The sequence below is a fragment of the Hydra viridissima genome, unplaced genomic scaffold (genome assembly GCF_058129835.1).
Source record: "Hydra viridissima isolate aposymbiotic clone 2 unplaced genomic scaffold, HvirCarnegie_v1 scaffold_12, whole genome shotgun sequence".
Taxonomy (NCBI): Eukaryota; Metazoa; Cnidaria; class Hydrozoa; order Anthoathecata; family Hydridae; genus Hydra; species Hydra viridissima.
The window spans coordinates 1506450-1650628 of NW_028324311.1; the positions used below are offsets into that span (position 1 = coordinate 1506450).

Sequence of the window (144179 nt, forward strand, 5' to 3'; positions counted from 1 at the left end):
AGTAAACGCTGAATTCGTTCCTGTTGAATTTGTCAATCATTTTTTTAAACGGACGAAAATTTTTTTAAAATTGCAATCACCAAAGGGTGTTGACAACGTCTTGAAAGCTGTTTCCCTCTTCGCATTTTTTCAAGACGTAAAGATACAAGTGACCGCAAAAAGAAGTGTTTCCAAATTAAACCTTTCACTGTTGTAAAAGACAGGGCTTTTCAAATAGTCGACGAGCTCGACGAGAGGGGATTGAGCGTAAGAGTCAAAGCTGAACTTTACATCACCGTCTTTGTACCAGCACACCCAATGAAACCCTTCTGTGCTGGAATCCCCCGTGTTGGCAATGCCGCATTCTTTTCTTCTCGGTTTTTTCGGCAATGTGTCTCTGACAAAAACCCCACGAAAGTTTTTTATTTTTAATTTTTTTGCTGCTTCAAGCAATTGAAAATTGGTCAAGGCCTCGTTCGGTAAAACAATTCCTTCCAGATTGATCGTTTTGTTGTTCATTTTTTTTGTTAATTTTTTTTAATTTGTTTCCTCATTTTTTGCACTTACTTTTTGTTCCTTTTTTGTTAATTTTTTAAATCATCTGTCTCGGGTTCTGGACCGAAAAAATTGTCGTAATCGATTAAGTTGAAACATGGTTTTTGATCTTCAGGAGCAGGTCTTATTTTGTAATGACCATAAGCCAACGTGTGCATCCCATCTTCCAAGATGATTCTTTTGTCGTCAGCGGCGCTGAGAGATGTTTTGTTGATTTCTTCTGTGTAAATGTCGTGTAAACGGGATCGGATGACGTTCATTTTGTTTACCTGTTCTTTTTTGGTTTCGAGACATTTTTTGTAATCGTCGTGGGTGATGTATTTGTCGACGACATATGTTTTCATCCCTTTGCATTTTTTGTTCTTTTTTTCTTGTTTTTGTTGATGTATTTTGTAAGAGTACAATTTTGACCGGAGACCGACAAACTCTTCAATCTGTTTTCCTCCGGCTTCTTCTTTGAACATGCCGATGACCTTTTTGTTTAATCCAACTTTGAACCCAACGCTTTGAATGGCTGGATGGTCTTTGCTAAAATTGCTCGTGTCGAATTTGCTTTCCACATCGTCAGCAATGTCTTTGTAAAAATCGTCCGTTTTTATTTCGTAAACCAGCGAGTCCGTGTCCGTCGTCAACAGCTTTGCTTTGCCAGGATATTTTTTTCTGATGTAATCGTAATGGAACTCAATCATCAAAGTTTTGCTCAAATCCAAGATGGAAGCCCCCAAATAAATCGGTTTGTTGAAAAAAAGCTTTGTTCTTTTCATGTGAACAGCGATCAAGTTTTCATCGAAAATCGTGTGTCGATCGTAATTGGGTTTGGAGGATAATTGAGTGGCTTTTTCCTTTTTTGTCACCAGTTCCACGTTCACTCGTTTTTCAATGTTTTCTATTGTTTTTCCAAACACCGAATTGTTCATCAGTTTGAAAAATTCCTTCTCGTCTTCGCTGGTGGCTTTTGTTCTCAATTCGGTGTTTAGGTCAATATACGGCTTCATCCAATCCCGTTGCTCAAATTTTATGCCTCTGTGCACCTTTGAAATTTTCATTCCCAATCGTTCATACAATTTCAGGTTTTCGCAGTGGAGGACATAATTCTTTTTGTCGTTTAAATTTGGAACGAGTTTTTCCACTTTTTCAATTTTCATTCTCTCAGGAGCCAGAGGGTAATCGTTTTGTTCGTCGTGAAGGCTTTCCGGATAATCCAAATCAACTTCCAAAATGCACAGAATCGATTTCCAATCGGACAGTTTGTCTTCTGTCATCCATTCGAATCCTCCAACGGGAAGAGGTTTGCACATTGCCCATCCGTACAAGTTGCTGGCGTCCAAGTATTGGATAAATGTAGACGTTTGGTTTGGGTCGTACGAATCGCCCATGTATTTGTTGTTCGATTTTCCAAGTCGGTTTGAAATCATGCTGATTCCTCCACGGGTTCCTTTTTGGATCATGCGAATCATATCAGGATCGCTCAACAATTCCAATATTATTTTTGTAATTTTCAAACAAGCGTCCCAAGCCAACCCGGGAGACGTGTAACACCAGGCTGGGTCTAGCCTGTAATGTTTTATGCAAATGTCTCTAAAATTTTCAAAGACATCCGCCAGAATCAAAACGTCCTACACGTTGTACAAATCGTGATAATCTCGGAACGTATTGTATTGAAACACGTTCCAAACCGTTTGCGCATGCGCGTAATTTTCATCGCTTATTCCCTCGTGGTTGAGTTTTGAGAAAAACGCTTCTTTTGGTGGCAATTGCGTTTCTTGAAATTTACCGAATGTGTACATCCAATCGTAAGGGTACACGCCTTTTTTTCGAAGCAAATCGAATTTTTCTCCTTCATAATATTTTGCGAAGTTTTTGAACTGCTCTTGCTTTAAATTTTTGGACAAAGTATCCAAACGGAAGGAAAGGAATTTAAAACTGTCGATAAATCTTAATTCAATTTTTTTGTCTTTCGGTTTTTCATCTTTCCCAGTGTACTCTTCCACTTTGATTTTTTTCGAGAAGCTGATGTATTTTCCTCTTTGCATGGAATGCAGGTTATTTCTCCTCCCAACTTTTTGATAAACAAATGGCTGTCATAGCCTGACAAATTGTGAAAAACGACAGGAACGAATTATGGAATTTTGTATCTCAGATTGCATTCGTTGTGCGCAGCTCCTCGATATTTTCCAGTAAGATGACAGTGGTCGCGCACTTTTTCTGTATCGATCATTTTTTCTTCACAGATGTGACATTCTGTCGTGGCTTTGAAATTATTTTCGTCGTCTTTTGTGAGAACCATATTTTTTTTCTCGATCCTTCTAAAGACTTTTTTATATTGTTTTTTCCAAGCTGTCGACGAAAAATTCGGCAATGTCGTCGGCCTCGATTGTCGATATTGAAATTGTTGGTCCTCTGTTGTAATCGGTTTCGTCAAAACTTTTGATGTAAAAGGAAAAGGAACTCGGAACGTGTTTTTGAAACTTTTTTGTGCACGACTGGTCAGAATTTTGTTCGCACGAGTCCATTGGTTTGACAAAACTCTCAAAATCCGCATAAACCACAAATGGGACCCTCATCGACCTTTCTATGTGCTCAAATTTCATGAACGAATTTTTTGGAGGAAGATCCACTCGAACCGCGCCATGCTCTCTGCAATAGGGTGAATGTTTTGAAAGATCCTCCTCGCTTTTCATCCCATGCAGACAGTTTCTGCAATAATATTTTCTCACGTTATTTTTGGATGCTTGGGAGGAAATGAGTCGACTTAGATTTTTGATCAGACAATAATGGTTCGTTTTTTCGTCTGAAATGAGCAGCAAATCGATTTCATTTTTCCGTTCAAAAAACTTGGTTATTCGCAATGGTTGGATGGATTTATTTTCGCACATGAAAACGTTGACGCTGATTTCCGGATTATTTTTTTCAAATTTTTTGATTTGGTCGAGCTTGACCGGAAAATCAATCCCTTCCCAATTCAACGCTTTCGATTTTTCAATCAAGTTTTTGTCGATTCTTTCACCGTGTTTTTCTTTCATGTTCAACGCCCTTGTGACGCACCACTTGAAACATTCGTTGTCATTGTTTACCATGTTGATGATTGCTTTTTTGCTTGCCAAAAAGTCGTCGAGAGGAATGTACGACCGACCTCCGATGGGTTTGTAATCAATAAAATTGATGTCCATTTTCAAGATGGCGGACACGGTGTAATTCGAGCCCATTTTGTTATACTTGTCCATGTTTTCTAAAATCTCCTCTTTTGCCGTGTCGTAAAGCTCTCCCAAATCCGTCGACTCCAAAATAACTCCGGCTTTTGACGAAAAAGGGACAGTTCGAAACACTTCCTCTCCAGTCGTAAGGCTCACACTTGACATTTTGCAAGTCAAAACAACGAACGCTTTTTTGTTTTTATTTTCTTGGAAAATTTTTATCGCACCGTCTTTTGCCGAATCTAAAAAGGCAGAAGCATCCTTTTGGTTTCCTTTGACTTGATGCGAAAACTGTTTTGCAACTTGTCTCAGCGCGTGATCGACCAATTGAAAATCAATTTGGGGTTTTCTGAACACGAGCGATTTGAGAGACAAGATTCTTTTTTTCAACTCTCTTTTTGTATTTTTTAATTTTTTTTTCACCGGCTCTGGAACGTACGGATCATCGAACTCAAGCACGCTGTTGAAACTGTTTACGGCAGCATTTTTCACAGCCTTCGTAAACCTTGAAAAAATTCCTGGAGTCATCGCAGGAGTTGAATCTGGAACAGGAGCGTCAATGATATAACGTGACGGTTCTTGAACAGTCGTAACGACAGGATTTTGCAAATGGGTTGGTTATTGAGGAAGAGCTGGTTTCCAAACGATAGGTCTCGGTGGGATTGTTGATGGCTTCGGAGCGATGACAGGCTTTTGAGCAATGACAGGCTTTTGAACAGTTTGACGAGTGGCAATCGAACGAGGATCAGGACGCGGTGCAATAGCCGGTTTCGAAACTGGGCTTTGAGCAATCGAACAAGGAGCAGGAACAATTGGTCTCGACTCAGTCGTCCGTCTACGAGCTACAGGATGAGAACCAATGACAGGTCTTGTTGTTTTTATAGCCTCAACGAGCTGTTCCCTTTTCATTTTTGAAAAACCTTTTATCGCTCTGTCTCTGGCCTGGCTTTTCAATGTTTCCATTGAGACTTTTTTTTCTTTGACAGTTTTGTTTTCCATTTTTTTATTGTCAAGAAAATTATTTAACCCAAATTCAATTTTTTCTGGCTTGCTGATTTTTCGCATTCTGTTTTCCATTTTTATTATGCCAAGAAAAAAAATTTTTTTCTTTTTTTCCGAGAATTTTTTCAATTCTTTTTTTTCCGAGAATTGAAAAATTTTTTTTTGGACTTGGATTTTTTTTCATTTTTTCGGACTTGGAGTTTTTTTTCTGCTTTCGAGCTTTTCAGAATTTAAAATCTCAATCTTGATCCCATCCTCCACTTTTCCATTTCTACGCTCCAAGTATCTCCAGCCATGTCCCGTCTTTTTCATCGCTTTGTAAAGGGATCCGTATTCAACCACCTCCCCGGTTTCGCTGTTGGTCTTTTTCACAGACACAGGTTTTTTTCGAATCGAACCAAGCCTCTTGTATTTTGGATCGATCGTTTTTTTTGAATTTTCCGTTTTCGCACTTTCCGTTTTTATTTCTTTTTTCGGTCGACCCACCTGCCTGCATTCTTTTGCACCTTCCAAAAGAAAATTTTTACTGACCAGATTGTTCTCAACAGCAATCATCAGCAAAGTCAGCAAATAATTTGAGGTTTTTGTCACACCATTTTCTGTCAGCAAATTTTTCAGATATTTTTTTGTGAGTCTCATGTTTTATTTTTAAAAAGAAGAAAATTTTTTAAATCATTTTTTTTTGTCAAGAATCTCATGACGGATTTTTAGACCTAATAAACAGCGTTCATGTTTGTTCCGTCTGAAACAAATTTGATAAGTTTGTCGGAAACGATCACTGCAAAAATAACGGTGCTGTCTGGCACTGCCGTTCTGAATTTTATGTTGACAACCAATTCCGCCGTTTCGGAAACAACTCTTTCCTTACCGATGTCGACAAAAAACAACGGATACAAATTTTTGTATTCAAGCAGAGACAAACCTGATTGGCAAACAAGCTCGTTTGTACCATAATATTTTTCATCAAACAAGAACGCGTCGGAATGGGTCATGACAATTTTCTTTTCTCCAAAATTCAAGTCGTAATTGTAATTCGGATATTTTATCCCATTGACGGTCACAAAAAAATTGTTGATGTCGCAATGATCGAACACGGCTGGGTTTGCGATTTGACTTGAACCTCTGTTTGTTTGAAGGCCAAACACGATATATCTCGGAACGCTTTTGTCCGTGATCCTTCCAAGGGTCCAGGTAAATTCTGTGAGACCAGCTGGAATGGCTTGTCTTTCGACTTTGTTTGCCTTATATGCCACTGGAACGGAAATTTTCTTTGCTATCAAGTTCAAAAATTCGGATTTTTTCAAAACATCAAGCTTAAGTCTTGGCATAAACAGTCGGAATTTTTTAATATCGATCGCTCCTGTAACAACAGTTCCATCTCCATAAATGGCCCCGTCGTATTCTTTTTTTGTGAAAGTGATGGTGTGCCTGAATCCATAAACGACTTTGTTGTATGTTTCGCAAAAACCAAAAATGTGCTTTAAAGGGATCCTGAAAGAAAATGCGCCAATTGATGTGGTGTCTGCAAACAAGTGGTCTTGCCTGAATATGAATCCAGCGTTTCCGGTGGCGTTTGAAGTGTCTTTGTACCACATTTGCTTCAAACCATCGGCAAGCTGAAAACCTAAAGGATATTTCAGCAATCCAAGCATGGTTGATCCCTGACCTGGATACATGACTCTTTCCACTTGGTGTCCTGACAAGTCGTAAGTGATGTCGCTGAACAAATACATGATGGCGTTGTTCACCAGGGCAATCTGGTCTGCTGCTGCATATGCGGTTCCGTCATTTTTTTTCAGAACACCTTCAACAAGAATGTATGCATCAGATGGAACTGTCAAAACAGACTGGCAATCAATCTCAAAATCGATCGATCCTGAAGAATTTAAATCGAGGTTTGTTGGAAGGTACTCGAAAAAATCAACTTTTTCAATGCCGGTGTCGTACTCGGGCATTTCATCAACTCTTAATCTGTCGGTGTTTATCATTTTTTAAAATGAGAAAAAAAAGTTTTTTATGTCATTTTTGATTCGTCAAAAAAAATCACGTAATCAAAAGCCCGCTTCCCATTTTGACGAGATCTTGGATTCTGGTCGCGTTCTTTTTCGTCATTTTTCTTTTTGGCTGAATGGATGAACCAAACATTTTTTTTTGCAGCTCTTCCATTGGATTAATATATGTGTGCGGCTCAACCTTTGCCATTTCGTTTGCAATCGTGTTAACCAATTGGTTTGGATTCACCGTCCCTGTCTTGGCGTAAACTTTTTCGATCGCTTTTTTTCCTTTATCGATGGTTACGTCTTTGGCGGTTAAAATGGCTGAAGTGGCCAATTCTTTTCATGCAGATTTAGCTGCGGTGATGGCCTCTCTTCCAATTTCGCTTGCCGCTGCCTTTCTCAATAAATGAAGAGACGATCTCGATGCATTTGAAGCTGCCATTTTCCTCAAAAAATTTTTAAACGTGTCAACGAATCCTCCTCCTCCGACAACGTTCTTTTTTATGTATCTTCTGCTGTTCACAATGAGCATTTTTTAAAATGAGAAAATATTTTTTAATTCGCCATCGTGTTTCACGACTCGATGTATTTTTTAATTGAACGGTATTCCTCTTTGTTGATTTCTCCCTGCCTCAAAAGCTCATCACAAATGGCAACCGCCTCGTTTCTCGATGCAATATTTCCAGCATGTCCAGCGGCGATGCTCAAACTAAGTCGTTGCACAAGTGCATTCGGATCGCTCGAAGAATGATCACTCCACGATCTTTTGTTCCTCTCGTTTTTGTGTAATTTCTTTCCCAAATTTTTGAAACAATCGTTTCCCACTTTTCGTTTCTCGAAGCTTTTGGTATGGTTGGTTTCCCTTCTCTCTCCATTGCATGCGTTTCGAAAAGTTTATTTCATAATTTTTCAAGTCCTCGTCTGTTACCTTTGTTGTATCAGGCCTGGATCTTGTGATCAACTCCCAAAAACCAATCGTCCCATTGTACTTTTCTCCATCAATAATGATGTCGTTATCATCGATAAAAATTTCTTTGTTTCCAATAAACATTTTTCCGCGTTCTTTTGCGTGGATTCCAAAAACTCTGTCTGCAGAAAATTTTTTGGCTGCGTATTTTGACAAATATTCCAATGCGATATTTCCAACATTCATTTTTCCAAACGTTTTTTCAGCACTTTTTAAACTTTCAGAAGGGCTTTCTGGGTATGTCAAAGCCATTGGACTGTTTTCAACCTCTTTGTATGCGATGCTCTTTATCTCGTTTTTCACTTTTTCGATGCTCTCGATCAGCGGCTTGAAAAACTTGTTCAAATCAGTCTGATAATTTGCATCTGAAACGTTCGCGTTGAGGCTCTCATTGTAAAGCCTCTCCCTGTTAGCCATGTAATTTTTTACAATCTCCTCTCTTTTTTTTGGGTCTTGTATTTTAAAGAACTCCATTTTTTAAAATACTGAGAAAAAAAAACTTAAACAAAAACGAGTTTGCGTTTGCGCTCATTTTCCTTTTTTGTAAAGGTTGTTAAATGCTTGAATGGCTTCATCTCTTCCTTTTTGGATTAGTGACTCTTTGACCAATTCGTCAATGCTGCTTTTTGTTTTTGTTCTGATTTCTTCAGCCATGGTTTTAAATTTTTGAAGCTCGCTGCGAACTTATTCGTATTCGGAATCGCTCACAAACCCGTCCATGAGCGATTTTGAAATGTGATCGCTTATTGTGTTCAATTTCGACTCGGAAAGAACCTTTATTTTTTCGTGCTTTTCAGCCTTCAGCATCAATTTTTTGTTTTGATGGTTTCCAAAAATGGACAAAGCACCCATTCCAATCGTAATCCCCTCGCACGCAATCGAAACTGGGGTAGCAACAACGGTCGACAAAAGTGCAATGCCTGTGATCCCCAAACCAATGCACATCGTTTGCAACCCATCATCCACAAAAAGGAATAATTTTTGCCACTCGATGGTACTTTTTGCTCAAATCCATTCTTTTCACTTTTTCATCCTCCATTTCTTTTTGGATCACGCCTATATGTTGAAGTCGAAAAGCGTGATCTGGTGGCGCCGTTGGAAGAACTGGATAAATTTTTTCAGTGTTTTTTATTATCTCCATCTTTTTACCAAAGACAGATTTTATTTTAATTCGAATCGATGTGATTTATTTTGCAAAGCTTTTCGCCTTTTTTGACTATGACGTCATTGGTGCTGTTGTTGCTCACATCCAAAATGATTTCATCCACAGACTCTGAAAAAATCACATCGTTTTTGAAAAAGTTAAATTGATCGCTGATTTTGTTCATCAAAGTGACGACAGCAATTTCTTTGTCAAAACTCAATCCAACGGACAACGATATTGTCGTGAGAGAAAGAGCAACAAGTTTTATGTCTTTCTGAGCAAAAATCTCATGATGACCGTTTATGTTAAAACAGTTTGGGTGATCCAAATCTTTTTTTGCCACAACAATATTTTGCGATGTCTTTTTTTGCAAGTTTTTGATTGTCTCCACCAGGTTTTCAAGCTCTTTGATCCTGTCCACCAAATTTTCCAAATTTTTGGTCCGGTCAGACTCTTTGAATCGCTCCAACTCTTTTATCCTCTCATACATGTGTCCCAAATACATTTTCAAAATTTGCATGTTCGAATCGGCGTGTTTTTCTGCTGAGGAAACGTTTTTAAAAAACTTGTGAGGGGCATGCATTTTTTAATATGAAAAGAAAATGTTTTTACTCATTTTATTTTCATATTTTTGGCGTCGGTAACCTTGTACGTGGGTGGATCCGTTCGCTGAACTTTTGACACGGTAAAAACCTCCTCTGTCCATCTCGGCGTGTACCCTTTTTCAAAATTGGTCTTCTTTTTTGTGATCCTCACTTTGTTACCCATTAAAAATTTCGGTTCTTGTCTTTCTTTTTGCATCTTCCCATTCAGGTTCATCCAGACCATATTTTTATTCTTTTCCTCGCTGGCTTCAATTGGAGTCATTTTTATGGACGAGTGTTTTGTGCAGTTTTAATTTTTTACCATTTCGTCCAAAGCGTCAATGTATTTATTGGTGTTGTTGGCTGAAAAATATTTAAACATTTTTTCTTTCATCGTTCTGTTCCATCGCTCGACGACACGGCTTTTTTCCTCGTATTCAGTAGAATACAATTGAACACCCAGCGCTCTCACGTGCTTGTTGTAAAATTCTTTTCCTTTGTCCACCCACATTTTGTCACATTTTCTTTTACCAAAAATCTTTTTCAACGCTTCAGCCACTTCAAGTCCCGTTTTGCTTTTCAACGGAACGATCCACCCATACTTTGAAAACACGTCGAGCACCATGAGCAAATATTTTACACCCTTGTTGAACTTTGAAAACGATTGCATGTCAACCAAATCGACAGCCCATATTTCATCAATGTCGTTCACAAACACTTTTCTTTTTTTAAAATGGTGAATCACCGGTTTGTGAAGGTCCTCTGCAAGCTGATCAGTCCATTTCAAACTTGAAAAAAAATTTTTTTTTTCGCAGAGACGCCCAATCCGAATATTGCTTTGGCTTTGATGATTGGTGTGATAAGTTTTCTCTCGTTTATTTCCTTTTGAGTGGGGTTTGGAATGGAGTTCATTTCTTCAAGCATCATTTGATCTGCCAAATTTCTGCTTTGAACGTCGTTTAAATATTTATATGCCAAATCGTGGTGGTACGCTGCATTGTCCACTCGGTCCACCGGTTTGCTCCACCCTTGGTACATGTCGGTGGATGTGAGCCTTTTGTCCAAGTTTGTGCCAGGTCCTGCAAAATTCATTCCTGAAATATGCATTTCTCCTGGAAATTTTGCCCACGGAAGCTTTATTTTTTTTGAAAAATTGTTGATCGATTCGACCAAGTCTCCCCCTTTTGCTTCCAAAGGTGATCCCTCGAGCACATGCGAAGAAACAAACATGCATTTGGTCGTTCCACAAGAGTCGCAAGTCCCTTTGAGCATATTTCGATTATTTTTTGTCCTCTCGTTTCTCATGTGAATGGTTTCGGTTTCTCTTTTGCATTTGATGCAGTACATTTTATTTTTAAAAAAATATTTTTTAATTAAAAAATGGACGTAACCGATTTGTCATGGAATATTGGAAAAAACAAAAGGAACAACAATGAACTTTTACCAAGAAGCATTCGAGGAATCATCTTTGGAAACTCGTGTTGCGGAAAAACAACCTTGCTTCTCAATTTACTGCTCAAACCTGGATGGTTGGATTATAACCACTAACAGGTCTTTGGCAAATCTCTTTTCCAACCCGAGTACAAAATACTGAAAAGCTCGTTCGAGAAAAACTTGACAAAAAAGAACATCATCGACTTGTTTAAGGGACAAAACAAATTAAAAAAATTGAATTTAAACCCAGAATGCGTCATCAACGACCTTTCAAAAAATTATTCTGAAGACGTAGGCATTGAGTGTCAATTTTTCGAAACGGATGACGATGTGCCTAAACCTGGAGATCTCGATCAAACCAAAAACAATTTAATGATTTTTGACGGTTTGCAATTGGCCAAACAAAACAAGTGTGAAGAATATTACGTTCAAGGAAGACACTCCAACGTCGACTGCTTTTACCCAGCATAAAATTATTTCAAGATCCCCAGACAAACCATTCGAGAAAATGCCAACTTTATTTGCCTCTTTTCTCAAGACGATAAAAACATCAACTACATTTATCAAGATCACGTTTCAAGCGACATGAAAAAAGAAGAATTTAAAAAGTTTTGCAAATACTGCTGGTCTGAACCTCACGGATTTGCCGTTATCGATTTGTCTTCAAAAAAATACAATGGAAAATATCGAAGCGGATTCAACGATTTTTATTTTCCAAAAGAAGCCATTTAAAAAATTTTTTCACCCATTAAAAAAAATGTCAGGCATAATCATCGATGTGGATGGAACATCCGACATAATAATAACAGAATTTTTGGACAAAATTGTTTTTGAAAAAGAAAAAAAATATGAGATGGCTTTTCTCGGTCTGGAGACGTACAACAGCTTTCCAAACATCACCAGCAAAAACAATTCTTTCCGGTACAGCATGACCAACGGTGCCAATTGGGAAAACGTCACCATTCCAGAAGGAAGCTACGACATTATCGACATCAACAATTATTTGCAAAAGACCGTCTCAAACACAATCAAAAACTACGCGTCTCAGAGCTCAAGCTACGTCACCAGAAATAAAATCAGCTACTCCCCAGAAAACATCAAGATTGGATCCAATTCAAACACTTTAAAATCAACCATCAAACTTGGATTGAACTATATTATGCACCTGAACGTGGAAAACAGCATCGCCTCTCTTTTGGGTTTTACAAAAAGACAATTAGACTCCAACTCAGAATACGAGTCCGACGACATTGTCAGAATAACCAACGTCAACACGATCAGAATCGTCAACAACGTCATCGGATCGGCATACATCAACGGCTCACAATTAAATAACATTTACTCCTTTTACCCCTCTGTTGGTCCTGGCTTTAAGATCATCGAAAGACCCACCCATTTGGTTTACCTCCCTGTCAAAGTACCTGAAATTTCAACGATGATCACACGCGTTGTTGATCAAAACGGCAATCTAATCGACTTTCGCGGCGAGGACATCACGATCCGTTATCACATTCGAGAAGTGAAATAAATATTTTTTTCCGGCATTTAAAAAATGAGCAAATATATCAGTGTCAAATTAAATGTGTCCCAGGGCCAGATCGAAAAAACAAAAAAATCAATGATGGAAGGAAAACCCATTAGCATCCGGATTTCAAGAGAGGATTTCCACGGAAACGACGTTTTGCTTGTGGCAGAAAGCCAACATCAAAAAATTGTGGACGCTCTCCATCGAGGAGTTGGAGTCACCATAAAAATGAGCAAAACTCAAGTGGAACACAACGCAAAGGTAAAAGGAGGATTTATTGGCGCTTATTTACCTTTATTGGGAATGCTTGCAGCTCGAGCCGCTCCTGTGGTTGCCACTGGTTTATTAGGTGGAGCGGCCTCTTCGCTCGGCTCCACTGTGATCGATAAAATTTCAGGAATGGGTGTTGTTTACGTCAAAAAAAATGGACACGGAATTAAAATGGGTACCCACAGAGGAAACGGATTATTTTTAACACCATGGATCAAAGGAAGCTCAGTCAGAGACGGTCTTTACATCAAAAGCGGAAGAGGTTACGAATCCATCGGATCCGGATTGCTTCTCGGACCCGATTCACCTTTCAAAAGCGTTTCTTTTTTAAATTTAATTTTGTGAAAAATTTTTTCTTGGCTAAATAAAAATGAGAATCTTGCGAAATGACGACGGAAAAATCAGAAGCATTAAGTTCATTGATCAAATTGAATATTTAAGGAACAAAGGATTTGGTTAGCGCGAAATTGAAATGTACAAATCCATTCTCGAAGAAAAACACGAACAAGAACAAAGACAAAAAGAAAAAGAAATTTTTCGCGCAACATTTCAACACCTTTACAAAAATGGAAAACTTTTTTTTTTCATTACGCGTGTTTTATCACGTCATGAAAAATCTTTTTCACCTCATACCCATTATCAACATTTTTTTATGGGACAATCAGCAAAAAATCTTTTTCACCCCTTTGATCATCAAAATTTGACAAACATGAAAAATCATTTTGTCCCAGAACCCGCCTTTTATAGTAGTATTAATGATTGAATAAATAGATAAATTAAAGTGTGTTATATAATTTAATATTTAATAGTAACTTCTAAAGTGGACCGTCTTCGTAAGAAAGACAAGAATAAAGGAGAAAAGAGGAAGATACAGACTAATCCCAGAAGGCAACTGTTTCTTCTCAAGTATCCTATCAACCAGCTGCCCACAAACCAGCTCCCCAGCATTGGAAATGTGCTCAGATATATACAGTTCATCAAATCTTCCAAGGCTTTAAAGTTTAAATCTATAAAACCTTTTGTAGCTTGTCCTCAAAGTTTTCCAGGCAAAGATCTTATCTGCAAGGGTAGATCCTGTAAAGATCCCAACCATAAATCTGTTACTTCTCTTGTAATGGATGTGTGGAACAAGGCTGGTTTTGGAGAACTCATCATTTCTGGAGCTGCTGTCAGATAAAAAAATAAACTAGTTTTTAATTATGTAAATAAACAAATAAGTAAATCAAAAAACAAACAAATAATTAATTAAATACCAATACAAGTAACAAAAAATAACCAATATTTCTGTAATTAATAAACTTCTTTTCTGTGCAATCAGGGATAAGATTCTGAAGTTCCACATTAAGTATTGCAAAATAATCTATCTGAGAGATCTAAACTGGGATTTGAGCATTGGTAGATTCATTAAGATTCAGGAAGAGTTTAAGGAGAGCAGCAAACTCCTCGATATATCTGTGGCGAAATTTGAGGAGAAGATCCAATCAGATCGACTTCGTTCTCAGAAGGCCAAGGCAGAGGACATTCAGTTTTTTTTAGATCAAAAAGAAGGTAGAAAAATGTATCTAACTACAGAGGTAGACAAAGAATTTGAAAAAGCTATTAAAAACAGACAAGATCGGTGGCAGAGAATGAAGTATATGAAGATTACAGAAGTGAAAAAAGAAAAAAAATAAGGGAACTAGTTCTAAGTGAACTTGAGGCTTCCTTTGAATCTGATGCTGGTTCTTCTGCATCCGAATCAGAAGCTGTAATTTCCACAGATGAAGATTCAGTCAATGAATTACTCAAAAAATTGGATTCTACAGTAAAAGGCAAGGTAAATAAAAGATTCTAATAAAATGTAAAGTTGGTTGTACAAATTTTGAGTAAACTTAATCAAACTGAATTCAATTAGATTAGAAATATCATAGCTGTTTATTATGTAGATAATGATAAGTATCAGTTCTGAGGATCTGGTGGATTGTACTTATGAAGTATCTGCTCGATACAGGGTCGGGATTCGACCTCAAACCGCAATCATTGCAGCAATCTGCAATAAAGCAGGCGTGAATCTTGAGGATGCGCCCATCTCCAGAAGCTCTGTTCATCGAAAGAAATTCAAGAAGATTGAAGATCTAGGTAAGAGTAAATAGTAGAATGTAAAGCTATTGAAAATAATGAAGATCAAGTAAAACTAGGATAAATAAAGATTAAATTATGTAGGTGATAAAGTTATTTTAATTACTAGGAGACCAGATAAGACAAGATATAATGGAAACCTTGAAGGGAAAGAGGCTTGTCTAGCATTTTGACGGCAAACAGATCAAAGAGATGGAGGAGAACCTGAACATAACTGTTACTGTTGAAAGGATTGCAATCAGTGTTACATCTCCTGATATTGACGACACAAATGACATTCTCCTTGGAGTAGTTGAAGCTGAAAGCTGCAAGGGAATTGACCAGGCAGATGTGATCTTAAATCTCCTAGAATATTACGATATTGTTGATCAGATCTTTGCCACATGCTGTGACACCACTGCTTCCAACACTGGAGTATTTTTTGGGGCCATTACCATCCTCACAAACATCCTCAACATTCCTTTACTCTGGTTTCTATGCAGGCGACACATGTTGGAGCTACACATCTCTCATTTTATGGAGGCTTTTACTGGTGAGAAAACAAAGGGGCCGAGGAGAGCACTCTACGTAAGACTGCAGAAAACCTGGCCACACATCAAAGAAGAGGTAGACAAGATTGAGGAGATCATTAGGTTTGATTGGAATGAGCTACAGGTTGGATCATCCTTGTACAACATTGCAAGGGAGGCCCTGGAGTTTGGCAAGAGGGCACTGACCATAAAGACATTTAACAGGGGGGACTACAAGAAACTTTGTAAGCTAGTTGTTTTCTATTTGGGTGGAGATGTGCCAGGATTTCATTTTTATCAACCTGGAGCCTGCCATGAAGCCAGGTACAGTTATAGTATATTATCAATAATTTTTTTGTTTAGGGGAAAGTACATTTTCAAGTTTTTCTTACATATTTGATAATAATAATAATTTATTCTAAAGGTTCATGGCAGATGCTCTATACCTGCTGACCCTGAGGATGACTGAGAAGGTAGCCCAGGTGATGAATGAGGAAGAGAAGAAGATGGTAAAGATAGCAGCATTCTTTGTTTCTGTATGTTATGAGCCCTGGTTCTTAAAATCCTGTATGGTGGACAAGTCAACTTCAAATGACTTGGCTGCCTTTAAGTCATCGTTTGACGTAAGTGACCTCTACCCAAAACTTGGACAGACCCTTCTTTCCAGCATGCAACGGTATGCTTGGTATTTAACAGAACAGTTAGTTATTCTGTCCCTAGCTGACGATAATATTGACGACGAGATAAAGAAGAAAATGCTGGAGAAGTTGGTCAAGTGTGATGTCCCTACCCAGTTTCATATGGGGAAACCAAAGCTACCGGTTATTGTCAGATCAACAGAGCTTACTGAGCTGGTAGGTTCCCAGAGCTGGATCTTGTTCAAGGTATGTGAAATCCCTGTTGAAGAGGTGGAGAAGTGGATCAGCGGAGATGCCAGTCAGACATTTGATATATTTAAAAGGTTTTTGAAGTCGATTAAATGTGTCAATGACTGCGCTGAAAGGAATATCCAACTAATCCAGGACTTTGTTGGAGGCTACAGGTCGGACAACATGAAACAGAACCTCATGCTGGTTGCCAGAGACAACAGAAAGAAGCTGAAGAAGGACCTGACAAGAAACAACTCAAATAAATTCAAATTTTTAAACTGGAAATTTATATTTTTAAGAGAATTTCTAAAATACATGATTTTTTTCCAAAAAATTGTTTTTTTTTTGAAAAATGAAATTTTACAGATATCACTTTTACTGGAACAAAAAAATTTTCTGTGGTATTTTTAGCCCATTTAGACCTTAGAGAATGAGAAAAGCTTGAGAGGTAATTTTTTTTTTTTTTTTTTTGAGACACCCTAAATAAAAGTTGTGGTATTTTATTTGCTTATAGTTGTTGGATCACTATAAAAAATTTGAAGTCAAATGTAATAATGGTTCAAAAGTTATTCAAGAGTCAATATGACACCAAAACTAAGTAAATAAGTTAAAACCCACAGTCTGTAAAATAGACGATTCTGGACAATCCCGACAGAATTAAATAAAAATATTTTGGCAATTTATTTTTTTATAGTTGGTAAATCAATAAGGAAAATTTCAAGTCAAATGTAATAACGGTTCAAGAGTTATTCAAAAGTCAATATGACACCAAAACTAAGTAAATAATTAAAAATCCACTTAACTTTAAAGACCGAATGACCCCTCATTTTTTAAGTCAAGTCAAGGTCTATACAAAGATATAATTTATATATATTTAGTTGAATTATAAAAAAATTGTCTGGAATGGCTAAACTGGTACAAGTACAACTAGAAAACGCAAGCTAGAATTTGAAATTATTGATTAAAAATGTGTAATAATATTTAGTTTTTGTTAACATATTAACTAAAGTATAAAAAAGACTTGAAAATGTTTTTTTATTTGCTTATTTCTAAATATTCCTAGCCTGCCTCAAACTTTTTGTCCGTAGTGTACATGCATACATACATACATACCTCTGACGTCTTCAATCAACCAATCGGGAGTGGGAAGACAAAATATCTTTTTGTACTCTGTATACATGGTTCTTTGTAATAGAGCAAAGCTGAAAAAAAAAACTTTCCGAAGCAGCAATTATTTATTTTCAAGTAACGTGGAAAACAGACAAAAGAAAATTAAAAAAGTGCAAAAACAGCAAAAATTCACATCAATGATTGCAAAAAAAACAAAAAAAAACAAACGAAAACGAGAAAACCGTTGAAAAAACGAAATTAAAATACCAAATGGCGCACATTTCGGAAAAAAGACGAAAACATTTAAAGTAAAAAACAGAAAAAACTGCTCACGAATCCTTCGGCGTCACGTAAATATTCTATCTTGAAAATTTGGGCAGAGCTTCTGTGTTAGATCTCCTCTGAACCTTGTTTTAAGTGAGCTTTTTTATTTTACACGAGCTTTTATACCCTTTAAAAATCGACAGTTTATAAGCAAACAAATCAAACACCGGGCAGTATGTTAAGTAAACAAGTAAAACAATGGAAAGTTCCCAGAATTCTGCGAAAAATCTGTAAATTTTCATAAAAGCAATAGTTTTCATAACGAAAGAGGAAAACAAACGGTTTTTTTTTTAAAATAACTGAGGGTAGCGTGAAAAATAAAATAAAATCCACCAACCAGATACAAGCTTGTCCAAACGTATCTTAAATCAGCAAACAATTTAAAAAGTAATAGCAATGTCAAATTTCGCATTCCGCGCGTTCTAGCATTGTCGAGGAAAGATAAGGCGTAGGTGTAAATCGAAAAAAGATGAGAAGGAAAACGAAAAAATGATTGCCTTTACTTAAACGTTCTGTTGTTATTGAATTTGATTTCGATTGATTTCAGTTCGTGAGTTTTAAAAAAGACATTTTCAAATTTTGTATTGTTTTTTTAAACTGATATTTTATGAAGCTTACGTTATTCTTTTTCTTCATCTGTCAATCTTTCTCTTTTTTTCTCGTTTCTTCCTCTATCTTTTTATTTCTCTTTTTTTTATTTCGTTTTTTGTCAAATTATTATTTCTTTTTTCAAACCTTTCTCTTGTCGTTTTTTGCCTTTTTTAAAATCTGCTCGAGTTCATGTTCTCTGTTCTTTTTCGCTCTCTCATCGCTTTTTTTCTTCTGTGAAAGTTTTTCTGTAATATTGTCTGTAGCATATTTTCTGTTTTTCTTTTTGAATATCGGTCATGTTTTGCTATTATCTGGGTTTTTTCGTGTGCGCTTACAAATTTTCTTTGTATTTTTGTCTTTCTTCGTCATTCATTGTTTTAATTAAAATCTATCATTTGCTAAAAAAACGAATCGAATCAAAACCTAATGAAAGCAAAGTGACAAATATTAAAAGAAAGGTTTTCAAATTCGATTTTTTTTATCAATATTTAGAAAAAACATAGGACATTAAAAATGTATATAATGTGGGAAGAAGTGCTGGACGATTCGCTTAACGAAGCTACGCATTGTTATATTTTCGTCGAAGAAGGATCGCAAAGAATTTCGTTGCGATCCTTCTTCGACAAAAGATCATTTTAATGTCGTCAACGAGTTTTCCTTACCTTTTGTTGATTTCAAAAAAAGCGTAGGATGAAACATTTGAAAAATCAAAATATTCCATCATTCACTTGCAGTACATGATGATTCCAACCAATATGTCGCAGATGGAAAAAGTGGAAGACAAAAGAAAACAATCCCTGAACTTAGAAAGTCGCGGATTATTATAAATACAATTCTTTTGAGCTTTTTGCACGACCTGGCTTGAACTATGAATCTGTAATATTGGATAGGATCACTGAAAAGGTGGTTAAAGCAAATGGAAGGTTAATGAAAGTGTGTACCTTTAGAAAAGACATTTGGAATAAATTTAACATTTATTCCGAATGTCTTTTCGTTCCGAACGTCTTATCATAGCATTATGAAGTTGATGAACGACGACAATTTGAAAAGGACCGACAACGATTACGTGTTTTTGAAAAGAACCTTTTTGAACGACGGAACGAAATAACTGAGGTAGAACAATTTGCGGAGACAAAGAACAATTAAATTGAAGATAATGGTGGAACATGAACTTCCCACGTATTCCATTTTTGTATTTGCTGTTTAGCTTTTGGAACGGAGCTTTTTGCGGTGGGATATCTGCAAGTCTTTTGAAAAACGAAAGTTACGTTTTGAAAGAAAAAAACTTCTACAATCTGGAGGTGCACAAAAAGTTAAACAAAGCAACAATCAATTTTCAAATGCGAGGATTGAGACAAAATAATTTTTTATTTTGTCTCAATCCTCGCATTTTATCTGAACCGGAACCTGATAAATTTAACGCAAATTATCTGAACCGGAACCTGATAAATTTAACGCAAAGCAGATCAATTCTTGGAATCAGTTTTATTTTCCATTGACGAGCTCGCTGCTGAATAAAAAACCTCGTTTTTAGGCATTGAAGCGCGTGATGGATTTTGCTTTCATTCCGACTAATTTGCAAGGATTGGTGTTTAAAGTCTTTCCTATTCAGCAATATTACGGCTTTCAATACAACCCGAATATCAGCATTTATGACAATTCATACAACTTCTCCAGACTATGCTACGAAAGGTTTGAAAACGGGAGATCACAACCTTCCTTTTTTGTTTTTTGTCGAGCGTAAGGAAAATCCAAAAGATGGCGCAGTTTTAGATGTCATCGATCCTCATCATCATTGTAAACTTAAATATTTAATTGCGATTCGCGTCGAACATCAAGATAAATCAAAACCGAAAAGTGACAGAAATAATTTGTACAGTTCATGTTTCAAATGTTGGTCATTTTTTTGTTACTGATGTTAATTCGAATATATCGTAACGAATTTTTATCCCTACTCCTTTAGCTTGTTTTTAAAATCGTTTTTTAGTTTAAAGAGGCTTTTACCGGTTATTACTTAAAATTCGATAAAAAAAAAAAAAAAAGCATTTAAGTGATTTGACGTATTGGAGTGATTTTGCTCACAATTTCAGATAGGAAGTTACAAAACCTAACTAAACCAATGTATTCATTAAAACAATGTATAATTGTTTTTATTCGATAAATGATGTGCGGATTCGAGAAAAATAAACTGAAATCAAAAACGTTTTGAAAAACTGGTAAAAGCTGTTTTATCCGAAAAAGAATGATTGGAATTATTTACCATGCTTTCCGCCTCGCGCGCAAGACATTTTGTTAGGAACGTTGGGTGTGACGTTGAAAAATAATTTTGACGAATATTTTTAAAATCCCGCTGATTAGTCATATATGAAAACTTCGTGTGGTATAAAGTTTAACATTAATTTTTTAATTTTGCCGTGGTTTCAAGGCTATCAAAACATACTTTTAGTTCGCTCCTCTCAGATATTGGATTTTTTGAACAAGGAATATCGATGGACGGTAAAATTCCGAACTTGCGATTGAACGGATTGATATTTGAAGATAATAAGAACAACATTTATCAGAAAGAGATATGCGAAGACAAATAGTCAGATAAATGGGCAGAGAGAGATAACTTGAAATGGCACCCATCGCTCTATGACGATTTTCCGTTTCAAACGGTGGGTAAAAGAGAAGTATTGAATGTGTTTAAAATTTTTAAAGATACGTTGGGAAACTTCAAATTCGTTATGAAATTCAACGATGAATTTACAACGTTCATGAATAGTGATTGCAAAGCTGTAAAATACAATCCTTACTTGTACGACAAGAAAACCAATTTGGAATCGTGGATGTTCTGCAATCAGGTAAAAGAAAGCTTTTCGTCATTGGTGATGCTGCTTCTGGTTTATTTGAGATTTTGGAAAAATGAAACACCGCCCACGACGAAAAAAAATTATTTGTATTGCTCGCAGCCACAAAACTTGCTGATCAACAATGTCGTTCAAAAACTCACATTTTAGGGGAGATGGGGGCGCATTGATCGCCGGGGCAGTATGATCTTTTGGCTTTTACTCGTTCATTTTTGCCTTACTAGAAGTGAGGTTGCATTTTAATTAACCATTATGCTTCCCTAATTGATTATTCGTAATATTTTTTCATAAGGTTATCAGCGTCAAAAAAATAAAGAAAATATTGTTTTTCGTCATAAAAACTGATTTTTTTAAATCGTACTATAATTCAAATATATTTTTATTTAGATGTCTGTATGGGTTAACAACAATTTTATTTTAAAATTTGCAAGTGTTAGGTGTATAATATAATATATAATTTTTATTTAGCTGCAATTTATACAGTAGATATTGCTATCAATATGTTACCTATACCTATTGGGGTACATTGATCTTTGACTATGCGGGGCACATTGATCGGAGGATCAAAGTGCCCCATAGAAGACGAAGTGCCCCATGTTTTTGTTTATAAGCAATACAGTTAAACGAATGGAATTGTATTTATAATTTAAAAAAAAACTATATATAAACAAACAATACCTTTTAGCATTTCATTTTTTAAATCTACTTATGTTATAAGCTAGTAATAATAATACTATTATTTTATAATGTCAAAAGAATAATATTTAACATAATAATTAAAAAATATTTAACATAATATTATTATGTTAAATATTAGCATTTATTAAAAACATATGTTTTTATTGATATATTTTTTTACAGATCTTAATTGGTTAGAAATAGAATTAAAAAAACAAATAAAGTTGCTATACCAAGTGAAACAATGAAAGTAGCTGTTAATAAAGTTTTAGAAGGAACACAACTGAATGTTGTAGCACGTCAGTTTAACATAGATAGAATGACTTTAAAAAGATATTGTCGTAAAAAGAGGCTTAATCCAAATGAAGCTTTCAAGCCTAACTACAACAATAGACAAGTTTTTACAGCAGAAGATGAAAAAAGTTTATCAAGTTATTTACTAATTGCATCAAAAATGAACTATGGCCTTTCAACTAGGTCAACGCGATTATTGGCATATGAATTTGCTTTAAAAAACAATAAGATATGCCCATCATCATGGATCAAAAATAAAATTGCAGGCATTGATTGGTTGCAAGGTTTTATGAAAAGACAACCAGAGTTGTCTCTACGAACACCTGAAGCAACGAGCTTCGCTCGATCAACAGCTTTTAACAAACACACTGTAAGAGAGTTTTTTCAAAATCTTAAAACGGTAAGAAATCGATATAAATATAATCCTAACTGTATATATAATGTTGATGAAACTGGTTTAACAACCGTTCAAAAGCCGGTAAAGGTTTTAGCTGGTAGAGGAAGCAAACAAGTTGGAAGAATCACATCTGCAGAACGAGGAACATTGGTAACTGCATGTTGTGCCTCTAATGCTATTGGAAATTCCATTCCTCCATTATTTATTTTTCCTAGGGTAAAGTTTCATGATTACATGATTAAGGAAGGACCTCCTGGATGTGTGGGATTTGCAAATCCTTCTGGTTGGATGAACTCAGAAATTTTCATAGAATGGATTAAACATTTTGTTAAATATTCAAACTGTTCTCAGGAATCTCCAGTTTTGTTACTTCTCGACAGTCAAGAAAGTCATATTTCTATTAAAGGCTTGGAGCTTGCAATTCAACACGGAATTGCAATGATAAGTTTTCCTCCCCATTGCAGCCATAAATTGCAGCCATTAGATAGAACTGTTTTTGGACCATTGAAAAGGTTTTACAATTCTGCATGTGATAATTGGATGGTTTCAAACCCAAGACCAATGACCATTTATGATATTGTTTCAATAGTTCGAGAACCGTATACAAAAGCTTTCTCACCATCTAATATACAGACAGGATTTAGAGTAGCTGGCATTGAGCCATTCAATTCTGAAATTTTCAAAGATGACGAATATTTACCATCATCAGTTACAGATAGAGCTGCTCCAGATACAGTTACTATCACTCCTGTCAACAACATGGAATCTGAAATGATACCAGCACATGTTAATCACATAGAGTCTGAAATAACTATAGTAAATATTGAAACAAGTATTTTAAACAAAGTGTCAACAAGTGTTGCTTCTATAATCTCACCTGAGGTTTTAAAACCTTACCCAAAAGCATCTGCCAGAAAAAAAAAAGTTAAAAGTAGGCAGTTAAAAACAAGTATCTTGACTGATGCTCCTGTCAGAAATGAAATTCGTTTGTCAAAAGAAAAAAAAATTTTGAAGCAAACCAAAAATCAACAAAAAGTCTCCACAAAAGATAAGAAAGAAACTAAGAATTACTTGCTTAGGAATAAAAAACAATGTAAACCAAATGCTGCTTCACAACTTAACTTTCACAAATGATGAAATATTCTTAATTAAAATATTGTACTTTTAACAAGTTTTGTAAACTTAAAAGTTGTATTCTTATTTCAGTCTTTATATTTCAGTTCTTATAAATTTCAAGTTGTTGTAAAGTTTTAAACGTATATAAAGCGGGTAGCTTATAGCTGCTGTGATTTATACATTTTTTAATTAAAAATTAGACTAGTGGGTTTAACTGCTATATTTAAAAAATAATTAAAAAATTTAGATGTATTATATGTTATACAATATTACCCTTTGACTAAATTATTTACAAGATTTAGTTATAGAAGTGTTAAACGTTTAGATAATATTACGCATATAAGATCAATGTGCCCAGAGTCGGAGATCATAGTTCCCCATAGTTTGGGGTACATTGATCTTTTGAGAGGGTTGTTTAAAAGTTAAAATTATTCATGTTTATCATTTTTTTAAATCAAAATATTTATATATTCCAAAAGCCAGATAGTTCTACATGTGTTTCGTAGTTAATTAGTTTTTACATCTCTTTCAGGTTCTGCGCAATTTTCAAAACACTGCTATGGCGATCAATGCGCCCCCATCTCCCCTATTGCAGCAACATTTATCGTCAGCCACTTGTGCAAAGAAAATACAACGGGACGATTATGGACAATGTATTGATCTTGTAATGGCCGAAAGAAGAAAGGAACAAAAGCAAAAAAACGACGAGCGTGTTCGAAATATTGATTTTGCCCCACGACAATTGGAGCATGAGCTACGAAAGCAATTCCTTTACTTTGAGACTAAGCCATTCGGTGATTAACGAGATTCAGCGAAATATCATAAGAAAAAGTGTTACCGTTGCGTGTTGACAAATGTGTACTTTATTGTATATCATTGACATTTTTTTCTTATTCTGTAATAGCTTCTCTCTTTGTATTTTTTTTCGTTTACTCTCTTTTTTTTTCTGTCATGCTTTCTCTGTTTTTTTTTTTTTTTTCATTTTCTTTCGCTGTCCTTTTCTCTTTAAATTCTTTTTCGCTCATCTTTTTTTGAAAAAACGCACGACACGGCATAGAAATATTGAAAGCATCGTACACTCCAGCCGCTTTTTTTCATTCTACTCGCGTGAGCTATTTTGTTGATTACGATTCTTAGCTGGTTTTTCATCGACGCTTCACAATTTAAAATATTTACGAGGGGGTCTAGTATGTTTGACTTCTTATTTTACAGTATTCATCGTCCACGTCGCATTCTGTTCCCAAACAATAAGCCACTTTCAAGAAGTACTCGACGTAATGCGTCTTGTTAAAACACGACAAGCAATCCGATTCGAAAAAAAGCGTTCTCATTAAAGGTTTTCATATTTTTTCGCTTTTTTTTTTTCGATGGTGGTGAACTTTACACTCACACCATCGATTCTTGCTTCGTTAACAAACTTGCCGTCCAACAAATCGTTTTTGTTCTCGTACACAAACATGTTCAACACGTCTTCGTTTTTAAACACTTTTTTCTTAATTTTTATTTTATTCTAAAAATTAACTTCTTTGTAAGATATTCTTTATATATATGTAGGTACATTTTATTCTTTATATATACAGCAATTTATCAAAAGTGCATCCCTATGCTTCGCGAACAACCATCACACAAGCTTAAACTAACGAAAACTTTTTCATCTTTGCAACCGCTCCTTTAAGTAATCACACGATTTAAAAACAAACCTTGCCTTATCAAGCATCAAAGTCTGCTTTCGTGATTTTCGAAAATGACTAAAAAAAAAGAAGAAACTTATTTTTTCGCTCTCTTTCTTAAATACACTTTATTGTTATTTCAGCTGTACAAAAATCATTTGTTTTTTATCATTTGATATTTCAAATCAACATTTATTTTACAAGCTTCATTGAAAATTAGTCGTCGTCCTTCTCGTGGGAAATGTTCTTTTTGTCGTTTTGGTATTAAAAAATGTAAAGTTTTTAATCGATGGTGAAACTGTCATGATCCAATTGATCGCGAACTGCAGTTGCTGAGCTTTTTCTCTTTCGAACAACACGACAAAAAATACAACTACAAGCACTATAAACTTAATGCTTTGTTTGACGATATCGATGATTTGTTTGAAACAGCTCCATTTTTTTGAATATTTCTTGGACGAAATTTCGATTGCTTTGTTAGCAATTTCACCTTAATCTCCTTGACTTCTACTTTTGTTCGATTTGCTTGCTTTGGTTGGTTGCTTTCTCTTTTTGCCTCTGTTTGGTCCGTTTCCCTCGAAAATTTCAATATCGTCAAAAATATTTTCCTTTTTTTGCGGAGATGTTTTTATTATTTTTGACTGCTTCTTTTTCTAATTTTTAAATGTTCTTATTTTCATTATTGTTTCTTTAATAAACCAATAAAACCATTCATTTTTCTTTCGTCATCCCGCCTTTTTTCGCTTTCAAACGCCATCTTTTCTCTCCCCGCAGGAATGTGAGAAATGTGCACTTTTATTCCCACAATGATTTTTTTGACTGGTTACTAGTTTAAGATTGTTTGCATCGGCTTTATTGAAATTGATCAGTTAAATTTTTTTGGTTTTTATATCCGCAAGTTGGTTGGTCTATTTTTATCTGTTCTGCGAAATACATGTTTTTGTTTACTTGAATGCCGTCCACTTTGTTTTATTTTTCACCCTTTTCAAAAATGCGCGGTCCGAAACATTTTGTGTCTTTTGTTAATTTTTTGAAAAAATTCTTTAATATTTTGATATGCTTTTTTTGATAATTTTGAACAATTAGTCGATTTTGAATGGTTTATTTTTTTGTGTTTTTCTGCTATTAATGGTTGCTGTCTCGGACGTTTCTCATTTTCGGTTTTGTTTTTGAAAACGTTTTTTTGTTATTTGAAGGATGCTGAGTGTTATTTGAAGGATGACTTTACCGCTGCAGCTTTACGTTTGGCGAACCATCACGAATTCCAATTATAATCGCGTGCGTGTGGTTTATTTGATGATAGTAGACAGTGTGGAATTTTTGGAGAAAAAAAAAGTATTGCTCATTTCTTTGCTAAGCTCGGAGGCTTTCGGCGTTTGAAACAATATATAAAGAAAAATCTAAATCTGGTTCTATATGACGATATCAGTCCTCTGTGCCTGAAAAACGAGAAATATCTGATCCTGTGCGCAAGCGTATCACATCGCGGATTGGGGACCAGCCGTTTTTCACAGCATTCCTTACATATGGCAACAACAAAATTTGGAAAGGCATAATAAATTGGTCGTTGCGTTCAACGGATGTTCGTTGATCCACTGCATAAATGAAAACCTGGTTCGGAAAAACAACTTCTATTGTTGTTGAAAACAGTAAACACTTTTTGCCGCAGTCGAAAACCCTGTTGAACAATAAGGAGCGACACTTGATGAGCATATATGACAAATTCGACGTTCAAAACGAAATGGAGCTTTTCATTTAAAAGTATCATTGTTATTTGTTGGAAAAGAAAAGCTACAAAAAGGCTGTGACAAACTTTGACGACTTTCTGAAAGATAACACCTGGAACGAGTTTTTTTTACTTCTGGTTTACCAATTCTTCGTTTTCGAAAGCGCTTTGCCGCTGAGACGAAAGAACTTGTTACCAGTTGTGATCGTTGTGGCAATACTTATAGGAGGTCGGAGATTTTAAAATAAATAGCTTTTTTTCGTAGTTTGACGCGTCTTTTAACGAAGAAAAAATAAAGTGTTATTAACAAAACTGAAAGAGTTTATTGGTAGTTTTTACATTCCATCTCCGATGTTTGTCTGTGTTTTTTTGCCCCACATTCTAAAAAACAGTAAACAATAAGTGACAGGTATAAAACTGTTTGGAATTTTTTCAAACGGCTTTGATGTCTTATAATAAGTGTCTTAACAATTTCGCGTCACAGTTTTTTGTAAAGAGAAATAAATTTTGAAAATGGCAAGAAAACCAACCATAGATGAATTTGATAAAATCTCATTAACTCAAATTGGTGCGAAGTTTATGAATAATCGCGATGAATGCAAAATGTGGCTGAGAGAATTCGGTTTGCTTGCTACTGTAATGATTTGTCCCGTTTGCAACCTGCAGTGCGGCGAACCACCGGACACACGCAATGTAGATGGAATAATCTAGAGATGTACTGTCAAAAATTGTAAAAAGATAAACATTTTTAAAGGCAGCTTTTTTGAATAATCAAAACTGGAGTTGCGGAAGATCATTGGAATAACGTACATATGGACTCTTAGCGCTTGAAAAAGTCGGGGACTGTCACAAGAAGACATTCAAAAAGAATTGGATATTGAAACCTATTAGCGATTGGAACCAGTTTTGCAGAAATGTTGTAATAGATTACTTTTTGAATAATCCTGTACAATTAGGCGGCCCTAGCTGTGTTATAGAGATTGACAAATCTCTTTTTGCTCGCCGCAAATACAATCGTGCCAGAATTGTGGAAGCACAATGGATATTTGGTGGTTACGAGCCAACAACAAAGGAAAGTTTTTTAATCCTGTAGCTCAACGTGATGCAGCAACTCTTTTGCCAAATATGTATCAATGGATAAGGGCAAGCACGGTAAGTTGGAGTGATAAGTGGGGTGCTTATAACACTCTTGGAGCACAAGGCTTTTAGCATGGTACGGTGAATCACTCGCTTCACTTTGTAGATATGGCAACAAGCGTGACAACTAATCGAGTTGAAGCAATGTGGTGCCGCAGCAAAGCAAAGTTTAAAGCAATGTTTGGAGCACATGGAGACATGACTCCTGACTATTTCAGCGAATTTATGTGGATGTAGAGGTTTAAAGAGCATTCTTTTTTTCACTTTTGGGATCAAGTTGCAATTAACTACCCAGTAAATTAAGTTTTCGTAAAACTATTTGATGAACACAACTCATTATTTGTTGCTTTATATTTCTTTCCATATTGTAGTGATTAAATTTAGTGGCTTTTCAGTAAATGTTTTAATTTAAGTCTTTTTTTGGTTCTTTGTATTTCTCAAGGCTTGTAAAAACCAGGTAAATAGTTTTAATAAATGATTTTAAAACTATCATTAAAAAGTTTCAAAATGGAGTTAAAGCAGCGTCGTTTCTAACGGAATATTCAAATGTGACTTAGAATACTTTTAATTTCATTCGCTATTCGCAGAAAAGATTTGTATCTCATCACTTCCCTTACAAAAAAACCCAGCGAACTTCCAGTGAAAGTTCACTGGAAATGTAAAAGATCACTGGAAATTCACCGAGTTCGCTGGGTTTTCCGTAAATTTTACGACTTCGCTGGAAAATCACTGGAAGTTTAACGAAAAACGTCATTTTATTTCCAGTGATCTAAAACCTTTGTGGAAATTTAGCGCTTATTTTTAATAATCGAAAACGCCGCGGGTTTCATAACACAATATTGATATAACTTTTGCTAACATAACTTTTTTGAAATTTGACAGATATAACATCTTGAAAATTTTTTTCCAATTTCTGTAATAAAGTAAACGTTGTTTTTTTACATCTACAGTTTCAGTTTCTATTATTTTAAGTTCTACTCAATTTCCAAAACCACAGGTATGTTGTTCAGTATGTTCATTTTTATTAAAGCGAATACATATTCAACTTTATAATTTCACAAAAATTTATTATTATAAATTTCTTTATTGTAGATTATTGAACATAATAGATAATGATTGATTATATATATATATATATATATATATATATATATATATATATATATATATATATATATATATATATATATATATATATATATATTAGGGTCTCCCAAAAACAGCATTTTTGAAAATAATTTGTTCCCACCCCCTAAATGTGTTCTATCTAATACAAAAACACTAGGTTTAAAATTTTTTTGGAATAAGAAATATTTTAAGGGGTCCTTATAATTACAAAAAAAAAGTTTTTAAAAAATACGTCAAATATATATATATATATATATATATATATATATATATATATATATATATATATATATATATATATACATTTTCATACATATATATATACATGTATATATCCGAATAAATTTAAATGTATTCTTAAAATAGAGGGCTCAATGTTCTTAAAAGAACATAGCAATAATAAATTAGTAAAAATCATTTATCAAACTTATTTCATTTTACACTGTTTCATCAATCAAGACATCAGAAAATTTCATCAATTAAGACTCATCAAAATAGATATTTTGTAAGTTTTATAATTTTCAAAAGAATATTAAATTTTCTGAATAATTATAAAATTTAAATAAAATTATAAAATTTTATACCGCTTAAACACCTTCATTTAACATATATATGCATTTGATATTTATATATACATCATACACTTGATAAAAAAATTTTTCATCAAATAAAAGTATAGTTTGTATTGTATATACTAAAGAACTAGCTGTAAAATAAGCATCATTGTTATTTAAGCACAATTAGGTTAAGCACAATAGTTTCTCTTGTTCTCTTTCTGATGTCAATCTTGTTTAACTTAAGTTTAATTTTACCTGCTTGCCTCTTTTATTTTAGATGACTAGAATTGGTTGCTACAAGAAATGGCAATCAGGGGAAGTAAATATTCCAAGAACAACACGTTGGAGGATGTCAAAAGTTAACTGTGCTCAGCAACAGAATGAGATTACCTCTGATGACAATCATTCTATTGACGATGAATTTATGGATCATTTATCTGACTTAGATGAACCAAAAAATGAAACAACCAATAATGAGTTTGATGAAAATGAAAGTTCAGAGAGTCCACCTCTGTATCCTGGCTCAAAGATAAATGTCTCTAATGCATGTTTATGCATAATGACTTTTGTTTTGCGCTTTAATTTGTCCTACGAAGCCTTAGAGGCGTTGTTAACTCTCTTAACTATTTTATTGTCACACAGTGTTTTGCCTACATCTAAATATTTGTTTTTGAAGTTTTTTAAGAAGGAAAAAGAGTTATATGAAAAAGTTTTTTTTTGTGATGTTTGTGAAGTTGCTTTAAGTCTTAATAAGCAGTGTTCAAAATGTTTGAAATATTTTACATCATCCTATCTTCATAAGAAATGCAATTTTTTTCATATTTTAAACATAAACAAACAGCTTAAAAATACTTGCGATAACAATTGGATACATTTAGCAGATCTTGAAGAAAATGGGCAAACAACAATTAGACTTGTTGTTAATACTCTTGGAGTTCCTGTACTTATGGCTCAGATTTACAAAATCTGAGCCATAAATATAGCCATAAGGTCAATAAAAAAAAACATTTACTTTATATCAGTGAACTTACTTTATATTTTCTTGTTAAAAATTTATGAAAATTTGTATTCATACTTAAGGTAGTTTATTATTTATACATTGTATTTTTATTCTAAATATTGATATTTTTAAATAAATGTTATATTAAGCTTTTTTTTTTCCTATGCTTAATTTGTCTTATTTCGCGCTTAACGGTTTTAAATATTTAAAATGTTTATGAACGTTTTAAAAAAAATATACCCTAAAAAATAAAATTCCAGCGAATTCGCTAAACTTCCATTTTTTATATATGAAAACATGAAAGTTAACTTTCATAGCTAATTAGCTATGAAAGATCACTGGAAGTTCACTAGAAAAGTTCACTGGGAGTTCACTGGGTTTTGGAACAAGATCACTGGAAGTTCGCTGGAAAAGATCACTGGAAGTTCGCTGGGTTTTGGAACAATTTTTCACTGGAAGTTCACTGGGTTTTTTTGTAAGGGTTTGAACAATGAAGACCGTTTATTTGACATTTTTGAGGATTACGAAAAATAACTATTTAAATCCTATGATGTTTTGAAAACAAATTTGCAAAAAAGAAATGAGCGGAAAAGTGTTCACTTAACGAAGTGGTGGAGAAATGTTTCTTCCTTATTGCGGTGGATGCGGTGACAGAAATTTCATGAAAAATTATTGAGGGACTGGAAAAAGGAAGAATAAAATATTTCAAAACATCCATTTAGAAATTGACAATGAATAGAGAAACAAAGAAAAAAAAAACGTTGGCTTATTACCCGTTTTACCTCTTGTCGATGGAGCCCAGTAAGGAAAATACTATTACAAAAAGACAAAATCATAACTTTAACTTATTCAAAAAGGCATATATTTATACCATAAGTAATAAAAATCTTTTTTTATATATATAACAACAACTTCGGAATTAAAAATCCTTGTTGTCCTATTGTTATCAAATTGCCTTGTTGTTGCTGTAGCGACTCGTCAATATCCATTTTGTAAACATTTTTTTAAAAAGTTTAAAAAGGAACATATACCATGAATAATAAAAATTTTTCTTTTTTATAAAACATCAACTCCATAATTGTAGTTAAATTGTTAATCACATTCCCATTTTTGTTGTTGTAGTGACTCGTCAGTATTCATTTTGTAATCTCTTTTCCGATGCGGTTTAATTTTCTTTTCCTATTGTTATCGGCATATCTTGAGTTTATTTTTCGTTTACAAAACTTGAGCGTTTTGTATTTTCTTCTCAGAAAGACTTTATTTCTCCTTTTTTTTTCTTTATTTTTTTTCTTCTTCGTGAATTATGGTGGATTTGAAGCCAAAATTCGAAAATCAAACTTGTCGTTTTCTTGATCACTGTCATCATCGTAACTGGGTTTTTTTTTTTTAAAGGAGGAGAAATAGAAAAACAGATATTTTTCATCTACTTAAAGGATAAATATTTCTTGGTTTAACTTTTATAATTGCCAATTTTTTAAAATAATAGTTCTTTAAGTTTCATTTGTCTGATATCAAGCAAATCCTATCTACTAATTTTCTAAAAAGCAATCTTCGCGACTAACGGTACATTTAGAACTTCCGCGATTTTGTGAAAAACCAGTTTTAAAGATTTTGCAATCCATTATCAAAATAAGCGTTTTGATAGACTTGCTGAGAGTAAATCAACAAATCAAAGTAGAAAATATCAAATTTTCCGACGCTTTCGTTTACGACGTGAAAGAAATTTTAAAAAACAAAATGAATTTCTTAAATAAAAACAACACGAAAGACCTGTTTCGTAATTTTGATTGGTGAAGAACGCAAGAAAGTCTTAAAACCCAAAGTTCTTGAACGAAAATGATTTAAGAACATATAACCCATTTATTGTTTAAACAATTCTGTCAATACATTAACAGAAAACGAATATTTGATCTCTCTTCAAAAAATCGTTTGATCGAGATTTCTAGACAACAAAAAATAACTGCAGAAGAAGAGCACTTGTTAAATTTTTTCAAGGGAAAATATATTTCAAATAAGTTTTCAAACAAACAATTGGTTTTTTTACCAGCGTATTTCTCCTTTTTTAATTCGCTTTTCCCTTTCCCCATTTGTTTTATCATCAAGTCTTTTTTGTCATCTTTCTTTCAGCTTCAATCTTTTTTTTTTTATTTTTCGTTAATTCTCGACTCTGTTTTATTCACTTCATCACCTGGCGCCAATCAATTTTTTGCATGCAGACAATGTTTGTTTTTCACTCTAAAACGTTGATTGTCGGCAAACAGATAATCCTATATTGATTCATTTGTTTTCATTTTCTGTTTTTTTGCTTCTTGTCAATAACATCTCTTTATTGTCTCATCTGTTTTTACTTTGAACACTTTTTGTTTCTTCCTTGACAATAGCCCCTGTTTTAAAAACAAAAGACGAAGCAACGAAAGAGTTCGAAATTTACGATATAAGCTTTTCCCAAACAAAAAAAAACTTTCAATTCATTTGAACAGTGATGGCACCGACTCTGTAAAAGGACAAAAATAAAAAATCACACAGTACTTTAATTTTTTAAAATTTTTTATTCAATTTTAATGATGTAACGTTTCTATTCAGTTTTCATTCTTTTTTTCGAGCAACAGTTTTACCCCTTCTCACACTCCAGCGCTTCTCACACTCCAGCGCTAATCGCGCCCATGTAGACTACTTTTGCTTTTGCTGACATTTTTTAAACGTTTTCTCTTTATATAAACAAAAACTAACGTTTTTAAGTGGCTCTCAATAACGGCGGAGAGTATATAAACTTTTCATTTACACCCGTTCTAATTTGAATCTGTTCAACAGGAAAGTAAGCGGCCCACCGTCACTTGACCGCTAAAGTTTTTTTTGAATTTGTGCGTGTTTCTAAACGCGGTGCTTCCGGTCATGAGTTGCTTGCCGACCGTGCAGAAATCGTTCGTCATGTCATTCACCAATAGCTGATCAAATTTGATTGCGGGATTGAAATAATTGTCCACGTTGCTGATGAGCGTAACGTTTTCAGTGTCGAACACTGAAAAAATTGTTCACGTTCGAAGTCGAAGGGAGACCGCCGTTTTGCCAGGTCATGTACATGCGATGCACCTGACAACGAATCAAAGAAGTGCTCACGTCGTACTAAATTAAACCCAAAAAATAATACCAAAATTCACTTCTCCAACCACTCCAGTTGCAACGTCTCTCAAACTCATGCAGTGTTTGTGTCGTTGTTCAGTTCCGTCTTTCAGATAATACGAAATGATAATCGTGTTACCCAACAAAATTGACCATTTTGTGTTCCGCATTTCAATCATTTTTCTATTGTCCACATTGGAATCGATCGCTTTCTAATCCTACATCTTTAAATAAGTGTAATGCTTCGCCATCATCAATGACGTTTTCTCAACCACCAAGTTGGGATTTTTTTTGTAATTTTGCATGATTAAGCGAGGATCTTCGATAATCGGTGCTTTTTTACGACATTAGTCCTTTGTGTTTAAAGAGTGAACAATATCTGACTCTGTGTTCGAGCAATTCACACCACGGTTTGGGCACTATGACTATTTTTCACAGCCTTCCTAATCATACAACTCTGTGGCAAAACTTGCAAGTACATTACAAACTGGTAATAGTGTTTAATGCGTGTTCTTCGCTTCATACCATGTTTCGAAACGAGTTTCCGTCCGGTGGAAGTCGATTCAAATATCCCATCATTGGTTTGTTAGATAACAAAACAAAAGAAGGAAAGCACTTGGCTTTTTTTAAGAAAAAACAGAAGCGTGGCTTTTTTAAGAAGCTCGTTGGATAATCCTTTACAACAAGAAGTATACATTCCTGTGGACGGCAAAGGTGAATGTTATTTGGATTATGCTTGCATGAGCTTGGCTAAATAACTCATCTCCTTTCAACCTTTTCTATACATCAAAGTCAAAAACCGTAATCAGCTTTTTTATTTAAAACCTTGTCATAATGAAAAACCCCCCTTGATAAACTTATGCAAACCCCCCGAAACAGAAACAATAACGCCAGACAGAATAAAGACGGACGACGAAACGGAAGAGATTCTTTTGTAACAGCAGCAGAAGGAGAAGAAGAAAGAGATGAAACTTTTAAAAAGAGAAAAACGAGTTAAACGCGCCAACGTTTTACTTAACGATTAAAATCTCGATTCAACGACGACGAAGTAGAAAAAGACTGCGATTAAACAAGAAGAAGAAGAACAACAACAACAAGAATGGTTGACCAAAGTGTTGCAAGAAAAAATAAATGAGTTTGAGTTGGCGTTCAATTCTTCAAACCGCGATTCATCGTACAAACGTACGATGAATCGCGGTTTGAAGAATTGAACGCTTACATTGACGAAACAACGGAATACAACACACCACCATTGCTGCATCATAGTCAAAACAAAGACAATATAAAAAGACAAAATACTAGAATTAAGCTAAAAGTGAGAGCCTGTTTGTTTATTCCCAACATGAAACACCGTAAAGACTTTGACCAAAACGAAATTGTGATTTTTCTTACACATATGATCAACCATTACAATCCCATTTGTTTCGTAAGTTTTTAAAACACGATTGCACCAATGCTTTTACCAATAGAATGAGACACATGGAACTGTCTTGTTTGCTACGTTCGCAAAGAAGCATCAACAGTGTTAGTCTTTCGAGATCAACATTGAGCGGAGTTGAAAACAACAACAAATCAAGTTACTTGCCTGGTAAAGGTAACGAATCAAACGAACCGTCGAGTGAAAAATCTTTCATCGGTAAAGAAGATTTTATGTTGCGATATCGTTTGTTAAAATTGCCTTTATTATTTCCCGACATGCTCTACGAACACGAAAACGTGCGTTTTTTTTTCAAAGACATGTGTCAAACACCCGTAAAAGTCGGATGGAATTTATCATCGTTCGATATGGAGGTGCGTCATCGTATTGAAATTGAACAACCTCAACTGAAAGATTTAAAGATTTTCGAAAACCTCGACTAAAAGATTTTAAAGAAAGTCGTTTATGGAAACAGAGTGTGGGACGTTAACGGAAACTTGAAAGACTTGTACGATCATCTCACAAGCAACGTGCCAAACGAACGTGAACTCGAAGAAAGGGAAAAGATTTTTTTTATTCAAAACATCATTCAATCATGGAAGTATTAGAGATAGAAGTGCAGCGCTATTGAAATGTCTAAAACTATGTGTGAAATCTTTTGTTCTTAATACAATAGAAAGTCGGAAAAGAATTACGTCGTCGTATGACGGCACTTTGATTTATGTAAATACTAAACTCGCTAACTCAATATGTATATATATAATATATATACATCAAAGTGATGAAATAAGTATTTTACTCGAGGTTTCGAAACCGAATTAATTATTAATGAAGAAAAATTTGATATCTCATCCTTCGACGAGAAATTTTTTTTCTTCCAGAGTTCTAAGAGCTCGACATGAAAAAAATTAGTTCTGAATTAATGAGATGTGAAAAAGGTAAAAAACATTACAATACCAAAAAATATTATGATAATCACATCCTTAGATGTGGTGAAATCCATTCACCTGAATCATTTACAAAAGGTCAAGCGATCTCTAAAGGTAGTATACCCAAAGTGTGTTTTGTATTTATATGGTTATGAAAAAATAAACTTGTAATTCCTTTTGAAATTTAGATATTCTCAATGATGATGTGCAAATAAAGCTTTTAGAGAAATTCCCAGTACACTTTTGGGAATCGAGCTTTTAAAGATGAATTTTTCAACAAGTCAGAAAAAGGTTTTGTTACTCCTGGCAATATTTCTGTCATGGTTGCTTCTAAACTGCTATTTCACAAAAGCAAAATAGAAAAATCAGTTGAACATTTTAATAGACTTCTATCTGTTGATATGTTTGCAATTTTAAACGCATCAATACTCCTTGTTCTCGTAATAATATATGTCAAATGGTTAATAAAATGAGATAGTCAGCTAATTTGAAAATTCATGGAATAATTTAATATTTATTAACTTTAAAATATTATTCCACCTGAATGGGAATAATATTTTAAAGTTAATAAATATTAAAGTTAGTGAGATCCATATTGACATGTTAATAGTATTTGTGTTAAACAAAATGAACGAAAAATGTTTATTATGGAGAAATAAAGAACTCTTTGTAACTGATGAAAAAATGTTAGAATTAAAATTATCTTTAAGAGAGGAAAAGGTAGTAATGTATGTTTCTGGATATATTGTTTTTCTTTTGCTGAAAAAATACAAAAGAAACAAACCACCATCATATTTAATTATCTGTTCTGTTATAAATTCTTGGCAGTTGTCAAACAAAATTTCTAATGACGCTTTATTGAATAGCACAAGATCGTGGATTGACCGAGTAGATCGAGGAGCATTAATGCATGTGAGTGATGAATTTTATTTATTTATTTGCCATGTTCAAAACATCGCAAGATCTATACTAAATAGGAACTTACTAGTGAAATATAAAGGGCAGGATCTTAGAGATGTTTTAATGTAAAATTTCCAAAAAAATGCTCAGTTAGATGTTTCTTGGTCATCACTGACTCGAAATCTTGAGAATTTAGATTTATCTCAACTGTTAGAGTTAAAAATCTTAAAAAAGTGGATATCAATGCGTGCTCGTTCTTTTTTAACAGCTTGGGATTAATGTGGTAAAGCATTTAAATAAAGGTGGCATTTCAAGTCGAGGTGAACTGGGACTAAGAAAAACTCTTTTTGTAAAAAGAAAATAATTAAAATTATTTAAATCTTGCAACAATCAAAAAGCGAATTCAAGATTTTTTGGAATTTGAGTTAGGTTACTTCCAGGAACGTTCTAAACTAAAAACTTTTGTATGTTTATACGTATGTCTTGTTAGATTATTTTTCAAAATGTTATACTGATTTTAACTCAAACACCAAAAAATCCTGGATCCGCTTCTGAACCAGTGAACTTTTTAAATATTTTTCATGAATTATAGTTTGTTTAGAGTTATTAGCAATGAAGTAAAAATCAAAATTGATTTATTTTTATCTTGATTAGCCTCATTTTTTCGATGCTTTTAAGCAGGGCCCCCGGGAAGGGGGGGTAAAAGAACAGTTTGACCCGGATGACAGATGTACTAAGGGTGCCAAAGGAAATGAAGGTATCTTAAAAAAAAATCCTTCACTAATAATATAGAAAAAGTATGCACACAGTAAAAGCCACTGATTTCGGACCCCTATCCTTGTGTATTAACGTTTTAACAAAATCAATACACCTCCCATTTTTCTGTTTTTATTAAATGATCGCCTTGCCATTTATTACGAAGAATCAAATTTTTTGAAAAGTTCATGAAAAAACTTTACTGGGCAATCCATAAAGGTTGCGTGGGGAGAAGGTGTTTGGTGTAAAAGTAGGCGAGGTTTTATTAGCATATGGCGTTATTTTGTAGGATTTTTAATTTCTTATAAATTAAATTCTCCCTCTTCTTTTGCGTACGTACGCATTATTTTTTACAAAATCAAGACCATCCTTAACCAAAGCATTAATATTTCAAAACATTTATAAAAAAAAATTTATAAAAACTTATAAAAAAATATTAAAAACAGTTGTGACCCAAGTCAAATAAAAATAACGTATTGATCTTTACACTCGCGAAATTCAATGTTTTTATAAGAAAAAAAAATCAAGTTTAGGAGAGAAAAAGAAAAAGTCAAACCGCATACGTACTCGCTGTCTTTAACAACCCTTCCCCTCTTATACGCATTTGTAAGCGTTTGGGTTACCCCCTCCCCATACCTGCGTACGAACTTTATGGATGGCTCATCATTAAGAAAAAAGCCGATTGTCATAGAATATTTAACTAGATTTTTTTTGAAAAAAAAAAGAAGGGGATCTCAATTTTAAGACGTTTTTTTTAAAGGGGAGTATAGGAAAAAAGCTCTCCCAAAATTACCACCACAAGCCCAAATGTGAGGGCAAGGAGGTTGGCAAAATATTTTTTTACTATTAAAGTTTGAATCCTCCTAAATTTGATTTGAATCCTCCTAATATACATACATAGACACAAACACACAGGTAGACAGAGTGGTAAAACAAGAATCAAATGATATTTAGAACTCAATTTCTAAAAAAGGAGGAATTTCAATTTATTGAATATATATACACATTTTAAAATAAAGAAAACCAATATTTTCTCGGTTTTTTCTTCGGCAGATGTATTTTGTCAGTAACATCAATCTTTAGATCTTCCTGAAATCTTCCTTTATAATTTCCATTTAAGGCTCGAATGAGATTGTCACCGGCAATATTTAAACCTAGAAAGTTACGATTAAATTCTTCTAAACAAGGATTTTCGTTTCCTCCCCCTCTTCTTCGCTGCTTGGAAAAATATTCTTCTATAGAATCTTGACTGAACTTTTCTGAAAGTAAATACTCTACACCTTCTTCTTGTAAAAGAGCTGAACCAAGTTCAGTAAATGAGTGCACTATTCAGAAAATTTAATGAAATTGATTTTTTTAATCAAATAATAGAAGTAAAAGTTTATGTTTTGCTCATATTAATAAATGTTTACCTGTAATTCTGAACCCTTCTAGGGTTTGTTTACTTAAGCAAAGTTTGGCTTTTTCTTTTATCGATAAATGTTTAACGTTTTGACTGGCTTGTTCCCATTCATTCAAAAATTTAATAAACGTTTCATTCAACCACTATTTAAGAAACAATATCTTCACATTAATTATTTGTTAATAACATTAACAATAACAGTAATAATAACAGGGTTGCCACTCTAATTTAAAAATACTTTCCCCTAATTTTCTGAGCAAAGAACTTTTTCTCTGGAGTTAAGCTTTTTAAATTCCCTGACTTTTCCTTGTCTTTTCCAAATTATTTCCAGTTTATCCACAATAAAGTCTTTTTCCTTATTTAAACACAATTTATTTATTTGACAAACTAAACATTTTACAACAACAGCTACACCTTGCAAATTTCTTATCATATGTATTAACAAGCTTTTCTTATTAAAAAATATATTGTTCAAATTTAAAAAAAAAAATATTTCCCCTGAGTTTTGCTGAATTTTATAAGTTTAAGAGTTTTTTAGGTTTTCCTGGGTATTTCTGGTTTTAGTGACAACCCTAAATAATTAGTAATTATCATTAACATAACATTAACATAAACTATTTTTATTACTGTCAAAAAATAGTCACAAAATAATGAAATCGGAACAATAAAGCAGTACAAATAGAACAGTAAACAATTTAAATAAAAAAACTTTAATATAGAAACATTGTACCTCAAATCTTTTATCCAAATGAGTTTTGTATACATCTAATGCCGGTTTTCTAGTTTTATTAAACTGCCTAAAAACATTAAGGCAATCAAAAAAGGTATCAATTAAGTTTATAAACTTTTGTAGACTTCTTGTTTCAGCTTTACCCTGCTCCTCCAACATGTGAACAACAGTTTGACTCAACACCTTAAGTATAAATATATAATTTAACTATTAAAAAATATTGTACTAATTTTAAAATTAATCTGCTATGTGTAGTCTAACCTGGGCAGCTAAATTAACACGCATTCTAGATTGTGGAGTTAAATGAATATGCTCATCTCTGAGTTTGTGTCCCAATCGTAGGCCAACGGCATCATAAAACATGCCTAAATCCCATTCATAGACATTCATAATTTGAGGCCATGATATAAACTGATCTTCAATCTGAAATAATTTTTTATATATACATCTTATATTTATAAATCATATTTTCGAGCCACTATATCAATTATCACAAATAGCAATAAGCAACCCGTAATACGGGTTATGGTCGGTCTGTTAATTCATAGTGGCTGTTTTCCACAATTTAAAGTTGCAAAACCTTAACTAATAACCTTTTAGAAAAACCCCTTCAAATTAAAAAAAAAGACCATATGTAAGAATAAAATAAAAAGGAAGGTGGTTAAATATGTTACAATTATTTAACATGTTAATTTACAGTGGCCGTTTTAACAAATTAATTTATATAGGCCGTTTTCCACAATTTAAAGTTGCGAAACCTTAACTAATACCCTTTTAGAAAAACGCCTTTATATTGAAAAAATCAAACCATCTGTAAAAATAAAATCAAACTATGCGGAGGTATAAAAATTTACCAATTATTTAACATTAGTTTAGTAATTTACAATTTATATAAGTGTTATCGATGTAAATCAAAGAAATATGCGTCTACATTACTTAGTTCAACATTACGTTTTTAGTTATTGATCACAAAATAACAACGCGTTAACATGCTTTAAATAGACGAAAAAGTAAAGCTGAATTATTGTTGAATTTTTATTAATCAAATTTATGTAAAACGAAAGTAATTTATACATGAGTTATTTATTATTTGGTATACACTTGTTACATGTGTTTAAAACGTTAAATGTACACAATTTAACAATTTTATTATAAATGACTAAGCATTTGAGTACAAATACGTTTCAAACAAAAAAAGTTATTTTTCAATCAAACATCTGTAAAACAAATTTAAAACAATGTAAACTTTGATCTTTTATATTGTATTAATTCGTCATACGATAAGCCTAAATAAAAAAGTGTAACATAAGTAGACGTAGAAAGAAAAAACCAAAAAAAAAAAAAAAACTAGAACACGATATACCTGAGTTTCGGTGACTTATTGTTAAACTTAATACTTAAACTGTCATGATGCAGCTTGTCCGTATTGTTTTATGAAGTTATTACATGTTGGCTTTTAGTACTCTTTAGTTTAATTTATAAGACATTACAATAGATTTAAAATATTTTAATTAAAAAGCAAAATAAAAAATGCTTCAAGGAGCCAAAGTATAAACAGATATTGAAATATAAATAAATTGCATTTATATAGCTAAACATTTTGTTTTGGCTCATAGAAAATTTTAAAGCAAAGAGTTCAGTGAATTAAAATATCAATTAATTATTTTTAACAATTGGTTGCTTATATCTTATGATGAATGTTATATTATGATATCAAATGAAAATTGGGTAATGTATCTATTTAACTATATCTAAGTTTAATTGTTGTAGCACATTAAATTTTTAATTAAAAAAGAGAAAAACAAACCAAATAAACAACTTATATTGTTAAAAAAAATTACAAATACAAAATTACAAAAAGTATGAGTAAAATGCGATCAGTTTAAAAATGTCATATTTATATTTATATTATTTGAATTAAATAATTCTTTCACCTATAGCACATATTTCTCCAGAAAAAATTTATAAAATTTAAAACACTGCCCTACCAATTGTGCTTCTACCAGACACTAAAGTCAAAAAATATGCCTAAAAATAATTGATAAAATAATATTTTACATACAAATATATTATTATAATTTTTTTCTACCTATTCCCTTCATTTCCTCCATAAAGTTGTCTAAAGAAAGAAAAAAGATAGCTGAAGCTAAAACTAAGAAAAAGTAAAATAAAAATTCACTATAAACTAAACCAAAAGTATAAACTAAAATAAACTTTAAATCTTAATATGTGTACCTCAGAAGACAAAGGTCGGTTGTCCAGAAGTGGTTTTGCACTATTTTTAACTTTTTATTTTTAATTTTTCTCAAAAATGTATTTAATGTGCCTCAAGACAAATTAAATAAAACACGAAAAAAATAAAAAATTTAACCATCAAGAATAAGCCAATAAAGACTAATTATTTAACTATTTTCTCTCTCCTAGACAGTTTCTAAAATGTGACAACCGATTTTGGACTTCTGAGGTACAGATATAAATGCTTCATTTATTTAACTATACTAATATATAATATATACTTAGTTTCTTTTCCAACTCTCCTAAAAGAAAAAACAAAATAAAGGTAAAGTACTTGAAATTTTAAAATTCCAGTTACAGTACAAGTAAACAAATTCCTGTTAACAAATATCTAATAGCAAAAACACTGACTCATCTGTGTCTTCGCTTCTGTGTCTAAATAATAAAAGTACTTAAATGTATAGACGTTAAAATGTCTACTTAACTTTTTAAAAATAAACTCATTTAACTAATGTAGCTGATACCTTCATTATTAGCTCTTTCTTTATCAACTAAAGAAAATAAATCTTAAACTTACTTGATATAATATAATAAAAAGCTGCCTTACTGAAAATTTTAAATTTCTTCTCTTTATTACTGACAATTTTAAGTAGGACCTAAGTTCTTGAGCTTATTGTAAAAGCTACAAAAGCCTACTTATTTACTTTAAAGTCAACAACCTTATTTTAAAAAACATTTTAGTTACTTCATAAAAAAATAAAATCCTTTAAAACTTACTACCTCTCTCTTCATTGTTGTCAGCTAAACAGAAAAACAAACAATTAATAGTGAATTATCACTTTGTTAGAAGGTTAAGTAGATTAAATAGATCTTTGATCTATTCAATCTGCTCTTACTGTTTACAACCTTATCTTGAAATTGTAACTGTTTTATTATTGTAAAGTTAATTCAAATCAACAAACATATACGAACTGCAATTTGTAACATTTCATTATAACAAAAGGGAACAAAATATACTTCTTAGTAATTCAGCGACTAAAAATAAACAAATCTTTAAGAACTAACTACGTAACATGAAACGAATCAGTAACATAATACACATCTAAATAAATACAAACCTTCGTCATCAACGATTTGAGACATTCTATTAGTTCGATATAAAAAATAAAAATAAATATGCTTAAAAACAAATTTAATATAGGTAATAGACGTGCTAAGATATAATAAAAAATGTAAACGAATAAATTGATTAAATAGAATGTAAAATCAAGACGACTATTTTGTTCGTTAGCGTTTTATATTTCTCTCCTATTCATAACCTTTTACAATTTATATGTCGTTTTAAATTGACCTTTTGACGCATGCGTAACTCATTACGCAAATAATTAGTTTATTTACTAATATGTGCAGTAAACATATCTGGACATAAGAGCCAATTTTTCTTAACTCCATTCTTTGTGAATGAGTAAAATACAAATTTAATATTTGTCGCATATTCCGTCTGGGCCATATAGCCTTCTAATCGTTATTTATTGCGGTTTAATAGGAAATCACGATCTTAAAACACAATCTTAAATCACTTTTATGAACCAAAAAATCTTAAAATAGTATTTTTACTACACTATCATATTTAGCTACCAAAAATGTTTTAAACTGGCTTATAAAGGTTACGTTACGTTGATAGTTTTTAACGTGACATACTTTCATGTTTGTTAACCAAGCTGACCGCACCCGGGTCTTGTTAGCCTATTCAACAGAGACCATTTTTATATTGTAGCCTCTTTTCTGACCATTTTTGTGTATGGCCTCTTTGTTTCAGTAGTTTTTAGTAAACGGAAACTTGCTACCACTTACTAAAAATTTCTTTTGTTACTCGAAGTTTAATTCTCTTAAATGTTTTGACACTAACAAAGGACCTCCCTTCCCTGTTTTTGCCCTAATGGTGACTAGGAGAATAGCTATTTTTATTAAGAGTAATCAAGTTTTTGATGAATACCTTTTACCAAAATAAAAAAATGTAAAACAATGATTTACATGTGAAAGAATTTTTATTTTTTAATCTAGATAACAATTTAACATAAGAATTTTTTCTTTCCTCAAAAGTGTTGCAAATGCAAACTAATTTAATTAATTAGTCAAACACCCCAAGTAGCAAACAATATTGGCGCAATATTGGCGCGATGTTGTTTAAAATATTGGCGCAATATTGCAAACTATATCGCGCCAATATTGTAATGTCAACATTTTGCCAATATTGGCCAATATTGGCAATACAATACTGCGCCAATATTGTTAAATCAATATTGGCCAATATTGGCGGTACAATACTGCGCCAATATTGTTAAATCAATATTGGCCAATATTGGCAAAATGTTGACATTGCAATATTGGCGCGATATAGTTTACAATATTGGCACAATATTGTAAACAATATTGCGCCAATATTCGGGTTTTAATACTGACCAATATTGGCGTAATATAGTTTACAATATTATGCCAATATTGTAAACTATTGTATTGTCTGTTATAGATTTTTATTATTATATGTATATTTTAATAAAATACAATATTGTATTTTATTAAAATATTGTACTATAGTACCAATTTGCGTTATTCTTTTGGGTTAAGCAATTAATTGTTTAACCCAAAGGAATAACGAAGACTATTAGATTGTAACTTGAGTTATAGCCTAGGAGGCGACAATATAGGAACCCTTCTAAAAAACAAGACTTTTTAAAATCTAATAATAAATTTATTAATGGTTATAACCAACTGATACAAATGAAAAAGAGAAAGAAAACCAAAATATAACAAAATAAAACAATCAATGCTATTTAAATACACTTTTCTTTATATATATATACACTACTGCATTATAGTCTCACTATCAAATAGTGGACATTGAATTTCAATATCTTGTCGAAAATCATTTTTATCGCAATAGTGGACGTGGCTCAGTTGTGGTTCTATTCTTTCTTCCACCGTCTCTATCAATGGCCGTGGCCAGAAAGCTACCAATTCTTTCTTTAATGTTTTTGTCATTAGCATTTTCAAACTTTTTTTTTATGGCAGCTGTAAACAAATTTAAATTTAATAATGTTAAATAAATCATAAATAAAATTATTATTTTTGTAAATTAAACGAATAAGAGGATAAATAATTATGTAAATTACCTATAACCACCTTGCATGACGTAAGTGCCGAAAAAGATTTCTTTTGTTTTCTGCCATACAATGAATATAGCAAACATACTTCTTTGGTCATTAGCTGTTTTAAGATAGCCGTAGTGAGTTGCTTATAATCGTCTCCTCCAACCGATGCAAGGAAGTTCATCTTAAATAATAAAAAAAAAACAAAATATTATTTAAGAAAAAATAAAAAATAAAAGTAATTGATTTTGAAAAAGATGAATGGTTACATAAATGTGTGTGTTTCATACAGGTTTCCAAATGTGACAATGTGATTATATATAATGTGATATTTAAAAATGATATAGAAGAAGAAAAGCAATTTGTTACTAATAGACCCATGAGGTCAACCTGTTTTGTAGATCAAGATGGCAAATTTTCATAAATGTTTTATAAAGTGATAATAACACTAGGAAAAAAACCATACAAAATTCCTTTCAGGTTTATAAGCTTCTCATACCCTTACCCACAGTTATACAATATTAACAGATTTTTCATTCACCAGCATAGGTTGTCTTTGCCACACACAAAAGCGGACCTTAAAGTTGCTAAAGTGGGGCTTCATATGACTCTAAGATTAGTAGACTCATTGCTCTACTAAATGAGCTAACTGTGCATAAAAGTTAAAAATCACAACACAATTTAGTAAGTATACTTTATATAAAGCATTTAATTCCATATCTAAATTAAAATAAATGTATCACATATATAAATGTAAAGTATACTAATTTTAAATGCACATGGAACTGTTTCTAAAAACTATTAACGGATATTAATTCTTTGATACGTACCAAAGATTCATAGGTGTCTTTTTTCCTTAATTTTTCATCCAGGTCTAAAAGATCTTTTTCCTCTCTAACCGGCAAATAATTCCATTGCATTGATGGGGATGGTCCTGCTATGCTCTGATTGCAAACTGTAGGAGGCAACACTAAACCTTTTTCTAAATTGATTAGACGAGTGTTTATTTTTTTCAAATCATATTGAATGCCAACAAGCAGATCTAAGCTTTTCTTCTCAAATGCTGCAATAAAATATGTAAAATGACATAAATAAAAATGACTACTATGACTTAAATAAAAAGCAAATAGATTAGATCTAAGATCACACAAAAAAAAGGAAAAAAAAGGTATAAACAGTACATTCAATTAAACATTCAAATAAATAACCCATCTATGTAATTCTTTACCAGCAAATCGGGTGCCTAAAGCAGCCACAACAGTAGCCAAGCTCTGGTCAGGAGAGGGAGATATTGGTTGATAATGGTTCGATATAGATGGTTCAATATATTGAACAGCGTTACAACCTGCTAACTTTTTAGCTGGAGGCATGGGAAATTCGTCATCACTTTCAACGGCCGTTTCAGCACTTGATGTAAACTCTAATGTTTCCATCTGTTCTAAAGCAGTTTCATAACTGTCTAAAAATATATAAAGTAAAGATGAATATAGCTGTTCACATCATTAGCATCTTGCACAAATGTAACCTAAAAGACAAAGCAAAACTAAACACTAAAACGAGCAAAAATGACATAGTAAATAACAACAATTACCAGAAAAATAAAGAATTCTTATTTTCAGATGTTTCCAGTTACTTTCAGGAGTAAGTGTGGCTTCCCGAATTGCAGCTGAAAGGCGAGATGATCGTAAGTGATTTGGCCAACACACCAAACTTTCACTGATCAGCCATGACGAACAGATAACGTCCATGGCACACATACCTTTTTTTTTTTCATCAAGAAATTCAGCAACAGCAAATTTTTTAAACTTGGTTGCCATCCTTAACTTAACCCTACAATATGTGTATATAAATAAAAAAAAATTAAAAAAATTAAAAAAGTAATTAAATAAGTAATTTTTTAAGTTTAGTGGTTCCACTCTTGTGTGGTCAGCGTAATTAAATAAAGAGCTGAAAAAAACAAAACTGTTTAGGTTCTATCTTTTTTAAGTGCATTCTTATTGGTTCATTTTTTTTAATCATGAAACTCGTTGTTTTATTTTGTTTTCAAATTTTTGGTGATTTTAATTTCTACGAAATTCAATTTTTAGCTAATTACAATGGGGCAAGAGTTTTAAATGTTTTCACGGTATATGGAAAAGTAAATTATGAGGTAATTTATCAAATATTTTAATACTGGAAACAAGGACACTATATACTCTTGAATAAAAGAGACATTTTCAGATTGAAAATACTTAAAACATTTGTTTGAACTGTTTTATGCTGCCCTTCTGTGTTATATATTTAAGTGATTATATTTTGTTTGATTCTTGGATTGAAAAAAGATTTACAAAAAATAATAAATTTAATGAAAAGCCTATAATCTACTTTTAAAAAATACATAACATTAATAGTTTAAAAACGTAAATTTTAGACAAAGCTTAAGAAACGCTATTTGTTAGGATCTCTCCTTAACTATGCTGAGATGCAACACTAAAAAAAAATAAAATTTAATTGGTACTATTTAATTTCATATTCATTTTTATGTAAAAAAAAGAGTTTGTTAACTTGCATATTGCAGTAAATGTACAGTGAATTGTATAAATTTGCTTTTTAAGATAAAAAAAAACTACTGTAAACTTAAACTCAACCTGAAAGCAAAATCTATTTTAGTGAATAAATTATTATCTCTTTCAATAAAATAATAAAATATATAACATTAGAATAGCGTCCTAACATTTGAAGTATGTTAGTGGCCCCAATGAAGTAAAGCAAAACTAACAAAATAGTTTTCTCTAGGTAATAATAGGCATTTTTTCAGTATAGAAGTTATAGGAAAAGCAAAAAATTGATCAGATAGTTGACTAACTCTAAAGACATCGAGCAAAGAAGATTCACAAGGATAGGTGTAGAAATTTTCTTTTAGTCCAAAAACACGTGTAATTATCATAACATCGTCAGCATCAATAACATTTTCAATAAGGACAACTTTTCCATTATCAAGTAAAGCACAGCACGGTTTGTAGATTTGTGGTCCTAATATCAATGAAATACCCTATGGAAACCCTTTTAATGGGTGAAAGTGCATGTCATATGGAACACAAAATGAGTGATTTGAAAATCCTGGATTAAAATCCAACAGACTTATTTAGCTTTGAATGTTTTACTACGAAATACCCATGCATTTAGGCTATGAGTAGCCCAAAAAGTTTGTTGAAAAAAATTTTTTTTGCATTTTTTTTACAAAACACAACATATTAGCCTGTAAAATTCAAACCAATATTCTTTAACTAATTTATTTTCTAAGTGAGTTCGTTTTCAAGTTCTATTACAACCTTGGATTTACATTAATGGATTACAGAGAAAAGGCATGTTCTGAAGAAAATTTTCTTTTCTAAAAGGAGCTCCATTGGTAGAATAGCCTCAAGGACAAACTTGTTATCTTGAAATTCAATCAAAGGCACATGAATGACATTTTTGAATTCCTTCGACTTTCTTGAATCTCCTCCTGCCGGGATGTATTCAGAATGCTGTCTTCTGATCTGGCCAAAAGTCCGAAGTTGTCCACAATTTTCAAGACCTGGAGATGCAGCATCACACCAACAACAAGGGTGTTTGCGACTGTGAGACTGAATGCCACAAAGAATGTTGGCCAGCTTTAGGTCACATGAGACAACCAAAGAACCTGTTTGGCATTTTTCTTTGACTTGAATGAGGTCGAAAATGGCCTTCACATTCTGGTAACTCTCAGGAGTGTTTTGTGACAGTGCTATCAGCATCTGCTGCTTAACACTCGTTTTTTTGGTTGATGCTGGTGCCATCAGCATGATTGTCTTCTGTACTGGGCTGTGTGGAGGAGTCTCATCTTCTTCCAACACAATGTGAGTGAAACTCACTTTCAGAAATGATCCACCACCATCAATCCCGAGTTTTAAAATGGAAGATTCTGATAGTTTTCGTGATGCTTTGAAAATATCACTAAGATTGCTGAGGCTCTGGCAGTGCACAACTTGACAAGTTTGACCATTCTCTGCCAATCATAAGTTGCTGACCATGAACTGTTCATTAAGTTTCTGGCCGGCTTGAGCAAACTTCAAAGGAAAACTTGGCTCCACCAATCTAATTGGGCTGATTTGATTTAGTCCTGAACCTAGTTTTCGCATGCCATTGTTTGAAAGTCCTGTATTTTGCTGAATTTGAACCATGGCTCTTTGAATAGCTGCTGAGCCGATGACGGACCTTTAAAAACAATAAAATAACATCCATTAGGAAAAAAAAAATTTATTCTTGCAATGAGAATGATTTAAAGTAAAATTAGGTTGATGAAATAAAATTGAAGCAGGATAATTAATTAAGAGATGAATTTTTAATAAAAGCAGTTGCAATTAGCATTTTAATTAATATAAAAGCATTCTGATTTCTTTTTCTCATAATTATTACAGGTCATAAATTAAATGTTTGTGAATCAACATTTTGAGTGCCTTTAATTTAGCATAATGATACTATGATAATTAACTAGACAATAGAAGTAATTACCTCTCCTCAATGGCAAAAGTTTTCCACAAGGCTGACTGAGTCTAATGGTGCCATTTGGAGATGAGCTTTAGGATGCTAAGACTGCTGCAGCCACTTGCTCTGCACCTACGAGATCATCTGTAGCCATTTTTCTCAGGTTTTCATGGCAAGTTCCGATGGTGAAGTTGTGAGGAAGTCCTCGGCCAACAATTGACAAGCACTTTGTGCAGCGCTTTTCAGAACTCTGAGAAATTTGCTTAGGAACTTTTTCCTCGGATTCTTTGACTTTGTCAAACGGATGCTTTTCCTTTCCTTTGATCTTGGCAATTTGGCATAAAAGGCACTCATAAACTGACGAAACTCTGGTTGTAGGTTTGATAGAAATTGACTTGAAGTCAAAAAAGTTTAGGCACATGTTTGATTTTTCCAGCACAAAGTTTTCCAATTTGAGATCTGCATGAAACACAAGTAGCCAAAGGCACTCTTTCATCACTGAAATCTATGTCTGTTTGAATCAGTTGAAGAATTTTCAACTTAGAGTTTTCAGTCAACTCTTAATTACCCTTTTTCATGCATATAACACAAAAAGGTTTTCTGCAATCTTCATGAGTTTTTGCAAATTTAGGCATCTTTAAATTTATTTAAAAAGCGCTCACTGTGTTTACATTTTGCTTTCTTCTTTGAATAATTACTGCCATTTCCCGAAAAAATTACTGGCCGGTAATTTTTTAACCTAGGGGCAAAGTTCGAACTTGAGAATTTCTCATGATACATCGGAACAGCAATAAGATGCATATTTGGATAAAAGCTTTTAAAATAAAAAAGTTTTGTTTTTATGCATTACATTTTATTATATATATATTGTTTAAACAAAGCATGTCTTGTAGCATTTTAAGCACTTAAATAGATCGCATTATGGTATGCAAAAGCTTATAAACTTCTTGACCAAAATTATGCTTTGGATGTTAATGAGGGATTTCAAAACCCTTTATTTTAGGCTCCCATAGGCATGCACTATCACCCCTTAAAAGGATTTTCATAGGGTATTTCATTGATATTAGGACCCCAAATCTACAAACCGTGACAGTTGTTGGAATTTGCAGAAAAATATGAGAAACCAGCATATTCAACCATTAGATATTGCTTTCCATAGTATCCTAACGTAGGGCCGTTACTGTGTATCCTTTTCAAACTTGCTATCAGGTTCATATTGCGACTAACATATGTGTTGCTATCAACTCTTTCTGACAAACGTCGACACAACTGCTGCAGTGGCATGTGACCACTTCTTAATAATCGTTTCATAATGCCTAAAGCTTTTTCAAAAGGAAATGCACTGTACTCATCAAGTGAGCCATACTGTCTTACATCATCACAAATGTGACAAAGACTATGCATTGTGTAGCTTATGGAACTGTTGCCATATAATTCTGGCATTTGCATGACAAATATGTTTAACAACTTTCTGCATAATCAACATGCGTCCAACACATATTTGGATTAGCTAAAATACTAATTGCAACATGCAATAACATAAAATGCTGGTACAGATTATTGGTAAGATGGCTTCGTAATACTAGAGGCCCAAGGTAGCACAAAAATAACCGAAACTCTGTGGCTTTCCATCGATCAATGTCCTTTAGTGATCTTGGCTTACGTGCAAATTCAACAGTAACATTAGCTGCAAAATTTTTCAAGCCATTTGAAATTATATCTGCAATTAGCGTGCTTATTTTTACTGCACGTTTTCCACGAATCCAATGCAGAAGTAATCTTCGTGTGGCACCAAGACAAACTAGATGCATATATTCAAGTGGAAATTGAGAGATGTGACCAATATTAAGCTCTAACAATGGGGATACTGCATCTGGTTTGTGATGCTGAACTTGTTGGAATAAAGCAAATGAAGCATCTGTTCTCTTCAATGCATTGATATCAGGAAATACAGTTCTATTATCTACCCTAGTTCCCTTTTGAATGCATCGCTCACAACCATAAAACCCATTATGTCCTTTTATACATTTAACAAAAGCACGTGCCGGTGCATCACACACAAAGCCTTTAACATGTATGGTAAAGTGATTTTCACCTATAAATAAGCCATGTTCCTTCAAAACATTGAATTCAGCTACAAAACTAGCCAGAAAAACAGCTGAACTTTTTGGTTTGCTGTTGCCACAAAGTATGCTAACTACAAACGGTTTATAAATATTGTCACCAAGTGTAACACTGCAAAGCATTGGCCAAAACTGTTTTCCCGAGCTCTTATACAAAGGCAATCCATCAATGCTAAACAATAAATTGACTTTGCAGCTTTTAATGCTGTTAAACACTAGTAAATTAGTTAACTGATGTTTCAAACCAAAATAAACAAATTCTGCTTTTTGCTCATACATGTCTTGCATGATAATAATGTCAGAACTGCTTTTTGTTTTCAATAAGGTTCTACTATCTTTGGGCAAATCTTGATGTTGTTTTGACAAGATCTTTAGTAAGTCTGATAGAGCACTATGTGTTACGTTGTGTTTGACTGACCAGCAAACAAGCAGTTCTTTCAAAGTAACCTCATCCTCAGCCTCTTCATCGTCACTGGAACAAGAAGGATAATAGCCTTGCTCATCATCAGTTACATTACTGTCATCTTCGGCATTGTTAGTCAAATTTGAGGATTGGTTTTCATCAAAAGATGATATGTCACCAAACTCAACATTTAAGGATTTTAATGTATCTTCAACCAAATAATTGTTATAAGAGTTTTGAGATAACATATTATGATTAATAGATTTATCACTAAAGTTTTTTGCCCTTTCAAAGTCACAGTTAAGTAATTCATTCCTATTATCAGCATTACTTGCTGAGTGAATTTCACTTAAATGTTGCTTAACTACTCTTCTAATATAATGTGATTTAGCAGATCGAGTTGAACTTATTGATTTTTTCATTACCTAAAAAATTGCATGACATTATATCATAAAAAAAAAAAAGTAAAGTAAATATATATATATATATATATATATATATATATATATATATATATATATATATATATATATATATATATATATATATATATATATATATATATATATACATATATATATATATAAATATATATATTCAATATATTATACCAGAAAAACAAATATAGGCAGTATTACAAAATTGTTATTGGTTATACATAAATTGAAAACCTTATAATAGTTAGAAAATAAAGAAATTAGATTAGAAATGAAGAGTAGATTAACCTAAATCTAAATTTAATAATACCTTATTTAAAATTTATTAATTTAAGAACTTAGTAATGTGTAAATAATTTACTAAATTATATGACGTATTTATTACTTAATTGATTATCTTTAACACAATAAATAGAATGCAAAAACTATATCTTACAGATGCAACCAACTCAAAATATTTTCATATAAAAGTAAACTTACTATTTCAATTTTGATACTTATATTATAGCAATATTTATCCACTTCTTCTCGTGATGCAATCTGTTTTAAATTGATTACAACCACCTCTTCTCGTGATACAATCCGTAAATTTTCAACTAAAAGGATTTCTTTACTTTTACCACTTCTTCTCGTGATACAATCTGTTTCAAAATAAGTTACAACCACTTCTTCTCGTGATTCAATCTGTAAATGTTTAATTAAGAGTACTGTGGACATTAAAGCACAAAACCAAAGGACATTATGAATATCAGATGTTACGCATGCGTACCAATATGTAAATTGGCAATATTGGCCAATATTAGAGTAATAATAACGAAACAATATTGGGCCAATATTGGCAAACAATATTGCACCTATATTCGCATAGCAATATTGGCCAATATTGGCATGCCAATATTGCGCCAATATTGGCATTCCAATATTAGTAAAACAATATTGGCGTAATATTGGTATGCTAATATTGGCCAATATTGATATGCCAACATTGGCGCAATATTGTTTGCCAATATTGGCGCAATATTGTATATCTTGGCCAATCTTGGCCAAGATACCCAATATCGCGCCAATATTGCGCCAATATTGTTTGCTACTTGGGACCTTATAGAAATTAAGTATTTAAATAACTCGATATTTGAAAAAAGCGCAAAACAACAATATTCTCCATGTTTTAAAAGGAATTTAGTTGCGACCCCCCCCCCCGTTTAAGAAGATACCCTAAGTTACGCACAACAAATTATTAGGCATAAAATAGAGAAAATTAAAAAAAAAATTGAACTAATTGCATATATTTATATCATTTTAACTGACAAAAATTTACAGTAAAAGGTAATCAGATTTCTTTTTATAAATCGTTTAAATGCGTCAATCGCAAGTCTTAATAAAAAAAAAAAAAAATGGAATTATGATACCGTAATTACAACAACAAAAGACAAAAAAAAAAAAAAAAACACCACATAAAAACTGAAAATCAATTTACCTATTTATTGTAAACTATTTTGACATGGCAGTTAATATAAACATTTATCGAAAATGTAACTATAAAATCTGCTTCGAAGAACAAAAAGATTAACAACACAAAAAAAATCAAATTAAGATATAAATTGCATTTTTAGCATAATGTTGTCTTGGCTTTTAGTAAATAAATAAAAGCAGTAAGTTCCAATAATGAAACTACCTATTATTCACTTTTAACAATAGACACCAACGTGAAGGTAAGCCAAGTAGTCTACCAACACAAAAAATCACAACAATAACACATAACAATAGAATATTTACACCCTTGATCCTAAAATCCAGCGAAAATAACAAACAAAATTAAAATATGAAAGGCAAAAGTAGAAAACCAATTTAAAGTTAACTATATATTTATCTTTTTACTAAACATATAAATACATAAAAGTATATTTGTTTTTATATTCAATATTAGTAATTCAATTACTTCAAACTTAGGACATTAAAACACCCTAGATTTAAAGATCAAGGTTGCATACTCTCTCATAAACATTACGCTAAACATTAAAAGACTATATTATGTGTTTTCAGAATAATTAAAAAATTCTAGACAACACCTAGCTCTAAAGCAGTAACACCGCCTGGCACTAATTGCTGCCAAGTCACACCTCTGCTATAAGTACTCCACTTGGCTGGCAAGGTTATCAATCTTGCACAACATAATGCCAAGTCATACCACTTTGAAAACATGAAAACAACATAATTTAAACATATATACAACTATAAACAAATATGGTTTTATATAACACATATAAACACATTTTATAACAATATTAAATGACAGATATATTTATCAAAAATTATGAAAAAAAATATTAAAATGATAAATATAGTTATACATACAAAATGTGCTCACAACCAATAAACAGTAAATTTTCGAAATGAAAATCTAAAGACTATAAATTAAGAACATTAGAAAATATAATATTATTTGTGTAACACTTTTCACCTACCATACCTTGAATGAGATGTTTATCAATTTTGAAAAACAAACTGTTAAACGCTCTAGTTCTTGAACATGCAACATATAATTGACCATGTGAGAAACAAGGTTTTTTGAGATATACCCCAACTCTATCAAATGTTTGACCTTGACTTTTATTAATTGTCATTGAATAAGCCAATCTGACAGGAAACTGACGACGTTTCAGAACAAAAGGTAAATTAGAATCTGATGGAGCCAACTGAATTCGAGGAACAAAAACCCGTTCACCACCAGAAACACCTGTCAAAACCTCTGCATCAATATAATTATTTTGAGGAGCACAAACTTTCATTCGAGTACCGTTAACCCAGCTTTGAGATCTAAATTTCTAAGTAGCATAATTACATAACCAATTTTCAAATTTAAACAATGAGGTGGCATACCTGAAGGAGTTAAGCTGTTCAAAAACTCAACAGGAAAGTTATTTCTTTCATTAAGGTCATCAGTATCAATTTGATCAGCACTTAAATAAATTTTGACCTCACCCGGCAGACATTCAAGCACTTCTTCATTGATTGATAATGAATCAACATTAGTTGGAGTTAAAATTACGCGTTTAGAATAATCATTTTGATCAGCATCTCCAAAAATCTTTTCAACAATCGATTCATTTTCTCTAATAATGCACTGATTTGGTATTTCAATGCATCCTTTAAAAGGATCCTCTTCTTTGACAGGTATAGTTCCATTCCCAAGTTTTAGTAGCCATTGGGAAAATTCATCTTCCCCATCTTGTACTCTCATGTTTTCAGTTAATGCAAATTTCTGCACCCATTGCCCATGCAAAGAACATTTTATACACGGTTCTAGTATTTCAGCTGGTTGTCCTCTTTTCACAACAGGCAGAATTTGCCTAAAGTCAACACCAAAAAGAATGATTTTTCCTCCGAACGGAAAGTTGTTGTTGCAAATAACTTTTAACAACCTATCAATTGCATTTAAGGCATGTTTAGGTATCATGGATGTTTTATCAAGCAAAAACAAACTAACTTGTCTTAAAAAATGCCCGTGTATAGAATAAGGAGTTACATTACATGTGCTATTATCCAATATTGGAACAGGAAGTGTGAATAAGCCATGCAATGTAGATCCATTTGTAAAAAGAGTTGCTGCTATGCTAGTCCATGCAGCTATAGCAGATTTAAAGCCCCTACTTTTGGTTTCAGCAATCAAATATTTATAAGTAAAAGTTTTTCCACTGCCAGCTGGTCCATCCATGAAAAACAATCTAGAATGTTGATTTTCTACACTTGGTTGCTCATTCAGTGCAGCAAGGATAGCATTACATACATTTATTTGATTGACATTAAGCAACAGTCTCATTCGATTGGCTTCGTCAATAGATTGTTGAACATTTTCATCAAAATTTTCTAGATTTAAGCCTATAAACTCATCAATAACTGGCAGGTTGTAATCAGCCAGCGTTTTACCACTTTGATTGATAATCTTTTCAATTTGATGAAGAGTAGCTTGTTCTGCTGTTAGAGGTGGGAATGAGCGGTGAATTAAATCTTCCATCATAAAAGCTTTAAATGAATTCCAGAGATCTAAAGGATTGTCAGGTTCACAAAAAGTCAAAATTATTGAAAACAATTGTCTAATTTGCTTTGGTATACGTGTTAAAACCACCTCAGAGATTGTATTCTGCCATTCAGTGTCATCTTGCAGCAAGCCTTTCAAAACACATGCTTCACGAAACGTTTCAAGAACAATACCATTAACAGTACGCACATCCTCCCAAGATGTTGCTCCTTTTGCTTGCAAAAGTAACAGTCTAAGAAAAAACAATTCTCCAGTTGGATTAACTTTATACATTCTTACTATCACCTTATCACCGCCCCTTTGTCTAACCTTCCATTTACAATGTTTATCATCAAATAAAAAGTGATAAGGAATGTCTACATACGAATTGCAATGTACTCTTTCATTTTCAGTATTTAACTTAAACCATGCTGTTAGGTGCGTATCACGTTGAGCTGCACGATCTAAAGCCATTTGTTCTGCTCCTTCTCTAAAATACACTAATTGATTTTCAGGTAGATGAACTTTAAGGCGTATAATAGTGTGTGACATGTGACTTATTGGATACTCAAAAATGCGCCACAATGCTTCAGGTGCACTTACATAACGGCAATCTAAAAAAGTGTTTACTTCATCATGATTAATTTGTTCATTTATTAAAATATTGGCACAGTCGTGACCCTTGTATATGTATTTGTACAAATATTTAACAGCCTTAACAGACATGCAAGCTTCAACATTAATGTGAGCTTGATATTTCTTTGATAACCATGGATTGTAAGGTACCACCTAGCGGTTATCTACATTGTTACCTTTAATATTGATAACCAAACCATTATCACGACGTCTATAGCGTGGATAACCATTATGAACTGCTATTGTGTTAGCATTAAATTTTTTAGGACAGTTTTTGCTGCACACCCCATCTTTCATGCAGGGAGAATTTGGATTCAGTATGCCACATGGACCGTGGTTCATACACGTTTTAACAACGTCATAAAGGTTTCGATTAACAATCGGAACTGGAATTTCTGCAGATATTAAATTATTGATATCATGTGCTGTTTCAAGCTTATCATCATTTGCAAAGTGAAGTAAAATATGAACATGTGGCAAACCACGCTTTTGAAACTCAATAACCTGAACATGTGTTACAACTTTCCCTAATACACCGAGCTTAAAAATGTCATTGAGAAGGCTATTTAATTTGAGTTTAAATACTCGAATAACCAAGTCAGGTCTATCATTTGCTGTCTGACCTGGATATAAATTTTCAGTTATCTCGCGCCATTTTGGGTTGCAAGTGAAAGTAATAAAAAGATCTGGTTTACCATACTTTTTAACTATAGCCATAGCATCTTCAAAGTTTTCTTTTAAAGCTCTAGGACTTCCTACATAAGATGATGGCAAAACTACAACACGCCCTGGTCTAACATTATGATCATTTCCGAGGTTGTTTACATGGTCGTGTAAGACATCATACTGCTCGCTTCTCAGTTTGTTTTGGTTATTTCTGATGAAAGCAAGGCGCTGGCCTTCAATTTTAACATACGCATCAACATACTGAGATAATGTAACATGATTTCTAACCAATGTAGCATGTTCAGGGTTGTGAACCAATTGATTATGCCAACCAGCATCAACCCTCGGAAAAAATAGAGGATAAACCATAGGATCTAAGTTAGCAGACAAACTTAATATAGTTTTAAGAGACTGACCTCTTGGGTAAATAAACAACTTCCCTGGAAGCAGGTGGTGCACCATCTTCACCAACAAATACAACTGCAACTTCGTTATGTGAAGGGAGATTATAGCGACGCCTATCTTGCCCTTCAAGTAAAGACATTTTTACAACTGACACTGAGCGCCCTTCTAGAGCTGCTCGACGAACTTCTTCATCTTCCACTTCAGCCATGCTTTTAAATGCAAGAGCAAATGGGTTCTCTTCACTAATAATAGTTTGCAATTGAAACAATAAATCATTTAAGCAAAGATCATTACCACGTTGTTGCATTCTAAAATTTACTGCTGCAAGTGGATCATAGATCTTTAGTTGACAATATGTCGGCGGAACATCTTGATTTGGTCTTAGATTACCTATACGATGAAAAACTTGACCACATATTCTAAAACATGGCGGCCCATGATTCATGGGTTGAACTACATTAGCTTCAAATGAAGCAAAAGAAAGACAGGCATTATAATTTCTAATATGTTTTAAAAAATTCAGATTGGCATTTCTATCTGCATAGTTTCCTTTAAATAAATCTTCCAAATCTTGAAATGATGAAGGTTGCGACAAACTTACCTTTCCATTATGGCAGCATAAAAAATGTGTTTCATCAAGAAATTTCTTAGCACTACAATGCTGACAAATATAGCTCATTTCTCCTAAATAGTTATAATCTGGAATAGTATTACTTCTTGCTATATAATGCATTCTTTCGTATCTAGCAGCATTTCTAGCATTTTGTTGATTATTAATTTCATCTCGCCTTAGCTTATTTCTTTCATTTCTGCGACAATTATTTTCAACTCGCCTAACCAAGCTCTCCTCATTTGGGTTCAAATTATTTGCTGCTTGCCGATTAGCATATCTAGCATTTTGCCGATTATTAATTTCATCTTGCCAAAGTCTAACTCTTTCATTTGTGCGACGATTATTTTCAATTCGCCAAATTAAGCTCTCCTCATTTGGGTTTGAATTATTTGCTGCTTGCCGAGCAGCATTTCTAGCATTTTGTCGATTATTAATTTCATCTCGCCTGAGCCTATCTCTTTCATTTCTGCGACAATTAACTTGCCTATTAACATTTCCGTTTTCTAAACTAATATCTGCTTCTAGCCTTATATCATCTATTTAAACTTCACTTTCAATTGAAAGTAATACGAATCAGAAAAGAAACGAATCCTGAAGATCGCGATCTTTCCTATATAATTTCCTTTTTATTCTAAATAGCACACACAAATAATTTTTAAATATAACAGACTGTCATTTAAATTAAATTATACAATAATCTTATGACTATAAAAAAATATATATATCAGCTAGGAGATGTTTGAAAAAAATTAGCTTAGCAAATAATTAAAAAAATTATTAAAAACATGCAATTCTAATAATAAACATACTGCTAACAAAGAAAAATTTAAAAAAAAAAAAAAAAAACATTGTAAACCCTTTTTTGCAAACTTAAACATTTTTTCTTCAAAAAAAATTATTAGCAAACATTTTTTAAAAATCCACAAAACTTTACAATGTTTTGTTCTTCTATACCACATAAATACATCATCTGATAAATCTAAAATAAAAAAATGTAACGAGTAAGTAAATAAATAAGAAAAACATTACATACAAAAAATGAAAATCCATGTACCTTATAGAGAAAAGCTGTAATGATTTACCAGAGGAGTTGTAAAATATTAATATTTTATGTTAGCTTTTACAAAATAATTTATGCTGGAACATCATGATTCCAGAATATTTATAGCAAAAACATGTAGTAAACAGCGCTAAAGACAAAAAATCAAATTGAGATAAATCAAATTGTATATATGGCAAAATAGTTTGTATTGGCTTTTAGGTTATTGATTTTTAATAAAACTACCTATTAACCATTTTTAACAATAGCCACTAACATGAAGTTAACAAAGTTGACAAATCTTGCTCTACACGTTTACCAAGTAACAGCACTTTGAAAACACGGAAACAACATAATATAAACATTAGGGTGGCCCTTATATGATGATAAAAAATTAAATAAGAGCAATGTTAAGTCTGACCATTTTAAATGGTTCCATTTCATACAAAAAAATTATGTGTAAAGTTTCATAAAAAAATATTAATATCTAGAGGTGGCTCAACGCCGTCAAAGTTTTCTCATATACGAATTTTAGATGTCTGTGACAGAATTCAGCACATTTTGCCATCAGTTTCATACAGAAAATTAATTCTAACTACTAAAAACAGTTCTTAATTACAGAGACAAACACAGAAACAATAGAATACACAAAGTTACACATCTTCACTTAGTTGAACTAGTTAATTGTGAAGTAAGGTGGATTTTTTCACATTCGGAAAGTTTGCCCGGTTCTGTTCGATAACCTGCAGAGCATATTGCAGCTGTTCTTCGCTTTTAAATCGGCCAGACTTTGTTGCATCTTGGATCAATCCATCTGGCATGCCCAGAATAGAAAACAGGTTTCTGCTTCTTTTTGAGACAAAATCAGGAAGCGTCTTTTGTTGTACTGTCGCCAAGTCCACCACGACACGTTTCAAAGGTACTTCTTCTCCTTCCTGTTCTAATGATCTTTTAACAATTTCGCGTTTCGTAGTGAAATCCACTTCTGGATCGAAGAGGCTGAAAAGGATCAAATCTTCTGACAGGTACCAAAGATGGCCCGCAAGCTTGCGTGATGTTGCGGCACCAATATCTTGATCAGGGTAAGCCTGGAGTTGTTGAATAAGTTGTAGATCATTCCTAGCAGCTTTGTAAGCCAGAGGCGCCAAAAACCAGAACGTGATATAAACCTTTGCAAGAAATATGTTCACACGTAGGAGGCCACGAGACTCACGCAAGGTCAGCTTAAACTGTGATCGAAACAGCCAAACCTTTATACTGTAAATGGCTTTCGCCATCCATCGAGCTTGATGCATTGACCCAGGCGCTCGAAAATTCTTTTAATCTGTAGGCTTTCTTCCTAAAAAGATGAGCATCAATTTGAGCAGCTCGCGATAGTCATCTCGTGGCTGATGATCTTGCAGCTGCTGTTCACAGAAAACAATGATTACATGTTTGACTTCGGAGAGTTCAGCTGAGGCAACATCATCCGAAAAGGCATCTTCATAACTTTCCTAGTCAAAGGATGACCACTGTGCTTGAAATCGTTTGAAAACGAGTATTTCCGGAGCTTTACTGGGTCCCATACAGACACAAAAAGCAGCAGCCAATACCAGTTCCATGATGTGATGTCAACAACCAAAGTGCAGTAGAGGCCGCCCTAGTAGCTGTTCGAGAAGAACGCAAGCGCCAGACAGCCGACTGGTGTTGGAAGAGTTTGTATCGAAACACATACCATGGACAAAGTTTTCCAGCTCCCATTTTCGGATAGCATCATAGACTGCTTTGGCCTCGTCTTGTCCAGTGCCTAAAAAGTAATTTATAGTAGTCTTTATTAAAGTTTGTCTGACATGATTTCACATTCACATTTCATAATAATAAATGATTTCGAAATTTATAAAAACATTTAACTAAAATAAAAGTAGGCATATATATTATACCATTATATATTATACCATTATGTATTACCTGCAGGAATCTTTGGAATATCCAAAAGCTTTGTCTTCCCCATTGTTGTGACAAGAATGGGCAACCTATCCACCTTCTCTGTTCCAGTCAGATCTTGCATCAGCTTGCCATCCCAGTGTACTGTAAGAGCAGTATTTGGCTTGAAATGTTGAATGATTCCGGAGGCAATTTGCTGTCGGTGTTTCCGACGGAGTCGTTGGATGGTTGATCTATTCAAAGCGAGTGATTCAGCGTCTTGTCCAAGAGCCCTCGAAGCCTCAACGATGACCATCATAGCAGCCCTGTCGCTCATTTTATTTCTATCAAGCATAGATGCCAGCTGTGGTGAAACAACACTTTGGCGTCCTCGCTTTCGTGATGAAGAAGAAGGAGTAACAGTACTTGTGCTTAGAACTGGATCCTCATCTTCAGGTTCAGACTGACTTTCTTCTGAATCAGCGCTGCTGCTCTCCAACACAGCTTTATCTAGCAAGGTGTTTTTATCAAGTTGAGATCGATGTACTCTCTTTTGCAATATCTGCTTTCTCTCATTCTGCTTTTTTTGTTGTTGAAGCAGAACCTTATCAATTCCGCCCATGCAGCCAGGTCGTCCCTTTTTTCTTTGAGATTCCAGAAAGACCTTATCTTCTTGATTCTCAATTAGCTCCATGGCGTCAGCATGTGCAATGTCGAACAGTTCTTCTATTGCGGCTGAAAATGCGGTTTCATTTGTTTGTTGAGTCTCGATCTTGCGGCTCTTGTTTTTCTTTAGACTTTTCCACTCGAAGAATAATTGCTCAAGCTTTTTGATGGAATCTTGATGATGCCTGGTTGGAATTTTAGCTCGAAACCAGAAATCTTCAACTTTCTCAATAGCGTGGGTTGCAGCCTTTCGAATATCCTCTTTCAAAACATTGTGGAGATGTAGAAAGTGACCAAGAACCTGCTTCCCTGATGGCAATTTACTACCTTCAATTCTTTCAGCAGGGCTAACAAGATAAATTTGTGAACGCAATGCCATCTGAAAATGCCAAACAGATTTATACTAATCATCATAATATTATAACATAATATTAAACTATGCAATTTTTGGCATAAACAAATTACAAAATTACACATCCCATTGACATGCCATGCAATAATACAAAACGAAATCTACAGTTATACAGACTCCCTCATATAATTATATATATAACATAATATATTTTATAATTAAATTGACATACTAACCTTTGCTGATTGCTAATATCTGTGATTATTGATAACTATTAAATAGAAATTTTATTTTGATTAATTAGCAAACAACAGTAGAAGAAGAAATTTATAATACAAGATGGCTACAAAGAACTAGCACAAGATTTATTTAAATATTATATAAGATGCCCAATAGGTGCTAATATTAAATTATATTACATGTTTAGTTTTGTTTACTGAAAAAAATGACTGAAGAAAATTATGAATTAATAAAATTACTGAGGAAAATTATAAATTATTTATTTAGATATATTGAAGAACATTTTTTTACGCGTTATTACCTTTATATTTATTATAATTTTATATTTAATTTTTTTTTAGATTAGTACATTATTGAAACATGATATCTAGTTCAAATTATTGATTGAAATATATTTATTCATTTAATATTCAAAATCATTTATTGAAAAGAACCTGAAATTTTTTTTCGCCGATTTTGGTATTCTCACAAAACTAAAGCTTAGTTGAGCCACCTCTAAATATTGTTCAATCCTGCTCATATTTGGCCTGAATTATTTTTTTATATATTGGAACTCATCTGAGGGGTCAGACAATAATATTTTAAAACTTCAAAAATAAGGGCCACCCTAATAAACATATGTACCAACTATAAACACAATAAATATGTTTAAATATGTATATAAGGTTAAATATATATACCTCATATACATAGTTAAACACATTTTTAAAACAATTATATAACACATATCAACACATACACAAACAATAAAAAAAACACTTTACATTATTTTAAAAACACATTGATAAAACAGCTAAAAGTGTGCAAATAAAAATTTTAAAAATGATGCCAGAAAATTTAAAAAGATACAAAATATATATACCAATATATATATATATATATAACAATATATATAACAATATATATAACAATATATATAACAATATATATAACAATATATATAACAATATATATATATATATATATATATATATATATATATATATATATATATATATATATATATATATATATATATCCAATACTCTTTACCTTCTTTTTTTTTTTTTTCATAACAACTGTAATCCTCATAACAAAATTTAACCTTTACATACAGTAACATGTGACATGCCGTGTCAGTGTTGGCACAAAATTTTAATTTATTTTCTAAATTTTCTAAAAAAGAACAATAATAGTTAATAGCATCACAGAAATTTCAAAGTAGTAATGATTTCAAAGTAGTAATAACCATTTTACGGAAATAGCATTAGTATAACTTTAAATAACATCCATACCCTTATTTTCCTTCTAAAAAATAAAATATCAAAAATAAAACTGCTAAAAGAAAAGCTAAAACAAACAAAATACAAACGATTTAAAAGATTAAAATCCTTTCTACTTTTTCTGATAAAAATTTAAAACCTTTCTACTTTATCTAATAAAAATGTATATATAACTATTTTATACAGCAGTGGCCAAAAGTTAAAGACCACTCATTTTTTAGTTGGTTTCTTAATCTTTCAATTAAAATTAAGAAGATTCTAATTGACATATTAAATTTTTTTTTTTAATATCTTGTTAATTAAAACATATGGATTAAAGTGGTATAACTTTTTTAATCTAATTCTAATTAAATAGCGTTTAACTTATTAAAAAACTGATGAGTACTTATAAATCTTCTTTAAATAAATTGGACAAAATTTAACGACCACTTTCAAATCTTTAATTTGCACTTATTAAAAATAATAATCCATTATTTTTTTTAACTCTCTTAATTGCTTATTACGTTGGCTATAAAATAAAATGTGGAAACCTGAGTTTCGATATCAAATAAACATTTATTTTTTGAATTGCAATAAGGATATAAAAATATTGCAAAAATGCGTGCAAAGATCGAAGAAAAAGACAGATACGCGGCTCTTGTATTAAAAGAAGAAGGCTATAGCATCAGACAAATAGTAGAAAAGCTCGGAAGGTCTCACTCTTGCATTATTAACATAATTCAATGATACAAAGAGACCCGGTCAATTAATGATCGCCATAGGACTGGACGCAATAAAATTTCAAATGACCGTGATGTTCGCTCGTTAGTGAGATTAATGAAAGAAAACAGACGAGCATCATCTACAGACTTGTCTACGAAATGGACACTGTCAAATGGTCTGAAAGCAAGCCCTAAAACTGTGCGAAGGGTCCTCCACAATTTAAATTATTTATGGCGTGCTGCTGCAAAAAAACCACGCTTAAATAAAAAACAAAAATTTGCTAGGAAAGAGTGGTGCAAACTACATAAAAATTGGTCAACAGATCAGTGGAGCCGTGTGGTCTTTAGTGATGAAATGAACGTTGAGGTAGACAACAGAAAAGGTCGCGTAATGTTGCGTAGACTTCCAAGCGAACGGTTTGATGAATCATGCATTTTGAAACGAACAAAACAAGGCAGTGGTTCAATAGGCATTTGGGCCTGTATGAGTGCCTATGGAGTTGGCGTTTTTCATTTATTCGATGGTAGACTCAACAAAGAAAGGTACATCGAAATTTTGGAAAACTCGCTTATTCCTAGCATTGATTTATGGCAGTTGCAAGATGGATTTATTTTCCAGCAAGATAATGCGTCGTGTCATAAAGCGCATGTTGTTAGCGATTGGTTCAATTCTAATAAAATTCAAGTGCTTCCATGGCCTGCCAATAGTCCAGACTTGAATCCAATAGAGAATTTATGGTCATGGCTTGATCAAAAGCTTGGTAAAGAACAACTTTACAATTTGGAAGATTTGAAATCTTCTATCTCTCATCATTTGAAAAATGTGCCTGATGAAGTAATCAAAACTTTAATGAATTCAATGCCAGAACGAGTACAAGAGTGCTTGAAAACAAATGGAGGAACAACACGTTTCTAAATTATTTTTTTACTGCTTTTTGTAATATTTTTGAAAATGGTCTTAAAATTTTGTCCAATTTTTTTTCCCATTTATATTTTTTACTAGTCAGTTTTTTAATTTTTTAACATTATTTTGTAAAAAAATTATAAATTATTTTATAATAAATATAAAATACAATAAAAATTCTTTCTAAAAATGTTTTTCTTTTTTTGATACCTTTTTCCAAAATAAAATTATACTAAGGTTAAAAATAAATTTTGAAAAAAAAATGAGTGGTCTTTAATTTTTGGCCACCGCTGTATACTTTCTTCAATTATAATATGATCTTAACGATTATCATTTATCTTAATATGATTCTTTATGTAATATATCTAAACTAATAATTAAATTCCAAAAGGAAAAAAGTTTCAACTCGCTCAAGAGATCTTTCTCCAATGGCCGCGTGCATTTAGAGAACGCGCTTTTTCAAACCAATACGATTGCAGTTTGTACATGAAGATGTATAGTCAACATTGAAAGAAGTTACCGACATTGAACTGCAGATTGAGGGTCTTGCACCATATGCTAATGAACAAAATGGAAAATCTATTTCAGTAACTTATTGTATGTCATTTACGATGATAGACGTTAATGTCTGTAATGCAGTAACTCGTACCACTTCTACACAACGCTGCTTCCTGTGCAAAGCTTCCTCTTAAGAATTTAATGACATCAGCAACATTATAAAAATGGACATTTCAACAGATAATTTAAGATTTGGCATATCTACATTGCATGCATGGATTCGTTTTTTCGAGTGCTATTTGCATCTGTCGTATAAGCTAACAACTGAAAAGTGGCAAGCTCTTCGAGAGGAAGATAAAAAGAATGTGAAAATACGTAAGGAAGAAATACAGACTCAATTTAGGATAAAACTGGGGCTTATCGTTGATCGACCAAAGCCAGGATATGGAAGCTCTAACGATGGAAATACAGCGCGCCGCTTTTTTCAAAATACTGCTATATCTGCTGAAATAATAGGAGTCGATGAAAAATTAATTCACCGATTTCATGTTATTTTGCAGGTAATTTTGAGCGGGTTTGATATAGATGATGAAAAATTCAAAGACTATTGTGTAAATACCGCCCATTTATTTGTTGCTTTATATCCGTGGTATTACATGCCTACATCTGTACATAAATTGCTGATCCATGGAGCAGAAATTGTAAAGTATGCCCTTTTACCGATTGGACAACTTTCTGAAGATGCCCAAGAGTCACGCAATAAGGACATTAAAAACTTCAGATTACATCATTCAAGAAAATGCTCAAGAGAATCGAATATGAGAGACATTTTTAATAGGCTCTTATTAACATCTGATCCATTTCTCTCGAGCATCAGGAAGCTGCCCCAGAGACCGGTAAAATCTCTACATCAAGAAGCTATACAATTTTTAAAACAACCTGAAGTCACCAGACAAGAGACAAGGAACGATCTCGATTCAGATACAAGTGGTTCAAAATCAGATTCCGAATCGAATGATTCGAACATTGATGAATATGACATACGTGATTTTTGTTATTAGGATTAAAGAAACAATTTTTTACATATATGTGACTTAATCTTTTACCAATTTAAAAAAAAAATAATAAAATTAAAATTGCAAATTTCTGTTCTTTTTATTAATAGTATAAATTTGAAAATAATTTTGCAATGTTTTTGCTCTAACTTAACTCCTGAATCATTAGCAATGACCTCGAAAACCAAACTACATGAGATTTCGTATTTTTAATGTATGAACAGTTTTGGCCGCCATATTGGAGCCGCCATTTTGAATTTTTGAAATCTGACCTCAGATTCGTAATCAGCGACCTCGAAAACCCTTATGTAGATAATTTGGGAATTTTGGCCACAAAATCAGGATTTCGTCCCACTGTGCGACGAGAAAAGATTTACCGTTATCTGAGCGATGAGAAACAAAAAAAGAACTATACCAATGAAAAACTACTTAAATTGTTACACGATGTACGAAGCGAACGACACGAATTTGATTCCGTCAAAAAAACACTCAAAGCGTGATCGACGAGTAAAAAAATTCGTACCAAAACGGATTATGACAAAAGCGAAGCACGTTGAAAATCATATTCTTATGAAACAGACAGTACAACAGACAGGTACAACAGTCCAAGAACATATTTCCATGCGGACCTAGCAGCTATAAGAATATTTAACGTTGACAGAAGAATATTCAGATTCAAATGCTGTTTAGTAGTGATTGACGGCGTTTCCAGAAAATTTTACTTACGAAGCTGTTCAAACAAAAAACCGCATACTATTACAAAGGCTTTCGAAAGCGTGTTTACTGACGTTGACAGAGTGTTTGACAAACGCGTTCATCTTCTCTTGTCAGACGTTAAAAAATGAGCTAATAACTCACCGTGAAAAAATATTGGGACGCTTACATTGAAGAATTGCCAGATGTCTTTTTCTCAACTCCTTGTTTGTACAGCGGTTTTACTCCTGATCAGTTGGATGCATATACTGATGAGGCAAAAGTTTTAAGAATGAAAGTTAGATTAGCTGCTAAAAAGAAAAGAAAAGCACAGTGAAAATATAACAACTTAGGAAGAATCGAAAAAGAAAAGAAAAAAATTCTAAAACCGTTGCCGGTTGGAACGTTATGTTATCGAAGACGATTGAAAAATCTCGATCAAGACACGTTTAGCAAGCCTTCTAGAGAACTTAATCGTATTGGAATAGAGACGACGTTTACAAAATCGTCAAAGTAATCGCTACCAAAAGTCAACTAAACAACTTTTACGCACCTACGCATCGCTATTTTTGTCGAGCATACCGTTAACAAATATATATTTGACGTTCGCAGAGAAGATTTATACCCCATCACATTAAACGATGAAGACCGTTATTTTGACAATTACAAAGATTATCAAAAAAACTATTTAAATCGTATCACGCTTTAAACGCAAAGTTAAATATATAAAAAAATGTCCACTTACAGAGGCGATAACGAGTTGTTTCGTGTTTTTTATGGCGGTGTTGGTGATAGAAAGTATATGAAAGAATATCGAGGATCTGGAAAATGAAATAAAAAAATTCGTCAAATTATTCATCGAGCAATTGACAGCGAATAGAAAAAACACACACACAAAAAAAATAAAAAACAACGAAGTGGTATACCTGCGTTGGTGGGGCATTATCAGGAAGATACATTTATTAAAAAATCAAGTCCAAAATGTAAATTTTTTTTTTTGGTAAAAGATGAACATGAATTAAATATCATTCGCTTTTTTTTAAAAAAAATGTTATACCCAAATTACGCCTAATAATCAGCCACATGGTACAAGTGTCAAAAGAATAGATTAATTAACATTAATTAACAATCCCTTTTTTTAAAAGAAATCATATCTTGCTTGAGAATGTTTGAAAATGACAAACAAATCTTCGATCGTTTCCATTTGCAAACATTGTCGTTTGATCAATAGTTTCGAGATAACGACAATAAAAACCGAGTTTCATTTTCGATAACGTTTTCCAAATAATAAGCGAGTGATTGAAACAACTCCCACTCTACTCTAACGTCTGATGTCAAATTTTCTTGATAATAACCGCTCCATATTTTCAAGGCTTGGTGTTGTAGTTCTCTTTTAATTTCATAGATGGTTTTTACGTTTTTTCGATAACCTTTAAAATCCAAAACTTCGCGATTTTTAAACGCATTCTCACACAATCGGCTTTATCAAGCAAGTCCGTAATGTCGTATTCTGACATAAAGTTGATTTCTGTCCAAGTCAGTTTCGTATTAAATTTTTCCATCATTGATCATCAATTTCCATTGGTTCTTTCTATTTTTTTTTCTATCTCTAAAACAAACTCTACCATTACAAACAAAAAAAAAAATTTTTATGAACAAAACGAATTTTTGTTTTTAAACAAAAATAATTCATGCATTCAAAATTTACACAAATAATGATTAAACAACTTCGAGGGACGGACAATGTCTTACTTCTCCATCAACGACGTGTCCGCCCCAATGTCCAAACTTAAAAGGTGAAACAATGTTTTCTACTTTAGGAACTCCAAACGCTTCGATATTAAAAGAGAAGGTTTGAAGTTTATCACAGAAGCGCTCTTCATTTATTCCACCTTTGTATAAAACAATAACCTCCTTTGAAATATATCGTGAAATGAACTCTTTTACATCTTCACAACGTACAGCACTTAAATTTTGATTAGCACGTGGATAATACGGAAGTTAGTGTATGTGATGAAAACAAAAGTGAAAAGCGTTGCGATATTTCGGGGTTAAATCTTCATAGCTCAGACAAGGCACCCCGTGAACTTTAGCAATTCTCTCAAACAGATCGATGAGTTGACTAATGGAATTTTCACTTATACAAAAAGTGATTTTTACTCGTTGGTATTGGTTCAATGTCCATAATCCACCAACGTCTTAGAACAACTAAAACAATAAAATAAAACATTTGTTAGAATTTTGACAACACCCACTTGGTAATTCATTTTCCCACACGATTTAATCTTCTGTTCATATTATTGTTGATGTATTTCGAGTTTGTTTGTTGTTTGCAAAATCTCAAATGTTTACATTTAATTTTTTTTTAAAAAAAAATTTTCTTTTCCATTTTTTTTTAAACATTCGCAGGTTCCGAAGACACTATACAAAAATCAATTTCGTCGTCTCTCGCTGTAGAAGAAAACGGTTTCTTATATTTTGCAATTGCCATTTTGTTTTAATTATACGACAACTTGTTACATATATATATATATATATACAAATTTTTACACAACGTCTAATTCATTAAAAAACATGCTTAGCTTTCACAATTTGATCCTCTTTACTGTTAAAATAGCAACATTTAGTTTTTTTATTGGCTAATTTTTTTTATTATTTATTCTGAAAATAAAATTATTTTTTTTAAAATATAATATGGCAATGAACAAAGCTTTAAACGATTATTTCATTTCAGAACCTACGTTTTATGGTTATTATTTAGGTGTTTATCCTCTTGATCAAATCGAAAATGTATTCGATTATTCATGTTTATCCAATCGATTTAAAGAAAAAGAATGTTTCTTCATATATAACAGTGATCCATCGCACAAAGAAGGCGAACACTGGCGTTTGCTGATGAGAATAGACAAAGATCACCTTTGTTTTGATAGCTTTGGTAAACAAAGTTTCAACGAACAAATTCCTGCTTCTTTTTCAACTTGCAACGTTATTATTGAAAAAGCCAGTTTGATCAATAGAAGTTTATTTATCGATACTTTATCGCTCAATTACAACGAAAGTGACACCGTGCAAGGATTAAAAAAGAATTTACAACAAAATACGCAGTTTTATTATTTTACACAATTTGTGAAACACTCAAACGAAAATAAAATACAAAATCTAACCATTTCTTACAACCGTTTACCTTATCAACAGCATAACACCGTTTTGTGTGGAGGTTGGTGTGCTCATTTTGTAACGCTTTTCTTCAAAGATTTTGAAAAAATCAAAATAGAATTCAACTTGTCAAATTTCAAACAAATTTTTGCTTATCATTTTCAAGAAAACAGTTTTTATGATCAAAGACTAATTTTTGAATTTCGCGATTTTATCAAAAAAAAGATTTTTAAAATAATGCGACAAACTGGCTACACAAGTTTTTCTACACGATAAAAAAGTAACGAAGAAAATGTTGTATACATTCCCGATCATCTTGCTTCGTCTTTCGATTTTAATCCGATCAATATTTTTAATAACGAAGTTAACATTTTACAAAACAACGAAAAAAAAGCTTTACTCAAACACTTTGATTGGATAAAAACAGAAGAGAAAACGCCAAATTCAACGTTTTTACAAGAAGACGATCTTAACAAGTTGCCTTTTATTTGATAAGCTGTTCTATCGCAGCTAGAGAAAATACTATCAATAAAGAAGATCAACAATTATTAAGCCTTTTTGTTTATATTTACTTTTTTTTTTCATAATTCTGTTTTCTTTCTTTAATAAAAAACAAGTCATTTTTTAACTTTGCAATGTCACTTTGTTTTTTTCGCTTTTATCAATTAAATTTTCATTCTTGCTCAATAATTCTATCATTTCATTATTCAACGTTTTTTTTTTTTTTCTTTTCATCTTTTTTTCTAAAAAAAAATTTAAAAAAAATTCAAATAATCAAATACAAAAATCAAATATCACTAAATTCAAATTGCTGCCAAATCAAAATTATTTCTCGACTCGTGTTCTTCTCGACATAAAACATTGTCACACAACTTCATTTCACAACACAAACATTTTTTCAGGCTTTCATCATTGTTTATCCACGTTCGATGTAGAAGAAAGACCACCATTATGCCATAATTCTTCACAAATATTGCATTGTGAAAAATCTCTTATTGATAGTAATAATAAAATCAGGTTTCGATAACGTTCGAGAGGCTTTTTTTTTTTCTTTTATAATCTTCTCCACTTTTTCATTAATTTCTTTTTCGTATTGCATTTTTTTTTTTTATTCTAAATTTTTTCTTCATCTTTTACAGCATTGTTACATTTTTCATTATATTTTTCAACAACGCAAAGAAAATCTTCGCTGTGGTTGTTAAACGTATTTATTTATTTCGAACGTTTCGAAACAATTTATTCAACCAAAAAAGTATGTTATAATTATAAAACAAAAAAAATTAAACTTTTTTTTGTTCAACTTTATTTTTATAAATAAAAATTACTTTTTTACGTGCATAATTTCCACGTTCGTTTAATTCTTTCATATCTTTTTTCCACAATTCAAAGTTTACCACACATTCGTTTAAATTATTTACATAAATTTCAAAATCACCTTTTACATCTCTTCTTTTTCTTTTCAGAGTTTCCCCTCGTTCAAAGGTTTCGACAAATTCTTTTAAAAATGATTCGTGTGTTTTTATTTTCTCATAACTTTTATTTTTTTCATCTGCTAACGTTTCGAAAAATTTTACTGACAGCCATTCGTTTATTTCTTTACCATCTCCTTCAAAACGTATTTTATATTCTTCCTTCTTTCGAATGTTTTATTTGAATTTTTTCATCTTATTTTTATCTTTTTTTTTTTGTTTTATCACCTGTTTTTTCGGTTTCTTTAACAGTACAGCTGTTTTTTAATTTTGTGCTCTTTTTGTTTGTTCCTCGTAAACAACACTATTCGTTTGCTTCACCTGTTTTTTAATTTTGCGCTCTTTTTGTTTATTCCTCGTCAACAACACTTACTCAGATTAACACCCCTTGAATTTGTTTGTTTTGAAAAGTATAAACTAACCTTTATAAAGTTGTTTTTTTCATTCACACTGTAGCAAGAGAAAAAGAAATTACTCTTTTATGCTATACATCTTTTTTTGAAAATTTATTAAAGAGGTTAATGGTGAAATGCCTTTATTATATAACAATATTACTTTAAAATTGAATTCTGAAATGAAGATAGAAAAGATGGATAAATCTTTCTCTTTAACGGTTAGAGCCCAAACAATATTGAATTGGGCTGAAGGTAAATTGGAGAAGTTAGTTGTAAAAATACAACGTTTCACAGACTTGATAAATAGCTGATGGAAAGATGAAAATAATTGTTTAAAGAAAAATTCTGAAAAACAAAGTCGCTACCTCGATTTTATTCATCTATTAATGAATGGAATGTTTTCGAAAGAACGGCAAACGGTATTTAACTTTCATATTTCTTCATTTTTGATAAAATACGCAGCAGTTTTAAAAAATAAACAAACAAAAAAACTAAAACTTTGAAAATATGAATTTATTAATCTAGATTTGTTATTCAAGATTTTGCGTTATTTTGTTGTTTTGTTATTCTTTTTTTTTTCGATAAATGTTTTAACTCCTTGACCCACACCTGCACTTATTGCTCCTGATCCAGCTGCTTTCTTTGTGGCTACAACAATAATTCCTGCTTTAGCTGCTAATGCTGCTTTCGTCGCAATGGCAACTGCAGCCGCGGCTTTACTAGCGATAGCCGCATTCGCTGCGATGGCTGCTTTAATTGGTGAGGTGAAAAAAGTTAAACCACCATTTTGTTTTTTGTTTTTTCGCTTATAACGTTTTTTACGAAATCTTTTTTTTCGCGAGTTGCGAATCATGGTATAAGTTGACTTCTTCGTGCAACCGCCCAATCCAACGCCTTTTTTTCTCTCTTTGAATTTTTTCTCCTCTTCCTCTTTGTTTTTTGCTTTTTTTTCTGCAATACTTTTTTTGAGTTTTTCGTCGATAAACCAATTTTTTTAATATAATATTTATAAATGTTCATACGAGTCCTTTGTATATCAAATTAATAATGTTTTTAACCGGCTTTTAACGAACTAGGAGAGTATGTAATTTCTTCATGAAGACCCGTTCCGTTTTGAATATATTCCGTCGGAACATAAATACCGACTGTTACTTGACCTAAAAAGTTTTCATTAAATTTTATAGTTATTTGAAAAGCGCTACTTCTTGTCATGATTCGTGGTGGTCCGTTTTGAACAGAATTATAATCACTCGTCATATCACACACTAAAGGCTGATCATAATTAATAGCGGCATCAAAATAATCACCCACATTCGTGATAAAAGTATCATTTTCAACATCATATGCCGAAACAAAATTATCCACGTTCGATGTAGAAGGAAGACCACCATTATGCCAACTTGTATACATGCGATACACTTGACAGCGAGTTAAATAATTACTCATGTCAAACTGAATCGAATCACCCGAATTACTATCATAACTTCGTCTGCAATTCGTATAAACCTTTTGTCCTACTACTGCTGTTTATACATCACGAACAGTCATGCAATTTTTGTTTTGATGTTCTAACTGATCTTTACGATAGCATGAAATAATAATGCTCCAACAATTTGTCATATTTATTTCCTAAATAAAGTTCCAAAGGAAACATTTTCTTTTAATATAATCTTCTTTTTCGAATATTTCGTTCAACATTATTAATGGAATAAAAAAATTCAAACCTTTTCCACACGCTTTTTTATTGTATCGATTTGCAAGATTTGCTTGATACTTCGGCGAAGCACTTGTAATTGGACGTATGTTTGCTCCAGTCGCTTTATTTTCTTCCAATGTAGGATGATTGGCATAAAATTCAGTTGGAGTCATACTGCCGAAACTTACACAACCCAAATGCTGATCTAAACTTCTCTCTCAATACGTTTTTTGTAATTTATTTTATACGTCAATGCTTTCATGCGTGATAAAAATTCAGACGGATCAAAATTGTTGCTGAAATGCTCCTGATTTTTCGCCAAATTTGTAAATAACTTGATTCCTTTAAACCAATAAAATATAAAATCTTTACGCACGCAAAACTTTTTCATTAAGGTCTCATCAGCATGACCAGTTGTCATATCAAAAGATGCATTATTGTTCACATTTTTTAATATTTGAAATTTAAAAGCTAGACACTACTCGCTCAACTTTATGTGTTCTACAGCTTCCCATTCAAAACGTAATTTTATATTGCGAGTTGTGTTGTTATTAGGAAACACCACTTATGATGTTGATTTAAACACTTCCTCTTGTACACCACTCGTATTAAACCCTGACCATTTTTCACTAAATCTTTCCTGCCATTCTTTAGATAATTTTCCCGCAAGAGCTTGTTTTAATAAATCGCCTTCTTCTTTAGCACTTACCAAACTTTCCTCGAGAGTTGCTGGATTATCGTTAGGAACATAGCGATCTTCCAAATTTTTTTTCGTATATTACTTTCTGTTGCTTCAAAAAAAGGCATTTTTTTAAATATTATTTATTCTTTCAATTATATATGATTTTACAATAAAATAAATATCACTTAGAATCGCTTTCTGATTCACTTTTAAACACGTCTTTTTTCTGTTTTTTAACGTCTATCAATGCTTTTTTTATACCCTTTTTGTAACCATTCTTTTTTTCGATTTTTTTCAGGTCTTTTACAAACTACCGACCTTAAAGCGAACGCTCGACACATGCCTTCCACGTTCACAGCTTCGACATTTACCAAACACACATTACACAATATATTCTTTTTGTTTTTCTTTCTCTTCTCTTGCACATTATCCCTTACTTCTTCACTTTTAGCTTCTTCGTTTTTTCACTTCGTTTTTTCTTTTCTTTTCGTTTTTTTTTTTTTTTTGTTTTTTCACCTAGTTCGTTTTTTACAATACCTTTTTCTTATTCAACTATTCAAGTTTATCCTTCATTTCTTCTAATTTTTCATTCATTTCTTATTTACTTTTTTCTCTTAATTGTTGAAAATAAACACAAAACTGTGTCAACTTTGCTGATTCAATTCAACGACTTGACGAATATCATCATGGTGAGATGTTTTTTTAAAAGGTGACTTGCTATTGACTTTGAATCTTTTCGAATACGCTTTGATATGACTAATTTTTTAACGTTTTACTTGCACTTCAACAATAAATACCGGTTAAACTATCGCCTTCAAAAAATAACGGTTCATTAATAGAATTTAAAAACGTGCATTTAATTTTTTGAAACGACGTAATTTGTTTAAAAGTAAACCTTCTCATTGCACCATCAATTTGCGGTTCTATATTGAACAACGTTATGTGAATAAACTCATTTCTTTCACTCTCTATATAATCATTTATATCAAAAGAACAAGCAATATTTTCCGCTGCTTTATTATTTAAAAAAACTATCGGACACGAAGCATTATTGAATCGAACGTGAACTGTACGATCATTTTTATCAAGAAAGTTCTTCACGTTGGTAGGAATAAACAATATTTGACTTATCACACATTCTACTCGGTTTTCACCATACCGTTTCAAACATTCGTCGACTGATTCACTCTCGACTTCTAATATCAGTGGATTCTTTTCATTTAATTTATAAATCCAATCTTCATGTAGAATAAAAACGTTTTTCAAAAAAACGGTGTCCATTGTAACACGAATATAGGATCAATATCGTTCTTAAATATTAAATTTTAATTTTTAGAATTTAAAAATGCACAACTAAATGGTGAAAAATCAACCGTATCTCTCGCAATAAAACAACACATTTGTTCTTCTAAAAGTGGTTGGTGATTTGTAAGTAACGAAACATTCGCTCTTTTATCACCCTTACTCATAAACAGATTCTAATCAAACGAAGCTACTACATGTTCCACTTTATGTTATTCAAATAAACATCGCATTTTTCTGCCATGTTAAAAGTAACATGTACCCAACGATCTTCTTCGGAAGGAAAATTTTCAGCTTCAGTTAGAAAAAAGTAAATATAAGTTAACGCACACCGATAATACTTTTTGTTGTTGTTTTTTTGTTGAATCTCATTAATCACAAATTCTGCCAATCTCAATATGAAAGGGTTACTCTCATATTTAAAACTATATTCATCACGATGAATGATCATTGTTTCAAACGCAAACGAATTTTTTTTGTTTTTGTTTCTATCGCTTTCGGGTTGATACAAGATCAAATGCACGCCTCTAATTGGATAGCTTTCTTTCCAATTATCAATGATCGATCCATCATATTTTCTTCGCACAAGCGGTTGACGATAAATATCGGTACAATAAAATGTAAGTTTTTGAATAGCATTATCAGCTAACAAATTTTTTTGTTATTGTGACCAACAAAAATAATTCGTCTTACTCTTGCTTGGAATTTCTTTTTTTTCCACAACCCCAAACACAGCAATATTTTCTTTGCAAACTATTTTCTGATATATGTTGTTCTTATAATCTTCAAAACTTAGACCGTTTAAAGACACACTCATTCCATCAACATTCATCGATACACCTTATATTGTATCGATGAATGTTGATGGAATAGTTTAAAATAATCAAATATATGTGGTGAACGAATTGGAAATATATTCTGCAACATTTGAAACCACGGGATAGTCAAATGACTTACAATAGTTTCTTTTAAAGCTGAAACCTTCAAATTGGAATAATTACCTCTATTCGTAATTCTATTATTTTTCAATCTTATACACGACATTCCAAACAAAAAGTCTTGCGCACGAGGTGGAAAACACGGCATGTGTTTCCAATCATTCTTATCCGGATACAACAAACGTTGCCACTCTTGTAATATGCTTTCAATTTCGGTTTATTTTTCTGTGATTTGCACGTCATCCTCACCATTTAAATAATTGTACATCGTTTCGATTGACAAACATTCATTCGGTCTTCCGCTGTTGTTCATTCGGTCTTCCGCTGCATATCATTTAGATGTTTATTTTTATTAAACTTATATTAACATTTTACACTCGTGGGATATTTAGATCTATTAATTATTTCATTGAACAAACTCGCAAACGGTGTAGAAACAAACACCGGACATTAAAATGCTGTTTTGAAATCTGCGCCAAAAACATGCCCCACATTTGAAACACGAACGATAATTATAATTTCATTCACATTACGACTTTTTTATTATTTATTTCGATGTTCAATACGAACTGAAAACAAGTAAGTTTTCTTCGTGCTGGATCAATCATATCTAAAACAACGTCTTCATCAGAATTTTAATCGTGTTCCACAAAAACAGAAATGGTAAGTTGTGATATTTTGAATGATTTCTTAAAACATACTTTCCATTTTCAAACTTTTCATAATCTCGTCTAGCGAAATTGTGCAGATTATCATAAGCACTAATGGTTGAATTATATTTGCAATTGTGATATTGCTGAAACGGAAACACTTTATACATTGCAGCCTAAGAATGAGTCGGAATAAAAGCGAAATTCATTACACTTTTCACTGTCTCAGGCAACGAACTCGGCAACGGACTCGGTAGCGGAAAATAATACTGATTCTGCAAATTGATCTGTTTCACATCATATTTATCACCTTCCGGCTCACTCACTTTATGCAGGTCTTTTCACAATGGAATCTGATTATACCAAAAGAAATTAATGTCTCAATCCTCGCATTCGAAAATTGATCGTCGCTTTGTTCATTTTTTTATCCAATTCCAGTTCACAATAGTTTCTTTCTTTCGAAACGTATCTTTCATTTTTCAAAGGACTCGCTGATATTCCACTACAAAAAGCACCATTCCATTTTCTATCTTCTTCATTTTCCATCAGTGACAAATTAGTCGGAATTGATATGGACTGTAAATGAATGATGGAATCTTTTTTGAACGTGTTTCGTCTTACACTTTTTCTAAAATCCACAAAAGGTAAGGAAAATTCGTTTGTCACATTAAAATGATTATTCTTTGATGAAGGATCACCATGAGTTTCCGAGTAATAAAAACGCGTCGATTCATATAGCGAATCGTACAACACTTCTTTCCACAACAACTTTTTTCAATAATTTCTTTCGAACTATCTTTTATGAAAGATATTATAAAGTTAAACACGCATAATAAACCTTGTAACAGTATATAATTTAGTCGTCGTTTTTTTACTTTACCTCCGTCTATATTTTATTTTTGCTCCCGTTACAATTAAATTAAAACATTTAATTCTCACACCCCTGGTTTTTAATAATATTTCACATTTGTTTACACAAGTTCGATTCTGATTGGTTAATTTTTCCTTGCTTATTTTTCCCTGTATTCTGATTGGTCAGTTTAACTTTTTGTTTACTTTTCTCTGCATTTTGATTGAACGGTTGGATTACCCCCCGCAAAGTTCTGCTGACTTAAGGGCCGTCGATGCTATAAATACTCGTGCAAATGAAAAACGTTCATTTGGACAAAAGCCCTAATGAAGAACAGACGCGGAAGCCCTGCTCAAATTTTCAATTTTCTAATTCCCCCAATAGAACTTGATCTGATTATTGGGATAGTAAATCACTTGTTCAAAGCACTAAAAGAAGTATTGCCAGCAGCAGATGATTGGCCAAAAAGACTCAACATCACAATCCAACCATATCATGGCAGACAACTTGCTGGCAGTGGTTGCTAAAAACTCCTGAAAAATATTGAAGTGATAGATCAGGTCTTTGAGAACCTAGATTCATCAGTTTTGGCCATTATTGATGCATTCGAAAAATTCATTGTTGTTGTTAGAGCCTGCTTTGGAAACATCCTTGACAAGGAATGTGAAAAAAAGTTGAAGAATTTCGGACATCTTTTTTAACTCTAGGATTTGTAAGTGTGACCCCAAAAGTGCACATCGTTTTTTTTTCACATTGATAATTTTATCGGAATGAAGAAAAAATCCCTTGGTCCTTTCAGTGGTTTTCCTTTTCCAATCTTTAGAAGCTCTTCATCACGGTTCTTCTGTCCACTGGCAAAGATACAAACATTCAAAATTCCTTCCACAATATGGAAATTGGCTTGAAAGATGTGTAGTTGAATACAATAGCCAGCACATTTAGGTGAAATATGTCTGTTCCAACTTTAATGAACATTGAAACCTTGCTACTTTAGAATAAGTGTTTGTGACAAAAGAAAGTACCTATGGATTTATTTAAACTGATTCAAAAATTTATGTATGAGATTAAACCTTTTTAAATATTTATTTGTTTAACTGTTGTTTGTTTAATTGTTTAATTTGTTTAATTGTATTTTGTAAAGAAAACCCACTGTAAATAAAACCTATAATATTTAGAACTTTGAAACAGCCTTAGCCAAAGTGTAATTACAGACACTATTTTAATAGTTTTTTTATTTTGCGACAGTGTCTTAAGTTTAGAAATGATTCAAATTCTAAAAAAAAATGGTGATTAAAGTAATCTTTTCCATTAAAAGTAAGGTCAAAGTGACTGACAAGTTCAAAGTAACAATGATTTCCTTCACATTGACTGATGGCTTAATTTTTTATTTTTAAAGCCTCTATGCATAGACGATGCTTAATAGTAATATCAGTTTTATTATTTATTTCTTATTTTTGAGTGTTTCTTTAGTGGATTGAGGCTCTCTGGGCAGGTATATGTGACAAGCCTCACCATATATCTATTTGTGACAGTTTTAAAGAGAAGAATAAAATTGATAATAACTCTAAAACAGGACATTTAACAGCTGTTACTGATATTTCTTCTAAAAATAATCAACGTGTTTTACTCCAGAAAACCTGGGATAAAGTCAAAAATAATAATTCCCGGTTTAATTATTGCCGTCTTCTCTTTGATAACTGTTCTCAATTAAGTTACATTACGCCTTCATAATGTAAAAAGTTAAATTAAAAAACAATAGATTCTAAAGTAATTAATATCAAAACTTTTGGAAATAATAATACAAATGAAATTTTAGATAGAGTTAAAGTTTGTGTTCAAGGTAATAAAGGGGTTGATATTGAAATTATATGTTTTGTAAAAGAAATTTGTTTTCCGTTAAATGGCCAGTATATAGAAACCTTGTGTAAAAAATTTTATTTAAAATACTTAAAATTAGCAGACCATCAGAGATATGAATATTTAGGAGTTGATATTTTAATAGGTGACGATTACTATTGGTCAATAATTGAAAATAAGATAATTAAAGGATTTGATGGCCCAATTTCAATAAAATCTAAGGTAGGATACTTAGTCAGTGGTCCTATCACGGTTAAGAATAATAATAAAGTAGATTGTTCTGTTCTGTCTTCGCATGCTTTAAAAGTCGAAGCAGAATTACGCAATGATAAAACGTTTTTAAAAGACAAGTTTTCAACTATCTGGAATAAAAGCGAAGATAATATTGGCGACAATCTGGTTGTCGAACATTTTCGCAAAAGCAATAAATTTGAAAATAATAAGTGTACTGTAGAACTACCCTTTAAGGAGAATCATCCTTTGTTATGCGATAATTATAAGTTATGTTTAAAGAGGCTCAAATCATTAGAGAAAAAGTTTTTAAATGATGCAAAGTTATTTCATTCGTATAATGATATTATAAAAGATCCATTAAATAGAACGATAGAGCAAATTTTAAGTCATAAATCTAAGGTCGGACAAGTTCATTATTTACCTCATAGACCAGTTGTAAGAGAAGATAAAGTTGCAACTACGATGCGCATTGTATTTGATGCGAGTGCGACAATCTCAGATCCATCCAAGTGATTGTTTACATTCAGGTCTTTCTTTAACAACTCTACTAAATGGATTTTTGATACGTTTTCGTGTAAATAAATTAGCATTTATTGCAGATATTGAAAAGCCTTTTTGAACATTTCAATATCTGAGAAAATCACGATTTCATATGATTTTTATGGTATAAAAATATTAATAATTTAGATATAAAAATTTAAAAGATCATAAATAAGTAACATAATGATTATGTGGAGTTTTATTTGGAGCCACTTCTTCTCCTTTTCTTTTTTCAACAACTTTAATTAGCCATGCGGAGCGTTATTTAAGTTCCGATCCAATATTTATAAGTCGATTCCTAAATTCTATTCACGTTGACGATTTGAGTTTTGCTCTGAAGTTTTATGAAAAATGTCGTTCCCGGCTAGGTGAAGCTGGTTTTAAGGAAATTTGAATCTAATTTCGTCGAGCTGGATAAATTATTAAATGAAAAGAATTTTCAGAGTCAAAATATTATTAAAGCGTTAGGTTTAACTTGTGACAAGAAATTAGATTTAAAGATTGAACTATTTAAGATTGCCGTCCCTTTCCAACAAAAAAGAGACGTGCTTAGTTTTACAGCAAGTTTTTTCGATCCCTTGGGACTAACAAACCCAGTAGTTGTGCGCTTAAAAATTTTATTGCAACAAATTAATATATCTAAAATAGGAAGGGATTGTAAAATTAATTAAGTATGGCAAAATATTTCTAAGGACTTAAGTTCTGTTCAGTCGATTTGTGTACCTAGATGTTACTTTTTTCGAAATCGAGTGCAAGTTGCATGCGATTTGAACTTTATGGTTTTAGTGATGCTAGTTTAAAAGCCTTTGGGTGTTGTATATATTTAATATGTATTTTTAATGAGAACGAACAGTGTTCCTCTCTTTTAACTTCAAAATCTAGATTAGCCTCGCTAAGTATATGTACAATGCCTCGATAAGAATTAAAAGGTTGCTTGCAACACTTATGTCAAAAGAAATTAAGGAATTTTCATCAATCATTCTTATTTCTAAAATAAAAATAATTTCAGATTCTTATATATGCTTGCACTGGAAAAAAAATTCTAATAAAGTTTATGAAACATTTATTCAAAGCCGTCTTGAAAAAATTAGATATTTATTTGATTTTTCCTTTTGGGATTACGTCAAAACAGATCGTAATCCTGCGGATATTATATCACAAAGTGCTAGTATGGAAAACTTAACCAATAATTAGTAATGGTTTAATGGACCCAAATTTCTTTATATTCCAGAGATTTGGCCTTTCTTTAATCAAAATAAATTAATAAAGCCTCCAGAGGAAATAAAAATATTACTTATAACTAATGAATTGTTCATAGATTTAAAATTTATTGATATAACTAAATTTAATTCATATTCCCGTTTAATTTAAGTAACAACTTATAATATAAAACTCCTCAAAAAATACGCAAATACGAAAAGACAGTCTTTTGCTTTCTTCTTTGGAATTAAAGTACGCCAAAATAATTTGGATTAAATTTATCCAACAAAATATACATTATTGGCCATAATGTTTTATAAAATATTAATTCAAAATAAAATGAATTGAAAACAAAACTTGTTTTTTATATTTTATTTCTTAATATTTTAAGTAAAGTCTATATACATTATGAAAATCAAAAATATAAATTTAAAATTAATGGTCTTGATATCAAAAAATGAAAAATAATAAAACTTGTTATATTATTTTGAAAAAAAGTTTGGACAAAAGTTAAGGTTATATTTCAAATAATATATAGGAACAATAATTTACAAATGGAAAACCATAAAAAAAAGCATTCTAATATTTTGTAGAACCTCCTTTCTCATGTAAGCATTGGTTTACTCTCTTTGGCATCGAGTTTACAAGATTTTGAGTTATTTCTTTAGGCACATTGTAAAGCAGTTTCTTTATTTCAATTTTTAATTGCTCAACATTTAAAATTTTAATTTTCCAAGATGATGATCTTACCATGACCATAAATTTTCTATACAATTTAAAATACGGCTGTTAGCAGGCCAAGACATTATCGATATTTGGTTGTCGACAAATAATTGTTTGCATATTTTTGCTGTATGGCATGGCACACCATCTTATTAATATATGGTATTACTGTTTTCTTCTTTAAATATATCAATTGAGGGAAGAAGGCAATTATCTAAAACTTCAATATATCTATCAGCATTAAGTCTACCTTCAAATAATTGATAGCATCCAAGTCCTGCATAATTCATGCAGACCCAAATGCCTATACTCTCACTACCTTGCTTAGCTCGTTTTAATATACAATTCGAATCAAATCTCTCTTTAAGTGATCGCCTTAGCATAACACGGCATTTTCGCATATCTACCTCAACATTCATTTCGTCAGAGAATATAACATTTTGCCACCTACAATCATGACAATTTTTATGCTTATTGCACCATGCAATCCTTGCTTTTTGCTGTTTCTATGAAAGTTTTGCCTTCTTGCATGCAGATTGCCACAAATAATGATTTCTATGAAGAATTCTTCTTACAGTTCTTGTTCTCACTTTTATTCCAGATGTATTTTTAAATTTATGGCAGATAGCGCTTGACGATAATTTTCTGTCATGTATCATTAAACGAATTAATAAACGTTCATCTCTTTGTGTTAATACAGCTGGCCGACCAGATCGTTGCCGATCCCTAATATCACCTGTTTCTGTAAAACGTTTTAAAATACGTGCAACAATTGAATATGCAATATTTAACTTATTTGCTATTTGACGATGAGATAGTACTTGGTTTCGAAGAAAAATTGATTCGTAGCGTGATTTTTCAGAGATTCTCGACTGTGATTTTGGAGTTTCATGCTGCATTTCTTCGCTCATTTTGTAACTTTTTTATTATTAAATTTATTCGTGTTTTTATTGGTATTGTTTAAAACAAAAAACAAAAAAATGTCAGAAGTAATAAATACAGACGATAATAAAATCAAAATTATTGAAAAAAATCATGAATATATTACTTAAATTTTAAAAATAAAGCAGTGAGCCTGAACTTTTGACCAACATAAAAAATAAAAATTTTATAGTAGTTGTTTCAAGTTATTTATAATTTGGAGTACAAAATAAATTTTAAGGAAACCAAATGTCAATTAAACAGTAAACACGATACTTATTATTTAATACTAAATGAATATTGAAAATGTATAAATGCTTTTAAAATAATTTCAATTAAACAGGATTTAAAAGAAAAAAATAGTAAGCTCTAATTTATGGCCAATGATGTATATGATTCTAAGAATTGTAAACAACTAAAAAATGATTCAAGATTTTTCTTTTATAGCGAAGGAATAATAAGATGAAAGGGGCGCTTGGGGAATGCTCCAATTAGTTACAATATTAAACTTCCTATATTTCTTCCAAAGGAAACTCTTTTTACTGAATTAATTATTTTACATTGTCATGAAAGTGTTATGCACAACGGCGTATAAAAAACACTAAACGAATTAAGAATGGAATTTTGGATTCCAAAAGTTAGAAATTTAATTCTAAAATTAATTTAAAAATGTTTTTCGTGTGGAATCTACGAAGGCAAAATTTAAAGTTATCCTGATGTTCCTCCATTACCTTTGAGTAGAGTAAACGATGATTATGTTTTGAAGTACACAGAAATTGATAACTGTGGACCATTATTTGTGAAAAATTGTTTTACAGCCGATGAAACACAACAATATGCATCCTCAAAAGGCATTTAATGGCACTTCAATGTTGCAGCCGCTCCGTGGAGGGGAGGATTCTTTTAACGAATGGTACGTTTAGTCAAGAGAATTCTCAGAAAAGTATTGAAAACTGCATGATTATCTTACGAAGAAGAACTCACAATTCTTGCAGAAATCGAAGTCGTTACGAATAATCGTCCCTTAACGTTTTCGTATGAAGAACCGGGAGACCAACCGTTCTCTCCTAATCATCTCGTGTCTGACAAAACAATAAGCTCAGAAACATTATTAATAAAAAAAAAGTTATATAAATATGGACATAAAAAAGCGCGTTGCATAGAGAAACTCTATTTTTGAACACTTCTGGAATAGATGGTACAATGAATATTTACAAAGCTCCGCGAATTTCTTAAAATTTATAATAAAAGTTGACGTAACAATGTAATAAATAAAGGCAATGCAGTGACAATCCAAGACCTCGAATTTGGTTCGAGGATTATGAAAATTCGACATTATTGAAAAACGTCTACCGTCAACCGATGTACGATGTGTCACCGCTGGAAAAATCATGTAGTTAATAAATTGTGTTTACTTGAAGAAAATAAATTTGATTCTGTCGAAGCTGCGTTTGTGACTGAAAATGACTTTCAGCTATTAGTGACTACTGTTGGTGGCGTGAGTGTTGCGGTAATCAAATCGTCATAAAACAGTTAATGTTCCCTTGGTTAATATGTATAAATAGCGTAATCATAGAACCCTCGCCCTCTTGAAGTAACCTGTCAAACCACAACGGACTCGAGCAATTCTTCTGCCACTAGCTGTAATATACGATCTCTTCTTTGTGTTTATCGCGTATTTGTATAACAATACTCTTATAAATATTAATAAAATGAACTGGTTTTACAATACCACTCTTACGTATAACAACAGGGGGCTGCCCACGGGCTGACGGATTTTTTACTGACATTAGAATTATTCATTTGGTCCGTTTCTTTATCGATTTGTTGCCGCTGCTTTGGAGATATTATGTAAGCTCTTTTTTTAATTGGTGCAGCATTTCTTGTATTAGTAACATGTTTTATTAAGTGAGTACATCCTACTTGATTTTGGGTATTTGCGAATGTATCACAGTGTCTTTTAATTAGTTTTGAAACAAACCTGTATTGTTCATATGTTAGATTTAAGTGACTTGTCCTTTATAGTCCCACTGGAAAATTGTCTCGTAAGGTAATACTGTTAAAATGGTGTGGGTTCCTCTCTTCCATTTCATGTTCGTCTAAAGGTACGCTGGAAATATTTCCTAAAACTTTCTGTTTCTAATTCAATCTATTCATTGGTTGGGTTTGAAACCATCGGAGTCACGACTTTGTTATTTCCTGATAAGAGGGTGGGTTGTATCTTTAGGTTTTCTTTTAACAGTAGTTCTTTATTGGGTTCAAAGTAGTTTTCATTTTTCGTTGGGAAATCATGTAGAACGTTAAGGATTGTTTATTAGACGGGTTGTAATATTTTACGCTTGTTTGTAACAACTTCGTTTTATTTGTCTGTTTCTTCATAATTACTGAGAAGGTTTGTTTTACTTAGAGTAAAGTTTGGTTCAAGTGTCAAATTTTTGCTTTTAAAATCATTTATCCCATTATATTCGGTGAGGAAATCTTTACCTAATGCTAAGTCATAGTTTAAATCATTGATTACATATGTTCTAAATTGGTAAACCATCTGCTGAATCTCAAAGTTTAGTATTACGATTCCTCGTATTGATAGTGCATCCCCGTTGGCAGAATTGACTTGTTACAGGTCACTTGGTTGTAACTTGTGATTTTTGAGTAGTGTAGAATAAAAGTCATAACTTGTTGCAGTTATTGCAGCACCAGTGTCTACTAATAATCTCTTCCACTGGTAATCTAGTTTTCCCCATATGCTTAAATTAGATGATTGTGACATAACTTGATGTTTTTGTATTTGATTGATGATTTGATTTGATGCTGGAACTTGGGGCACTTTTACGGGAATGAGGGATTTAGCTAACATAATCTCGACTGGACAGGGCTCAGAGATAGGCTCATGAGGGTGGTTAATTTCAACATTTGTTTCTACTGGCATGGAACTTGGTGAAGGCTTGCAACCATTGCATTTGGAGGCGCTGTTTTTCCGGTAAAATAATTTGATTAGTTTTGTTGACTATAGATTCTTGGATTGGGTCTAAGCTTTTTAATCTAATCTTGTTTTAACTTGCAGCCATCACCGTTGACAATTTTATTAATAACTTGTGAGTTTAACATTGGCGGGTATTCTTTTCTCCTAAGTTAAATGTAGTATCTGAGCAGTAGTGTTTCGTAGGTTGGAGGTCGCTATTTGAAAAGGAAGGGTTTTAAAGAGTTATGCAATCTAAATATTTGTTATGGGAGGTATTACGTTTGCAGTTCGCTCTTAAAACATATAAGGTGGTAGTACACCATTAAAAGTGAAAAAAATATTTTTTTTTTACTTTTGTTATTTATCCAATATAATCATCGTAGATTTTGAATTTTTAGCTGATTTACCTAAATTATAAAAGCTTCACATGTTAAACTTTGTTTATAATGTATCGGTATAAAATGTTTTGTTTTTTTCCCCTAGCAACGCTTTGTTTATTTCGTTGTTATGAGCTTCAGAAACAAGTTAAACCATCAAAAAGCCATAAAATATTTACCTTGTCAACTCTTTTAAGTGCAAAGTTGTAGACTGCAACGACTTCTTGCTAATTATTTGAGTATAATGGCTTTATTGACGTAATTCGCTTCTCGTTTCAAGCTGCATTCAAACTTTATTATTTATGCTATAGTTTATCTTTTATCTTTTTAAAATAAAAATAATATGGGTGGATCAAAGAGAAAACAATTATCAAACAGAATATACAACAATAAAAAAGCTAATTTTCGTGGAAACAGATATACAAGGATTCTTTCTTCAGAAACGAAAACTTTATCTTTTCTGTTACACATTCTGCTTCTTCAAAAAAATTAAATATTGCTGATAGAGATTTTCAAGATTTTCAAAGTACAGATTTTAACTTTGTTATGAACTTTAGTCTATTGGAAAACGTTATATCGCTACTGAAATGCCCGAATTTGTGTGAAGATAATGTTTATTTAATGTTTGATTCCTCCAAAAAGTATGGGTTAAGTATTGGTTTAAAAATATGTTGTAGCAGTTGCAATTGGAAAACTGAGTTTTTTTCATCTGCTATATTTTGTAAAAAAAATTTAATAGAACAACAGGAGCCTACTAAAAGCATATGTAGTGGACAAAAACCATTTGATATTAACACACGTGTCATTGTGGCTTTTCGTGAAATGGGTAAAGGGTTATCACCATTAGAAAAGTTTTGTGGAATAATGAATATGAAGCCACCTATAAACAAAAAAAGCTACAATAAAACTTTACATAACCTGTTAGATGTTTATCAAAATTTAGTTGACTAGAACATGAAAAATGCTGCTGATGAATTAATCCCTGCAGGTGAAACATCAAGAGACATTATGTGTAGCTTTGATGGTTCATGGCAAAAGCGTGGTTTTACTTCAAATAACGGAGTTGTTTCTGCAATTTCCGTTGAAAGTGGTAAATGTATTGACTTTCATATAGAAACAAAAACATGTAAATTATGTTCAATATGGAAGTTAAAAAAACACACGCATCCAGTTGAATATGAAAAGTTTCATTCATCACATTACCAAAAGTGTAAAATTAGTCATACTAGATCATCTTCAGCTATGGAATCAAGTGGTGTTTTAAAACTTTTCCATCGTTCTGAAAAGAAAAACAATTTAAGGTATACCACATATCTTGGTCACGGAGATAGTAGTTCTTATACCAGTGTTGTTGCTGCTAAACCTTATGGACATAATGTAGAAATTAAAAAAGCAGAGTGCATTGGTCATATTCAAAAACGAGTTGGCACGCGTTTAAGAAATTTAAAAAAAAACAGCAAAAAAATTTTTAGGGATGGTAAAAAACTAGGAGGAGCAGGTCGTTTGACAGAAAATGTTATTAACACATTGCAAAATTACTATGGCAAAGTAATCAGATAGAACATTGGTAATTTATATGCAATGAAAAAAAGTGTAGCAGCTGTTCTTTTTCACTGTTCTGAAAGTTATGACAATGAAACACGCCATCAATTTTGTATGCGCACCAAAGATTCTTGGTGCAAATTCCAGGCTGATAAAGTAACTGGAAAAAAAGCATACAAAGAAAATACTTTTATTCCTGTATTTATAGATCTTGTATTCCTGTATTTTATAAAAGTGTTTGCACAGTAAAACACAAAATCCTAATGAATCCTTGAATCAATTGATTTGGAAGCGGTGTCCCAAAGATATACTTGTTGAAAGAACTGCTTTATTTGTTGGAGTAGCATCAGCTGTCCTATACTTTAATAATGGACTACAATTTTTAGAGATGTTATTTGATAAGCTTAAAATAACAGTAGGTTGCAATCTACATAACTTTTGTCTTATAAATGACTCAAAGCGCATTTCTAAAGCAGAAAAATAATGCACAAGTATAGTGAAATTAAGACGCAAGAAACTAGGAGCGATAAAAAAAGGTTTTTGTGATCAAAACAAAGCATAAGAAGGTGCAGTTTATGGAAGTGGGGAGTTTTGAACAATTTTTTTTTGTTTTTATTTTTAAGTTGAGTTTTTCTCAAAATCATCTTTTTTAGCTTAGCGACGGAGATTTTTTTCAAACCGATAATTGATTTGATCTGAAATTTGGCATACTTGTTTGTAACACATGTATTTGCAATCTCTACGAGAATTATGTTTACAGCTAATTGCGTTCTACTTTTGTGAGTGATTTTGTGTTTTCAAATAACACCAAAACATCCAAATATGACAAAAATGCATATATTTTGACTTTTTTTGGTCAAAATCCAAAACCTTTAATGTACGTTGTAGTTGCATAAGTAAAGGATCACAAGCCAAAATTTCAGTTTAAATTTTATGTACGGTTGCTGAAAAAACCCTGTCGCCAGTTATTCATTTATAGGCTTTTGTCTATCAATAATTATGCGCATAATTAATTTTTTTAAATTTTAAAATTTTTACTTTTATTTTAATCATATAATATATGTTATGCACTATTAAAAATTGAAAAAAAAAGGTGAAATACAAGATTTTTTTTTAATGGTATACTACCACCTTAAAGACGGGTGGTGTCTGGGATTATCGTTAAGGTGCGGAGGTTTTGTCCGGGACCTTTTCATGTCATCATTTGGGTTCTGATCGTATTTTCTATCGTTATATCATCTATCGTTGTATCTTCTCTAATTGAAGTGCCAATTATTTTCTAAGATGCTATTCCGTGGGTTTCTTAGGTAATTTTGTTCGGGTGTGGTATTTTCGCTGTTTCTCCTATGAGGTCCGTAGTTGGAGAATTCACTTAGTTTTTGATCTGTTGTTTTGATAGGTGCAATTTTAATTGTTTTAATTCCTGTTTTAGCCTAGCAACTTCTCTTGTAGCATTTTCAGGGTTGGCTAAGTTGGCGGGTGTCGTGTTGTTAGCGTTTAGTGGAGGTGCATCATTTTTAGCAAATGTTACCGAGCTTGTTTTTGCGGTTTTAGTTTGCAGTTTCGCCTTTGCTCTCACCACAGTGTCAACTATTCTTTCTTCATCGTCGTTTGTGACAAAGTTGTTGACACGCGCTATTCGGACTTCCTTTTGGTAAGTAGCTGGTTGACTTAATAGGAGTTTCCGCTTAAGATTTGAATTCACGCCTGGTTTGAATAAATCTAACTTTGTTTCTTCGTTAACATTTAACTCTTGGCACAACTTTTCGGGATTAGCTATGAATTTTTCTAGTCTGTTATGTCCTTCTTTAAGACTGTATTGTTGCGTTTTTTTTATCCGTATACGCTCAGGGGGTTCATGTTCAATTTGAAAGGCTTGTATGAGTGAGTCAATGTGTTGCTTAGTTTTATGGGGCAGCGACTCGTAGAATGTGGATACTGACTGGTTTAGGCACAAGGGAAATGCCTAAAGTTGGTCATGGCTATTCCAATTGTTATAGGTGTATATTCTTTTAAACTGAAGGAGAAATTCTTAAATGTCTTCCTCAGGACTTCCATTAAATTTTGGGAGGCTGGATCTATCAACTGATGGTTCTAACGGGAAGAGTTAACTTTTCAAGCAGGGTTGTTATAAGGGTTTCATCCTTTCTTTTTTCTGGTGTATTTTTTATTTCTGATTTGTTTAATGTTTCTCTAAGCTTTTCTAAAACTCTTTCTAGTTGTCTATCGTTCACGTCGTTGTTTTCTATCGAGTCTCGATCAAAGTTTTCTTGCGGAGGTAATTTTACTTCGGGAGTATTAACATTTAACGGAGCAGGGATTGTTAAGAAAAACTGTGGCATGGAGTGTGGATCTTTGCGGTTCATTCTACTTTTATTCTCATTAATTTCCTATGCATTTCTTTTAGATTTCGTCAAAATTTTCTCTTACAAAGTTCTTTTGATGAATTTTCTCTTATAATTTTCTTCATTAAATATGTTCTTTTAAACAACTTCTTTTTTATTTTTTTAAAACCTCTACTTTTAAACTCCTTCTCATTAATATCTTCTTATAAGTTACTTCAAAATGGTGAATGGTAAACAATGTTCTGTACGTTTAAGTGAATGACATGAATACTAAATTCAGCAAAATTTTCTCTAATTATGCAGAGTTAGAGAACAAGTTGTATCTTGGTAGGACCTCCGATGCGAGGCGGGGCTTTTATTAAATTTCTACGTGTATGTTTTAGTGAGTGGGGATGGAGTTTTGTGTTTCGTAAAGGTTGGGAGGTTTAGATTAAAGGTGTATGAGGATATGGGGAAGCCTCTTGGTTCTGTGTAATGGTAGCACTTTGATTTATTCTTGTTAACACGCTTACATTCCTTTACGCGCAAGTTTTTTGTTTAAACTCTATAAATAACAATCCGTTTCCTTTAATGTACCGTAATCGTTAATAAAAATCTTTCTAATTTAAAATTACATAAAAATGATTTCTTCTAAACTCCTTTTATAAAATCAAAACTCCGGTCTACGTATTTTCCGTAGAAACTAAAACTCTGTATCGACTCTTCTCTTCCTAATTCTTGAAGTTCTGTCTTGTATCTCCTCCTTTCGTATCTCCCCATCAACTAACCATCTTTCCTATATTTCTTTCCCCTCCTTTCGTATCTCCTCTCTTTTGCATATCCTCTGATTGCCCCCTTTCTGTTTCGTATCTCCCTTTTTAAATCCCCTGACTGACCCCTCCTTTCTTATCTCTTCTCTTTTGCATATCCTCTGATTGCCCCCTTTCTGTTTCGTATCTCCCCTTTTACATTGGTTATAATGCTTAGGACGTTGGCATTTTTCATTTTTTATTCGTTGCTGTGTAAAATATTAATTAATGGTTTAGGTGGTTATATTGTTATGAACAGCATCTTGCTTTACTTAAAATTAGCTTCCTCACATTACTGAAGACGCAGTGAAATTTAAAACAACTTTTAAAAGGAAAATATGATAAAAGTTTTTATAAAAAAAATATCCCGTGCTTTGATTTACAAAATTCTAAAAATGCTAACCGTTATAAATTATTTATTGTCAAATATTTGATGGTTTTATTTCTAAGTAAATAAAATCTAATTACAACTCAGACTCAAGTAATTTATAAAGTCCAGTAAATGCTATTTATTTAACTTGAAGTTTTTTTGACTTTTTCAAAACCGACCCTACAGGTAGACGGGCCCCAAAAACCACATGATTTTCTCTTTTATCGCGTCTTTTGTACAAAATAAATAATTTAACTTTATTTTGCTTTCTTATATGCTTTTTTATGGTAAAAGTTCTTCCCAGGGGTTTAGAAGTATTTTGGTATTTTTATTTTACTTTTTTTTTTTCAGTAAAGTTTCGCTATATTTTAGTAGGGGACCTCAAAAACCGCATTGCTTAAATTGTTTATAACTTTTTTGAAATTAGTTGCAACTTTCCCATTTTTTGGAATAGCTTGTTTTATTGAAATCCCCTTCATATAATATTTTGATTACAAACTTATATTTTAGGGAAGTACCTAAGGCACTACAAAAACCACATGCTTGGGACCACAAAAACCACATTAATTATTTTATTTGTAACAAAAATATAAGTGATATTACAAAAATTCATGATTTAAAGTAGATTTGTAGTAGTTTTAACTATCTTTTTGATGATAATGAAATTATATAGAGATTTTATTTTACGCTTCTGCTTAGAGGATAGTTTTAGTTCAGTTAACAGTATATGAATTTGCGATATTATTTTATTTGTAAGCAAATAAATAAACATGAGTAGCAGCAACAAAAAACTCAAAACTCGCTTGCAAATGATGTCACTAAATCCAAGTTCTAATGCTGAAACACTTATTAAAAGAAAAGCTATATTAGAAAAAAACAAACAACTTGAAGCTGCTGTTCAATGGTGTAAAGAAAATAATGTAAGAGGACATGCTGCAATTAAAACAAGACAATTTCCACTTATTAAAGATCGTGAAACAATAAACCGTAGACTTGAAGGAAAATAGTCAATGGTTTTGAAAGGCAGTACTGTGCAATTCACATGGAGGTAGAAGAGATATCAATTGTTTCATACATTAAGAATAAAAATCGGGCAGTTCAAGGCATAAACAAAACAGAACTAACAAAACTTGTCCTTGATGTTCTGAAAGTTAGACAATACACAAATAAAAGATTGAAAGGTGGCAGAAAATTTATAGCATTATCAGCAAATGCAAAAAATGCTTTGACAAAAAACAAGTATTTATGTTTTTTATATATTTTTTGAAAAGGTAGTAATAGTCAACATGTTAAGATATTAAGAGATTGCTTGTAGTTCCAGGAGTTGAAGCTTTGTAAGAGAAGCTTTTTTAGTTAATTTTTTGTTTTTGTTTCAAACACAGGTTAGGTAAATCGTTTTGGATGCGCTTTAAAGCTAAGAATCCTAGTTTAAAACTCAAGCGACAAGGAAATGTGTCAATAAATAGAGCTCTCAATTGCACGAGAGAAATGGCATGTTCCCACCTTGGTATGAGTAAATATTGAGTTTTTATCATATTTCATAGTATACACTAGCTCCATTTAAAATTTAATCCAGAACTTCACCTTTTTATTAGTTTATTATTGCTACTGTACTATACATTCATGAAAAATAGTTCTATCAAAACTGAGTTACTAATTGATTTTCATGGTTGCCTTTAGACGCTCTTGCAGAAAAATTGATTGAGGCTGACACCATGACTGAAGCAGCACAAAAGAGGACAGGAGTTTGGTCTGGAAACATTGATACATGCAGAATATTTAATCACGACGAAGCACCACAGTTCATCAATTTTGGTGTTGATGGTACTCCTGTTGGTCTTGTTTTTACTGCAAAAGGGGAAACATGCTGTAAACTGATCAGAGAGAACCGTGAATGAGTCACCATACATCCTCTAGTATCATTTGTAGGTAGTTATTGCCTTATCACTTTTTTGATAAATATTTATAATAAACACCAAGAAAGTGACCTTACAGTGTTAAGGAGATAATTCCGTTATTCTTAGTCAATTAGTTGATCAACTTATTAAAGAGTCAATAGTTTCAAAGATTAATAAAAACACTTTTAAATTGTCTTAAAGACTTATAGAGCAACATTTCAACTTTTTTTATACAAATAGCTAGTAAAAAAGTAATTTTGTTTGATTGTTAATAGAAAAATATATGTTAATAGAAAAAAGCAAAACTCCATTTTAATATTGAGTTTTTGATTCATGTATATATATTTTTTGGTAAGGGACCCCAAAGACCACACAGAAACACTACTTTGGTTAAGGTAAATTACTTTAGCAGCTGTCTTTTTCATTTATTTTCTTTTGATTTTTTTGTAGAAGTATGACTTAAATCTTCACAAAAAAACACTACTTCGCAAACTTAATTGAAAATTTCAAGTATTTTTGACTATAATGTCAAAATATTATAAAATTGAAAAAAAAAAAATTCTATTATTTTTAGTATAATTTTCAAAACTTTATGCTAGTTTGGTTATTTTTAACAGTTTTTTTTCAAAAAAAACTATCTTGTCAAATGAAAAAATCTATTTTGCTGCTTAATAAGGCTTAATGTATGATTTACAGGTACTAATGTTAGCGTGTGGCTTTTGGGGTCCATGAGTTTTTGGGGCCCGTCTACCTGTAATAGTAAAAAAATTTAAATGTTGCTTTTTTTCACATTTCCATGTAAGCTGTACAAAATTAAGGTACAAATAGCGTTTACAAAAAATGAGGACAACAGGAGAACTAAAAACGAATAATAACAAAATTAAGTGCCAACTTTTTTTAAGTAATAAAAGATCTATCAAGTTTTCTGATATTTTCATTAAAGTAGAACTTTTTGTCTATATATAAATTGTTATCATTATTATAGTAAATATGTAAATTATCTTATACTATGTTGTTCAAACAAATGATGTAGAAGTTAATACTTTTTTCGTTACAATTCGCGATTTACGGATAAAACGCCGAAGCTCATTTTTCACATAGCCGTAAAGTTTTCAATTCCAAATTGCCGCTTCGACTTATGCACGAGTGATGAAAAATTAATTTTGAAAGTATTTTTTATAACATTAATGTACTATATATACTCGCGTATAAGTCAACAAGTTGTTGCTTCAAATGATTAAAAAATAGAAGGAAAAAAGAATTGGAAAATATTATATAAACAGCTGCTCTTATTCCAATATCAAAATGTTCAATGAAAAAAACAGTGCAATTGTCAAACTTTGGATAATTTAAAGTTCCGTGCCAGAACAGAACATGTTGACAATTGGGTGTCAAATTTTGCTATGTAATTAATCATATATAGCAGCAACTTTGGCATACTACCGTAAAGTGCTGTAGCAATTTGAAAGATAAAAAAAAAAAAAAAAAAAAGGAATTGGCCGATTTTAAGTTTTTTAAATTTTAACGTCCCTTGCTAGAACATTACTCTGGGTGGTAAAATTTTGAACTGAAGTTACTTAAGTATTAAGGCTACTTTTCTGCCGATAAAGAATATATTATTTTTTGCCGATAAAAAATTATTTTTTTTACCCCCCCCCCCCCCTTCCCCCTCTTCTCCCCCTTCCCCCCCGCCTCCTGATGAGGGAATATTATTTTCTATTTATTTTTTTGTTTCTTTTATAACTGCGATGCAAGTATATATTTTTAAACCAATACGAGACAAGAAATGAAATTTTTAAACACATCATTACCAAGACTCATCAAAATGATTATTTGAGAAAAATTCGTCTTATTACTTTTGTACCCGTCTACTTTAATTGAAGAACTAGGATATTTTTCGCTTGTGATGAAATATTGTAAACATTATTAGTTTTGACCAACAGAAACACTCATATTTCAACTTTTAAGTTTTCTTATACAGGAAAAAGTGAAAATTAAAATATGAATTAGTGTTTCTCTAGCAAATTGGCGGTTGAAAAAGGACGTTTTTCATGAAAGTCCCGTTAAGATTGTCAAAATAACAGGCTGTTCTAGTTCTAGCATATCTTTTATATAATTTATCAACTGTTATGGAGCATCTTGTAAAACTAAACATTGCTTTCCAGTCTTCATAAAAGGTCTCAACCTCACCTTTTTGCACTAATCAAAAAACTAAATCATCAATCAAAAGCCTAAATCATCAATCAAAGCCTAAGATCCATTTATTTATAAGCAGAGAAGAAAATTTTTCTTCCTTGGCTGTCCAACTTTTTTATTAAGAACACTATGAAATATCAACCTTAGTATATTGCGTTTCCTTGACAACCAAATGAAACAAAATATTTTCAATATTTGTTGTTGCCAAGCTGCTTGATAAACTTTTTAATAGTTAGGTTTTCTTCAGCTTACAAAAGCCTTGTACACAGATTTGGCGCCAATATAAAGTGCGTAAAATTTCTTCGTGTAATTTATTTATAATTTACATCATCAAGTAATGCCACAAAAATTAAACTAATATGTGTTCCTTTTCTATAGATAAAAGGCAAGTCTTGTATACTATCCCTGTTGAATGATTTTGGTATGCACTTAAAAAACGTACGCAGAGGATTTAAACGTCTTGCGAGCTTGTGAACAATTGTAAACAGTAAGAATGCTTAAGTGAGCAATACAAATAGTAATCTGATGGTGCTAAGTCTTTTTAAAAAGCAGAATTTTGTGTTTTTACAGCAACGTGTGCACGTGCGATGTCCTATAGCGACATGATTTTCTTTTCCCATGACCTATTCCGGATCTTTTTTCTAAGATTACTTCATTCAAATATCTTCATTGATTAGAATAACGTCGAACATTTACAGTTTGCCTAAGTTCTGATAATTTAAATTACCAAATACGTTTCATATTCCACTAAACGCATAATATCTCTTTATTACAGACGTAGTCTCTTTTTGGAGTTGTAACTGTTGTTTGACCACGACTTAACCAACATTTTTATTTATTAAGGTTCTCAAAGAAGATCCATTTTTCTAGCAAATATTTTCCATAAAAAAATCTTTTTTTTAAAACTTTGCTAAATGAGAAACGCAACTGTTCATTCGTTGAATTATTACTTTTGCTAAACTGAGCAGGAACCTACTTTTTTTCCACTTTTTGGAAACTTTTCAAGTTTATGCAAACTACAAGAAAGGGTTCATTGATAAATTGAAATCTTTTGCGCAAATTTTACTGTCCTCTGGCGTGGATTTTCATCAAGCAACTCTTAAAAATCTTTACTTTTAGCTTCTTGTGGTGTTTAAGCGCGTTGTCGGTCTTTTAAGTCATAGCACCCGCTGATAAGCCTAGCAATCTACTTTTGAAAAGTTCTAACTTCTATAGCATCAAAGTCCATTAGCGAAACGAATTGCATGGGCAGCTTCATAAGCGTTTTTTCCTTTTCGAAATTATAAAGCATACAATCTGTTGAAAGAATATTTTCTACTTCAACTGTTTCAGAGAAAATATTTTAATTAAAAGTAGCTCACAGTAAATAGTCATTTTAAACAAGAAATAGTTTTCCTGCGAATTATTTATAAAATATGGTGATAACACTTTAATTTGCAAAATTATTTCACGAACATAAACAAAACATAGTGATTACTGAATAGTCTGCATAATTAACTCAAGGTCATGTACCAAACATAGTAATTATAGTATGGTCTGCATAATTAACTTAACGTCATTTTTGCTTGCTTATATAGCTCAAGAACATGTATAAAACATAGTGATTAAATTTTACTTTGCATAATTAACTCAATATCATGTATAAAGCATAATGATTAGATTTTAGTTTGCATAATAAATTCAATATCATTTAAAAAACATAGTGATTAGAGTGAAATTTGCATAATCAACTCAAGATCATGTATAAAACATAGTGATCACGTTTTAGTTTGCATCATTGCCTCAAGATTATGAATAAAACAGTAATTACATTTTAGTTAGTATAATTGACTCAAATGTTTGACGACGAAACTTTTGAATGCTCCATTTATTTAATGAATGCACAGAATGATTGGGATAAAGTTGGAAACTGTCAAACAGATAAAAAAAAAAAAAGTCTGTTTGACAATATGCTACATATTTTTCCAACTTTTTTATAAAAATTGTTGGCAAATTTTGAAGAACCCATGAAAGAAAGTTTTTCATTGGTTGTTTTCAAAATGGAACAAAGATTTGGCTAAATGAGACAGTTATCAGGCAAATGAATAAAGATTTTATTTTTCATTTTCCTTGCCAGTTCAAGATAAACGCATATTTGAAATCTTTCCATTTATTGTAAAGTTTCAGCAATTTATAATTGCATGAGCTAATTCTTCTAGCTGGAAATCGTCCTTTTTTAGCAAAAAATAAAGAGTTCTTAAGTCACAACAAGTGCTTTTTCCTTCGTTGGATCACAATCAGTGCACGCTCCTTCGTTGGATCACAACCAGTGGAAAGTTTGCAGCTTGTTTACTGTATAAAAAAACTTAAAACGTGCTAAACCGAAGGTAATTTGGCTCCGACAATTGAAAGAGTTGCAAACAAAAAATAAGACATAAAAGTCTTTTCCTAACTTGTTGGATGCTGGTTAACATATACAAGAAGAACTTTTCAACAAAGTCTATTTTCGCCACCGTACAAATGGTGCTTAAATAAACAAGTGAAGCACCATTTGTACTAAAAGTTTACTAAGTGTTTCAGAACCAGAACCAAAAAAGTGAGAGCCAACCCAGTTTTAGAAAAACGAAACGGAGTAGGAAAAAAATGACTTCAATTATTATTTCGCCAAAAATATTACATAACAGGTTACGTCACATCAAAAACTGTGTTATATCAATAATTTTTAAGCTTTGGTTTTAACATTAGTGTATATGTCGCAGTAATAAAATTACAGTTATAGTAAACAATATTTTTTAACATTATCCCTTTATTTTAGACCATTTTATTTTAGACGGGGTTTTTGAACTCTTTGAAATGATAAAATCCTTGTATTGCCAAACCAAGAACTGAAAAGAAACCAAACGCCTGAAAAAAAAAAGAAAAAAAAAGTGAAATATCTTATTCAGACAATAAGTTGTTTATGAATCAGCTTTATATTATAGCTAAAAAATTCAACTTTATCATTCGTTACATTTAGTAGGCATTTTATATTTCAAACGTTCGAAGAATAATATAATTATTCCACTGGACACCACACAATATGTGGCGGGAAAAGTAAGAGCTGCTTTAAGGTAACTTTTGGACGCTGAATCAGAAAATGCTGAATAGTTTCTGTGATCAGCTTTAAGTCTTTTGCTGCACAATTTGCCTCAACAATACTAAACGCATGTTTTTCTCTGTTGACAGCAAATCCTAAACATATCTTTATGTAAGATAGACATGGATCGAATGTCAAAATGATTTCAGACAGCAACTTGTTTCCTAACAATTTAGAGAGTCACAAAAACGAAGGTGTTAGTCTCCAATTTACACATTTATTTTACTTTTTTTTTCGCCTTGGCTACGTACCTATTTAAGCTATAACATAAACAAAACAACTGCAGGTATTTCTGAGTTTCTCACCAATAATGATAGTAGTACCTTAATCTTAATGCCACTTATCACAAAAATGAAGGTATTCTACAGAGTAAAAACTAAAGCTGAAAGTAAAAAATAGATTACATTTTTGGATTCAGAGCCCTCTAATCACCAAAAAAATGCAATTGGCTCCAAGAAAAGAAAATTTTTTATATATGCTTGCGTTATATCTTTGATGATTTAATTTTAAACCATAAAAAAAAAAGAAGTTGTGTAATAATAACAAGAAATATATTGTTTTTTTTTAATTAAATTTTTTACCGCAGCTACAATGACCGGGAAGCGAATCATTCCAAGGATTACGATGACACTTGAAGATATAAATAGAAGAGAAGCCCACACTGAGCAGGCTATGTAGAGCTTAGAAACAGAGAAAAAAATAGTATTTTTATAAAACAAAGATTTTAAAAGTTCACAAAACTCAGACTGCTATAAACTATTTACATGTGCATTTATAAATGTAGTTGGCCATAAGTAACAGTCTAGCAGTAAGTAGAATAGGAAAGAGTCTTACCGTAAGTGGCCAGTTGATTTGCATTTTGGTGTGCAGCTTTAAAAGAAATACTAGAAACACAAAAATGAGTGTTAACCAAGGAATAAGTGTGGTGACCAAGAAGAAAGTAATAGGCATTAAAAAGAACAATGTTCTATAGTCTGAATTTCCTTTAGAGCCAACCACTATTACCCAAGCAATAAATAGTAAAACCTAAAAAAAAACAGGCATCATATTCAAATAATTAGTAAATACTCACATTAAGTTGTATTAATTTTTATAAATAATTATCAATCACTTATATGTCAATGTATAAAAATGTGCAGATTTTTAATAACTACTCCACTTACTATATTTACAACCATTAGACATGCAACATGCGAACGAACAAACTCAAAGTTAGGTTTTGTGTCATTCTGTGACCCGGAGTTTGTATCAGAAACTGTGTTTAGAGCCTCAGACATGCTGAAATATCTTCACACCACACACTGAAATTATAAACAGATAAATAATATTTAATGAAACACAAAGTGAGTGCTTTTATTTAGGCATCCAAAAACACACGCCATTTAATATGAGTGTGTTTTCAACGCAGTATAAACAGCTTTTAATGCTTCTTACAAAAATACTCAAATCTTTGACGCAAGGAGCGGTTTTAGGATGAGTGTCAACGTCAATCATTTTGTTTAATTTGCTTGTAACCAAATTAAGGAAAAAGTTGTTGACTTCCAAACTTTTTCTACCAATAAGAATTACACTTCGTTAATTCTGATCCATTAGCCATTAAGTTCGTTTAAATGAATAAAACTCTAAGATATAAGGAATCGAAGCTCATAATTGTCCTCCGGCAAACTGCTTTTCTAACACCATATCTACTGTCCGGAGAAGACCTGAGAATTCAGATGTACAGGTAAAGGGATCTCAAAATGTTAGGTGTTTTTAAAGATTTTGCTTAGCCCCAAATGTTTGAGCAAATACTCATTCAAAACACACTTTAGTGTGTTTTCTTTGTTTGCTTTTGAAAAATGAATAAATTAAACAAAAGTGCGTTTACCAAAGTAAAGTGCAAATACAAAAGTGTGTTTTGATATTCCTTTCAGTAAAGAATAAATAAGAAATGGGAAAGTCCTTTAGAATTGAACCAACAAGCAAATCAAGATGCAATGTTCTAAGAGATGTCAAAATGATGAAAAGTAAGCAGTTAGAGGAAGCAGTTGAGTGGTGCCGAATCAACTATAAACGTGGTTAAGCCGCAATCAATTCAGGAAAATTTCCACTTATTAAAGATCTTTGAACAATTAATAAACAAATTGATGGTGTCATTTGTAACTGGAAACGAGAAGAAATATTGTTCAATTTTTACAAAAGATGAAGAAAAGTCGTTAGTCTCTTATATTAGAAACAAGAATAGGTAATATCTACACATAATTGAGAAATGAAACATTTTTTTCATAACTTTTAAACTGTAATAAAATCCTGCTTTTTTAATATTATTCATTAAGAAAACTAAACTTATACTATTTAGTTTTTTTGTATTATTATTTCAATAATATATTTAGGTGCCTCCAAGGTTTGAACAAGTTGGAATTGACAAGGATAATGTTGAATGTTTTGGAAAAGCAAGCCTGTAGAAACCTTCGTGGGCGTCAGATCACTAAGCTATCACCAAATGCTCAACGAGCACTCCGAACAAAGAAGCTTAGCAAGTCTTTTTGGAAGCGTTGGGATGGAAAATATCAAAATTACATAACCAAAAAGAGACAAGGAACTGTATCCATAAATCGTGCCCTAAACTGCACAAAAGCAATGGCATGTAAACACCTCAACGAATTAGCTGAAGAACTTACAGAATGTAATATTTTCATTGATGCAAATCAATTAGAAACAGGTGTATGGCAGGGATAAATAGATACCACTAGAATTTACAATCATGATGCAACCACCCAGTTTACAAACTATGGAGCTGATGGTACTCCAAATGGTTTAGTGAATGCTGGAAGAGGGGAAAGTTGTCAAAAGATGATAAGAGAAAATAGAGAATGCGTAAATATACATCCTTTTGTTTCCTTTGGAGGAGATATAGCAATGGGCCAAATCATATTCAAGGGAAAATGGATTAGAGCCCACATGGCTCCAAAAGAAGCAGTTATACGTGTTCCAAATCTTCTAATCTCCACAAATGAGAGTAGAAGTCAGGATCACAATACACTTCTAAGTGCATATCAAATGTTTGACCAATTTTTAGAAAAAAACAATATAAAACGGCCTGCTGTTGTCCTATCTGATAGTCACTCTTCAAGATTTGACAGTGATGTATTGACATTCTGAAGAAGCAAAAATATTAGACTTTTCATCTCTCCACCTGATACAACTGCCATTACCCAGCTCCTTGATCAAATCAATCAGAAATTGCACTCTGAGTACAGAAGTGCTAAATCTGTACTTTATTCTCCGTTTACGACAATCAACAGAGAAAGTTTCATGAATATACTTGCAGAATTATGGCCAGAGTGGGCATCTAAACAAACAATCATAAATGCAAGTAAAAAAGTTGGCTGTTATTGGAAACGGTTTCTTTAATCAAGGAAGACAAAGCCAAAAAGGAGAAAGCAAATAAAGAAAGGAAATCCAAGCTACAACAACAAATTGAGGCATTCTATAAATGTAAGGAAGAGTGTACATGTGGAAAGAATGTTTGCGCAGCAAGTAAACTTCGAGAATGCTCCTGTTGCCATAATGTTTTGAAATCTTCATGTAGTAAAGCATCATGCCGAGGTAAAACAGGCTTAAAACCGAATATGATCAAACCCTTTTTTGAAATAGGACCAAAAAATTCCTTCACTTTGAGTCTGATGAAGATAACATTGAAAACTTCACTCCTATAACTGATTTAATCTAGAGTACAACCTGGCGTTCTCTATTCGCCTCTTTTTGAATTAAAGTTTACCTGGATCTTACTTTTATATTTTTTGTTCATTACATTTTTTTTAAGTTGGTTAATGTTATAAAAAAAAAAACAATAAAAAGTAATAACTTAAGTTTGTCATATAGCTTTTGATTTGGTACCTCAAAACGTTAGGTGCAGCACCTAAAAAATACTAGGTATTTAAAAAAGCGATTTTAAGAAAATTTGACTGCGCACGCATCTTTTTATTCTGCGCACGCATCTTTTTATTCTGCGCACGCATCTTTTTATTCTTCGCACGCATCTTTTTAGCACTGTTTTTGGAGTCTTAAGGCAACATTTCTGATAAGGTTCTGCAAACTTACTTTCAGAAGGGATTGAAATATTTACAATTATTTTAAAAAAATAAGTTTATTGCTTCTAGGCTATTTTCAACGTCTTCGTAATTTAGATTATTTTGTAAGGATTATATGAATTATTTTTTTGTTTATGACTTAACATATTCTTTAATAAGATTATTCAACGTTTATAGAATTTAATTAAAAAAATCGAGTTCTATATTGGTTTAATTCAAACCTGACATTCTCAGGTCCCACTGCATTCTGAGGTCCTTTTACCTGTACCGTACAATAAATCAGTTAACAAAAAACTGATCTGTGAAAAAATGTAACTCAACCTGACAAATCTTCTCAACCTTGAATAATGACTACTTTTCATTGTTATAATTTAAAAACTTTACTAAGTTACTTTACAACTTTTTCCGTTAGTTTTTACAAGAAACCCTTTTAATAAAAGAATGTTATAGCATGTAATTAGTTATGGTTTTTCATAATTATTTGTTTTAAACCCGTTTGTAAACTAGTGAAAATTGAATTTTGCGAAGTGTTTTTCCAGCATATGTGAACTAGCATCGACGTTGCAGAATTTTAGAATTTTTTTTTAATGTTTTTTTTGTTGGGAATTCTTCCGATCAGATTGTCGGAGCCAAATCATCATCGATCCAGCATGTTTTAAACTTATTTTCTACGTTGTGCAAGTCAATAATCTTCCAACGAAGGAGAGTGCTTGAACTGTGGTTCAAGAAATACTTATAAATTGGCAAATCCTACAAGAAATGGAGGTATTCTCAGATAATTTTTACTAAGACTGGCGAAGAACAAGGGAAAAAATTGTTGTACAAGTAAGAAGGTTTTTTGAAATAATGCATTCATTTATTGAGAATAAACTTTCAAGTAAATATAGATGAGAAAATTATGATAATACGAGTATAAATAAGATGAGAAAATTATGCTAATACGAGGAATGGTTTTATCTCAAAGAACCAAATTTTGCCGACCTTCTCTGTTTTTTATTTTCCCACTGTCTTGCAAGCGTAAGTTATAGTTGGTGCAAATTGCAACTTTTGGTGTTTAGGTGTTTCAGACCAATATTTCTTTGTGAGAACGTAAAGCAAGAGTAAACTTGAACTGTCAGTAGACTCTTGTCAAAAAATCTGTAGAATCCTCTATTGAATTCCCAGCTAACTCAAAGTAAAAATTCGAATTATAAGTTTTTGTTTTCCTTCACTTTGTCTTTCTTAACCAAAACTTTCTTCAACTTTCCTGTAAAAAGGCAATCAAGAATTTACAACCGTCACCAGCTCGTCAAATATTGTCAAATATTTTGCACAGAAAGACATCAAATAAATTGGAACGCAATTAAGCATTCGTTTATTTGCGTTTAATGACATTTTTTACCATAACGAAAACGTATTTTTACAAAACAGTTTTATGTAAATCCTATTTACTCTCATATTTTGTTTAAGTTTTGGAACAAATCTTTTTAAAACTATTTTTTAATTGATTTTACAAAGATTTATTCCGAAATATTCAGAAAAAATGAGATTTGCTAATATAGTAAATTTGAACAAAATTACTTAGAAATGGAAACTTTTTAATCGAATCACGTGACAGGAATTTACCATAACCGTTTTTTAAGGAATGCTCTCTCTTTTTGGAAGGTTCTTGTGACAGTTAAAATAGGTATACATTAAGTTTCCGTCCTTGAAGTTTGTGCAGGATAGTTTTCTTAAGCTAGATTATGCTTCTTAATCTTATTTATTAAAAATGTTTCTTTAGAAAAACTTGTTCGAGGTGTTTATTAAAAACAGCCTATTTAGATGAAGTTTCCGATCCTTTCTGTTAAAAAATATTATTCATATCTTTCAAATCAACATCCATAGAAAAGTTTATTTTTGTTTTATCTTTTCATTTTGAATTTAGTTCAAAATGCTTTGGGTTTCTTAATTTTATCATTATTTTATTTTGAAGATATTCAGTAAAGTTTGTTCAAATTAAATTTTTTATCTTAAAAACAGCTGATTAAAATATCGTTTTCAATCTTTTTTTTTAACAAATTTTATTTATTTCATTTACACACCCTTTAAATGTAAAATTTGTTTTTTATTTTAAATTCTTATTCAAAATAGCATATACAAAATATCTTTTTGGTGTAAATAATCCATTATTTTATCCAGCAAAATAAATATTAATCAGGCAGTGTATTTTCAATTAGTCAATGCTAAATATTCAAGATTAAGTCAAATCTTTGATGAGGAAATTTCAAGCAAAAAGAAACCTTGAAGCATTTCATTTTATTTGCTGGAAAAGAAATGCAAATTACCTAGGTAGACATTGAATTGATGCCTACATAAAACAAAGAGAGACAGCAAGGAAGAAAACCTTTCTTCTTTACAAATGAAACAAGGTGTTGTAACAAAACCATTGTAACCCTGGCTAAGTTAGGTTCCGGAATGACGTATGAGTATGAGACCAGTCATGGAAGCAAAATGGCGTTTCACCAGATGATTCTAAAGAGCTAGATACTTCTGAAAAGTTAGAAAATTGTTAATTTATGAAGAGTAAGATGATTGGAATTATCTAGTTCAAAATTAAAATTTAACACCTCAAACAACTGCCTTTCTTCAGTAGATACTTAACTTATCAAAAATAAAAGCCCTTTTAGAAGAGTTTTTACAACTGATCAGTTTTTTTTATGTTTCTTGGAGGAAAGCAAGTGGATGGAAAAAGAAGAACACTGCAAAATTAAAAAATCAAAATCTTCATTTAAACGATGACTTGATCATACAAGTGATGTTAAAGAAACCGAATTCGAAACTGATTATGAATTATGCTATGGTAGTTGCAACTTGAAATTCATTATATAGGTTATGATGACATTCTGAGCAGAATTTGCATGATAAATGTCCTTTTCATAACTGATACCGACCACTTTTCATCGCTCAAAGTTTTAAATGGAAAATGTTTTCCAGAATTTCAATGACTATGATATATATACTACTGAGGTTGCTAGCAGGGAAGGATTAAAACGCTGGCTAAAAAAATTAAAGATTTGTTCATTTTTTACCTACTCCTACAAAGTTTTCTCAAGACAACCGTAATTTTAAAGACGGATAAAATTTGGTTATTTCAATAACGCCTCTTTCATGAATGATTATTTTTATGAGTCTTTGTTTTAAAATTTTAGAAATCCCGTTTTTGGCTTCTTATTGCTTAAAAAACAAATATTTGCAATTGTAAATACAAAATTAACTACAAAAAAATAAAATGAATTTCTCACATGCTTCTCTGCTAAACAAATTTAAAAGTTGTAAACAGCTTGTATTCTACAAGTAAATAACTTCTTTTAAAAAAAATATCTTTTGCAGTATTTTTTTGTGTTAATCAAAGTATTAAAGAAAATCAAAGTGTTGATGTAAAACGTTTCCCTGACTATACCTTTTATATAGGTATATGTGTATCTGCGATTTACGGCACCGATTTTCAAAATAAAATCTGTGACCATTTTTTCATCGCGTACTCGAGGTAGGTGTCGTAAGAATGGGTTTTTCTCGTCTTTTTTTTAGAATTTTATATTGACTTAGATAATGTTTTAAAAGTAGAGTGTTGTAAGTTTATTGCAGTTTTTTTTTTTTTTTTGCAGTTACTAACGTTTTTAGTGATTTCATTGTTATTGAAAACTTCATTCCTGTTCTGGAAGTGAATTGACATTGAAGGGATAATGGGTTTTTTTTCTAACTTTTGAATCAATTTTATATATCTATTTTCTATGTACTTGCCAAATTTCATTAAAAAATAATGACACGCTCATATTCCATTTTTGCACGCAGTAAAGGTACCAAATATTCTTCGGTTGTAGAGGTTGGGGGGGGGGGGGGATTTACGATAATGAGCTTTTTGTATATTTGACTTTTTTATTCATTAAAAATTGTTTTTTTAGAAAAATGAAACTATTTAAAATATTGGTGATTTTTTTAAAGTATTCAAAACATGATTTACACACACACACACACACACACACACACACACACACACACACACACACACACACACACACACACACACACACACACACACACACACAAACACAAAACCATTATTAGTTGAATAAAAATATAACCGAGGCAAAGTAATGCGTTAAAAACTAAACAACGAAGTTCTAATATAAAACCACCGTAAACCGAACGCTAATTTTTTAAGTTAGTTGCAGTTTTCTTGAGCATTCCTTATAATGAATTTTTGTTACTTAAATGGGCATAACTTTTAGTAGAATGATTAAATTTTTATGAAATTTTCACCATTGTAATACTGATTTAAAGCTCTTTACAATGATCTATAATAATTAGATATTTGAATAGTTTAAAAATTTTGCACACGCACCTTCTTTATAAAGACAAATTTAGATTATAGGAATATCTATAAATTAAGCCGGCATTGCTTTTTCTAGTTTATAACAAAAAAAATTCAAAAGAGTATAAACTTTTATAATAGTCATTTGATTTTAATTGAATTTAAAATAATCCAAGAATCTAGACCAAGCAAGATTTCTTTTTAAAAGAGCTTCAGAAAATTAAACTTAAAAGACCGAAATAAAGTTAGTGATTAATTTGTAATTATTGGAAAAACCACACGCCGATTTTAATAATATAATAAGTTATTAACAACATGAATTAGAATTGTAATTACTTTCTTTTTGATTTAGGGATTTATTGAAAAATACCTTTTTTTTTGATTTTTAAAGATGTGTAAATAAATCATTTGCAACGGTTAACTTTTAGAATATTAAAACGCATTTATTTTACAGTTATAGCTTTTTGTTTCAGGTTATAGAGTACTTGTTTCATTCAAATTATGCTTTTTAATCTTGTTTTGGTGAAACAGTGCCGTTAGGAAAATTTTCAACCACTGTTTCTAAATGTCTTTCAAATATTTCCTTGAAAATCGGCAAGTATTAAATGTCAAATGACGGTGCAAAACCTAAATCTTCTAACTGATGCAAAAGGTTCCATATACTCCAGACTCATTTTTGGGGAAATCATTAGAAAATAGAATGCCAAACAATGTAATAAAACACCATATTTGAACTGCTTTTCCCTTATTTTTTTTTTTCACAACAGACCTTGGTTTATTTGATTTATCTATTCTATTATATTATTTGAAATCTATTCAACAAAGTATTGATTAGTTTCCGAGCTATGAACCTGCTATCTACCATATAATTTAATATCAACTTCGTCTACTTTGGACAACATACTTTATGAAAGTTTACACAAAATCAGGAGGACCAGAAAAAAGAGGGTGAAAATTTTAAAGATTTTAAAGTGATGAACAACAAACAGCACCATGTGTAATACTCAAAGAAACATTTTCCTGAACCTTTTTTGCAGTAGGATTGTGACAACTGACTATATATATATGTAAAGGTCAGGTGGTAACACCATAACCGAATTGTGATATGTGTTGCTGTAGATAGCAGAAAAAGATTGTGGTGCATTGAATGAACTCTATACCATTTTTGTTTGTTTGTTTGCAATAGAAAAATAAAGGGTAAATGTCTTATATTTGAATTTCTCGAAATATAATACAGTTCCTATTTTTTTTGGGTGCTTAGCAAATAATGGATTATGCTGAAGTAACTTTCCATGCACAAAATCATCATGGAATATTATAGGATTTGTCATTGAATATGTATTCCATAATGAAGAAAAAATTATTTGTGAAGATTTTCAAGGATCGAAACTAAAATCTAATATTTTTTTGAATTCGATAGAAAAGCTCTTTTAGGTTTTATGTAAGAAATCTTTTTTCATAATTTGAATTAACTGGGCATGTTTTAATAGATGGACCTATAATCTCATTGATATCTTTTACCATGCGTAAGTAAGGAACAAACCTTTTTGAAGTATTTTTTGATTCAAGTCGCAGAGGAGCTTTTCATCTTTTAAAACTAATCTTTTCAATTCGATGATTTGACTTTCAGTTGCATTCTTCCAACAGTGATTTACATATATTTGTAAGTGATTAGTTATTCAGATTAAGTTTATGCTTTCTTGATGAATGTATGCTGATAAGCTATAGTATGAAAGCTGCTAGTAGCAATTATGGTATTTATATTTTTAGATAGTTTATATAAAAAACTAAAGCATAGCTTTTCCAAAATGATCAAACACGCCTTCCCCCACCTTTTCAATTAAAAGTAATAATTTGAATGGGATGTATCGTAAAGATTTTTGTTTTCCTTTTTATGGTTCATCTTATGTCGTTTCCATGCCGGTACCACTACCAAATAGTACCTAAAAAGCTTTTGAGGTGGTACTACCAAACAATGGTATTTAGTTTTCAATTGTTTGGCAGTGTTTATCTTTACATGCTTAAAAAAACTATAAATAATTGTTTCTACAATAATCTCAAAAACTAATATTTTGAACTTCCAAAAATTGGCATTTGTTTGTGCAAACTTATTACCCAAACTTGTTTAAAAGACAACATTGCTGCGCTATTTAATTCAAAATTAAAGAATGAAGACGTTTCAACATTATTTTATACTTTATATTATTCATGAAAACTTTTGAAAAACAGCTATGAAAATGTGAGGACTGTCTTCCTAACAAAAATTCGTTTTCTTTTTCTTTGAGGTTATAGATGGGTAAAGGAGGTTTGGTATTTTTTTTGTTGAAGGATAGTGGAGGTAAGGGTTGAGGTTAATGGTCTGGGTATAATTTTGTTAGGAGAAGGCAAAGTTTGAGGATAGTTTCGTAAAGAAAAGACAAAGTTTAGGGATAGTTTCATTCGGAAAAAGCAATGATTGGGGATAGTTTTGTTAGGATTGAGCAAGGTTTAATCGGGAAATGGTTAAGATTACCGTCCTCAGTGTGTTCTATGTTACAATATATATATTTGTGTGCAATGGTAAGCACTCTTTTATTGATTTCGTTTAAAGTTCTAAACAAATTTCACTTCTTCTTTTTCTTTATCAGAAATAACAAAACTTCTTGAATTAATTTTTTTTGAATTAATTTTTTTTCCGACTTTTGTATCTTTCTTCTGACTTCTGTTCTATCAACAGTTTCTATTTTATTTCTTCGATCACTTACAAAACCTTTTGTTTATCTAAAAATTCTTCAACCACCTAAATCATAAAAACCTTTCTAATCATACCAATCATAAATTACTCTCCGATTATATCAATTATAAAAAAACTTTAAATTTCCGCCCATTCATGAAATCGTCTGTTTTCTCCTTCCTTTTCGGTTACTCAATAAGAAGTTTTTTCATAACTTTTTAACATAAGTTTTTCATAAAGTTTTTAACATAAGTTTTTCATGACTTTTTAACATAAGTTTTTCATAACTTTTTAACATAAGTTTTTTATAACTTTTTATTATAAGTTTTTCATAAAGTTTTTAACATAAGTTTTTCATAACTTTTTAACATAAGTTTTTTATAACTTTTTATTATAAGTTTTTCATAACTTTTTAACATAAGTTTTTCATAAAGTTTTTAACATAAGTTTTTCATGACTTTTTAACATAAGTTTTTTATAACTTTTTATTATAAGTTTTTCATAACTTTTTAACATAAGTTTTTCATAAAGTTTTTAACATAAGTTTTTCATAAAGCTTTTATGAAAACTTTATCTTTAAAACTTTACTTTAGGGGAAAACTATCCCTTCTCCGACCTCCCAAATTTCCTTCTCCCATTCTCCCAAAAAAATTTTTTTTTTGCAATTTGAAATCTGAAGTTGAAAAAGTAACTTTTTTTATTGATAATCTGACAAATTTAGGAAAATGGTGTTTCATGATGCTGTTTAAATTATGGAAACTGAAGTCGTCATTTTGTAAAGCCGCTGTGTAAAAGTATAAAGCTCCCAAGCTTTATACTGTTGTAAACTTTTTTTTTTTTAAAAAAGTATAAAGGCACAAAAACATTACAATGCAAGATTTTTATACCTTTTTGAAACAGCATAGTAAATTTTAAAAAATGTTAATTTACATCGTTTTAACAAAAATAAACCTTCTGAGTCTGTAATTACACCAAAAAGATGTAATTTTTAAAAGCTTTTAACACTTTGTTTAAATTATTTTGAATAAACTCCGTTTGAAGGCATGTTTTAAATCAATTTGATTTAATCAACAATGTTATATATATACTTATAATGTTACATATATGCAACAATAATGTTATATATATATATATATATATATATATATATATATATATATATATATATATATATATATATATATATATATATATATATATACTAAAATACACTTTGTGCTAATTTCTAGCATTAGTTTTATTTCATTTTTGGTAAAAAAAAAGAAAGTCTACAAAATAAACTTAAAAGTTAAAAAAAAACTTGCCTTTTAATTTATAATAAAGATAAACTTTGATGGAGAACTCAAGTCTCAAGCACTAAGTTAACTAAATTGTAAAGTTTACTTCAGCTATAAATTTCAAAGTATTGCTAATGAAAACTTTAAGACAAGAAATGTGACCATTTGCGCACGTTTAGTATCATTACGCCTGCGCATTGTAAACATTCAATGAACAAGTCATTTTATGGTGCATTTGTAGACATCAAGCCGATGATATTTTCCGATGGAACATAAGTTAATTTACTTTAATTGTCGGACCGACATCGGGCCGATGAAGTAATACGATGCCGATCTAATGCTGATATAAAACATGTAGGCAAGACATCGAGCTGACGTCCATGTGTTATCTGGGTGCAACGTGTTTTAAGAGGTTCAAAAAACGTTAAAAGAAACTTTGGACGGAAACACGAATAAAGTACGTGAATATAACGTTTATATTTCGTGGCGTGCTCACAGGGAAGGTAAAACCATTATTAAAAAATAAGCAATAATAAGGTTGCAGTATATCATCCAAGGTCGCAAACGGGTAGAAGATCTTTGCAGCTATGCTTTACAGCTTGATAAACCGGCGCGATTATTACAGCGGGTTAGTAATAATAACGGCTAAGCTACAAATTTAAAAACGTACTCAACTCTTAAGGCCGGTTTAAATGCAAATTTTGCACTACATGCCTCAAATTTAATTGCATCAATGTAATAAATCTAATAATTGGTAGATTTGCGTTTAGAATCTCCTACTCTAAAATATTGCTGTTGCATGGAATTCGCAAGTTTGCTAAGTCTTAGGGTCTCTTTTTCAATACATTCCCCAAACGTCTTTAGTTTTAAAAAAATTACATTTGTTTATAAATTTTCTACCACTGGTTACCGTTATTTATTGACAATTGCACTATAGGATTTATACAAGTCATGGCATTTTCATTGCTATTTGAGACAAGAAAAAAAATAATAAAGAGCCGAAAAATTCCTACACAATAGATGTGAGGCTTAATGAGCATTGGCATGGGAACTTAATTGGTGTGGTTCTCTATTGGATTTAACAAAATTAACTTAAGGTTTTTGTCACAAAAAATCTCTACGAGTGAATATATCTGACTGACAAGATAAATCGTACAACAGCCTAAAACTATATAATTATGGTTGAACGCTGCTGCCTGGAATACCCATTTTTATCTATGAAGCATCTTTTTTCTTTTTGAAACCATGGAATTTACGGGTCGTGCGTAGTAACCTTTAGGTTACTACGCACGACCCGTAAATTCCATGAGTAGAATTTAGAGTAACCCTCAGGAAAAATGTCAATTGATCAGAAACTTTTCTTAACTTGAAGGCAGGGGTTGGGGAAAAAAAAAGTCCATTATATTACAAGAACTAAAGGCTAAACGCTTTTTTACGGATTACTTCACAAGCACCACATTTTGGACCAAAGTAATGTGTATTTTATTACCATAAACTTATATGGCGAAAATAAGTATATTGTAATAAAATACAAATTACTTGTAAAAAGAAAATACAAATAAACTAATAAAGCACAAGTTATGTGAACTGATAGAATCTTGGGAGCTGCTAGAGTAGGGTTATGTTGAAATATTGTTCTCAGCATCAATAACAATAAAAGATCCTAAAATTTAAGAAGATTGCTAAGTTAAGAATTGTAATTAACCCTAAAAATATTTTAATCCAACTATAAAATGTTTATATTCTTTACATTGATGCATGTGAATATTGTAATGCGTTTTTTTTTTTTTTTTTGATCGCCCTAAGTAAAGTAAAATATTGATCTAAAGAGGTTTGTTTGAATTATTTTATAGAATAAAGTTCTATAATTGTTGTTACAAATAACTCTTCTTCTAGGAAGAATGTTTCACCAGATTTAGACTTGCTTAAAATTTAGAAATAAATTTCGTAAAATTTAGAAAGAACCATATGTAGTGTAATGTCAAAACTTTTACAGTTTGTTTACGCCATGCTTTAAAAGTGATGGAAGCAAAATTAACCTGATTGCAAAACTAGATTAATATAATTAAAGTTTGAATGTCTTGCTCTTAACAAGACTTGAAAATGAAACTTTTAGTAAATATAATTCTGCACTAGGAAATTTTTTTCACAAAATTATAGTTCTAAATCTTATGAACTTTCAGTTCAGGTCTCCTTTTAATTCATTAGTATTCGTAAAACCTTTACACGCGGCTAGTATATACGTTCTCTGCTGTTTAACATTATTAAAGGAGTTTCTTTCATTTGACTTTACTCTTCGGTGGTTTTTTAAGACACAGATCTCGCTTGCATAAAGTTGAGAATCAATATCTATGTCTTCTAAAACCTATAGAATTCCAGTTGATCAGTCATAAAAACAACTGTTGAGTTATGACAACAAAAGGTAATGATAAAAAAAGCTCTATCTCATCATCTCTATCTCTATCTTTTACAAACAAAGTTATCTTTTCTCAGTTACCTCAGTTTTCTTACCAAAGTTTTTTTTTTTCTCAGTTGCAAGGGGTTGGAGTTAAGGTTAGTTTTAGTCTTACTAAATTTAGTCAACTTACTTTTTAGTCAAACTAAAATTAGCCGACTAACTTTTTTGTCCAACTAAAATTTAATCGACTAAAACAAGATTTAGTGCTAAAAAAAAACTGAATAACCAATACTATAAAATTATATGAACATAATATGAATTATGACAAATAAATCAATTTAAAGATATTCATCGAAATTTATTGTTTTGTACGTAATATAATTTGTGAAAATTAGGTAATAAAGTTGTTTTGTTGGTACCTGGTATTGCCCCAAATTTTCTTTTATTGATTAAAATAAAAATTGGTTTGTTAACAGAATAACTCCGTCAAAAACAGCTGATATTTTATACCAAAAACATAATTAGTTTTTAGCATTTTAATAATAATTTTTAAAGGAAAAACAAAACTGAGAGTTGAACAAGATGTATATTCAATTGCAAAATATAGAAATAATAAAAAACATTAATTCCCTAACTGTTTCAATCTTATTGTTTGCATTGTAAATATGTGCGTTTTTATGAGTGTAGAGCGAAATAAATTAGGTATTATTAATTCAAAAAATTATTGCAGGTATTATAAAAAGGAAATTCGAAAATGCTTCTGCCCATAACACACCTTTCAAAAACATGGCACCATTTCTTTTTAATAAATTGATTTCACATGTGTTTTATAATTTATAATTCACTTTAATTAGAAATTGAAAAATTCAGATCTGAACCGCTTTTCATTGAAGTTTAAAACAAGTACTTAATAATAACGGGGGACTAATTAGTTGAGTTTTATTACAAAATTCCAGGCTTATATGTTGCAAACCTTTCTCCAAAAACTTGAAAAACTGTAAAAATCGATCTTGAAAAAGATACCCTGGAGAAGTAAATTGTAACTTACAGCAATTTGTTATTTAAAAAAAATGGCGCTCAAACCACTTCGCAACGTACTCATAACAAGATTTTAAAAAAATAATTTTTGGGTTAAAGTAAAAATATATTTTTCGCAAATTAAAAAGTTAGTCGACTAAACTTAGTTAACTAATAGACAAGGTTAAAACGAGCAAAATAATTAACAGTACCTAAGTGCCCTCTCTATCTTTATTCTTCGTGCAGCTTTCTTTTTTTGCTTTATTTTAAGGTGTTCTTTGAATTTCACCTCGCAAAAATAGTTAATGACATCAATAGGAGATAAGATTGAGATCTTAGGAGTGGCACTGAGATAATTTCCTAAAAGAGATGAGCATTTAAAAAAAAAAAATTATAATACTATCTAAAAATATAAAATATTTATATCTATTAGGGTTGTCCTTAGCACTAACTTTTGTTTATCTTAAGTTTATAGGTCCTAGCTCATCAAATTGTTTAATTCAACAAGTTTCTAAAATCACCACCACTTTTCTTCCTATTACAATATAGCATAAGCAAAAAATATGAAGCAGATTTGGAAATATAGAAAAACAATAAAGCCAATTAATTCACTATGTAGTATCACGTAATGCTGAAACATTTATCCAGTTGTACTTAACTGCCATACTTGAGGAGATGATCAGCAACAACAAGAAGGAGAAACTCAAAATGCTCTTCATCATACAGTGATAAGTTTATTTAATTCATGGACTAACACTAACCCACGCTCTTCTGTGTCATTTACCACTTGCAGATTGTTAAATTTATGAAGAACGTAACGTAATCCTCTCTATTTACCATGTCTTTGGTTTGGGTGTCAGAAAATTTACATTAATATTTAACTTCTCGACAAGTATTGTATTGGGCGATGCAAAATTCTCCAGGGTATATTGACATGATTACTTGTTCTTATATTAGTGTGGTTGAGATTCTTTGTTGATTGCAGCCTATTATTGTGCAAAGCCTCTACCATTTTACGTCATCATCACAACATCAGGATCGAAAAAAGCAATACTCATTAACTCTTCATATAGATATCGAGATCGTTCTATAGTTTTTTAAAGATTATCTTAGAGATGCTTACATTATAGTGCCGGTAGCTACAGAGCTCTTACAGAAGACAAAGATAGTTATGGAGTGAGCTAGCTGGCAGTGATGCTTTAAACAGAGCCTTTAGGTATACAACTGTTTGTTTAACTTCGAGAGGTCATTTTACACTGGAATTCAATGTGTTACTATCTTAAACATCACGTTATACCACTCATGGTATTGGTACTGCACAAGCTACTTCAACTTTTTTAGAATTTATACAACTGATTAAGATAATTGCAAATTAAAGTTTTCTCAACCACTAAGCTGGGATTTTTTTGTAATTTTGCATGATTAAGCGAGGATCTTCGATACTCAATACCGCGTTTTTAAAGTTTCCGATCTGCTGGTTTGTGATGGGAAAAATGTGTTCCAGAAACTTTGTAGTTGTTTTCCAAGTACAACTCCTAAGGCAATTTCTTTCCTCTTCCTGGAAAATCCTCGATTTTAAAAGTTTTCTTCAACATTTTCAAAGACACTAAACAGTTCGTTGCCTTCCCGCACACCTTCGCGTTGTAACGATTCATCAACACGGTTTTATTGGTCGGCGAAATGGCAGCTGTAATTTCGCAAATGTTTACCGTTGTTGTTTGTCTTCCGTTCAAAGTAGGATGGTTCGCATAATATTTTGCAGTCGTTCGGCTTTCAAATCATAAGCTCGCAATTGCTGGTCCAAATTTTTTTCGCGATATGTCTTTTTATAGTTCTTTTTGTACGTCAACGCTTTCATTCTTGACAAATACTTCGAAACCAAGTAGTTGTTGCTGCAGTGTTCTTGATTTTTTTTGCCAGATTAGCGAACAACTTGATTCATTTGATCAAATTAAAAATGAAATCTTTGCACAAGCAAAACTTTTTCATCAACGTTTCGTCTCCGTTACCTGCAGTCTTGTTGAATGGTACGGGAATTCTTTCGTTTGGTCCGTTTTTGTACATTCGTAACTTAAAAGCCAATTACAGCTCGCTTAACTTGATGCGTAATATGTCTTTCCATTTGAAACGCAATTTCAGTTCCAAAGACGAGTTGATATTTGGAAAAATGCATTGCGTCGTCAGTTTGATTACGTCTTCCTGCACACTGCTCGTGTTGAACCATTTCCATTTTTCACTTGAGTGAGCAAATTCTTTTCTTTCTTTGTACTTAAGAAACTCTCGTTGAGAGTTGTGGGATATCATTCGGACTATATTGATCTTCACTATCGCTCTTTCGCAATTTCCTTTCTATTGCTTCTTTAACAAAGGGCGGCATTCTCAAATAAACACGATTTTTAGAGTTTTCAATACTTTTTTTTTTCAATTTATATTTTTTTTTACAACGCAAATAATAATTTGAATCGCTCTCGAAAGAGCTTTTCAACGGGTCTTTTTTTCATTTTTAACGTCTTTCAACTCCTCTTAATAACTTTTTTGAATCCATTCCTTTTTACGCTTCTCTGGTCTTCTGAACATGACGGTTTGTAATACGCATCCTCGACATTTTCCGTTTACAGCTTTCGTATTTTCCAAATCCATGTTGCACAACAAGCTTTCTTTTTCTTTTCATATTTTTATCTTTTGTATCTTTTCTTTCTTCTTCGCTTTCTATTTCATCGCTTTTCATTTCAATTTTTCTCTTTTTCGTTTTTTCCGTTTCCTCATTTCTTCTGTCACACTTTTTTTTTTCGTTTTTCGGCTTCGGCTACGGCTTTACTAAACCGAAATTTCGGTACTTTCGGTTTCGGCTCAAAATTCGGTTTCGGTCGATCACTTATTTCAAGCGCATCTTTTTTATGAAAACTCTTGATAATTTTTATCCAACAATATTTTTTGACATTATTTTTAATTGCCCTTAAGTCGATCGAATAGACTTTTCTTCTATAAAAATACCATCAACAGCGTTTTTTTGTAACATTTTTAGAATTTACAGGCCAATTTACTTTTCTTTTATGATTTCTCATGTCGTAGATCTGTAGTGTTATATAATTTAAGTGAATTTACGGCCGATGCGAAAAGTTTTAAGTTGGCACATGTTGCCAACTAGCCCCGCAATCATTGTGCCAACTAACCCCAAAGGTTTTTTGCTCACAAAATGGCTTATAAATCTCCAAAAACGCGAAATATTGAGAAATACAAAATGTGACTGGTTAGAGTGAACCATAAAACACTTACATCTATTCGAATTTACTTGTAGCTAATGCTATTGCTTTTTAAAAAATTATTAAAAAAAACAACCCTGATACTACACTGAGAGATGAATTAGTTAAGTGGGAAGGTTCCATATGAATTTTAGATATTTCAGGTGGAAAATTCCAAAGTTAAACACAGTGTATCAACATACCCCTGTAGCCAACAACAACATACCCCTGTAGCCCCAGCCTCTTCTACGTAAAATTTGTAAACCAACTATTAAAAAAAAAATTATTTTGTTACAATTTTTTAATATTTTTAAAAAACTCAAAAAATTTCGTTCGGTAATAATTCCTAATCATATTCCTATTTTCGTTTTTTGATGCTGATATTCGATTCTATTTCAGTTTTCGTTCTCAGATAATTCCTAATTTTAAGTCAAATTAACGAAATCAATTATTTTTACTTCTAATTTTATTTCACGTTAATGAAAATATCACTGATTCTAACATATACAAATTATATATATTTTATATATATACAAAAAATAACTGCATCATGATGATATAGCATCTTATAACGATTTAATATTATTACTATTAAATATATGTTCTTCTTCATAACTTTTTTGTAAAAAGGTTCGTGTCATTTATTATTACGATCGTAGTTTATAGCAGAGTTGTAATGGCATAATATGCCTGGCAGAACTGTCGACATATTTTCAGACATATTTTACGTCGACATAAAATATGTCATATACTTTTCTGTCCACTTTCTTTGACATATATTTTTTTGCCCGAGACATTTTTGGCCGACATAAAATGTCAGAAATATTTTTCTGTCCACTTACTTTGACATAACTTTATGTTTGAGACACTTTCTGCCGACATAAATTATGTCAAAATATTTTTCTGTCCATACAGTTGACATAAGAATATGCCTTAGACATTTTCTGCCGACATGAAATACGTCAGATTTCTGCCGACATGAAATACGTCAATTGACCGAAAATATGGGCACTATTAGAAAAACCATTTTCGTCAAAATATGCGCCGGTAGATTCACACACAGTTAACGTAGTTAAACTAATTTTGTAATTATAACGCAAATTTCAAAAAAGATATCCAAGGGAAAAATTTGTTTTGTTGATGAAAATATTATACACTAATTTCAATATTTTTTTGTAAAAAACAATATTTGTTTTATTTATTTCATGAAATCGGAAAAATAAAACTGAAAAGTTATTAAGGTTTTTTTTTGGTTAGAACTATGGATTAAAAAATTATTGCAAAAATTTTTGGGTATAGACCAAAATTGTTTAATCTTTTTTTTATGTTTGTAGCCTTGTTTTCAATAATGGTGATCATTACTTCAATAACGACTTTTTGCTTGCAAACCGTACCTATGTTCTTTAAGTATCGGCCCGTATTTGAGTTATTCGAATATATATACTGTGGTGTATTTACCTTGGAGTTTCAGACAAGATTTGCATGATGCTGTCATCTTTTTTTTGCTCAATTTTGACATATGTTGACTTTGTCTCTACTGTTCAATTTTTCATTGCTTTCATTATGCAAACCAGTACTTTAGACTTTTTTTTCGTGTCTTGTCTAATCCGAATATTTCGCTTGTTTCGGTTTTTCAAACAGCTCAGTGGTATGCAAATTATTGCTCAAACGTTAAAAGCAAGTATGAAATTGATGTTATTGCCCTTGTTAGTGATGATCCCCATGGTAATATTTTCCACGCTCATCTATTATGCTGAGAAGCTAGATTACTTCATACTATTTCTTAAACAAACACACACGCACGCACACACGCTCATAATGTAAATTTTGTTTAAGTTAATAGTTATATTGAATTATTAATTATATTAAAGTTTTTATTTAGAGTGCAAACAAAAAATTGTAAAATAGTTTGTATTTAAAACAAAATTTTGTTTAAATATAAATTATCGTACAAGTTTATAGGGCATTTTAGTTTGATTTGAAGAGTAAATTAAAAATTTCGATTTTCCCTATTAGAATGTAAAAACAATCTCAAACTTAATTTTTATTACTGAATTTGGTTTTTATTATTATGGCGTCCAATGCCACATTAGAAATTAAGTTAAGTAGAAAGAAAAGTAGAACTTTTAAAGGGTCGAACCATTTACTGCATAAACATCTATGACCTAATCGTCTATAACATGAAGAAATAGGAAATAATTGTTTGCCAGAATATTTAATTCCGTTCCAGGACAGGTGGAATAATTTATGGTCGAAGCAAACCTTATTAAAATTTGAATTTTTCACCGGCGCAGCGTTTCAGATTAAAATAGATTAACCATAGGACAACCGATAATTTCAAGCAGCGATTAGAATACAATTTTTACTTGTAAGAAAATCTCTGGACAAAATTTATCTTTTAATTTAACCGAACAGTCATAATCGATTTTTTGAAGAGTTGTGATCTTAACCGAAAATTTCAAATAAAACAAATATCAATAATAATGTTTGGCTGTTAAAATTTTTTTTTCTTACGCGTTTTTTAAAGAGAAAGCATCCCTTTACAGATTGTAAATGATGCAACTCAAACAAAAAAACTGGCAATTAAATGCCTTAGAATCAAGTATTTATGTGTCTTCAATCAAACCACATGGCATTACAGGATGCCAATATTTGGAAAATTGGCATTTTTTTGATCAAATGGTATTTTATGGCCTTTTAGCTTTATTTTGGCATTTTGACACAGAAAAATTTAAATTCTTGAAAAAATATTTATTTCGGAAAAAAAGTTGACATTAATTTTTACTCCTCAAGAATATTTATGGATAATAAAAAACACCTTTTGACTTCCAATCTGAAGATTAACTTCTTGATTCCATTGATGAAATTTGTTCAAAATAAAGTGACGGAATCATTTTGAAACAATCGCGATATGAAAATTGTCATTATTTTGGCATTGTACATTCACTCTTTCGGCATTTCACATGTAAAAAATGCCCACTTCTACGTTTGAGATATTTCCAAGCCGCATCATAAAAACTCTCGATGCTGGAGCCTTTTAATCCAAATGCTATTCAGTTGTAGATTTTTATACCACAGCCATTTTAGTCATAATTCCATTCTAAAAATTAACTTTGATTTTGAACAGTTTACTAACACAAAATCTAAAAGAATTTTATTACACGGTAAAAAATTTTTTTTTATCACTCGACTCTAAAAATCACGGTGCATAGGAACATGCTCTAAGACCTATCATTTGAAAACATTTCCTCATTCAAAAAATGTCAACGACAACCTTTTTTTAGTGGGGGTCTGGGGAGAAATCACAAACTTTAGGAGAGTGCTCAGGAATTTTGTTGTTCAACAAAGTAACTAAGAGCCATGGGGCATACTCAAATTTCTAGTATGTTGATACTGGTATCGAATGAGGATGACTTGCAAAAAAATAGGATAACTGGAGCTAAACCAAGCCCAGTTATCCTATTTTTTTGCAGTTGCTAATTGTTGACAGTTGCATAACAACTCATCACACGCGTTGACATAACGAAACTAAATTTTAACTAAAGTAAATTAAACATCAATATATTTATAATTACCTTCATAACACGGCCGCATAGTGAAGTAAGGATCAGTTCCTGCAAACTTTAAGACCATTCAAATTTATTTCAGGGGGCAATTTTAAGCTTCGCATGGTTATAAATCTTAAACGAAAAGAGATTTTTGATGAAATTTGAAATCTGTCGGTGAATTTTGATCTAGTTTATGAAAAAATAAAAAAAAAAATTTACGATTAAAGGAGACGTAGTTCTAGGAAGGGGACAGTTAGGGGTCGGGCCGGGCTTGGTTTAACTCCAAAAAAAAATTTCCAAAAATCTCTGAGACATTTCTAAAAATAAAAAAAAAATTAATAAGTATAAATATTATGTAAATTAAAATTTACATATAACAATTTAATACCTTTTGTCATAATATTATATTATAAAATTATAACTTAAGGTATAAAAAATACTACATGTAACAGGTAATATCACTAATATGTTAAATTGTATAAAAATTTGTACAACAACAAATTAACAAGTACTACGTAATTAGCGTACTTAGTAATAGTAAGTTAAAGTATTAGTATAAGTACTATTATACTAAGTTAAAAAAACATCTATAAAAATTTACTTACTGATCCAGTTTGTTTGCAATAGCTTCTGCAGTATGGCGTCCAGAAAAGGGTGACACAAAAATAACAAACATCCGGTGGTTGAAGTCTTCATTGATGAAGTGGAGGGTGATGGCTTGATAGGCGTCATTATTCCGACTTTGCCACATGTGAGAAGAAATGGCAAATCCAGGACTTTTTGGCAACTCTTTCTCCAGAACTTGATGCACTGCTGCTTTCACGTTTTTATAAACTAATGGCAACCTAAAAGAAGAAAAAACAAATAAAAAAACTGTTGTTTATACTAATTTATAGTTATTTAAAAAAACTAAAAAAATAAATTGGCGTGGATAGGCCTAGAAACTAACAGTTTTAAAATTAAAAAGGGAGGTACTAACTTACTAAGAAACAACAATAATGTAATAATGGTGTCATGAGACTTACGGCGTCATTTTCTTTGCAATTAAGATTAAGGGTTTGGAATTTTAAGTTTGATTTAAAACTCATACAAATTCTTTAAATTTGTTTCCCTCTTAAACCTAATGAAACCATCCCAAAATTATTTATTTAACCAAAAGAACAATAAATTATATATCTTACTTATAACGTGAGTATGTTGTGGCAGACTTGATAAGCAATTTGGGTTGAAATAAGCAATCAGATCCCGGAAGCCTTTATGCCCAACAAGGCTAAATGGTAAGTTGCATCTGGCTAAGAACTTTGCAATTTCCAAATCACCTCGAAGTTGATCTCTATCATCTTGTGGTTTGTATTTTAACCAAGCATCAATCTTTTTGTTCTGATTGCCCTTTGATGGACTGCCCAGTTTTCTTTACTTTACTCTTCTGTCCATGACCAGGGGAACCTTGTCTCCATGATCCTTTTCATAGGACTCATCATCGTCATCTGTAAAATAAAAAAAAAGTTGTAAAATTTTTACATTACAATGTACACGCTGTAAAGCGGCTAAAGCCTGCAATACATTGTAGTATTTAAACTTTGAACATTCTAAAAATAGAAATACTCAATTTGAAACTTTTTTTTCACAACTGTCATATAATACCTGTTCAAACTCATTAAAAGCAACATCTTCTTCTCTGACTTGTCTTGTTCAATCTGGGCAAATTCAACTGGATGCTTTCTAAAAAGATGGGACCTCATCCCAGAAGTGTTATGATCTGCAAACTTGACTACTGCCGGTCAGAGCTTGCACTTTGCTTGGACGACTCTTTTACCAGCTGCACTTTGAGCCACCTTTTCTTTAAAGAAGTTCCAGATTTCTGTTCTTGGACGCGGCATGATGCTGGCAACTGACTTATAAGATCAAACTACTAAACTAAATAAGAAAAAGAATCTTTTACTTCACAAAAAAAAATTTAATCTGTACAATAATACAGTCCAACTAGCCACTTTGACTCCCTCTCGAAAACTAGTCTTTTCCCAAAAAATGGCAACGTTTTTTACTACAAAATTTCTATCGGACATTTTAAATAACTGATGTTTCAAATTTTACAACAATATCAAGTAATTAAAATAATATTTCAAAAATTTATTTTTTCTTCTACTACTTTGAACAACCTGTAGCAATAAAAACACTGGGCAACAAAAAAAAATTTCTTTTTTGTATCTTTAGCAATTTTATTTAAATTATACTAATTTTGGGCTGAGAAAAAAGAAAATGACAACGAAAATTTTTTATTAGCTCTAGTTTTTGAGATATAGAACAGTAATAAATTTTTATTTCAGTTAATTTGCAACAGAGCAATATCACATAATTTACACATTGTAATAACATTTAAAGTACATTTGTTTTTTTTTTATTACAGATATATTCTAACAGTTTTAAACAAAGAAATCATGATCATCAAATTAATAGGTTTAAAGATGATTATGGGGTATTGTCACGAGATTGTGATCTTTTTACTTAACTTTTGTAGACAAGTTCTGGAGCATCCCTACACACAAACCAACAGTAATCTCATTTCAACGACTCTGATACCTTTGTTCTATTACAGAAATAACTTGGTGAAACCTTTCCCATGTTCATCACTAACAGCTCCACAATTGGGGGGGGGGGGGAATAAGTCTAGGTGTGAGTGGAGGAAATGAATCTTGAAGGAACTGTTACATCCAAGTTGATGGTATTTTTGCAGAAGTACTGTTACCAATTGAATGTAGCTATAATCTCGTTTGTTGCCTAAAAATCCAAAAATCACTCCCTTTAGAGCCTCACAAGTTTCCTTTTCTGGCCCCTTCAAAACTTCATCAAATGCAGGATCCTTCATAAGATGACGTATTTGTAGCCCAACAAAAATACGTCATCTTATGAAGGTTCCTGGGAAGCTTAGAAGTTTTTAAACGGACACCTTAACAAAATTTGTTTCATTACAGAGAATAAAATTGTTTTTATAAAAAAATATATAAAAATGAGCCTATGCTAAATTTTTGGTGTAAATTTTAATAATCTTTAGCCTTATAATTATATGGTTAAAGATGATTAAAAATGGGTTGAGCCAGCTCCCTTTTCTGTTATATGAATGTTTCTTCTTATCTAAAGCCTTAAACAAATTTGCTTTTCCAATAATGAAAATCGTTTCCATCTAAAATTTATTTCTGTTCTGAAATAACTAGCCAAGTTAGTTCCTTTCAATATAATTTTTTTGTCGGTTACTTATCTCTCTAACTGTAATTCTATACGTGAATGAGCATATGATACTTATGTTTATCTTTAGGTGTCAACTGCATTTTACATTTACGCAAAAAAAAAAACAAGTTTAGGTGTTTACATATTGCAAGTTAAAAGCGAAATTTTTACATGTCACCGAGGTAAACTTTTTTGTAATAGAAATCACCGCGGTATTACTATAATTATAACTGGGTTGTTTTCTATAATAATCATAAGACAAAGGTATCCTGTTCAAATGGAGATACTGACCGGATCGAGCGGAGCAAGGTATTTACCTCTTTATTTTAGATTATGTACAGGGAAGTTTTGGAAGATTTCAGATTACATGTGTTTAATGCAATAATTGTTGTAATCTGATATAAACTTGAAAAAGCGCTTCATAGAAAAACATTGTTTTCCTAAGAACAGCTTTAAGGTTATTTTAACATACTAATGCAATGAAGCATACAATTTTTATCATAATTGTAAAATAGACGACGGTTAAAAGCTTATCATTAAGATTCTTTTCTACAAGGAATTTTAATTTTGCGATGAATTCCGTTATATTTAACGATGGCATAACACGGAACCTTTATTGTTTTTTGAAAACGTTCGTTTAAAAGTCCATAAAATTGCTATCAATGCGCAAGATTTTTCAAAATACTTGATAATACATAAAATAATTGGGTTGAAATAAAATGATTAGGCATAAGTTATACTTTAGAGAAACAAGTTATGGTCTAATTATTCACCGCAGACAATAATTTGTCTTCAGGTTTAAAATTCACAAGTTTATGTCAAGTCCAGAGCAGTTTTTGCTGAACGAGTCGAAAGAGAGACAAACGTTAATCTTTGATAATTAACAAAACCTGTTCAGAGAACCATGGGCTTAGAGGTGAAAATAATGAACTTGAAAATAAAAAATGACTCCGAGTTGAAAATCAAAACACTAAACGAACATACAAAATAAAAGTCATTTCTTTTGCCCTGATTAAGAAGTCATTTGCGGACATCAAAAAAAAAATGTCAAGAGACATTTTTTTAAATATCCGGAAAATGACTAAAGAAGAAAGCAGATTATGGGAGAGAAAAAAAAATGAAAAAAAAATTTTGAAGTCGAACTTTAGGAAAGTAAGAGAAGGTTATAAAGATGTTGCGAATATTTCCAAAGTCTATTTAATGTTTAAAAGGTGTTTAGTGAGAATAATTTTTAAAAAAGTTTGATCCCATGTAAAAATATATTTAATTACTAAATATAGTTTTTTAAATACATTTAATTACTAAATATAGTTTTAAATACATTTATTTACTAAACATATATTTTAAATATATTTAGTAAATAAAACTATATTTAAATAAAACATTTGGGAAAACTAATCACTTACCATAAAAGACAAGAAGGACGAGCAGTAAGTATTATTGTGATATGTATTTGTGAATAATGATTTATACGATTATATATATTTATATATATTTTTATGTATATATATATAGATAGATACATATATATATATATATATATATATATATATATATATATATATATATATATATATATATATATATATATATATATATATATATATATATATATATATATATATATATATATATATATATATATACTATCTCCTGTTTCGATATATATATATATATATATATATATATCGAAACAGGAGATAGTAAATCGTTACTATTTTCAATTTGATTTTATTGTGAAAGCCTTACACCAATCTAAAGTGTTAAAGGTCGAACCATACACGAATCATACGCGAATCATACGCGAATAAAAATTCGGCGAGGCACACTCACATTAAGGACAAGTTAACGGAAACATAAGAAGTTAAGAGAAACCAACAAACGCTCAACAAAAAACCTTAAAAAACATAAAACAAAAAAAATTCAAAACAAAAGGCTCTCCAAGGAAGACATCACACCTCCCCCCGTGACATAATGAATGAACCTTATTATTAGCATGTCTTAAGGTCGTATTAAAACTTGTCCAACTTTCATACGCATTTTCTCAACCTCAGCCTTTTATCGTTAAAAGTGAAAAGTTTTATAGCTTCCTTTTTTTGACCAAATATTTAATCAATAGCTGCAGATGAGGTTTGATTTTTACTAATAGCTCCGGGTTTCTTGCGGACAGTCTAAATCGTTTCATTGGCAAAACTCTTCTCTCTTGACACAAAATTAATATTGTATGAAATGAAAAAAGACGACTCGTCACTTTATACACGTCTCTGTCACGTCTCCACCCTGGTAACAACCTCATCAATGCCTTTGTTCTTTTTAAGCAATGATTAAAAGATCAAGTTTAAAAAGAAATAAAAACAAGTTTGCTGTAATTACTCTTCTGTCTTGTTAAGTAAAATAATAAAACCGTTCTTTTTTTAAAAAAAAAGGTGCGCCCTAATAAGTATGCAATTGTTTGAATTGAATTTTTAAAGGAAACTTTGCCCATTGTAAAAATATGTTTCCATTGAAGTTTTAAATGAGTTAAATTGAAATGGCTTAAAATGAGCCGGTTTTTATCCAGATGAACGTGTTATAACTAATACGATGATATAAAACACCTCGGATCGGTTCATCATGTGCCAATGAGAACAGTTTGTATATTAAAAGCAGCTTGCATATTAAAGCAACTGGTTTACAATAAAAATGTCATGGAAGTTGTTTTTTGTTACGATTTGCTTTTCGTTGGTGAGCTCTATTGTGTTCATTTTGCTGATATTTTGTGTGTATCTTCTTGGAGAAAGCCATTTTGTTTATTGTTAATATAGTTAATAATAAAACGTAACGTCTTTGTTTCACCTTTTCGTTTGACATTAGGTTTTTGCCGTACCACCCCAGACAGCCTACGAAACAGGGCCAGAATTCCGGCGAACCATCGCACGCCGTGACGACTAGATTAGTAACGGGCCAGTACTGGCCCGAGTCTGGCATGCTTCTGGCGAGTAGTCGTACGCCATTGCGATGGTATTTGTTATTGGGCCAACACTGGCCCGATTGTGGCTTCTACAGAGTTCTGGCCGAATGTCGTTTTGCCAAAACCGTCATTATTTTGAATATTTTGTGCGTCATCCATGATGATTTTATAGACGCGAAGCCAAATGCTTACAAGATATATTTCGCAAATTTCTTGCTTTTGCTGTTTTTTTATTATGCTATTATTACAATACGTATTGTAATATTAATAGCAAACGAACGTTTGCTATTAAAAAAAATGTTGCTTTTTTGTGAAAACGTATAGTTATGTTGTAATTAGAACTGCAATTGCTACATCCTAACTCTTGCAGTAGTAAATGCTACTGTAAAAAGTTTAGATGTCTTATGATGTAAATAATGTAAATTTCACTTGTGTTAGTACATATCGTTACAGTAATTTTATATAAAGGTTAGCTATGTTTTTATATTAAACAGTTTGAATAACATTCATGCAAGATTGATTTAATAATAAACAGAAATGATCAAAGAAAAGGCTATTTAAAGGTTAGAAGATTAAGTATTAATCACAATAACTGTAAGATAATCAAGTTTTTAAATAGAAAACTTTTTTATATTATTTATATTTATATATATGTTTGTGTGTGTGAATATATGTGTGTGTGTGTGTATCTATTCACACATAAATATATATATATATATATATATATATATATATATATATATATATATATATATATATATATATATATATATATATATATATATATATATATATATATCAGGGTGTTAACTAGCCTGATGGCACCGCGTATAACGCGGAATTCCCAATTTTTCAAAATTTCCCAAAAGTTCATAAAATCATTTAAAAAAAACGACCTTTAATTAACAGAATTAGATTTTAAGTGTTACGCAAGAAACGTAGAAATACTTAGTGAACGAAGAAAATAATTTAGTTGATCGAAAACAATTACTTTCTTTACAAAAGAAAAAGCGTAGCAAATCATTCAATTCAAAGCCATTTAAAAAGTGTAGCAATTTATTCAAAAATAAAAAAAAGCTTTATTTTTTAATTGACGTCAGTTGTTCTTTAGATTTTTCATTTTGCTTGTTTTTTTATTCGTGTTTTTTTATTTTAGACTCTTTATTTTAACTAAAAAATTTTTAAAAGAATTTGAAAGAATTCTGTATTTACAGCCAAACACGGCTATTGTAAATAATCGTTTAAACAAAAAACTTTTGCAAGGAATGACCTTTTTTTTTTTTTTTTTTTTTTTTACTCGTTAGCCGAAAGCAAATTCCCAATATCATGATAACGCTGTATAAATATTATTCCTGGGTAACACACTGATATATATATATATATATATATATATATATATATATATATATATATATATATATATATATATATATATATATATATATATATATATATATATATATATATATATATATATATATTTAAACAATGAAATCATAGATTAAAGTTAAATTTTATGTTCAGATGCTATAAAAATAAATCATTTAAACTCGGGAGCATCAAGCGAAGTGGTTGAGCGTTGGCCGAAGAGTATTTTCAGCATTCAGGAGATCAAAATAGTGGACTAAAACCACGGAAAGAACGAAAAAATTCGTTGAATTAATAGAACTATTTCAATCTATCAATATCTGTACATTAAAATTATTTTTGTCAATTTGAATCGGAATGAATTTCAAAAAATATTTATTTTTGTATTTGTTTTTGTGCGATATCACGTTTTCTTCAGAAATGGCTAATAATAGCGTGCTAGTGTATGTATATTGTTTAAGAGTAACGGGTCAGTGCTGGCAAACGATCACGGACGAATGCTGAAAAATGATCCTGGGCCAGTGCTGGCTAGCGATGCTGGGCCATTGGCCGTTTTGACATTGGGCCGTAATCAATTTCCGGCATCGCGCTGCTGTGGCAAGCGGAACTGGGCCAACATTGGGCCTCTAACGGGAGGCTGTCTGGGACTTTATAAAGAAGATTACGATGAGAATATGGATGACTTTGAAAGGTTATTTGATTATTAGAGAGCAATTAGATATACAAACATGCGTTTATTTAATATTTTTATAAAAATATACTTAGCTATATATAGTTATATTTTACAACAAATTCCTTTTTCGTTTTCCATTTTTTATTTTTTTTTACACAGTTTTTGCATGTTTCTTGGTCAACGGTGTTTAAAATTATTTCTTTCTTTTTCAATTTTTCAATGAAAGTTTCTTCAGCATAAATATGCATAGAAAATGCCTGCTTCGACTAATAACATAATCTAACAATTATTGATGTTGTCTGAGCAGCAGCTGGATGTAATTCTCGGTGCTGAAACCCTTTCTGACATCAGTTTTTTTTGTATTATCTTCAGTTCTCTTGCAATATGACCTCAATTACACTTCAAAAAAAAAAAGAAAAGCCTAAGCTAATACTGAACTTGTGTTTAGTTCAAAGAAATAAAACAGAAACTAGTTCATATAGACAATAAATTGTTTCAGTTTTCTATTTGATTTTGAGGCTTTTTTTAAATACTTTTATGACAATTTTTATTTCCTATTTTCTATCACGACTATAAAAATGTAAACTGCATTTTATGTTTTTAAGAGAAAACCTGGTCCGAAAAGAGTTCCCCTTCAAAAGTTACGAAGCAGCAGATCAACCAGAGCATATTGGAATGTTAGAATACAAAAGAAACACTCAACGCTTTAACAAGGAAAAATTAGCGGAGGAAGATGAGGACATCGATGATGTGTTTCGAAAAGAATTATCCAACATAGGCAAGCGAAATCCAGGATCATCAGGCAGATCGAATAATCAACGTTCATATAACAAACGAGTGTCATCCTATCGGTATTAATAAAATTTGCATAAGAATCGCCCAACCAAAGTTACACCACATAGTCTTAAAAGTAGTATACAAAGCTTCAATTTAGAAGACTGAACAAAGAGAAAACGGGAGAGAGAGAATTAATTTCAAGAGCAATCTTTTTTTTTCATATATATTTTATTTTGTAATATTTGTTTTAGAACGTTTCCTAATTTCGTATGGCTAATCATAATATCAGTTAACAATATTATCATAAATTTTTTGAAACTCGTTATTTTTTTATAATCCATCCGCCAATATCGCTCGTTGACGTTTTTAACATGCCTCGATTTAAAATGCTTAATAATCTATTAATAGCAGATAAACTGGACGTTTTTCATGTTCAATAGAAATATTTAGTGTTGAAATGAAAGGATGTGGTAAATTATATTGGTAGAACTTATTCAAATGTTAATGCAACCTTTGACTTTCATTTCCTTTAAATCTTGTCTTTATTTTTGTAATTTGTCAATTCATTAAAAAATCTTTTTCTAAACATTGAGGTTAATAATGATATGTTTCCTCAAAAATAACCACCCCTCCGTCTTTTTTCCAAACTTTTAAGATTTCCTAAGATTTATTCCCAATATGGAACTCGTTCTGAACCGCAGCCGAATAAAATGCAATTTTTTTACTACGTTTGCTTTTTTTCTTATTTCCTTCTTATTTTCTTCTTATATTAAGTTAACTAGAAAAAATATTACACTTCAAGCTTTTAAAAAACTTTATCGAATTAAAACCTTTAGAGTCACATTAATTTTTGGAATAAAAAAGAAAGCTTATGAGGGGCTTTTGATTTCCTTCCACCTCAACGATTACAATTAAAGGCTATAATTGAAAAGCAAAAAGACTATTTTTATAACTTTTGATTACATCTGATTTTAAACTGCAAACCATATTTGTCGAAAAGGTGTCAAAGAATAAATGGCTTGCAGGTTAATAAGAGTGCTTGATAACCAGAAGATCTTTTGCTAGATCCTTGAAGGCTGCGTTGTATTTATCCATAGCCTTCACTAGTTGTTTGATTAAGCCGAGTTTTATGCGCAAGGCTTGTGAGTGACATTTTGCTGACTAAATAATGGTTGGATTAATAAGCTGCTTGTTCCACCAATGCAAAGGCAAAAAACTTTGACATCAGCTCGCATTAAGTCATTAATGTAGCTATTGTTTTTAATCTTCTTGTGAATGTAAATGAAATTGTTAAAGCAAAAACAGTTCGAAATACTTACCAATAGAGTTTTCATTTCAACAGTGCAATTTTATTGATGAAAGTCTTTGTGACAAGCGTGAACGTTTCTGAAGGAACATTACAACGTCGACTTCGCTCTGTAAGATTTTATGGGATCCCGTATCACAGAAAAGCCTTTCATTTCGAGAAACAAATACAATAAAACGCCTTTGCAAAAAAGTACTTTTCAAAGCTACTAGATTCTTGGAAATCAGCTTTATGGTCTGATGAAAGTAAATTCGAACTAAAGAACTCCAAAAAAGACTAAATGTATGGAAAAGAAAAGAAAAACGTTAGACAAAAAAACTATAAAAGCAACCATCAAGCACGTGAGTAGTAATGTACTTGTTTGGGGCTGTTTCAGTTAAATCGGAGTTGGTAACTTAGTTCAAATTGAAGAAACATTAACAGGAGCTACATATGTAAATATTTTACGATAAAACCTTATGCTCTCCGTCAATAAATTAGGATTACCGGATCAATATGCCTTCCAACAAGACAATGATCCAAAACATACCAGTAAAATTGCTAAAGCATTTTTTGAAGAAAATGAAACAAAGCAGCTGGATTGGTCTGCTCAAAGTCTTGATATCAATCCAATTGAAAATTTGTGGAATTACTTGGATGACAAAGTTAACAGGGATAAGTACTGTATCAATAAACAAAATCTCTTTTTAACTTTGGAGTCAGCTTGGCATAATATTCCTCAAAACTATTTACAATAATTAGTTGATAGTATTCCTCGTCGCTTGCAAGCAGTAATCGATCCCCAAGGACTTCACACTAAATATTAATTAACTAAAAACAAAAAACTTGAATATTCATAATAAAACTTTGAGAGGTATGAATACTTTCGACGCTTCCAAATACCTCAATTTTTAGTTAACTTTCATTTTTTTTAGACACAAGATTTAACTTTACAAATGTTATAGTTTATATTATTAATTTTATCTTATCGTAAAACTTTATTTAGTTTGTATTATAATAAGTTTAGTTTGTTTTGCAACAACATATTTTAGGGTTTCATTTAATGGGTCAGTATTTTTAGTGACTCGGTCAGTATTTTTTTATTTTTAGTTTTCAGTAATTTATTGAGATGGTCAATATTTTAACTAAATGTTCAGTATTATATATTAACTGTCAGTTAATTAATTTAGTTATCAGTTTTTCATTAAATGGTCAGTAATTTAACCAAGTGGTCAGTTATTTAATTAAAATGATTTGTATTTTAATTAAAATGATCTGTATTTTAAATTAAACGATCTGTATTTTAAACTAATATTTAATGATTTATAACTTAAATAAAATGATCTGTAATTTAACTAAAGTATTATAAACTTTGACCAAAGTAATTAGATAAAATTTATAAATAAGACTACCATTTCTATCTGAGCACTGAACAAAGAAAGTTAAAAAAAATGGAAAACTTTATTCCAGAATACAAGTCCTCTAGTGAAAAAGAAATTGAGACAATAGAAGAGCAAGCATCATTGAAATCAAGGAAACAGAAGCGAAAACGTGAATGGATAAGATGTGAAACACACCCGAATAAGAAAGATGCAATTGCAGGTAAACAGTTTTTAAGTCATCAGACAGCTAGGTCTCAGACAGTTAAGTCCTTAACAGTTAGGTCAACAAACTTTTAGGCCTAAGAGCCATTTAGGTCTACAAACATATAGATTCATTGCATATTTGGAGAGAGAAGAGAGAGAGAGGAGATGCGCTTTGCTCTCTCCCCTCTTTCCTCTCTCCTATAACTCTCTCTCTTTTCCTTTTCTTCTCTTTCTCTCTCTTTCTTCCTCCTCTTCTTTTTATTTACTTCTTCTCAAATATTTTTTCAGCGATAACAGCAGAAGATCAATGCAGTTATCATTATTCCAATGGAAAAACTAACGATGGAAAAAAATCATACTATAAATGTAAAGCCATTCAAAGACGCAAAGAGCAATGTGATGCTGCAGTTTATCTGTTATTTGATTCAGCAAGTGAAAATGTAATCATTTACAGAACTGAAAATGGACATGAACATGACAGTAACAACATGTCCAAAGAAGCCATCCCTATTTTTTTAAAGACTGAAATCAACAAAATGTGTGACTTGCTTATGAAACCAAAAAGAATTTTAAGAACCCTTGTAGATAATGGCCACCAAATCCAAATGAAACAACTTCAAACCTATATAACTGCTTACAAAAAGAAAAAATATGGTAGTACATCAATTTCTCTTGTTGAATTAGAACAATGGTGCATAGACAGTAATAATGTTCCCAACAGTGAGGATGAACCTTTCATAGTAAACTACAAAATAGTTTACTCTGATGGTTCAGATGTCGAAGAATAAAATGATGATGTCCAAGACAATTCGAAATTTCGAATTTTTGGACCAACAAAATGACTCTTATGTCAAGTTTCAGGAAAAGATAAATTACATGTTGATGCTACGTACAAATTAAATTGGCAAGGGTTCCCTGTGTTACTAGTTGGGACCACTGATATGGATTGCCATTTTCATGTATTTGGAATGGCCAAGTGCTCCAATGAAAAAACTGCAGATTTCAAGTTTATATTTGAAAGCATTTCTCATGGTTTGGCAAAAATCAACCAGGGAGGGTATGAACCTGAAGTATTAATCTCAGATGGTGCTGATTCAATTCGAAATGCATTTTCTGATGTTTTTGGCAAAAAGGATATGGTGATGTGTTGGGCGCATATGCGTCGGAATGTTAATAAAAAGGCTGAGGCAATGGTGAACAAAACCATCAAGATGAACTTATTTAGGATATAGACACATTGCAAGAAATTTAGAATAAAGTGATCTTTAAAAAAAGCTTCAGGTTTGTTTTCGAAAAAATGGAAAACACTTGAACCAGAACTTTCAAGGTACTTTGAAGCAGAATGGTTGAATTCTCATCAAACTTGGTATGAAGGCTTTAGACATTTCACACCAAGTACTAATAATGCTCTTGAATCATTTAATAGAGTGGTGAAAGATGTAGATACATTAAGGAAAAGGCATTCATTCTCAAGATTTAAAGAGGTTGCGTTAGAGATGGTTAAAAAATAGTCAAATGAATATTCAACAAACATGAAAAAATACAGCCAAGAACCAACAATTGCACTAAATTTGTGGACAAAAGGTTATCAGTGGGCCAAGACCAAAAAATCAATTTCATCAAAGCAAATAGGTGAATCAACTGAATATTATTTACCTGAAAATGATGAAATAAAAACTACTCAGACAGAAATAGATTTCATTAAAGAAATGAAATGGAAGACTTTTGACCAATTTAAACAAAAAGCTTTTAAGGTCTGGACCTTAACTATGATTAAGAAATCTGGACAACTACATACATTATTAACTTTTAATAATGTATGTAGTTGTCCAGATTTCTTTAAGAAATTCATGTGCAAACATATTGTTGGTTTTGCAATTCGAATGAAGTATTGTAAACTCCTACTGGCAGCAAAAGATGTTTCCATTGGTGAAAAAAGAAAACGTGGGAGACCAAAAAAAGCTACTAAACATTACTAAGAGACTGATCACATTTTCATATTGTTAAATATTTGGAGATCAAATATTTTTTAAAAGTGTATAAATAAAGCTTTTACTAACCAACTTCTGTTTTTACTGACCAATTTTAATATTTATACTGACCAATTTTAATATTTATACTGACCAATTTTAATATTTATACTGACCAATTTTAATATTTATACTGTCCAATTTTAATTTTTATACTGACAAAACTAAAGTGAAATACTGACCATTTGTTTAAAATACTGACCCAAAATTATATATATACTGACCAAAAAATACTGAACATTTATTTCGAAAAATACTGACCAAAAAATTTGTACTCTGTCGTGAATACAAATTTTACAGTTTTAAACTTATGCCAAACTTACGCCATAAAAAAGTTTAAAAAAAAAGTATTTTAGGTCCACGGAAAATATGTCAGAAAATATATCGACCGATCTGCCAGACATATTATGTCGTAACCATCTGACCATGAGCGTTAATCAGTTATTACTAAGACTCCAAGTACCTTTAACTATGATTGTAGATTTTGGATTTTAACAACTTTTGAAAACACGAAAAATTAAGCTCCTGTCAAAAATATTTAGTTTACAAATTTCAGTTGGAAAAACTTTTTTGATGACTGCTAAACATGCCACGAGCTAAAAATTCGTTCTTGTGGAGCTTTTTTATGAAGTTTGAAGATGATTCGAATATTGCTCAAATGCAGTTTTAACTCAACCGCTAGCAACAGGTCCAACTACAAATCCTCGTCCGGGTGGTTCTGGAACTCAACCTAGACCAATTGGCTTAACTGGTTTGGCTTAACGCCAATCTTTGTTTAAGTTCAAAAACACTCCACGTCGCTACCATTCAAGCAAATTCTTATGAGAAGCAATTAAATTATGGATTTGTTTATTTCCTGGTGCAGGAAAGGTCAACATTGTGTTTACTCAAGGTTTTGACTTTTAACTCTCAAACCTCAGCAACAAAAATTTTATCATTAGTTTAAGATTCTTTAAACGTTAACACATGCAAACATGAACACATGCAACAATTGATTAGAGAAGAAAAGCAAAAGATCTTAAAGTTTATAGGCTCTTGTTTACATTTTGAGAGGGTTAACAGCTTTCACTAAGTTATTTTCATCTATGTTATCTAATATCCCATCTTTTCAATTCTTGTTAGAGAAAAATTCTTTACATTATCTTTTCGATTTTATACAAAGTCTTTCAAATCAATACCTTTTTTTGCTTTTTTAAGAAAGATAGTTGCTTATAAAAAAAATACAACCTTAAGAACATATTGAGGAATTTGTTAAGTGTCTGATTATTTCCCTAAAAAGAGGAACAAAAAAACTTAAACGACTTAAATGCTATAAAGATTGAATTTGTATTGCTTTGTAAAATAAAAACACATAATATTCTTATGATATTTATTTGTAAAAGCCTCAACTTTGACCCTGATTTTGTATGCTGAAATTTTTGGCCTATAAAAATGATTTAACTTGTAATCATAAGTAATATATATTTTAGTGTGTGCTTACTTGAAAATTTTAACTTAATAGTATTCTTCCAAAGTTGAAAAGTTGTACTGTATATATGAACATAGGCGCCGAGTTCACGGGGGCAACAGGGGCAGTGCCCCCCCAGAAAATTTATACTAATAATATATTATCACGGATTATCATGAGGGCGAGAGTATCTATTCACCCCAGAGATAATCCGTGATAATATATTATAAGTATAAATTTCCTGGGGGGGGGGCACTGCCCTTGTTGCCCCCGTGAACTCGGCGCCTATGTATATGAATATACATATAAACAGTAATTATAACATATATTTGCCTGTATGTATGTATATATATATAAACACACACACACACACACGCACACACACGCGCGCGTCTCTAAGAAGTTTTTAAGACGCTTTAAATAAGACGACTTTTAGTGTTTTATTTTAGACCAGTTTAAGACAACTTTAAGACCAATTTCAAGATGCTTTAAATTCGTCTTTAGGACGACTTGTTGTTGGATGGGTTTGGTCTTCATTTTTTTTGCGTGTTGAGCGCAGCTCATGCGCTAACTTAACTTTATGAAAATGTGCTGTGAATGTTCGTGAGAACGAAAAAAGTAAAAATAAAAATGAACTTGCAGATTGCGGAACCTTTGCTGAGCTGCGCAAGAGTTACGAGAGATTGGTGAACAATCGGTTGAATATCTTTGGGATGGATAATGAAATACTCAGGGTCCAAAAAAGATTCAAATAGCTTATAACAAAGACTAGAAATTGTTTGGAGGACCAAAACTTGCAACAACCCCAACCAAAACTTGCAACAATCCCAACCAAAACTTGCAACAATCCCAACCAAAACTTGCAACAATCCCAGCCAAAACTTGCAACAATCCCAACCAAAACTTGCAACAATCCCAACCAAAACTTGCAACAATCCCAACCAAAACTTGCAACAATCTATGCAGAATATTTGAGATTTCCAGCGTGTCTCATTATGCAACTAAAAAAAGATTGAACTCAACAAGAAACTTTTTAATGAACTGCTTGATAGTTATCGGGAGTTGGCTTGTAGAATGTCACCCAAACCGCATTAGTTACACTCATCTGAAATTCCTCCAGCTGACTAACATGCATAACCTGCATATTAATAAGAATAAAACCTCCTTACTAACATCACGTGATAAAGAAGTGGTAACAAGAAAGATGGGATGCCATGATGGGTAACCGTATCTAGAGGTTGGTCCGTAGTTTTCACTCAAAAAATACATTACCAAAAAACTCTCTAAGCTTGGTACATGCATGGCCCATTCTCGTACCAACATTGGAAAAGAACCATGATCCATGCACTTCAGCCGCTTTTCGGGCGGTGTTTATCCAATGTTTAACCATTGCTTATTTAATGGGTTTTTTAGGTTTGTTTTCATTGCTTTTCACATTTGTTGTTATTTTTGTTAACAACAAATAAATTAAACGAAGTAACATTTCGAATTTAAAGAAAAGACGTAGGAAAATATCTAAAAAAAAATGTCAAAATGAGACATTTTTGTGAGCGCGTGTAAAACATTTTTATAAGCGCGTGTAAAACATTTTTATAAGCGCGTGTAAAACATTTTTATAAGCGCGTGTAAAACATTTTTATAAGCGCGTGCAAAACATTTTTATAAGCGCGTGTAAAACAGTTGTCAAAAGGATATCGCTACAAAAAAATTGAGTGAAAAATTTGACGAGATTTTTTAAAAGTAATTTCAAATAGTCTCCTTTAGACTGTGCTAAACAGTAAATATATAGTCGATTTACCAAAACGTTGTAATTTAATAAATGCATTGTATTTCAATAAAAGCTCACGAAAATTTACATATAAAAGTTGAATATTAGCTAACAATTGATATTTCTCAAAATAAACTTTTACTGTAATCGTTTTTATCTTTCAAGCTGCATCTGATTATTTTGAGATAAAAAAGTTAATTTATCCATCAAATAATTATTGCTAAATAAATGCATATTGAAGTGCTACACTCGGTTTTGAAAAACTCAATCACAATTACGCACGATCGGCTTTACATTGTTGCCACCAAATAAACGATTTAAACAGATTTATAATCTTTAAAACGAAATAATGATGCGAGGAAAGAAGCTTCTTACAAAGAAATAATTTCTAGGTATTAATTAAGCATACTATGAACAATGCACAAAATTACGTGATATAAAAACATATGGAAAACCATAATATACTATCGGTAGTGGTGTAGTCGTAGGGAGCACTGGGAATTTGTTTTGGTAATGCTAAGCTTCCTCTTTTTAACATTCGCAAAAAAATTTATTTCATCAAGCAAGAATGCAAATCTATTTTTACAGACCCAGTCAGACAAGCAACTTTGCAAACCATAACTCAGATTTGTCGGTATTAAAGTGATTGTAGCAACTCTACTCAACCCCTAATCGTTCTACTTTTGAGTATGGTTTCTAAAAAACCTTTTCCAACTTTTTTTTTCAATTTAAACTCGATCAAAATTCATCGAAAGCTTTTAAGTTTTATCAAAAAAAATTGTCGACATTTTCAGGGGGGTAAATTGGGGGTAAATTAAAGTTGTATCTGGTGAAGAGATTTTTTAATGAAAGTTAAGACCTGTCGATGAATTTTGATTTAGTTTTATGATAGAACGAAAAAAACATTTTGATTTTAAGGAACGTAGTTCCTAGGAAGAGGGCAATTAGGGGTCAGAGTAAGGTTGGATCAGCTCCACTTACCCTAATGCTTTTCACTAGATATGTTAAAAAAGTACATCTCTGCATAGATTATACAAGAAAAATTTAATTAACTACAAATATATGATATATCAGTATAGAAATATAAAAATTAAAGAACTTTCTATTATTAGATAGAAAGCAATATCACAAACATGATAAAGCAATATATAATTAGTTCATTTTTTCTCTGCGTGGTTCCTTTTTTTTATATAACATATTTTTTTGGGAAAAAAAGTTGGTCTATGTTTATTTGGTACGTTACGCAGAGGACAACAAGATGTTGCACTTTTTTCAGTTGCTAAATTTCGCAGAGAACTTAAGGTTTAAAAAGCATTATTTTGTCAATAGATTATTGAAGTAGTTTGTTAGTTTGATAGCAACCAGTTCAACCAGAGCTGACAGAATAAAAAAAAAAAAACACTTGAAGTTGTGTTTTTTATTTTTTGATAAAACAAAAAAATTTTAAACCTATTTTCATTAAGAAACAAACAAACAAAAAAAAACAATTAAATTGAAGCTTCATTTCGCTGCTTTTTTCAGTAATTCAATCAAACGACATTGAGTCGTTTGTAAGTCGTAATGCAGAATAAGTTGTATTAATTGAATAACTAGGATAGGATGGGGTAATCTGAGCCTATTTTTGCCTATTTCTGAGTTAAAAAAAAAAACAATGTTTAGGTATCGGCTTTCTAACAAAAGATGTCATAAAATCATGAATGGACATCCTAAACATCCTAAACAATCCTAAACATCCTAATCATCCTAAACAAATTTAACAAAAAACTTTAACTTAAAATACTATCAATTTGTCTGGGGAGCCTTTATTTGAAGATGCCTATAAAGACCCACATTACCCCCAGTGAGGTAATGTGGGTCTACATAAAATACTGGTAGTTCTGCTTTAAAATACTGCTGCTTATGAAAAATCTGACATACATTCTATATGCACGCACCTTTTTTATAATATACAAGGTTTTATTTTAAAAAGTTGTCTTAAGATATTTTTTTATTGAGAAAGAAAGTGCATACATACACAGCACAACAACAACAAGTTAAAAACTCGGACAAATAAAAGTAAAAAAATGGTGATTTAAAACAGAAATAATGTTTTGATAAAGTGTTTCATAAAAAATAACTATTTTTTTGATCACTGCACTTTTATGGTAACATTCGTGCTAGTTTAGGCATTTCTTAGATCTTTTTGGGTATTTTTTTGATATTTCCCCATCCAACAACAAGTCGCCTTAAAGGCAAATTGAAGACGTCTTCAAAATGGTCTTAAAGATGTCTTAAACTGGTCTCAAATGAAACACATTAAGTCGTTTTATCTAAGACGTTTTAAAGTTGCCTTATTTAAGACATCTTAAAGTTGTCTCAAACTGGTCTCAAATGAAACACAGTAAGTCGTCTTATTTAAAACGTCTTAAAGTTGCCTTGTTTCAGACGTCTTAAAGTTGTCTGAAACTGGTCTCAAATGAAACACTGTAAGTTCCCACCCAACAACAAGTCGTCTTAAAGACAAATTGAAGACGTCTTCAAAATGGTCTTAAAGATGTCTTAAACTGGTCTCAAATGAAACACTTCAAGTCGTCTTTACTAAAACGTCTTAAAGTTCCCTTATTTAACGCGTATTAACGACGGTCTAAAAAGACGTATATTTATGTGTGTGTGTGTATATATATATATATATATATATATATATATATATATATATATATATATATATATATATATATATATATATGTTTGGACTGGAAAGTGGTTACAGAATATAGGAAGGTGTGTGTGTATATATATATACATATATATATATATATATATATATATATATATATATATATATATATATATATATATATATATATATATATATATATTTGGACTGGAAAGTAGTTACAGAATATAGGAAGGTGTGAAAAATATGAACTATCCAAATGCAATAAATGAAAAAAGAGACATGATTTACTGTAGAAATATCTCACAGCATCCACAAAAAAGAGTACATGATTATATTTTTAATAAGATTTTAGTAATGTTGTTGCGTTTTGAACATGTTCTAAATAAATTTATGGACAGTCTTCTCCGATACCTTTGGATATGTCTCTTGGACAGTCGCTAAAAAGAGAAAATTAATTAAACAATAATAGGTCAAGAAAATCATTGGTTTTTTGGAAAGCAGCATTGGAAGACACTTACCAATTACACATTTGTAAAGGTGGGTTTCTTTAAAACTTCTCTTTCCGCCTCTCTGTCCGTCTATGTTGAAACTAATTTCTAAATTCAATTAGTTTCTCACAAATCTGTAAAATATGTGCTTGTAATTAACTAGCCATAGGACCTTTACGGAAATAATTCAAAATTCTTTTGAAATATTAGTTGGTTTTTTGCATATTGTCAAGGCAGAAATCCGGAAACACATTTAAAACCAGCAGCTATAAGAGGAGACATATTTCTGATGTTGCTTATACGATTGGCAGCTAATATCGTAATCCGCTTGCAAAATTCCTTTTCTTCATTAAACGCTTCCCTTCCTTCCCAAAAACCTTTGATAATGCCTCTTCCACAAGAATAATATCCAGTATGAGCAACAATCCATTTTAAAAAATGATCTTGCTGGGGCATCACAGAGAAATGCTCTAACTTTAACAGTGTGTACAACCGATTTTATTGTCAGATAAAATTGTCCGCATAACTTTAAACCACACAATTCTTGTAATTTTTCCGCAATTGGAATTAAACACGTAATTAAAGACGCAATGAAGGAAGGAATAAAAGCATGGACATACGAGTGGACGTGCAACTTATAACTATGGTTTAAATTTTTG

General features: G+C 31.5%; 12 protein-coding genes, 2 long non-coding RNA genes and 7 pseudogenes across 25 annotated transcripts; 6 read left to right on the plus strand and 15 right to left on the minus strand.

Annotated features, from left to right (window-relative positions):
• Window positions 1-563: 563 nt before the first annotated feature.
• On the minus strand, window positions 564-1991 carry LOC149880671 (uncharacterized). Its single transcript, XM_090067857.1, has one exon. The coding sequence runs from the start codon at window positions 1989-1991 to the stop codon at window positions 564-566; it is 1428 nt and encodes a 475-aa protein (XP_089923983.1).
• A 3452-nt stretch (window positions 1992-5443) lies between these two features.
• Window positions 5444-6463, minus strand: LOC149880672 (uncharacterized). Its single transcript, XM_090067858.1, has one exon. The coding sequence runs from the start codon at window positions 6461-6463 to the stop codon at window positions 5444-5446; it is 1020 nt and encodes a 339-aa protein (XP_089923984.1).
• Window positions 6464-14961: 8498 nt separating this feature from the next.
• Window positions 14962-21897, plus strand: LOC149880673 (uncharacterized). Its single transcript, XM_090067859.1, has 5 exons — window positions 14962-15602; window positions 15703-16239; window positions 19785-19969; window positions 21490-21542; window positions 21883-21897. Exons 1-5 carry the CDS (start codon window positions 14962-14964, stop codon window positions 21895-21897), a joined length of 1431 nt encoding a protein of 476 aa, XP_089923985.1.
• Window positions 21898-28872: 6975 nt separating this feature from the next.
• LOC149880674 (uncharacterized) lies at window positions 28873-30694 on the plus strand. The gene is made up of 2 exons (XM_090067860.1): window positions 28873-29036; window positions 30002-30694. Exon 2 carries the CDS (start codon window positions 30002-30004, stop codon window positions 30692-30694), a length of 693 nt encoding a protein of 230 aa, XP_089923986.1. The 5' UTR covers window positions 28873-29036.
• A 5199-nt stretch (window positions 30695-35893) lies between these two features.
• LOC149880675 (uncharacterized) lies at window positions 35894-37454 on the plus strand (annotated as a pseudogene).
• Window positions 37455-38827: 1373 nt separating this feature from the next.
• Window positions 38828-43250, minus strand: LOC149880676 (uncharacterized). 5 transcript variants are annotated; one of them, XM_090068986.1, is made up of 10 exons: window positions 43231-43250; window positions 42994-43014; window positions 42738-42764; window positions 42625-42648; window positions 42495-42515; window positions 42068-42097; window positions 40240-40401; window positions 39979-40161; window positions 39259-39391; window positions 38828-39171 (listed from the first exon to the last, which is right to left on the minus strand). In XM_090068986.1, the coding sequence occupies exons 7-10, from the start codon at window positions 40366-40368 to the stop codon at window positions 38855-38857; spliced, it is 762 nt and encodes a 253-aa protein (XP_089925112.1). In that variant the 5' UTR covers window positions 40369-40401; window positions 42068-42097; window positions 42495-42515; window positions 42625-42648; window positions 42738-42764; window positions 42994-43014; window positions 43231-43250; the 3' UTR covers window positions 38828-38854. The 5 variants fall into 5 exon arrangements, 2 of the variants coding, with proteins under 2 accessions (XP_089925112.1, XP_089925111.1); XM_090068985.1 differs by lacking the exon at window positions 43231-43250 and having other exon boundaries at window positions 42994-43219; XR_016445690.1 differs by lacking the exons at window positions 38828-39171; window positions 39259-39391; window positions 39979-40161; window positions 40240-40401; window positions 43231-43250 and adding an exon at window positions 40438-41987 and having other exon boundaries at window positions 42994-43219.
• A 1828-nt stretch (window positions 43251-45078) lies between these two features.
• On the minus strand, window positions 45079-46012 carry LOC149880677 (uncharacterized; annotated as a pseudogene). The gene is made up of 3 exons (XR_016445753.1): window positions 45904-46012; window positions 45387-45546; window positions 45079-45285 (listed from the first exon to the last, which is right to left on the minus strand). The product of XR_016445753.1 is annotated as an uncharacterized LOC149880677 (transcript).
• A 141-nt stretch (window positions 46013-46153) lies between these two features.
• On the minus strand, window positions 46154-47481 carry LOC149880678 (uncharacterized). Its single transcript, XM_090069204.1, has 3 exons — window positions 46954-47481; window positions 46591-46821; window positions 46154-46425 (listed from the first exon to the last, which is right to left on the minus strand). The coding sequence occupies exons 1-3, from the start codon at window positions 47177-47179 to the stop codon at window positions 46154-46156; spliced, it is 729 nt and encodes a 242-aa protein (XP_089925330.1). The 5' UTR covers window positions 47180-47481.
• A 385-nt stretch (window positions 47482-47866) lies between these two features.
• On the minus strand, window positions 47867-53734 carry LOC145189371 (uncharacterized; annotated as a pseudogene). The gene is made up of 3 exons (XR_016445754.1): window positions 53291-53734; window positions 50939-52798; window positions 47867-48374 (listed from the first exon to the last, which is right to left on the minus strand). The product of XR_016445754.1 is annotated as an uncharacterized LOC145189371 (transcript).
• On the minus strand, window positions 48686-50648 carry LOC149880679 (uncharacterized; annotated as a pseudogene).
• A 1080-nt stretch (window positions 53735-54814) lies between the features above and the next one.
• Window positions 54815-57554, minus strand: LOC149880680 (uncharacterized). Its single transcript, XM_090067861.1, has 2 exons — window positions 56108-57554; window positions 54815-54819 (listed from the first exon to the last, which is right to left on the minus strand). The coding sequence occupies exons 1-2, from the start codon at window positions 57552-57554 to the stop codon at window positions 54815-54817; spliced, it is 1452 nt and encodes a 483-aa protein (XP_089923987.1).
• Window positions 57555-57617: 63 nt separating this feature from the next.
• LOC149880681 (uncharacterized) lies at window positions 57618-58499 on the minus strand. Its single transcript, XM_090067862.1, has one exon. The coding sequence runs from the start codon at window positions 58497-58499 to the stop codon at window positions 57618-57620; it is 882 nt and encodes a 293-aa protein (XP_089923988.1).
• A 34-nt stretch (window positions 58500-58533) lies between these two features.
• Window positions 58534-59102, minus strand: LOC149880682 (uncharacterized). Its single transcript, XM_090067863.1, has one exon. The coding sequence runs from the start codon at window positions 58978-58980 to the stop codon at window positions 58534-58536; it is 447 nt and encodes a 148-aa protein (XP_089923989.1). The 5' UTR covers window positions 58981-59102.
• A 1634-nt stretch (window positions 59103-60736) lies between these two features.
• On the minus strand, window positions 60737-63409 carry LOC149880683 (uncharacterized; annotated as a pseudogene). The gene is made up of 3 exons (XR_016445327.1): window positions 63344-63409; window positions 62135-63134; window positions 60737-61973 (listed from the first exon to the last, which is right to left on the minus strand). The product of XR_016445327.1 is annotated as an uncharacterized LOC149880683 (transcript).
• An 11565-nt stretch (window positions 63410-74974) lies between these two features.
• On the minus strand, window positions 74975-75365 carry LOC149880684 (uncharacterized). The gene is made up of 2 exons (XR_016445793.1): window positions 75205-75365; window positions 74975-75109 (listed from the first exon to the last, which is right to left on the minus strand). It is a non-coding gene; the product is annotated as an uncharacterized LOC149880684 (long non-coding RNA).
• A 9293-nt stretch (window positions 75366-84658) lies between these two features.
• Window positions 84659-85063, minus strand: LOC149880685 (uncharacterized). The gene has a single exon (XM_090067864.1). The coding sequence runs from the start codon at window positions 85061-85063 to the stop codon at window positions 84659-84661; it is 405 nt and encodes a 134-aa protein (XP_089923990.1).
• A 3613-nt stretch (window positions 85064-88676) lies between these two features.
• On the plus strand, window positions 88677-90727 carry LOC145187044 (uncharacterized; annotated as a pseudogene).
• Window positions 90728-94224: 3497 nt separating this feature from the next.
• On the plus strand, window positions 94225-104167 carry LOC149880686 (uncharacterized; annotated as a pseudogene).
• Window positions 100161-108143, minus strand: LOC149880687 (uncharacterized). The gene is made up of 5 exons (XM_090069521.1): window positions 108000-108143; window positions 101827-101964; window positions 101498-101689; window positions 101245-101343; window positions 100161-100431 (listed from the first exon to the last, which is right to left on the minus strand). Exons 2-5 carry the CDS (start codon window positions 101938-101940, stop codon window positions 100354-100356), a joined length of 483 nt encoding a protein of 160 aa, XP_089925647.1. The 5' UTR covers window positions 101941-101964; window positions 108000-108143; the 3' UTR covers window positions 100161-100353.
• A 14312-nt stretch (window positions 108144-122455) lies between these two features.
• Window positions 122456-126905, minus strand: LOC149880688 (uncharacterized). 3 transcript variants are annotated; one of them, XR_016445816.1, is made up of 7 exons: window positions 126807-126905; window positions 124909-126042; window positions 124446-124751; window positions 123870-124109; window positions 123484-123581; window positions 123292-123396; window positions 122456-122816 (listed from the first exon to the last, which is right to left on the minus strand). It is a non-coding gene; the product is annotated as an uncharacterized LOC149880688 (long non-coding RNA). The 3 variants fall into 3 exon arrangements; XR_016445817.1 differs by lacking the exon at window positions 126807-126905 and adding an exon at window positions 126661-126779; XR_016445815.1 differs by lacking the exon at window positions 126807-126905 and having other exon boundaries at window positions 124909-126515.
• Window positions 126673-132575, plus strand: LOC149880689 (uncharacterized). Of its 3 annotated transcripts, none has more exons than XM_090069399.1 (4): window positions 126677-126798; window positions 129934-130002; window positions 130964-131498; window positions 132086-132575. In XM_090069399.1, the coding sequence occupies exons 3-4, from the start codon at window positions 131305-131307 to the stop codon at window positions 132336-132338; spliced, it is 447 nt and encodes a 148-aa protein (XP_089925525.1). In that variant the 5' UTR covers window positions 126677-126798; window positions 129934-130002; window positions 130964-131304; the 3' UTR covers window positions 132339-132575. The 3 variants fall into 3 exon arrangements, with proteins under 3 accessions (XP_089925527.1, XP_089925525.1, XP_089925526.1); XM_090069400.1 differs by lacking the exon at window positions 126677-126798 and adding an exon at window positions 126993-127919; XM_090069401.1 differs by lacking the exons at window positions 129934-130002; window positions 130964-131498 and having other exon boundaries at window positions 126673-126798.
• The last annotated feature ends 11604 nt before the right edge of the window (window positions 132576-144179 follow it).

Bases quoted from the DNA above. Each gene is read 5' to 3' on its own strand.
- LOC149880671 (XM_090067857.1), bottom strand. From the start codon at position 1,991: ATGATTCGCATGATCCAAAAAGGAACCCGTGGAGGAATCAGCATGATT.
- LOC149880672 (XM_090067858.1), bottom strand. From the start codon at position 6,463: ATGTATTTGTTCAGCGACATCACTTACGACTTGTCAGGACACCAAGTG.
- LOC149880673 (XM_090067859.1), top strand. From the start codon at position 14,962: ATGGAGGAGAACCTGAACATAACTGTTACTGTTGAAAGGATTGCAATC. The intron at 15,603-15,702 runs GTACAGTTATAG...TTTATTCTAAAG, and splicing joins GGAGCCTGCCATGAAGCCAG to GTTCATGGCAGATGCTCTAT. The intron at 19,970-21,489 runs GTAAACTTAAAT...ATTTTTATTTAG, and splicing joins CATCGATCCTCATCATCATT to CTGCAATTTATACAGTAGAT.
- LOC149880674 (XM_090067860.1), top strand. From the start codon at position 30,002: ATGACTAGAATTGGTTGCTACAAGAAATGGCAATCAGGGGAAGTAAAT.
- LOC149880676 (XM_090068986.1), bottom strand. From the start codon at position 40,368: ATGAATGTCTATGAATGGGATTTAGGCATGTTTTATGATGCCGTTGGC. The intron at 39,392-39,978 runs GTACAATGTTTC...TTTCTTAAATAG, and splicing joins ATTTGGATAAAAGATTTGAG to TGGTTGAATGAAACGTTTAT. The intron at 39,172-39,258 runs GTAAACATTTAT...TTTTCTGAATAG, and splicing joins AGAAGGGTTCAGAATTACAG to TGCACTCATTTACTGAACTT.
- LOC149880678 (XM_090069204.1), bottom strand. From the start codon at position 47,179: ATGGCAACCAAGTTTAAAAAATTTGCTGTTGCTGAATTTCTTGATGAA. The intron at 46,822-46,953 runs GTAATTGTTGTT...ATATATTTTTAG, and splicing joins AAGAATTCTTTATTTTTCTG to ACAGTTATGAAACTGCTTTA. The intron at 46,426-46,590 runs GTAAAGAATTAC...ATTTTATTGCAG, and splicing joins TTTAGGCACCCGATTTGCTG to CATTTGAGAAGAAAAGCTTA.
- LOC149880680 (XM_090067861.1), bottom strand. From the start codon at position 57,554: ATGTCTGTTAAGGCTGTTAAATATTTGTACAAATACATATACAAGGGT.
- LOC149880681 (XM_090067862.1), bottom strand. From the start codon at position 58,499: ATGGTTTATCCTCTATTTTTTCCGAGGGTTGATGCTGGTTGGCATAAT.
- LOC149880682 (XM_090067863.1), bottom strand. From the start codon at position 58,980: ATGAATCATGGGCCGCCATGTTTTAGAATATGTGGTCAAGTTTTTCAT.
- LOC149880685 (XM_090067864.1), bottom strand. From the start codon at position 85,063: ATGAGCGAAGAAATGCAGCATGAAACTCCAAAATCACAGTCGAGAATC.
- LOC149880687 (XM_090069521.1), bottom strand. From the start codon at position 101,940: ATGTCTGAGGCTCTAAACACAGTTTCTGATACAAACTCCGGGTCACAG. The intron at 101,344-101,497 runs GTAAGACTCTTT...TCTGTTTCTAAG, and splicing joins AAATCAACTGGCCACTTACG to CTCTACATAGCCTGCTCAGT. The intron at 100,432-101,244 runs GTAAAAAATTTA...TTTTTTTTTCAG, and splicing joins TCCCGGTCATTGTAGCTGCG to GCGTTTGGTTTCTTTTCAGT.
- LOC149880689 (XM_090069399.1), top strand. From the start codon at position 131,305: ATGCTGAAAAATGATCCTGGGCCAGTGCTGGCTAGCGATGCTGGGCCA. The intron at 131,499-132,085 runs GTTATTTGATTA...TATGTTTTTAAG, and splicing joins AATATGGATGACTTTGAAAG to AGAAAACCTGGTCCGAAAAG.